The 144,179-nt window shown below is 41.8% G+C and overlaps 2 protein-coding genes across 6 annotated transcripts; one reads left to right on the top strand and one right to left on the bottom strand.

Moving 5' to 3' along the window:
* Positions 1 to 40,822: 40,822 nt before the first annotated feature.
* TIMM21 (translocase of inner mitochondrial membrane 21) lies at positions 40,823 to 51,396 on the bottom strand. 2 transcript variants are annotated; one of them, XM_058557301.1, is made up of 6 exons: positions 50,784 to 51,394; positions 44,030 to 44,092; positions 43,834 to 43,931; positions 41,601 to 41,674; positions 41,407 to 41,512; positions 40,823 to 41,301 (listed from the first exon to the last, which is right to left on the bottom strand). In XM_058557301.1, exons 1-6 carry the CDS (start codon positions 51,082 to 51,084, stop codon positions 41,206 to 41,208), a joined length of 738 nt encoding a protein of 245 aa, XP_058413284.1. In that variant the 5' UTR covers positions 51,085 to 51,394; the 3' UTR covers positions 40,823 to 41,205. The 2 variants fall into 2 exon arrangements, with proteins under 2 accessions (XP_058413284.1, XP_058413285.1); XM_058557302.1 differs by having other exon boundaries at positions 41,267 to 41,301; positions 41,389 to 41,512; positions 50,784 to 51,396.
* A 591-nt stretch (positions 51,397 to 51,987) lies between these two features.
* FBXO15 (F-box protein 15) lies at positions 51,988 to 99,307 on the top strand. Of its 4 annotated transcripts, none has more exons than XM_058557297.1 (11): positions 51,988 to 52,208; positions 55,257 to 55,340; positions 58,818 to 58,928; positions 61,341 to 61,445; positions 65,739 to 65,981; positions 66,807 to 67,016; positions 70,833 to 70,959; positions 72,478 to 72,560; positions 73,762 to 73,904; positions 94,657 to 94,781; positions 98,923 to 99,307. In XM_058557297.1, the coding sequence occupies exons 1-11, from the start codon at positions 52,108 to 52,110 to the stop codon at positions 99,190 to 99,192; spliced, it is 1,602 nt and encodes a 533-aa protein (XP_058413280.1). In that variant the 5' UTR covers positions 51,988 to 52,107; the 3' UTR covers positions 99,193 to 99,307. The 4 variants fall into 4 exon arrangements, with proteins under 4 accessions (XP_058413280.1, XP_058413281.1, XP_058413283.1 ...); XM_058557300.1 differs by lacking the exon at positions 51,988 to 52,208 and adding an exon at positions 52,662 to 52,768; XM_058557299.1 differs by lacking the exon at positions 51,988 to 52,208 and adding an exon at positions 54,630 to 54,662.
* The last annotated feature ends 44,872 nt before the right edge of the window (positions 99,308 to 144,179 follow it).

Raw genomic sequence — 144,179 nt, 5'->3', positions numbered from 1 at the left:
AGGCTTCTCGGGCCCGGATGTCCCTTGATTGCTCTCAGGTCTGAGCTGGCTCAGAGCCCGGGACAGAGGAAGTGGGAGAAAGGGTAGCCTTCCGATCCGTGGACTGCCAGGAATTTCTGGGCTCACGTTGTGCCCTCGTTTAAGGACTCCTTCAGCTCCGTGCTGTGCACAAGAGAAGAGAAGACATAACCCGCTTCTTCAAGTGGGAGAGACAGTCACACACCGGCCTGTTTATGGCTGTGGCTTCACAAAGGGAGGGGACAGATAATCCCCTGCCAGGCCACACAGCTTGGCTTTTGGAGAAAATATATTTTGTTTTTACTCTTTCTAAAATAAAAAATATCTTTTAAAGGATTTTGAAAAGTTAAGTTTCTTATGGGGAAAAACACGGTGATGTTTGGTAAGTCCCTTTAGATTTCCAACACAGTCAGTCCTTGGGGATTTCCCCTGGTTTTTTGTTTGTTCGTTTTCTCTGATAAATCCAATGGTGAAGAAAATGTTCCCTCTGGGAGAGTGTGGCTATGATTTTGGACTTCCTAAGTATCAAGTAATAAACACTGGAAGAGCATACAGGGCCTCGCTTTTCATGGGAATGCATGTTGCTTTGCATCCTGGTGGCATTCCTTCTGTGCTTATGCCTGCAGCTGACCCCTCCCTCCCCGGGGAGCTGATTACATCTCAGCAGCGCCGCCTGCTCCTCCGCACTTACCGTCCAATATTGTACAGGATTATTTATGCTTCTAGTTCGTCTGTTCTTGAAGACAAAGACTGAGGCTTTCTCAGTTTTGTGGCCTCCCTGTCTATCACAGACTCTTACAGAATGCAGGCTGCAACATTTACGTATTTGTCGAATACATGGAGGCTACGTAAATAACTTTTTACTTTAAATTTAATTGGACTTGATAGGGGATCTTGAAATTTATAAAATGAATACTAAAGAAATGAATATCTTTAAAAACTATCCTAAAACAATTTGTCTTAAAAGAATGCCTTTATAGAGTCAATACTTACCAATTTATTAAATTTCACGAATGTGAGATTCATGATAGTGGGTGTCAGTGGCCCTCTAGTGGCCCCAAAGTGTTATAGCATTAGTTCTAGACTGGAAACACTGACCTTCTCTCGAGATGGCTGCTGACCACGGAGAAAGGGTCTCTGCTGAGCAGAGCGAAACCATTTGGAGACGGAACAATGACAAGAGACAAGTATTTCAAGCAGCAGTGGTGTAAGCAGCTCAAACAGTAACTTGGCCTTTTATATAGAATCCTTAATACTATTCCTCTGTTTACAAAACAGGGAAACAAAGACCCCAGAGCCTCAGGTACCGGGGAAACAAAAAGCAGGGCTCCCTCTTCTGATCAAACGAACTTCTGAACATGTTTGGTGCCACTTCCTGAAAAGTTAAACCCACTGCCATAAAGAATAGAGTCCTGTCTTCTTTATCTTCATTCCTCATCTTTCCTTTGGATCGATGGAAATGTAAAGATTAGATTTTTTGCTTTGTATGTTTCAGAATATTAGGAACAGTTTTGATTCCCTTTCTGATTTTCCATCATGTGGAGTCATTTTATTATTTTAAGCAGCTTATAAATCTGGATTTGAGAAAGTTGTTTGCATACCTAGATTCCCGTAAAGGGCAGTCAGCAGTGTGTTTTTTTCTCTCAGGGCCTTGGGAGGAGGGCGAGGAGAGGGAGGCCCTCACCTCAGGCACACACTTTAAGGGGGTGCCAGAAATAGAGTAAGCAAGATAAATTAACATTTTTATGAAATATTTTTTAAAATCAAAATTAATGCAAAATATCCACATTTTAGGTAAAGACAGGATCAGTAGAACGGATTTTTTTCCTGCCCCAGTTTCCAACATGGCTTGGCGTGGCACTGTTTTCTCTTTGCCCAAAATGAGTTGTGTTAGGAATGCAGTATCTTCGAGTGGTTAAGGGCCCAGGCTCCGTAGCTGAAATACCTGGGTTTCAAACGAGATGCTGCTGCTCACTAGGTGCCTGACAGTTGGCAAAGTTCATGACTTACCTCATGACGTGAGTGCTTAAAAGTGGAGAATCATTCCTGGTTGGGCCAGACAGAGGAAGGAGGAGATATTCGAAGTGTGAGAGGGACTGGGCTCACCCACTGTTGCTGGCTTTGAAGATGGAGGAGGGGGACCAGGAGCCAAGGACTTGGAGTGGCCCCTAGAAGCTAGGAATAGCCCCCAGATAACAACCAGCAAACAACAGTGACCTTGGTCCTACAACCACAAGAAACTGAATTTGCCTACAACCCAAATGTCCAAGGAAACGGATCGTCCCCTAGAGCCCGCAGAAAGGATTGTGGCCCTGCTGACACCTTGATCTTAACATGGTGAGACCCATGTTGGACTAATGACCTACAGAACTGCAAGATAAATTGGTGGTGTTTGAAGCCATTAAGTTTGTGGTAATTTGTTATGGCAGCCATAGAAAATGAACACAGTTTCCAAATGGTGGAAGCAGGAGTGGTGCTCAGAGCCTGTCCCCTGTGGGTTTCCAACATCTACAGGTGCTGGCAGTTAATACGAGATAATGACACCAAATTGATGAGAGTGAGGGGATGAGTGGGCACCATATTGTCTGCGAGAGTTCTCGAACAAAATGGAAACACACACACAAATGCACATACACGCGCACATGCAAGGTAGAGAGGGACATGACAGCAGCAATCAGACATATTCTTCATTTTGAACACCAACTAGGTATGATTTCAAAATTCACCAGTGGAATACAGTAAATGGATTTATTGTCCAAATCCTAGGCTGTGTTATAAGGCCTGTTGCAGTGGCAGATGGAAAATGGATTATCTTATGGACACAGTCTTACATTTTTTCTTGACTGCACCAAATTTCACATAGTCACTCATAATGGACATGTGTAGTGATGCTGAATAATTTCATATTGATTTCTTCCTGTCTGTTTTGAGGTGGGGAGTTAGATCTATTGTAGAGTTAAATGAAACTGATAAAATAGAAATAAGAGCAAAAAGTTATTAAAGTGTGAGACAGGTGGTGCCAGACCATCTACTTGGAAAGAAACCTCCTGCTTGCCGTGGGGCAGCTCACGCAGCCAGGAAGAGGATCCAGGTCATTAAGTATCTCATGCTCCTCCTCTTTCTGATCTCTTTTCTCTTTTCATTCTACCATTTTCCTTAGTAGTCTTAGCCACTCCTGTGATGTTAATATTTATATGTCATTTCCAAATGTTTTTGGGAGAAAAGATTTTCCAAATCTTCATCCAATCTGTGTATTATTCTTTATTCAGTATCTCCACCTAGATGTCCCATAGGTATCTCAAAACTTAGTACATCCAAAAGAGAACTCATTATCCCCACCTCAAAATCCTGCTAGCCTTAGCTGTCATTCTCTCTATCTATCTCTATCTCTGTGTCTATCTCTGTCTCTCTCCTTTCTATCGTTTGATGAAGGACTTGAGTTGGTTTATAAAAATACACACAATACCAAAGGTCAAAATAAATGGTTGAATTTGGTCTGGCCAAAGGGGAAATATTAAAAGCCAGCAGGTAAGATTAATGCAGAAATGAATGCTAATTTGTCCTTTAAAATGATTAAGTGGGTCTCAGGTTTAGCTATATACTTCTTAGCAGCCAAAGAGAACCTGGAACCACATTCAGTAACAAGACCTATTGGATGCACAAGATTGCAACAAACTCAATTTCCAACACAGAGTTTCCTGCTTTGACCTGAGTGAAATCTCCTCACCCCACCCAGGGGAGCCTTCTATAATGTGGCTAATGACGTCCTTTCATTAAAATGTTCAGTTTCCTAGACCCTTTTGCAACCAGAGTGACCACATGACACATTTGTTGGTAATGAGATACAGGCAGAAGTGCCTGCCAAAGCTATCTCTTTCCAAATAAAAAGACGGTGCTTTTTTTTTTTTTTTTTTTTTGTATTCAACAACAGAAATTTATTTTCTCCGAGTTCTAGAGGCTAAATGTTTGAGATCAAAGTGTTGGCAGGGTTGGTTTCTTCTGAGACCTCTCTCCTTGGTCCATAGACGGCCATCTTCTCCCTGTGTCTTCACATCATCTTCCCTCAGTATGTGTCTGTATGTCCAAATTTCCTCTTCTTATGAGGAGATCAGTCAGATTTGATTAAGACCCTCCCTAATGACCTCATTTAACCTTTATTACCTCTCTAAAGACCTTGTTTCCAAATGTAGTCACACTCTGAGGTGCTGGGGGTTAGGATTTCAACATATGAATTTTGGTGCTTACAATTTATGCCATTATGCTTACTGAGATTGAAATAGAACATGACTTATTGAACATTCTACTACTAACTTAGTTTTTGTGTGTGAAAATATATATATATATTTTTTTGTTTATTGCAGTAACATTGGTTTATAACATTGTGTAAATTTCAGGTGTACATCATTATACTTCTATTTCTGCATAGATTACATCATGTTCACCACCAAAATACTAATTACAACCCATCACCACACACATGTGCGAATTATCCCTTTCGCCCTCCTCCCTCCCCCCTTCCCCTCTGGTAACCACCAATCCAATCTCTGTCTCTATGTGTTTGTTTATTGTTGTTATTATCTACTACTTAATGAAGGAAATCATACAGTATTTGACCTTCTCCCTCTGACTTATTTCGCTTTGCATAGTACCCTCAATGTCCATCCATGTTGTCACAAATGGCTGGATTTCATTGTTTCTTATGGCTGAGTAGTATTCCATTGTGTATATATACCACATCTTCTTTATCCATTTGAAAGACAGTGCTTTTCAATGAGAAGAGGCACTTCTGTTTCCCCCTGCCTGGCGCCATCTTGTGCCTCATGGTTAAGATCACGGAGCAGGAAGAGAGAAGGATCCTGGGTCTGCAAAGGCAACTAGAAACACTGCAATTGTCCCTGATTGTTGACTTTTGAAACTGCTTGTTATGTGTGACAAATAACCTTGTTAAAGCCATATTTTTTTAGGATTTTTGTTACTTGCAGCTGAACACAATCGTAATTGATAAAATATCCCTATGACAAATACTGTATTAGTTTCCTGGGGCTACCATAACAAATTACCACAAACTTGATGACTTAAAATAACAGATATTTCTTCTCTCTGAAGGCAAGAAATCTCAAGCCAAGGCATCAGCAGGGTGGTGCCACCTCTGAAGTCTCTAGAGGAGAATGCTTCCTTATCTCTTCAAGCTTCTGGTGGTTCTAGGCATTCCTTGGTGTTCCTTGGCTTGCAGCTGCTTAACTCCAATCCCTGCCTCCATCTTTACATGGCCATTTCTCTCTGTGTGTCTCTGTGTCCTCTCTTCTTCTTATAAGGACACCAGTCATATTTGATTTAGGGCCCACCCTAATTCCAGATGACCTCTTCTTAACTAATTATATCTGCAAAGACCTTATTTCCAAATAAGATCACATAGTGAAGTTCTGGGTGGACATGAATTTTTGGAAGACACCAGTCCACTACAAATACCATATTAAGCTTTGCGTGATTCTTGAACTTTTTTTTTTTTCTCGTGAGGAAGATCAGCCCTGAGCTAATATCCATGCCAATCCTCCTCTTTTTGCTGAGGAAGACCAGCTCTGAGCTAACATCTATTGCCAATCCTCCTCCTTTTTTTCCCCAAAGCCCCAGTAGATAGTTGTATGTCCTAGTTGCACATCCTTCTAGTTGCTGTATGTGGGACGCAGCCTCAGCATGGCCAGAGAAGCGGTGCGTTGGTGTGCGCCCGGGATCCGAACCCGGGCCACCAGTAGTGGAGCACGCGCACTTAACCGCTAAGCCACGGGGCCGGCCCCTGAACTTTTTGATTGTTGCCCACATAAAAGGCAGGATAAAAGACTGTAGACCCCACGTGCCTGGTCTAATCCCAATATTCAGTGGAAAAATAACTGGATGGGAAAATTGACAGATTGTGGTGGCCTCCCTAAGATCCATTTCACCCTCCCCGTGACTTAGTAAACATGCTGTTTGAGTTCATAGAGACCCAAACCCAGCTCTGGCTGTGGACACTAATTACACAGTGATTGGCTCAGGGATCAACAAGAATCTCTCCCTAAACCGTTCCACGCAATGCTTCTTCCTGGCCGCAACGAGTCAGGAGGGTGCATGATCTAAACCGGTGAGAATGAAGCTCTGATGTCTGGAGAAAGAGATATTCTTTATCCCTCTGTATGTAAACGAGGAGGCAGGGATCTCTGGTGCTGCTGGAAGACATCTTTCAGGCTCAGGAAGACCAGACCTGGGATCAAGCTGACACCTCGGAAGGCTGAGTGGAGAGACTGGAAAAACTTAGGGCCGTTGTTGAGGTTGGACCCTCGGATTCTACTCGGCTTGAACCTGATCTACCCCTGTGCTCTTCCATTATGTGAGCCAAGAATTTACCTTTGTTAAGCCAGTTTGATTTGGACTTTAAGTTACTCACTTAATAGAAATAATAGAAAGCATCCTAGCAGACATACTGCACAAGAAAATTTGGGGGAACATTCTGGATACATCTGCTTTAGCAATTAGAATATGAATAATTCCTATTTGAACTTCAATACATTCTTCTATTAAAGATTTGTTATTAGAAAATTATAGAACAAGAATGCAACTGATTAAAAAAATACATCACCACTAAAACAGGGTTTCAGCAACCCTGTATTACAACAAAGGTTACAAATAATTTACAACAGACTAAACTGATGAGTGAAGAAACATCGCTATACTTTGTAGTTACAACAAGAACTGAAGCAATTAAAATATTCACTGCAAAACAAAACTGAATTGACATCTAAGTATTTTTCCTGAAAGTGCCAAGTATTTGAGTTTATGCTCACACAATATAAGAGCTGTGAAACCAGATTTATTAGAAGAATCTTGAAACAAGGGCTCAGTACACACTGGCAATATTCAATTTTTAGTTTCTAGATTCTTGATTTTTGTAGCCCTTATTAACTAGTGTTGTGGTCCATAAAGGTGAAAATCTATAGAGTTGTTCACCATGTGCTTAAAAAACCGAAGATGAAGGTTGCATCAGATCACTTAAAGTCTCCAAAGCTGGGACCCTGTGGTCCATAACAGACTACAGATCCCACTTTGAGGACTAATGAACTCCCTAAAATAAGTCTAATCATGTATTTCCCCTGCTAACAACTGCTTCCCAGAGGATAAAATCTAAGTCCTTACCCTGGTATGTAAGGATGTTCACCAACTGTCTTCAGCCCATCCTCCGCCAACCTCTAGATCCTGCCTTGCTGAATTTCTCACTGTTCTCAGAACCTCTGGGGATTGACTGTCTACGTGGGATGGGTCAGTCATTGGAACAGGGCCTCCATTCTAGTCACACAGGACTTTGTCTCTCACTATTCTGTTCCTAATCTGCTACTGTGCAGATCCCTGCCCTGTTTGACTGTGAGGTATTTCTCTGAAAAACGATATTCTTGAGAATGGTCTCCCTCTTTTTCTCTCATCCCCATTCTTTGTGTGTGTCTCTGCTCTTTGTGTCTCTGTCTGGTTTGTGCCCTACTTTAATCTGAGTTGTGGGAGGGGTCACAGGCTTGACTCTGTTTTGTCCCACAGGAAATAGCTTCAGGTCACACCCACCTGACAATCTCCCCCTGCTGGGTGGGAGTGTCACAACTTAGACTGATACCCCTTCACAGACAGGAAATGAAGATAGCAGGAGAGCCACAGAAAGACCCACTTAAGGAATTATTCCGTTATATTTTGAAGAACATTATTATTTCCTCTTACCATTTTTTAAATCTTCTTAAAATAATTCTGATTTTAGATTGGTAGTTTTCAACTGTGGAAGGAGGCAAAGAGTGTACATAGTCTTAAACAGCTGCCCAGAGATTCTCAGTCATAAGATGGCAGAAGAGAGGGCAGCTCTGCCTCCTCCTCTCGAGAATTCCTCATTTGGCACTAAGGGGGTGGGCTGGGGGGTGGTCAGCAGACCTAAAGGACCAGGACTTGGAGGAAGTATCTATTGGTGGGGTTGAGAAGGGGGCTTGGAATCATAACAGCCTTGCCAGCTGGGGAGACATCAAAGCTGAAACAACACAGCCTTGTTGGAACAGTGAAAGGCTGCAAGGACCTCTGATGGGGACCAGAATACATGCGTGCTGAACTGTTCAGACAGAGGACTCTTGTGCAGCAGTGACCAGAATGAAATAGCTCCATGTGCGCCTATATGGGTCAATCCCCAGTAACAGTCAAGAGAAAAAATAAGGGGCAAAACAGTGGGGATATTAAAGAAAGAGAAAGAATACATATGTGCTTGCACTTGCGTAGAACACCTCCGGAAGGATGAAGAGAAGTGGCGGATGGTGGCTGGAGGAGAGGGTAGTGAGCGTAAGCCCTTCTTGACACTGTGCGTCTTTCTGTGACCTCTGCTCCATTCCCCCCCATCCCCGTGCCCAATCTAGGGATCCTTGTTCTAGACCCCCATATATCCCTTACATGTCTACCAAGGCAGCAGGAGATTCAAAGTTGTTGAAAAATGAAAAGCTTTTTAAACGCTACTCTCTGCTTTTTTCATTTTTATGACAGGAATTTGACACAGAATACCGTGCCTGCTGTGGATACGTAAGATTCATTTAATGAACAGCTGTTGCTTTCTCTTTTGCTATCTCCACGTGTTAACATTTTTTTCCTTTTTGTGAAAAGCTGAAGAAAATAAAGGCTTCCATTTATTTTATATGCCTATTAAAAGCTAAATTAACAGCAGGATGCATACTTAGAAGTCTACAATCACAGCCAGTGAGCCACCTCCGCTTGCTCAGCTCCGGAGCCCCCAGTGCTCCCTGTTTCAGCCCCTGGCCACTCCCAGCCCACAAAGCACGTTTGCGAGAATTAGAAAATTTGGAACACTATTTTTTCTCAGTAATAACAATTTTAAAACATAAAACCATTCTACATGAATCAAACTGTTGAACCCAATTAGAAGTTTAAAAAAATTAATCAAACAATTAGGAACTCAATTAGGAACAATTAGGAACTCACCAGGATATAATAATTAGTTTAACATATTTTTGTCTTTTTTCTCTTTTCCAATATTTCATGAAATTTGTCAATTACAGTGGACAAGGAAGTGGAGGATGGCAGTAACTTCGACCTCATGCTTTGTTGTTGTGGTAACTATGTGATGTGCTTTTTATGATATTTCATTATTATCTCCAAATATTTGTTCAACAATAAATCTTTTCATTTTCTTCTCTAATAGCTTTCAGTTTTTTATGTTCTGATCCTAAGTTTTATTTTCTGATACCTGGGAAGTATATTATCTTAGAAACAGTGACATTATAAAAATATGCAACATGCTTCTAAATTTTAACAGCAGTTATTGTCAACTGTGGGAGCAGAAAAATAAGCCTGGGGTCCAGCGAACCTATGAATTATTTTTTTAAAAAAACATAAATGTGTGGAGATAGAACAGCTAAGCTAAAGAACAAGCACATTATTAAGGATTTTGATCCAAATAACTGGATTTTCCTTTTTGAGGGAAACTGAAACTAACCCTAAGTGACAATTCTCCAGACCTTCTAGAATGTTCAGACGCACTTGGCAGAAGGTAGAGCACCAGCTCCACCTGGGATGACATCAGCTAATGGAAGAGGTCAAACTTGCATTCTCCTCCTTTTTGTGCTATGATGCCTTTTAAAGTTAATGTCACACCTCTATGTGATTATTAATAATGTTCTGTGGTACATAAATCATCACTAAGTTTACTCAAGGGTCTTGCTTTTTAAAAGAAACTAAGCTGAAATGTTTGTGAAGAGAGGAGTCCTGTGTTGCACACCCTCCCTAATTGGCACATTTGTGTTTCTTCAGAGAAGAACAGTAAATAGAAGTAAGTAAAATAAAGCACATTGCCCCTTTCAAGGTTGCAAACTGTCACACTTCCAGAAGAGTGTTTTTCTATTGTTCTTCTAAGAATCAAGGCTCAATTACTTATAGATGTGTGTTAGAGAGTAGAGGCAAATTGAAAAAGATCTTCCCAAGTTCTCCCAGTGAAATATAATGCATTAGCATTACTAAGGACTTAGAAAAATTCAAAGCCATTTCCTCTCATTAAAACACACGAGCAGTGAAACCTGCTGCATTGGCTTTCCAGAAAGCAAAGACTCTTGCTCTGCTAAATTTCTATAAGACAGAAAATACCTTATGGATTGGCCTCCTTGAATTGGGATGGCCCGAGATGTCCTCAAAGTGGCAGCTTTAGAGGCATAATCCTTGAGCCTCCTTCTGTGATGGTGGCTCGAGTGAACGCCCCGTGGTGAGGGACTTGGGGAAACTGGGAAGGGCCTATCTTCCTACAAAACCTCCCTCCCCACTGGTTTGTGCCTTATAGTCCACAGTCTAAGCTCCTGGACTTTGGTTTAAAATTTTAATACCCCAAACACAAGTATGATGGGCTCCTTGAATGGAACTGTCAATAAACTGATTACAGGATGGTAGTTAGTAAGTAACATGGAGCTTATTAAAGAGGAAGAGGTATAGTTTTGGAGAGAGGTTTAAAAATTAAAGTATATAGGTTTTTTGTTGTTAGTGCCATCGAGTCGATTCCGAGTCCTAGTGCCCCTGTGTACAGCGTAGCGGAACCCTGCCTGGTCTTTTTGTGCCATCCTCTCACCTTCCGGCGCTCTATCAGACAATGTTTGCTGCTGTTCACAGGGTTTTCACGGCCAGTATTTTTGGAAATGGATGGCCAGGTCCTTCTTCCTAGTCTGTCTTAGTCGGGAAGTTCCACTGAAACCTGTCCACCATGGGTGACCCTGCTGGTATTTGAAATCCTGGGGGCATAGCTTTCAGCATCACAGCCGCACTCAGCCGCCACAGTATGACAACCAACAGACAGGTAGTGTGGTTTCCTGACCAGGAAACAAACCCGGGTGAGAGTACCAAATCTTAACCACTAGAGTGCCAGGGCTGTCTATACAGGTTTTAGAGGAAATAAAAGAGAAACTTAGAAAAATTTTTAAAAATTTAAAATATTTAATTAAACTATTTAAACTAACTCAATTTCAATTTTAATTCATTTAATTAAATGTGAAATAAATTTAAATTGATTTAATTTCAAATTATGATGTTGAAAATAAATATTGTCTCCAGTTTCCTCATGAACAATGTCCCTTCTGCCCACAACCTCCACGTGCACACTCAGTGCCCAGATGATAGTCTCTGAGATTATCTCCCAAACCAGTGCTCGGAAAGGTGTTATATTCCATATTTGGAGTTCTCAATGATATCAAGACAAAGGAACTAGCCCAAAGGGCTTTCTGCAAATCTAATCGCAACAATTTGAGAATCAAAAAGAAAATGACACCCTTAATTCAAATCAGATAAAATTGTGAAGGTCTGTGAATTTGTAATGATGCTCAGGAAAGATAAGTTAATGTCGAATGCACCAAAAAGTAGCGTGAGTGTAATAGGGCATGCTTGATTTTTATTGGGCTTAAAGAGTAGGGGAATGTTAGTGTATGTGTGCATGTGTGTGGTTATTCTTTTAGGTCTGTATCCGTTTTTGTAGTACAGAGGTGTTCTTGTTTCGTAGCACTGCCTAGGTGAATGAGTCCATGAGGTCCTAAACAGAGCTCATCACGTGATGGCGGAATCTCTGGACAGCATGTTTCAATTAAGATTCCAATATCATGGTTAGGTCAGATGGACCTGAAAGAAAGAAGGAGGGAGCAGGTCTTAGTGTGGGGGCTGCCTGCAATTCCTAGAAGAACAAAGGTGGGTGAAGAAAGTGTTTTAGATGAACTACTCGTAATAGGGAAATGCACGTATGGTTTCTTCATTAAAGTCAACGTCCTGCAGAGGTGAGGCAGTTAATAGTGCCAGAATATAACATTCCTGTGCAGTGGCCCTATGGAATGATAATATTAGTAGGCAGTCAGGCGTTTCCCCACATAATAACACATCTTTAGGGGACAGAGGGAGATTTATATACAATTAAGAGGAGTAATGGACAGAATCGGATGGACTACAACTGCAATACCAGTTCAAGTTCTTTATCTCAAGAACATAAAGACACTTGCTGCCCACGGGAATGGCTTCTCTCTGCTGGGCATTGCGCTCCAATTCCTGCCTTCTAATTTTTCATTTCTTTTTATTATTCTCCACCATCTGTTCCCAAAAGCTGAAGAGCATTTGTGTACAGATGAGAATTTTCCTCAAGTGAGGCAGCACAGACAGCAGGCTGTAAATATTTTATACTTTCCAGGATCATTTTCTTTCAGAATATTAAGAATTCATGCCAACATTTGATAATGGGTTATCTGAAGAGTGCTTTGCTTAGCGAAACATTTATCTTGGTAAAGGATAGGAAGAAAGCTTGAATAAATTCAGAGCTGAGATTTCAAAGTGCTACAGCATCATTTAAATCATTCTAGTAGACTCACCTACCTATTAACAAAACTTTAAATGCCTCCACTGACTATTTTTCTTTAACAATTTTTTTGAAATGATCTCCAACTTACAGAAAAGTTGCAAGTAGGTGTGGTACAAAGAACTCTTTTTTCTTATACCATCTGAGAATAAGCTGCTGATGGGGTGTTACATTACTTCCAAATCCCTCAATGAATATTTCCTGCGAACAAGGACATTCTCCTACTTTTATGGGTTGAATTGTGTCCCCTCAAAATTCATATGTTGAAGTCCTAACCCCCAGAACCACAGAATGTGACCTTATTTGGAGGAAGTGTCCTTAAAGAGGTAATTAAGTTAAAATGAAGTCAAATAGGTGGGCCCTAATCCAGCATGCAGGTGTCTTTATAAGAAGGGGACTCAGACATACAGAGAGGGAAGACCATGTGAAAACAAGGGGAGAAGATGGCTATCTACAAGCCTAGGAGAGAGGCCTCAGAATGAACTAACCCTGCTGACACCATGATTTTGGACTTCTAGCCTCAAGGACTGTGAGAAAAGAAATTTCTGTTGTTTAAGCCACTCAGTCTGTGGTACTTTATTATGGCAGCCCTAGGAAACTATTACATCTACACAAGCACAATACACAACCACAATACAGCCATCAGAATCAGGAAATTAACACTGACTCATTACCACCATCTAATCCTCAGACTCCTTTCAAGTTTTGCCCATTGTTCCAATATTGTCTGTTATGATAAGACCGTCAGTTCAGGATCATGTGTTGTATTGGCTGTCTTGTCTCTTTAATCTCTTTCAGTTTGAAACAGGTTCTCAGGGTTTTTTTTTTCCTTGACTTTCATGACCTTGATACTTTTGAACATCATAGGCCAGTCATTTAGTAGAATGTCCCTCAATTTGGGCACGTCTAACGTCACCCATCTGTGGCAGGAACATCACAGAATAGGTGCCGTGTTCTCACTGCATCCTCTCAGGGGCACAGCATTTCCATCTGGCCCATTACTGAAGCTGCCTCCTGCAGCCACTTGATGAAGGTGGTGTCTGCCTGGCTTCTCCTCTGGAAAGTTACTTCTTCCCTCTGTGTAATTAATAAATACTGAATTTTGTGGAGAGGTACTTTGAGACTATGTAAATACCCCATTCCTCATGAAACTTTCAATTTCCTCCTTTATTTATTTATATCAGTATGGACTCAGGTTCCCTATTTTATTCAGTGGGTTGTACTCAACTGCTATTCACTTTGATGTGCAAGTCGTCCAAGATTTGGCCTGTGCGAGCCCCTTCAAGCTGGCTTCTGTGTTCTTTTGACATGTCCCCGTCATTCTTTGGGCACTTTCTTGTGTTTTGGCATAAGATGTTTTAGGCTTATCTCATACCTTGCCTGCCCCAGTCCTGGAATCATCCATTTCTCCAGAGAACCCTGGTTCGTTTTAGTGGAAATTGGTAGTTAGAAACCAGACTTGGGCACCTGTGGGTGAGTTGGGGAATATACATATATATACACATGCATCTACATATTTCCATCTGTATTTATTTCTTATCCATCCATGTGAATTATTACCCATGGTTCTCATTGCTACCTCCAAATCTAGTCCAATAACCCAGGGCTCATTCTTGATTTCTCCCTTTTCATATTTGCGGCTCTCTTCTCCAACAGTGAGAACTTGGCTCCCCTCCCTTGTATATCTACCTAATGGGTCACTTTCCATGTTGAGTAGTACCCCCGCATCCCACCATCATGTGACTCCTCCTCACCCACCTGAGCGCCAATGCTTCTCCCAACAGGCCTGTCTGAGCAGTGGCCTCCTTCCTCAGCTGTCCAGGCTTGGACACCCCACAGCAGCACAGCCCCTGCACCTGATGACATCCTCCCCGCTTGAACTCTGACACCCCTCAAGTCCCTCCATTCCCCACAGATGCTCTTCTCACTCTGCCCTGGGGCTGGCCCCCACACCAGGCCACAGCATCACTTGGAGGCATCCTGTTTTACCATCACTCCACTCTGGGCCCCCTCAGTTCCCCTCCCTAACCCCCACTTATGGAGATGTACCTTGTTTGGTCACAACAAATGGCTTTTTTTTCTCCACATTGATTTGACTCTGCAATACTGGGGCCAAATTTCCTTGAATAAGAATTATGCGCCAGCTCATGGAAGTCACCTTGTCGTGTCTCATTCAAAACTGGGCCTCTAGAATTGTGTGACGGTGTTAGAAGACACCCACACAACAAGCTGGAAAAATGCCATGTTACAAGGCTCCTACTTGTAGTCCCAGGAGCCATAAGCGCCTCTAACTTCCTTGCCCTCCATTGACGCAGGTGAGAAGAAGAGACACTAACACTTTCTGGGCAGTCTAACCTTAACATGAGATGTCAGCACTTATAAATTACTCTTCAGGAAACTGAAATATATGTCCACCATTTGGTGGACTGAATTCTTGGTTTCATAAAATATAGAATTTATGTTCCAGTAGTAAAGTGCAAATTGATCTTTGCTTCACTGATATAGTGGTTGCTTCTCTAATTCTGTGATTACTACAATCCTTACAGCCAATATGTATGTCCTTTGCAACTTTCAAATATAGCAGGTCTTCTCTACCTTAAAATCCCTTCCTTGACTCTCTCAACCGTTTCTGTGTTCTGTCCATTCTAGTGCCTCCTTTTGGTTGCCTAGCTTGTCAGGCATGTAGTTGTACATCAGTTGATTGGAAGTTCGTGTCCACTATGCCCTCTTTATATCTCCCTCTGCTCCATTGAAGTGATTACTTGAAGGTCTCCATAACGTTCCTCTTATCCCTCTTCTTGACACCCCTGAAGCACATGCCACTGCTCCCCATCCACTTCCTGGAGATCCCTCCTGTTTTGGTTTCTGCATTAGTTTCCTGTGGCTGCCATAACAAATTACCACAAACTGGGTGTCTTAACATGACAGAAATGTGTTCCCTCACAGTTCTGGAGGCCAGAAGTCCAAAATTAAAGTGGTGGCAGGGTTGTGCTTCCTGCAAAGGCTCTGGGGAGGACCCTTCCTTGCCTCTTGCAGCTTCTGGTGGCTCCAGGCATCCTTGGTGTTCCTTGGCTTGCAGCTGCATCCCTCAGTCCCTGCATCCATCTTCACATGGCTTTCCTTTCTCTGCATGCCCTTTCCTGTCTCCTATAAGGATGCTTTCATTGGAGTTAGGGCCCACACTAATCAGGTATGACCTCATCTCATTCCTTACCTTAATTACATCTGCAAAGACTCTATTTACAATTAAGGTCACCTACTGAGGTTCTAATGAACACGAATTTGTGGGACACTCTTTAACTCACCACAGGATCAGTGCTGAGGCTCGTCTTTGACTCGCAGCATCCACTGTCAACTCTTGATCGCCGTGTCTATCAGACCATTGTTTTCCATCCACAGTCACACCCTGAGTAAGACTGCGATGTTCATTGTCATTCTCATGGCTCAGTGGGCACTTGGAGTATGCATGTGAGCGGCAGACAGTTCTAGTCTCCAGTCCTGAGTTGTGCAAAAGTCCAGCAGACTCAGCCGCCTGTCCTACACCCTGACACGCCTGACACGCCTGACACTTAAACCCAGTATGTTTAGTACAAACCTATTTCCCCTCTGTTGCTCTGTCCACGGTCAGCCAGGTCCACTACCCAGCACCTCCATTGTGTTAGAGGCATCTTTATTCTTCTAATTGTCCAGGAGAAAATTCTTAGGGTCATCTCTGACGTAGCAATTTGAGAATTTGTGGCCATGAAAGAGAAGCAACATGGCCTATAATGGGCTGACTGAGGAGGAAATTATGGAGGATACTTTCCTTTAAAGGATATTCCCTTTGGTAAATGAAGTTAGCTCAGAGTTACTAAATAACGTATTATGTAAATTATCATATTATTCACAGCTTCAATTAAAAATAATTTAAATCTTTGCTACTCTCCAAGTATTTATAATCCAGGAAAAACGGCTGTCACTAACTGGAGGGAAGGTCATTTATAGAGGGCAAATAATAAGAAAACAAGATCATTTTTTAAATGGTGTTTGATAAAGTAGGAGGGGATGAAAGGCAACTTTTTCTTTTAAAAATAGCTACATGCTCTTGTGGTATTGTTGAAATTTTTCTCGATTTCTCATTTCTACATTATTTTTTTGCATTTGACACTGCATACTTGGGTTATATGCATTAGACTGTCCCTTGAAAGTAAAATTGAATTCTTGTGGTCACACTTTTCCACTGTATAGAAAAATGTGGCATTTGATTCCAAAACTTCTAGTCTTAGTCAGTGTAAATAGTGATTTTTGAGCAAAGGCCACCAGATGGAAGTGGCGATTGCAGATTATGTTTCCGAGCTTCCTGCAGTCCAGACCTCACGCTCAGCTGGATATGTATGTTCGCCTCTGGCCCTCATGCTTCTTGGTCTCCATGTCACCTGGAGATAAACTGAGACTCAAAGAAGTTAAGTAAAATTACCCATGCCACTCAGCCAAGTCAGTGCCAGAACAGGATGTCCTTCCTGGGTCTAGCTGGCTCTAAAGCTGTGCCCTTAACTGCTTGACCATAATAAATTTAATAATTTTCCAATTTTAGTTTAATTCTATCTTGATTTTTATAGTACTGTCAAGATTTCTCAGAAGACTTCTTTCCCTAAAGAGTGGACATGTATGTTATCTGATCATTGATTTCTACAGTGTTCCTGCAGCCGCGTATAGAAGAGCCACATGGAGAAGCATCTTCCTTTCTCCTGCCAGCTGGACGGCTCAGCGCTCTGGTCTCGTCCAGCACCCTATGTGGGAGCAGGAGGTCGGAGCCTCATCTCCCTGCTCCTCGTGCTCTGAGACTGGGTAGCTAATGTCCTCTCACATGCGAAAACAATCATGGGGCAGGATAACACAGGACTCCTGCAACTGAAGTCATAATAACGAACAAGGCAGGGCAGAAGATAGTAATAATGATGAAGGAAATTGTTCTGTGCAAAGTGCAGTGTGTGAGAAAACATTTCACAGCATAAAGAAACCACTTCTTCTTTTCAGTGATAAATCCAGACCATAAATTTTAAAGCATAATTGAACTCTATGACAAGGTTTTAAAACAGACATACAAAATAGCTTTAATACTTCTCCAAATAGTTCCACTCCACATACTTTCAAACATGGTATTTGAATGACATATTAAAAATGCTTCAGAGCTAGGGATTTATTTCCTTTGTGCTATGTAAATTATTTTGACCAAAAGACAGATTAATTAAGCTAATCCCTTTAAGCACATCAAACAATTCAATCTTCCTTCTTGTTCTGTAAATATGTTCAGATCTGAAGTCTGGTCTCCCATGAACTGCAGCGTACTGTTGGTTTCCATGAATACTACCTCATAATGTCATAATTTCCATAGAGAGCCAAAGGGTATTTCCAAGGTCCGTTGCAGGTAAGAAGAAAATTCGCATTCGTGATTTTCCTCTGGCAATCATGTTAAGAGGACTTCATGGTAACAGCTGTAAAAGGCATTACGGTGGACAAAGACCTGAATTATTTTTTTGAACTCTCAAAATTCACTGTGCTTTTAACCTTGACTATGGCCGTAATCCACTGTTGAATCTCTTTGGTTATGTCTAAGCAGGGCTCCTAATGTCATCTGCCATATTATAGAGTACCACATTTGTGGAATAAAATCATCTGTGGTTTTATGATTTTCAGGAGAGAAAAGACACAGCTCTATTAAAGGCAAGAATTTCTGGATACTTCATGAGTTTAGCTGACTCTCTTTTCCTTTTCGACCCTCGGCTCCAAATGGCTTTTCCACTGCCTGGAGCATGGGGAAGTCTCAGCTGGAGGACAAGTGGCTCTGGAAAACTTGTCCTCACCTTCACCTTGCTATTTCCTTTCGGGCACGTGGGGAGCCCAACACAAGCTGCGTTCAATGCAACTTTCTTTGCTCTCACCAGGTATAGTCAAATAATTTACCTCCGCGGCAGGTTAAATGTCCTTCCGAAACTGAGTTACCTTCTGCATGCTGGCTTTTATTAAATTACCGCAGATGTCGTGTGAACAGATGGGAGCAGACCCCTGAGAAGCATAGCCGTGGAGGGGAATAGAACCGTCACAACTGAATTCTGGAGAAATAGCTAAGTACAACCTTGTGCAGTATCTCTCAGAGACATGGCTATCTCACGATTGTGAGTTTATTGAATCCCTGCTAAGGCTCTTGTCCCCAGTAAAAAGACAGCTTAATTGGAGAGACAAAGCCTACAAACAGGAAATTCAGGGAATGATGAGGTCGCTAAAGCAGTTAGAGCCAAGGGTGAGTATGCTCTTGGCCAATTCTTCCCAATTCATTCATATTACTTGGAGAATCCATTACAAATTGCAGATTCTTTGGATTTGTAGTGGATCAAATGGTGGCCCCCCCAAAAAGGTATGCCCATGTTCTAAAATCTGGCCCCCGTGCATGAGACCTTATTTGAAAAGTTTTTTCCCCAATGTAATTAAGTTAAGTATCTTGAGATGGGATCATCCTGGATGATACAGGCGGGCTCTAAATCCAATGACAAGTGTGTCCTTACAAGAGAAGAGACGGGGAGAGACACACAGAGAGCAGAAGGCCATGTGACGAGTGCCAGGTGATGGGGAGGCAGCGACTGGAGTGATGTAGCCACAAGCCAAGGAACGCCTAGAACCCCCAGGGGTGGAAAGAAGCACAATACGGTTTTTCCTCTAGGTCCTCTGAGGGGCATGGCCCTGCCCTCACCTTGATCTCAGACTTCTGGTCTCTATTTCTGTTGTTGTAAGCTGGGCTGTGGTCACTTGTTTCGGTGGCTGCGGGAGACTAATACAGCACCCCCAGGCCCTCCCATGCCCCAGCCTATGGGAAGAGACTTTGCTGTGGTGAGATGCAGTTTCACAAAGCTCTCACGCAATTCTGATGATCAGATAGATTTGAGAAACCTATCAGATGGTAATCTGAGTCATTGGTCTGGCTCAGAGGTTCTTGACCCCTATTGTACATTGAAACATCTGGAGAGCTTAAATACACGGATGCCCAGGCCATGCCCCCAGAGACTGCTTCCGGTGGCCTGGAGAGGAGCTGAGTCCCCAGTGACTCTAATGTGCAGTAAGGTGCACTCCGGTGGCTACTGAGATGCTGAAAGTACACAGATGTTGCTCAGGTAGAGGTGTGGGCTCCTGTTGGTCCTCATCCCACCCACTCCTCTGCAGCTGCTATCCTTGGAAACGCCCCTGTCCTGGGTCCTCCAGGCTCTGGCCACTTGGCTCACCCTCTTTGTCCTGTCCTTTCTCCCTCTGCCCACACCTTTCTGTTTAAACAGAGGCATTATTTACATACAGAATGCACAGATGGTGAGAATTCTTTGAGTTTTGACAGTTATGTAAATCTGTGTTATCACCAACCAATTTCCTCCATCCTGGAATGTTCTGGATCCCCTTCCAGTCAATTCTGCCAGCCCGCAGAGGTGAACAGTGCTATGATTTCTATCACTACAGGTGAGTTTTGTTTGCTCCCCTAGTGTAACCTGTCCTCTTTTCTCTGCCTAATTTTATATTTTCCTCATTATTTTGGTTTTCATCAATTTGACCCTGGCAGGCCCAGGTGTAGTTGTTTTTGTTTTTATCTCACTGAGCATCTTAGATTAGCGGTTGTTGCTTTTCATTAAATTCTGAATTGCTTTTGGCCATTGTGTCTTCAAGTATTTTTTTCTTGCCTATTTTCTGTCTTTCCTCTTCTTCTGGGTCTCTAATTTTCTGTCTTTAAAGTATCATCTCTATGCTAGAGTCCCAAGGCTATGTATCCATTCCTGATCTTTCTTCTGAGGTGGAAATTTGCAGCTGAACTTATAATTTTACTGCCCAATCCTATTCCTCCTTCTGTGCTACTCGCTTCTATAACCACTTTGACACCATCATTCTCCTCGAATATAAAGTTAGACACCTTAAGGTGGCACTTTCCAAACTGCGTTCCTTGTGATTGTTCCTGAGGTATAAATACATATTCTGTGAGTGTGTGTGTGTCTGTGTCTGTGGGGGAGGTTCTACTGTTGAATAAATTTGAGACAGTCTTCATTCTAACTCCCCCTGAGATGCTGACCACTGTAAATTGACATATAAATGCACTTAGAAGTCCTGCAGTCAAGAAGCCTTTTTAACTCTGGTTAAAAAGTTAAAATATCATTCAACACTTTCCAAAATTATTTGACCATAAAACTCTTTTCTTAAATAGAAATCTAATAAAATCCATGGAGCAAATTTTGGGAAATATTACCATAGTGCCATCTTTGGCTTAGATCTGTCCTATATATATTTCCAATCTTCATAAATTCTACTTCCTAATATCTCCCTCGTTTGTTTCTGCCTCGGTACCCCCATTTCCATCGTCTTACCTTTAGGCCTCCATCCCCTCGCAGGAGCGTTGCACAGTCTCTGAGAAGCCTTCCTGTTTTTAATATCCTGCCTCTTTAATCCAGTCTTCACTTTGCTGCCAGAGTAATCTTCTTCAACAGAAGTCACTTTCTTTCTTAAAAACTTTCCTGATCAGCAGCCCTTCCAACTCTTATCCAAGCTCCATCCTGAGGCTGTTAGGGACTGAGTGGAAGCTTCCCAAAGGAAAAGGACGCAGGACAGCACGTTTCGAGGTAGGGTAGAGCCTGGGCAGGGCAATGGAGGTGGTGGTATTACCTGGAAGACCCTCCTTGGAACCACAAAGCTGGGCTGAGAGGAGAAAGGAAAACAGCAGCCAGAGACCGGAACCAAAGCCAGGTGCCGAGAGCACGCGAGAATGAGTGCAGCTGGAAGGACTGGGTCGGAAGGGAAGAGGACCTGGGCAGAGAGGTGGGAGTGGAAGCATTGAGAGAAGGAAGCGAGGTAAGACGAGTGCTGGGCTTTCCTTTATGCAGACCCTGACCCTTCACCTGGCCAGGTAAGGTGGTGACCAGGCAGGCATTCCTACTTGACCTCAGCTGCATCCCTCCACGGACCTTATGGTCCAGCGCACTGATGGCTTTGAGCCCTCTGGTCACTTCATGCCTTCCCTGGCCCAGCTCATGGAAACAAAGTGAAGCCTTCCCAATCCCAGCCTGAAATAGATGCTCCTCCTTCTTTGGTTCCTCAGAACTTAACTTCTCTATTCTTTTTTTATTTTTTTGTGAGGAAGATCAGCCCTGAGCTAGCATCTGTTGCCAATCCTACCTGTTTATGCCGAGGAAGACTGGCCCTGGGCTAACATCCGTGCCCATCTTCCTCTACTTTGTATGGGATGCCGCCACAGCATGGCTTGACAAGCGGTGCGTGGGTGCCCGCCAGGGATCCGAACCTGCAAACCCCTGGCCGCCGCAGCGAAGAGCGAGCAGTTAACTGCTATGCCACTGGGCTGGCCCCTCTCTATTCTTGACATTATTTTTTAAATTAACGTTTTATTTTTTTAGAGCGGTTTTAGGTTCACGACAAAATTAAGGAGAAAGTACAAAGATTTCCCATCTATCCTTGCCCCTACACATGCAGAGCCTCCCCCCATCCCCCACCAGAGTGTGCATTTGTTACAATTGATGGACCTACATTGACACATCATAATCACCCAAAGTCCATAGTTTATGGTACACTCTTGCCGTTGTACATCCTATGGGCCTGGACACATGTATAATGACATGTATCCACCATTATAGTATCATACAGAGTATTTTCACTGCCCTAAAAATCCTCTGTGCTCCACCTTTTCATCCTTCCCTCCCCCAACCCCTGGAAATCACTGATTTTTTTTATTGTCTTCATAGTTTTGCCTTTTCCAGACTGTCATATAGTTGGACTCATACCGTATATAGCTTTTTCAGATTGGTTTCTTCCACTTATTAATATGTATTTAAGGTTCCTCCATGTCTTTTCATGGCTTGAGGGCTCATTTATTTTCAGCATTGAATACTATTCCATTGTCTGGATGGACCACACTTTATTTATTAATGCACCTACTAAAGGACATCTTGGCTGCTTCCAAGTTTTGGCAATTATGAATAAAGCTGCCATAAACACTCATGTGCAGCCTTTTTTTTTTTTTATTGAGGTCATAATGGTTTATAACATTGTGAAATTTCAGGAGTACATTATTATTTATCAGTTTCTCTGTATACTGCATCATGCTCACTACCAACAGTCTAATTTTTATCCGTCACCATATATATGTGCCCCTTTACCCCTTTTGCCCACTTCTAAACCCCCTTCTCCTCTGGTAACCACTAGTCTGTTCCCTTTGCCCATGTGTTTGTTTATCTTCCACATATGAGTGAGATCATGTGGTGTTTGTCTTTCTCTGTCTGGCTTATTTAGCTTAACATAATACCCTCAAGGTCCATCCATGTTGCGCAAATGGGATGATTTTGGATTTTTTTTTTTTATGGCTGAGTAGTAGTCCATTGTACATATATATCACATCTTCTTTATCCATTCTTCAGTTCATGGGCACTTGGGTTACTTCCATGTCTCGGCTATTGCGAATAATGCTGCAATGAACACAGGGGTGCATGAGTCTCTTTGGATTGTTGATTTCAAGTTCTTTGGATAAATACCCAGTAGTGGGATAGCTAGGTTGTATGGTATTTCTATTTTTAATTTTTTGAGAAATCTCCATACTGTTTTCCATAGTGGTTGCACCAGTTTGCATTCCCACCAGCAGTGTATGAGGGTTCCCTTTTATCCACATCCTCTCCTACATTTGTTATTTTTTGTCTTGGTAATTATAGCCATTCTGATGGGCATGAAGTGATATCTCATTGTAGTTTTGATTTGCATTTCTCTAATAATTAGTGATGTTGAATATCTTTTCATGTGCTGCTTGGCCATCTGTACATCTTCTTTGGGAAAATGTCTGTTCATGTCATCTGCCCATTTTTTTGATCGGGTTGTTCGTTTTTGGTTGTTGAGTTTTATGAGTTCTTTATATATTTTGGATATTAACCACTTTTTGGATATACGATTTGCGAATATTTTCTCCCAGTCGGTGGATTGTCTATTCATTTTGTTCATGGTTTCCTTTGGCTTGCAGAAGCTTTGTAGTCTGATGTATTCCCATTTGTTAATTTTTTCTTTTGTTTCCCTTGCCTTAGTAGACATGTTATTCAAAAAGATGCTGCTATGACCGATGTCAAAGATGCCAAAGTTTTATGGTTTCAGGTCTTACATTCAAGTCTTTAATCCATTTTGAGTTAATTTTTGTGTATGGTACTAAGATAATGGTCTACTTTCATTCTTTTGCATGTGCCTGTCCAGTTTTCCCAACACCATTTATTGAAGAGACTTTCCTTTCTCCATTTTATGTTCTCAGCTCCTTTGTCCAAGATGAACTATCCATAGGTGTGTGGTTTTATTTCTGGGCTGTCAATTATGTTCCATTGATCTGTGTCTGTTTTTGTGCCAGTACCATGCTGTTTTGATTACTACAGCTTTGTGGTGTATTTTGAAGTCAGGTATTGTGATGCCTCCAGCTTTGTTCTTTTTTTCTCCGGATTGCTTTTGCTATTCGAGGTCTTTTGTTGTTACATATAAATTTTAGGATTCTTTGTTCTATTTCTGTGAAGAATGTCATTGGGATTGCACTGAATCTGTAGATTACTTTAGGTAATATGGATATTTTAACTATGTTTATTCTTCCAATCCATGAGCATGGAATATCTTCCCATTTCTTTATATCTTCTTCAATTTCTTTCAGTAATGTCTTATAGTTTTCAGTGTATAGGTCTTTCACCTCTTTAGGATGTTTTTCTTTTTTCTTGTTTTGTTAAAAATTTTAAACAAAATGTTTAAAAAAATTTTTTTCTAAAAAGATTTTTTAAGAATTTATTCCTAGATATTTTATTTTTGTTGTTGCAATTGTAAATGGGTTGATATTCTTGACTTCTCTTTCTGCTAGTTCATTCTTAGTGTATAGAATTGCAATTGATTTTTGTAAGTGGATTTTGTACTCTGCAACTTTGCTGTAGTTGTTGATTATTTCTAATAGTTTTCTGATGGATTCTTTAGGGTTTTCTATATATAGAATCATGTCATCTGCAAACAGTGAAAGTTTCATTTCTTCCTTTCCAATTTGGATTCATTTTATTTCCTTTTCTTGCCTAATGGCTCTGGCCAAAACCTCCAGTACTATGTTGAATAGAGTGGTGAGAGTGGGCACCCCTGTCTTGTTCCTGTTCTCAGAGGGATAGCTTTTAGTTTTTCACCATTAAGTATGATGTTGGTTGTGGGTTTGTCATAGATGTGGGTTTATTATGTTGAGATATTTTCCTTCTAATCCCTTTTTTTTTTTGTGAGGAAGATTAGCCCTGAGCTAACATCCATGACAATCCTCCTCTTCTTTTGCTGATGAAGACTGGCCCTGGGCTAACATCTGTGCCCACCTTCCTCTACTTTATGTGGGATGCCGCCACAGCATGGCCTGACAAGCGGTTCATTGGTGTGTGCCCGGGATCTGAACCCAGGCCACCAGCAGCGGAGTGTGCGGACTTAACTGCTATGCCACGGGGCCAGCCCCTCTAATCCCATTTTTTATCATAAATGGATATTGGATCTTGTTGAATGCTTTCTCTGCATCTATCGAGATGATCATGTGATTGTTTTCCCTCATTTTGTTGTGGTGTATCACATTGATTGATTTGTGAACGTTGAACCATCCCTGTGTCCCTGGCATAAATCCCACTTGATCATGGTGTATGATCCTTTTAATGTATTGCTGTATTCAGTTTGCCAGTATTTTGTTGAGGATTTTTGCATCGATGTTCATTAGTGATATTGGCCTGTAATTTTCTTGTTTTGTGTTGTCCTTGTCTGGTTTTGGTATCAGGGTAATGTTGGCCTCATAGAATGAGTTAGGAAGCATTCTGTCCTCTTCAATTTTTTGGAATAGTTTGAGAAGGAAAGGTATTAAATCTTCTTTGAATGTTTCATAGAATTCTCCAGAGAAGCCTTCTGGTCCTGGACTTTTGTTTTTTTGAGAGGTTTTTGATTACTGTTTCAAGCTCTTTACTTGTGATTGGTCTATTCAAATTCTCTGTTTCTTCTTGATTCAGTTTTGGGAGGTTGTTTGTGTCTAAGAATTTACCCATTTCTTCTAGGTTATCCAATTTATGAGCATATAGTTTTTTGTAGTATTCTCTTTGTATTTCCTTTGTATTTCTGTGATATCTATTGTAATTTCTTTTCTTTCATTTCTGATTTTATTTATTTGAGGCTTCTCTCTTTTTTTCAGTGAGTCTGGGTAAGGGTTTGTCAATTTTGTTTATCTTCTTAAAGAACCAGCTCTTAGTTTCATTGATCCTTTCTACTGTTTTTTTAGTCTCTATTTCATTTATTTCTGCTCTAATTTTTATTATTTCCCTCCTTCTGCTGACTTGGGCTTTGTTTGTACTTTTTCTAGTTCTGTTAGGTGTAGTTTAAAATTACTTATTTGAGATTTTTCTTGTTTGTTGAGGTGGGCCTGTATTGTTATGAATTTGCCTCATATAACTGCTTTTGCTGCATCGCATAAATGTTGGTATGCTGTATTTTCATTTTTATTTGTCTCCAGGTATGTTTTAATTTCTCCTTTGATTTCTTCATTGATCCAATGTTTGTTCAGTAGTATGATGTTTAGTCTCCACATATTTTTCACTTTCCCAGATTTTTCTTATAGTTGATTTCCAGTTTCATAGCATTGTGGTTGGAAAAAATGTTTGATATGACTTTAATGTTCTTAAATTTATTGAGGCTTGCCTTGTTTCTCAACATATGGTCTATCTTTGGGAATGTTCCATGTGCACTTGAGAAGAATGTGTATTCTGCTGCTTTTGGATGGAATTCTCTCTATATATCTATTAAGTCCATCTGATCAAGTGTTTCATTTAAATCCACTATTTCCTTGTTGACTTTCTGTCTAGATGATATATCCATTGATGTAAGTAGGGTGTTGAGGTCCCCTACTATTATTGTGTTGCTGTTAATTTCTCCCTTTAGGTCTGTTAATAGTTGTTTCATGTACTTTGGTGCTCTTGTGTTAGGTGCGTATATATTCATGTGTTATGTCCTCTTGATGGAAAGTCCCTTTTACCATCATATACTGCCCCTCTTTGTCTCTTATTGTCTTTTTTTATCTTGAATTCTGCTTTGTCTGAGATAAGTATAGCAATAACTGATTTCTTTTGTTTGCCATTTGCTTGGAGTGTTGTCTTCTATCCCTTCACTCAGAGCCTATGTTTGTCTTTGGAGCTGAGACATGTTTCCTGGAGGCAGCGTATTGTTGGGCCTTGTTTTTTAATCCATCCAGCTACTCTCTGTCTTGAATGGAGAAATCAATCCATTTACATTTAGAGTGATTATTGATATATGAAGGCTTAATACTGCCATTTTATCTCTTGTTTTCCAGTTGTTCTATGTTTCCATTGTTTCTCTTCCTTTGTATTTCTGACTGCCATTTCATTGTGGAGGTTTTCTCATTTCTTATGAATTGTGGCTCTGCTCTGATATTTTTGTGTAGTGTTTACCTTGAGGTTTGTATAAAAGCTCTCGTAGATGAGATAGTCCATTTTATGATAGTCTCTTATCTCCATTAGCCTAAGCAGGTTCCATCCCTCTCCTCTTCCCCTTCCTAGTTATTGTTGTCACAACTTATTCTGTTTTGTGTAGTGAGTATGTGACTAAGTCAAAGTGTTTATGGTTACTTTTGATGCTTTCCTTCCCTTATCTTTTAGGTTATAATTAAGTATTTGCTTCCCTGTTCTGAAGGAGAGCTGTAGTTTTCTGATTTTGTCTGTCTTTTTACCTCCTTGCTCAAAGCTTTGTAGACCTTTGCCTTTTTTGTGTCAGGTATGAGGGCATCCTTGATCATTTCTTGTAGGGGAGGTCTAGTGGTGATGAACTTCCTCAACTTTTGTTTATCTGGGAAAGATTTTATTTCTCCATCATATCTGAAGAATAGTTGCACTGGATAGAGTATTCTTAGCTGAAAGTTTTTGTCTTTCAGTATTTTGAGTATATCATTCCATTCTGTCCTAGCCTTTAAGGTTTCTGCTGAGAAATCACTGAAAGCCTGATAGGGGATCCTTTGTAGGTTATTTTCTTCTACCTTGCTGCCTTTAATATTTTTTCTTTGTCATTGACTTTTGCCAGTTTTACTATTATATGCCTTGGAGGTCTTTTAGCATTGATGTAGTTAGGAGTTCTATTGGCTTTGTGTATTTGTAAGTCTGGTCCCTTCCCCAGGTTTGGGAAATTCTCATCTGCTATTTTTTTGAGCAAGCTCTCCATTCCTTTCTCCCCCTCTTCGCCCTCTGGAATACCTATAATCCTTATGTTGCTTTTCCTAATTGAGCTGGATATTTCTCATATAATTCCTCCATTTTTTAAAAATCTTAGTTCTCTCTCCTCCTCCACTTGAAGAAACTCTATATTTCTGTCCTGTAAATAACTAATTCTTCCCTCCATAACATCAGCTCTATTTTTTAAGGATTCTAGATTATTTTTTATTTCATTAATTGTGTTCTTCATATCCAGAATTTCTGCTTGGTGTTTTTGTTTTTATAGTTTCATTCTCTTTGGTGAAGTATTCCTTCTTAATTTTATTTCTGAGCTCATTAATCTATCTTTCTAAGTTTTCTTGTAACTTCTTGAGTTTCTTTATGACAGCTATTTTGAATTCTCTGTCACTTATATTGTAAACTTCTGTGATATCAGGGTATTTCTGTGATGTCAGGGTTGGTTTCTGGAGAATTATCATTCTCCTTCTGCTCTGAATTGTTGCTGTAGTTTCTCATGGTGTTTGATGAACTAATCTTTTTCTGGGGCATTTGTGGTAGTATCAGGTCACAGATTCCACCTGCTACTGCTGAGGGAAAGCAGGATCTGTGTTTCTGATCCCACCCCATCTGCTGGAAGTTGTGGGGTATTATGGGCACTTGTGCTAGCCAGGAGAGCATTCACCTGGGCACGTAGATCTGTTGCTGTCTCTTTTATGGTTGCTCTGGCCACTGTGCTTGGTGGGTGGGCTTCCTCAGAGGCTCTGACCCTGGGCCATGCCTGGGGACTGCAGTGGCACTGTGAGATCTGCTATCAGATGGGAAAGCAATCACTCAGGGGCTCAGGGCTGCTGCCTGCTCCCACAGCCACGCTGAGATGTGCTCCCACCTTTGGGGCCACAGTAGTACTATGGGCATTTGCACCAGATGGGAAATCCTTTGCCTGGGCACACAGCTCTGCCACCGCCTCTTCCTATGGTTGCATGGGCCACTATGCTTGGTGGGTGGGGCCTTCCCACGGAGTCTGAGCCTAGGCCACTCCCTGGGACTGCAGCGGCACTGTGGGCTCTCCCTCCAGACAGGAAAGCGATCACATGGATCTCAGGGCTGCTGCCACCTGCTCCCACAGTAGCTCCAAGGGACGCTCCCACTCTTGGGGCCGCAGTGGTACTATGGGCACTCACGCAAGCCAGGAGAGCTGTTGCACATGTGCACAGGGCTGCCAGGGAGCCAGAGAGCGCTGGCCTGTTTCCACCATCTCCCCAGGGGTAGTCCATCTACCTTCAGATGTACAGCTGCGTGGGTCTCTCAAGTGTCCTGTTGTGCTGTGTGGGTATCCTCTGTTGATCAATGAATGTCCATTTAGTTGTAGTTAGAAGGGGGACAGATAAAGGGAACATGGCAGCTCACTCTGCCATGTTGCTAATGTCACTTTCTTGTGCAGGTTTTTGTGTGGACCTAAGTCTTTAGCTCCTTTGGGTAAATACAAAGGAGCATGATTGCTGGACCATATGGTAAGAGTACGTTTAATTTTGTAAGAAACTGCGAAGCTGTCTTCCAAAGTGGCTGTACCATTTTGCATTCCCATCAGCAATGAATAAGAGTTTCTGTTGTTCTACATGCTCACCAGCATTTGGTGCTGTTGGTGTTCTGGATTTGGCTATTCTAATAGGGTGTAGTGGTGGTGTAGTGGTATCTTATTGTTGTCTTAATTTGAATTTCCCTGTTGACATATGATGTGGAGCATCTTTCTTTAGGCTTATTTGCCATCTATCTGCTTTATTTCTCAATACTTTGTTTATATTTTTGTTTCTACTTGTTAGAGCTTCGTTACAGGGTCAGTTGTGACCGTTGGGATTTGCCATGTGTGGTCTCACTCTTGTTCTCAATGTTTCTCTCGCTTATCGGGTGTTTAGTGTGTGCAGGCACAGGGAGATGATCTACACTAAGAAATTAATACTTTTTTCCCAAGAATAGAGTATGGCTTTTCCTTTATTCAAGCCTTTTTTTGTCTCCTTCTGTAGAACGTTAAATTGTTCTTGATGAAGTTCTTGCATGCTTCTAAAATTTTTTATTTTTTTATTTTCCCCCCAAAGCCCCAGTAGATAGTTGCACGTCACAGCTGCACACCCTTCTAGTTGCTGTACGTGGGACACGGCCTCAGCATGGCCAGAGAAGCAGTGTGTCGGTGCGTGCCCGTGATCCGAACCCGGGCCACCAGCAGCGGAGTGCATGCACTTAACTGCTAAGCCATGGGGCCAGCCCATTGCATGCTTCTAGATAAATTTCTTTCTGGGTGTTTTATCTCCTAAGCACTTTACATGCCATTAATTCTCAGAAGAAATTATGAGATAGGTACTGTTATTATCTCATTTCACAGAGAAGTAAAGTAAGTTACCTATCACTGTGGCAGGCAGAATTGGGACTTTAACTTAGCTAAGGCTGTCTGAATCTCAAGCCTAAGCTTTACAATATGCTTGATTGTAAAGCTGTATTGCTTCTTAAGAAAAGTAGATTGAGTCCCTGGACCTATTCACTACACATAAGAAAATAAAAATTTGAGGAGCTGGTCTGAGAATGAGATGGGGTCCTGCTGTTAGCATTAGCTACATTGGTGGGATTCTCTGGATCCTTTAGCTGACTTTATGAAAGGCTCATTTCTGATTCCATGCTTCTTCCAACTGGTGAGATTCATCCTCACTTCTCCTGATCCAGTGAGACACACAAGATTTATCTTGCCTGATTTAATTCAAGAAGAAGGAACATAAACATTTGTCAAGATGGCCTACAGGTAGACATAAGTCTTTATATAGTCTGTTAAGGAGAGAATAGGGAGAAGACGAGACAATGGAGGAGGTGGGAGGGAGACAAGAGACAAGAGAGACAAAGAGTCAAAGATAGTGATGGAGAGGAGACACAACAAAGGAGAAAGACGTGGGAACAGAGGCTTGATGGATTTTAAATGAGGGTTAGAGATTGCATTCTGCTGTTTTCTTGGACATGAGCTTCTGCATAAAGTCACCTGGATATTGATGTGTTTGGCCCCTGTTTAACTATTGTTCAGAGCTTCCCACACATTGGACTCCCAAATCTCTAGTCTAGACTCTAGGAATCTGCAGGTGCCTTTCACATAGGAGGAATGCCAGCAGCCCATTTGAAAAACATCCTTAGAGTCGCAACCACAGGAAGCAAATCAAGAACACTTCAAAGACTGGATGCAGTCAAGCCAAGAGCTGCACTTGCTCCCTTGGTCTGATGTACCCCACTGTTACACTGTCAGGTGAGAGCTGTAGCTACCAAGTGGCACCATGAACAGGAAACTTCCACATGGGTCTTAGCAAAGGCATTAGCACGCCTGGATTAAATAAATTAGAAAAAAATCAATATTAATAATAACACTTTTTATAATTCTTTTATATGAAAAATAATGAACCTATTACTATCCAATTATATTACTTGAAACTACTTGAAATGACATGTTATTTTTATGTATTATGTCAATTTCTTATATCTATAGGCTAAATACAAACTGATAGAAACAACTGTGACATTTAGCTTAATATATTTATGCCTCTTATCTGAATTGTTCCTAAATAAACTTGACAGCATTTACTGGCAGCACATCACACACAGCAGCTGGTGGGTTCCAGAAAAAATCACAGATAATTTTTATCATCTGTGCTAAAGACAAGGCATCCTGTTTGTTTCATCGAGAAATCAATACATATTCTTTTAGAGTCGCCTCTATAGGCAGAAATCCATGTGCCTCACTCAGTATTTATTTGTTGATAGCATCTACTTGTCTCCAAACTAATACTGACAATTTTGCTTAAATAAATGAACATTCTCATTTCCACATTCTCATGTGGTAGAAACAGTAAATGAATGAACAACGAGTCTCATAAATGAGACCTGCTTTTGGACTAGAGTATCATTATTGACAAAGATCATTCTGATCCTTCTCTTCATTCATTGTTGTGTCAGTCCTCCCATGATTAGATGCTACAACACAGATCAGATAGTAGTTAGTGTGAGCAATACACGCAGCCATTGGCACCAGTTGCAAGAAATGAAGTCAGGATTCTTTAATCGATGAATGTAGCATTTCCAACTAAGCTTTAATTTTGGTATGCTTTCTTTTATTATTATTTTTTAATTCCTCAGATCTCAAAGTAATAAATGGAATTGATACACGTTAAACATCTTATGATGTATTTGCCCTTCTGTTAACTGTTTTTAACAAAAATTCATCACAAATTCCATGAAAAAGGGGAGAAGACAGAAAGAGGAGGAGAGGGAGAGGCATTTTATAATTTATCGGAGATCTAGGATTATAAACCAGAGGAGCACTGACTAATCTTTTTCTAGGTTGGGTGAGGAATCCGTAAATGGGATATTGGTGGAAAAGGGGCAGAATGCCTCAGCAAGTCGTCTGGCTGTCAGGGAAATTTGGGCAGCACATTTCTTACAAGCTGCACATGAAAACTGATTGCTGGGAGCATCATGTGCCACACAGTGAAAAGCACAATGGGGCCAAGATCCCCTCTGGACAGTCAATGGATAATTGCAGAATATCCAATACAGCTAATTAATGCAAATGGATATGCTGAGCTGCGTATGTTGGAGTTTTCAAGTAAATGGTTACACTGTTTTCACTGCAATCAAAATGTTTTACCATGAAAACATTCTTTTCTAAAAGTGCACAAAACTCTCTCTAGGGTCAAATCAATAGATATAAATCAAAGCATTTACTGTGGTTCTAGCAACTATTTGATCTGAATATTACTTTCTTTTCTTTGCATTTTTGTTTTGGCATATTAGGAAGTAAGTGGTCTTACAAGTTGGTTGCTCCATAAACCATTTTTTTGCTGCCTTATAAATATATCCTGAAGAGCGGTGTATGTTTTTCTTCTGCCAGCCTTGCTCCTGGAGGTATACCAACCTTCTAGAGGCATTAGATTTATGCTATTTTGGTTGTTGTTTGGTTTTACTAATGCAGGATTGCTTTTGGATGGGACAGGACTGCATCCATAATTTCTGCATTCTTCCATTTCTTGTAGCTGGCATCCCACGAATTCAGTAGCTTCTTAAGTCACCTTCTGAGTAATGTGTTCCTATGTATTAGAACTATGGACGTTTCTGAAGCTTGGATTTAATGAAAAGATTTTTAGAACCTACTATCTTCCAAATACTCTAAGAGCTAGAGGTACAAAAATGAAAATGATATCAGGGCCCGCCCAGTGGTGCAAGCGGTTAGGTGCTCGCGCTCCGCTGCGGTGGCCCGGGGTTTGCTGTTCAGATCCCCGGCGCGCACCGACGCACCGCTTGTCAAGCCATGCTGTGGCGGTGTCCCATATAAAGTGGAGGAAGATGGGCATGGATGTTAGCCCAGGGCCAGTCTTCCTCAGCAAAAAGAGGAGGATTGGCAGATGTTGGCACAGGGCCGATCTTCCTCACACACACACACACAAAATATGAAAGTGCTATCTTCTATAATCTAAAGGGAAAATAAGAGATACATTGATAGTTGCAATATAACTAGGTGACAGCTATTGTTGAAACATCTTCTGTACCACCTCATGTGATCCTTATGGAAACCTTATGAGTAGTATTGTTGTCCTAATTTGAGAGATGAGGAAACTGAACTGCAGAGAGGTGGAGAAATGTGAAAGGCAACATTAGGTAATGGTAAATCAGACAGGCCTGGGTTCGAATCCCTGGTTCCGAGGCCACACAAACTGGATGACCTTGAGTTACCTACTGCCCTAGCAGGTGCTTCTGGTTGCCTCCTGAATGGTGGGCCCTAAAAGATATGCCCACGCTCCAGTCCCCAGAACCCGTGGATATTATCTTATAAGGCAAGAGTTTGGGAGGTGCAGTGGGAGGTGGACTGAAATGGGTATCAGAAGAGGTTGGTTCCAGTCCCCTAGTGGGTAGGGACCCCTCCCTCCTGTTCCACATCAGGCGGACCCAGGAGGCATTAAAAGATGTTGCAAGATTGAATGCATGAGTGAGAAATCCTGTCTCTGGTTCCCAGGGACTCATGGAGCTCCAGTTTCCTCATTAAAACAGGAGCCCCTGGTCAGCCCCATCACGGCTGTGAGGACCAGAGGAGATCACGTCTGGTAAGGTGTGCCTTCAGGTAAGCAAATATATGGGCCTGGGGTGTGGGAGACCCGGCTGTGTATCTTTCTGTGCCCTCTAAAGGCATTGTCAATAATTATGGGTCATAGAAAAATGCCTGTGGTCCCAATTTTTATGTGGAAGCTTATGGAAGTCTGTAGAAGGCTTTTGAAAATGCCACTGAGGGAAGGAGAAATCTTACCAATAAAACTGTAGCTTCTACAACTGTTTTGGTAGAAAGGAATGTGCAAGTGGTCCGATGTTAAGCATTAAGAAGATTCCAAGTAGCTGAGAATGTTCACTAGCGAAACACACATAACCGTCTGAAAACAACCTATCAGAGGAGCTTTTGAATGTAAGGGTATGGAGGAGGGACCCCATGGAGGATGAGCTCGCCCAGGGTGGCTGGACCACGGTTGGGGGAAGGACAGATTGGGGAGCGGTGGAGATCGAGGCAGAACACTAGGCCTTGATTTCAGCATCAGCTCTGCTGGCGAGATTTAGCTTTCTCAGGACAGCTGGGAGTCACTGAAGGGTGTGGGTAGGGTCAGAGCACAGTCAGATCTGAGTTTTAGCAAGCAACTCATGCAGTGAGGGGGGAAGACTAGTTGGGGAGAAACTGGGGGCAGAGACTGATTTAGGAGATGATTCTCACTTCCCAGCTGACAGCCGCTAGGAGCACCTAACAGTGAGGGGGCAGTTAATTAGTTAAAAACTAATTTATGGAGGAAGGAGAAAAAATGTGTAGCCAAAATTGTAAAATTAGATGCAATTTAGGATACAAAAAGAACAACAGCACTGAAAGAAACAAATATAAGGATATTATAATGGAAAAGAACAGAACACAGGGTTTTTGTACATTACTAATGCTAGGTGTTGGGGGAGACTTCAGGATTCAGGGTACCAAGGTAAATAAAGTCTAAGACTGAGACTAGGACGAAGGACACACCCAGGTCTGGGACACAAGCCTGGTAGGGTGAGTGGTCTAATCTTTCCATTCGGGAACTTATGAAGTACTTGGCATGTATAAAAGTCATCACTTGTATCTAGGGGTGGGTCCAAGTTTGAGGGCCCCCAGGCTTAGACAGTTTCTGGAATCTTCCATAAGAAAGAGAATACAAAATTAAGTACTGGGCTTTGGGGTCTGTGAAAGTAGAGCCCTGATCTTCAGCTTCATTACCTTCTGGGTAAATTCACCCATGTGTAGTGGAAGGTGTAAAGTATTATCATGAATGGACAGCCATGGACCCACCAACCAGCTTAAGAACTCATCTATGACCAAACCCACAAAGCTCATCTCTTACCCCGTCTCCCACCAGAAGTATCATTCTCCCAAACTTGGGCTTATCTTTCACATTTCTTTATGAAGTGTGCCACATATGTATGTATCTTTCTTTCTTTCTTTCTTTCTTTATTTTTCCCCCAAAGCCCCCGTAGGTAGTCTTATGTCATAGATACACATCCTTCTAGTTGCTGTACGTGGGACGCAGCCTCAGCATGGCCGGAGAAGCGGTGCGTCGGTGCGCGCCCGGGATCCGAACCCGGGCCGCCAGTAGCGGAGCGCGCGCACTTAACCACTGAGCCACGGGCCAGCCCTCTGTGTGTATCTTTAAACAATATTTCATCTACTTTGCATGCTTCTGGACTTTATATAAATGATGTCAAAATACACATTTTGCAATTGGCCTTTTTGCTCCAGGTATTTGTGAGATCTGTGCTGGTGCATGCAGCTGTCATTTGTTCTCTTTCCCTCACATTGTCTAAGTACAGGTGTTCCCCACTTTGCACAGTGCCATGAAACACGCACGTATCAGTCCTTCTCCTGGACTTTTACTGTTCCGAGGTGTCTTCGTCTATTTGGGCTGCTACGATAAAATACCACAGACTGGACAGCTTACAAACCACAGAAATTTATTGCTCACAGTTCTAGAGGCTGGAAGTTCAAGATCAGGGTGCCAGCATGGTCTGGTGAGGAACCTCTTCCAGGTTGCAGACTCCTCACTGTGTCCTCACATGGCGGAAGGGTTGAGGGAGCTCTCTGGGGTCTCTTTTATAGGAATACTAATCCCATTCATGGGGGCCCCACCGTCACTACCTAATCACCTCCCAAAGGCCCTCTCCTCCTAATACTATCACCTTGAGGGTTAGGATTTCAACATATGAATTCTAGGGGGACACAAACATTCAGACCATAACATATGGTAACTGAAATTGTGTATCATAGTATTTTTCATTAATCTTTTGTCCAAACTTGCCAGATTTTTGCTCTTATGTATTTTGTACTTGGCTCCAGGTGCATGTGCCAGAGATTTTCTAAGGTAAACAGCTATGGGAGGATGTCCTGGGTTATGGAGGATCTGCATTTTCAACTACACTAAATAATGCTCAGTTGTTACCCAGCAGGTCCCACTATAACCCCCCAGCAGTGGATAAGGGATCCCTGTGCTCCATTCACTTCTTTACTGATTTAACATTTTTTTAGCAATTCTGGTAGATGAAGACTAGTCACCCATTCTGCATTTTCTTGATTTTAGTGAGGCTGAAAATATTTCCAAGTTCGTTAGCTCTGGGTGTTCTCCTCTCCTCTTCACTGAATAACTATTCTGGTCTTTCGTCCACTTTTGCACTAGGTTCCTTCTCGCTACTTGTTTTGGAGTTCTTTGCACGTTCTGAAAAGCAATCCTTTCTTGGCTACATATGGTTTAAAGTTGTCTCATTAGTGACTTACTTTTATTTATTTAGTTATTATTTCTGATTAAGTTCTTAATTTTAAAATCAATCTTTTTCTTCATGGTTTTGAATTTCGTGTCTTATTTAAGGAATCTTTTCCAAAAGTGTCACGAGGATATTCCGTATCGTTTTCTACAAGTTGTAAGGTTTTAATGTACCTGGAATTGATTCTTGCGTGCTGTGGGGTAGAGACCCAATTTCATTTTTCTCCCCGGGGTAACTAATTGTTCCAGCACTATTTGTTGAATATTGAATCCTCTCCCATAGCTCTGTAATGTAGCCTCTGACGTATAACCAGTTTCCTGTCTCTAGGTCTGTCTGGGTCTCTGTTTTGTTCCGTTTGTTTAATTGTCTATGGCTGCGTGAATGCCGTGCTGCATTAATGACTGCAGCTTTCCAGTAAGTGCTGAGATCTGGGTGGGCAAGTCCCTCTTCACTGAGGGCACACATTCTTCGAAAGAAACAAGTCAACTCTTTCAGCAGCCTAGCAAACTAACCACAGATCGATCCAACTATCTGCCTCGTCCATGCTTGTCACTGGGGGCACTGCAGGAGAGGGTAGCACGTCAGTGCAGATCAGCATTTTCACACGTTTTCTGAGTCTGGTCTCACGTTGGCCACCACTCCCTGGTCAGTTTCCTCTCTTCCCCTTCAGAGGCTATTCTAAACTTTCATCTCCCTCTTCAAGTCCCAAACCCACTGACTTCTCTCTCAGCTGATGATGTACGAGGCTAGCCAGCTGGGAACACCTCCAAATCTGTCACCCACGCACAGACTTCTCTGCATGTGCCACTATCCTGCCTTCAGCTCTGCTCTGAATCAAATCCCCAGGGACCTTGCTCTACCCTTGCCCTTTATCTTCCCTGGATTTCAACCTCTCCTCCATCGCCTCCTTTCCTTTTGCATGTTCCCACATTTCTTTCATCTTTAACAACACAACAAAAATATAAGACAAAAATTTGAAATTCAAAATGAAAACAGGGAAGTCCTTCCCTTAGCCTCTGTTAACTATCATAGGGAATGAGGGGACTGCAAGACGGTGTGCGGTCAGGGGACTCAGTCCCGCGGCAATCTCGCCCTCCATGGTCACCACTGTCCCTCTACTGCTCCACCTGGCAGTTCATTCACCCCCGCAGCCTCAGCGGCTGCCTCTCTGCAGGTGATGCTTAGTTCTCCTTCTCTAGGCCAGATAGTCTCCTGAGCACCAGACGTGAATATCCTGTTGCTTCTAGACTCTTCCCCTGGCTGACTCAGATGTACCTCGAGCTCGATGCAGAACTTAGTAGCCTCCACTCATAACCCATTCCCTTCCTGAATTCTTAACACCACTCCAGTCAGACCTGAAAGCTGTTCTTGAGTCCTCCATGTTATTTCCTACACCCATGTGGTGGCAAAGTCCTGTCCTTTTACTCCCTAAGTATTTCTCAAATGTCCCAGTTCTTTCCTAGCTTCATCTTGTCTGAACTATCGTAGTAACTTTCATCCTGGTCTCTTTCCCTTGAGTCTCATCCTTCACACACTTAGGAATTCCTTCTAGAATATAGACACAGCGGCTTCAATTCCTGCTCAAATTTTCCTTGATGTTCTCCATTGCCTACAGAATGAAAACGTCTACCTGCTGTCACGTGATGTACTAGACTCCACCCCCCCCCACCCACAACCCCGCCCCTGCTCCAGTACTCCAGTCACACACACTGGCCATTTTCACTCTCAGCGCCTTGCAGGTTTGGAGGTTTTGTACACACAGCTCTTTCTGCTCTGTCACAGCCGTCAACTCGGTCCTTTTGCATTCCAGTTCAAATGGCGTTTCGTCTGAAAGAAATCCTTTCTTGACCAATCCCACACTGGATGAGGTCCCTCTGTTCTAACTTTCATTCATACATGTACCAGGTTTTAATCACACAGACCATGTAATCACATGGATAGTGTCCTTCCCCCCTCCTGGACTGTAAACCCCAAGAAAGTGAGGGCGGTGTCTGCGAGTGCTCACTACTGCAACTTCAGCACTGCCCAGTACCGGGTACTCCCTTCTCCTTCATTGTATTCCATGCCAATGATCACTAGTGCTAGTAGATGCTTCTGGACCTTTGCACATGCTTCCTTTGGCTGAGAATGTTCCCTCCTCACATGGTGACTTGGCAAACTCCTACCTGCCCATCAACCTCATCTCTAATGGTGCCTCCTCTCTGAAGCCTCTGACTGCCCTGGGCAGACTTGCTGCCTGAGCCCCACGCTCTCACTGGGTCAGACCACCAGAGCAACCACATGTTTTTTTTACCTACTTAAAATTCTTCCAAGATAGGGGTTGTTAATTTTTCCTTTTAGGGTTCTCTGCACCTAGCATAGGGTCTGACATATAGCATGTCAATAAACATTTGTTGAACGAATGAAATCTAACAGATGGAACACATTAGCACTATATTAAGTATATTAAATAGTTGTATATAAAGTAAGTATGACCCTAAGTGGAAATCCATAAAAAAAGAATTGGGGAATCATATTTGGACGAGAATATGGAAACAGAAGTAATACCATTGTAGCTCACCAAATGGAAGGAAATGGTTACTTAGCACTGATTTAAAAAAAGTTGTGGAGTCTGCGAGGTAGGCAGATAGGCTGGCTATCTCATTTTGCTAAAAGGAGAACCTCTGAAAAATTCTTGACTTGTCTTGCCAACAATTTCTTCATTGAGGAGACAGAGGCACACAAGAGGAAATGCTGCTCTAGACGTAATTCTGACAAAAAAGATCACTGATTGGGGATGAAGTAATAAAAGACTTGGAAGAAAATGACCATATCATTTTTTTAATTCGTATAAATGATAGAAGGGGATACTGGGCAGTCAGACGTGAACCCCAGATTTTAGAAAAAATTTCAGAGAAAAGATGGGAGCAAGCCCATGACAGAGACACCAGAATCAGAACCGGAGATGACAAAGTTGATTAAAGCTTTTTTACCAAAAGAAATTTTAACATGTGCTATCAAATTATATTAGAGGGAAAGAAAACAAAGGTATCTAGAAAATTGCATAACATTTTCTCATGGTTATACAGAAGAATCTTTTCAGTACAGAGATTTTTCTTTTCAGTACAGAGATTTTTCCTTTTTTATTTCTGATTATAAAAGTAACATAATGATAAGCTCATATCTTAAAGGGGCATCATAAAATGGGAGGCACATGAAGATGAATATAGAAAAACATTGGTCCTAAACCATAAGAACTGGGTCAGGAAGGAAGGCTAAAGCCCCAACCAGCTCCTAGGCCAGGTCCCTGTCAAGCCCTGGTTTGAGCAGGTCCTGTGAAAGAGCAAGGCTGCTCGTCTGAGTGTAGGATAGCAAGCAGAACTTCTCAGCCTGTTAAATGTTGACATTTCAGACAAGGATAACAAGACTGAAATTGAACATTCTACTGGAAAGCAGAGGTAAAAATGGTTAGGAGACGAAGCCAAAGTTACAGTTCACCCAGCCACTGTAAAATGTGGTACATCAGGGAGACAAGGGTGTCTGCTGTGATATTTTCTGTATTTCCTAAATGTTGGAAATTTTTCATAATTAAAATTAAAAATATTTAAAACAAGCAATTAAACAAACTACAGCAAGAACTAAATCAAGCAGGGAGACAGACTAAAAAGGGGAGACAGACTGCTTGGGGGTCCTCCATCCCAAATACGCTACAAGTACACATCAGGAATTCCTCTGTTAGCAGTTGAGGGAGAAGGCAGGCACATTTTATAGGGATTCCTCAACACTGGAGATCTCTTCCAGTGCACGCAGCACTTTATACAGATGTGTGATCACACTCTTGTAAGTCAGTCACTTTTCTCCAAGTCCTCTGTAAACAATTCAAATAAAATAGGGTTTCCATATCCCAAAAAGGCATTACCTATATGCTTAAATGACTCTCACTCCTTTCCATGCTTCTTTTGGCAGTATAAAGCATCAGTGCAAGTCCTAAAGGAGAAGGGACACTTCATGGGCGCCTCCTATGGTCCAGGCACTGGCATTTATCACCTCGTTCAGTCATCCTAACAACCCACGACAGCAAGGTTTGACGAGACTAAAGTACCTGCCCAGGTCCACACACCTGGTGAGAGCCCAGGTCCAGCCGACTTTAGAGCGTGTACTTTCCCCACAGCATACAATGCCCCCACTCACAGAGGGGCAAACATGAGATATACTGGATTACTAAAAATCATACTATGTGTATAACCTTTCTATGGTAATTCTGAAGAGTGCATTTATCATTTCTTCCCCTACAGTTCTCAAATATTTTCAAATGTGCATCTCAAGTCAGATTCTAAAGTATATGGAAGGAAGCATCTTTTTGTTTAATTTTATTTCACAGATTTTACAGTTATACAACATAAAAAAGCATAAAATACTGAACTCTATTTTCTTATTTACGGTGAAAATTTTTAATAATAAAAATTTCTTATCATAAAAGATGATATTAAGTAGAGCACAAATACTGTCCATGATTGATGAGTCAATGAGATAACATAAAATATGCTCTATTTCATGATTTCTCACTCTACAAGAAAATCTCTAATTCAGTTTGTCTAAATGCAAGGACTACCCAGTTACATTCACTTTTACGAGCTATATACTCTTTCCTGTCTTATTCAAAACAGACTCTGGAAGAGAGCTGTGAAGATCAGAGTTGTGAGTCTGCACTGTTCAGCATCCATTAGGAAACAGCATGCTTGCTTGATTCTTTTAATTATCTTAGGATCGATTATCTTCAATGATAATAGTTCTTCTAGGGTAGGGTTCAAGTTCTACAAATATATATTGAAATTCATATTCACCACTTTCTGGGTTCTGAAAAAAAAAAAGGTATTTCAAGGTGTTATTTTTCTTTCCAGTGCTTTCAGTAGTAAGCACTGCATTCAGAATCACCTAACCCACCACGATTGACGCTCACACCTCTTTCACTTCGAGATGCACGGTTCCTTGCTTCCCAGGCTCGGAGCCCTGGATGTAGAATTTCACACGCATGTGTTTCAGCCCGTCTTTTACATATTCAATAAAACTGTCAAGAAATTGAAGGAACATAAGCCTAAATTCCTTTCACTTAAAAATCATCCCTGAGCTTTCCGGATTCGAGCCAACTGCGGTACCTGACGTGCTGCCTTCGCCCGCGCCTTGTCACCTCCCCGAAGCCTTTCACGGGCTCCCCAAAGACACTTATTACCTATAGCACAAAGACAATGTGTTATTCAGTAAGTGTTATTTTTATTTTAAACTTTCTAAGAAAATATCTTCTGATGAACCAAGTGATTTATTTTAGGAAAAAAAAATCAGTAAGCCTGGGACACCTTCAAAATGACAACTCCAATGATGAGAAAACTCAAAAAAGTTATTATGTAAAAATCATCCCATAAATAACTTAAATATTTCATGCACAGAGATTGAAATAGGTAACTTCACGGTGTTACTTGTAGTTTCACAACAGTGCAGGCAGAAGTGAAGCTGGTCCCACTCCCCTTATAAAAACAAACACAATAAAACAAAGTGTTCAGATATTTAAATGTGTGAACATTTTTAGTGAAATTTACCTAATGGGGTCTAATACTAAAAGCTATAAGACCAAAACGATTTTTTAAGTCACTAAACACAGTGAAATAAAAACAAGTAATAATGATCTATTTAAAACAAACCAGATCTAGAGACGTGAATCAATTATTTTTAACAGGAAAATTCATAAGTGGAAATGTAGTTTTTATTGAATTTAAAATGCAAATATTTTGGAAGCTTTTCAAAAAAATAGAAATTTGATATCAAACTAAAACAAAGTTTACCTCAACTCTATAAAATTTTTCTTATTTTGTTGGGAATCTTCAGTATCACATTTTTCAGGCATAAATCAAAAGGACTAAGATGTTAAGATGAGAAATAAATATTTAAGAACTGTGTAGCTGAAACAAACAGAACAACTGTTCAGATAATCTACTTTAATAGATTCAATATATCAGTACCAGAACACGGGGATTTTCTATTTTTCAACCAGGCACAGGGCCTGGCAAAGAACAGGCTCTTAATGTTGACAAAATTGATCTGTTAAAGTTTAATTATTATTCGTAGAGCTCTTTTAGGCAGCAAATTAAGTTATGACTTTAGAGTTGCATCCTGTCATTTAATTATGCTACTCCTCATATTTATTTTTGTAGTCTATAGAGTTTCTGTCAGGTAATGTGGTCTCCCAATAACTATAATAGAAACCTTCCTCACTTCCTGCTCATTTTCAACTTACTCAGAGGTGCATCTCCCTGCCTCCTTCTCCATGGTTCTCAGACTTCCCAGAGTCCACTTACGAGAAATCAGTAGATTTCACAAGAAAGATGCCAGAGACCACTAGCTTCCGAGGTTTCCTCCCCGACGTGATGAGAGAAACCGATGGAGCATTTGGTGGCGTGCCCCAGGGAAGCCCAGCACAGGGCACGCGGGCTGAGAGCGTGGGTTTGCATCTTCCCCTCACCAGGGAGTGCATGTTCTGTGTCCTGGCATTATTCCTCAGTCTGTGAGAAGCAGCCCTCATATTTATGATGTTATCTGCTGTCTTCTCTCAAGGTACAAGAGTTAAGATTTCAATGAGTAACATTTTTCAACGCTGAAGGTTTCTGCCCAGGGGGTAAGAAATCCGTTTGTGACTGGAAAGCATATATAAAGCCTTCCTTCTGGAAAGGATCTTTCAAAGAGGTGAGGTGGCTTTTCCATCTGTCTCCCTCTTTCCAGAGAATGGTTTAGGCAGGTTGTGCTTAAAAGCACAAGATTTGGAACTGGACGAGCTCGGATTCAGGTTCTGGCTCCTGCACTAATCTCAGCGATTTTAGTGGAGTCCTTTAATCTCCTTAAGTGTCACCTTCCCCTTCTGCAAATGGGACAGTAGGAGTACCTAACACAAACGGTTTCTGTGAGATTTACTAAAGACAATGCACTCAAACACTGAGCACAATGCTTGGCACACACTGTGCTCTCAATAAGCGCCAACAATTACTATTATATAAGATCATGAGGTCACGACTCAGGTGTTTTTAAAAGACTAGACTTATCGCGTGAGTTTAATACTCTGGTATAGTTTAAGCATTTATTATCTATGACAACTAGTAAAATGACTCTCTCTTATACAATTAGGATGAAAACACCTCTACATGGGCCTTTGGCTGCCCTTCATCAAAGCATTTCTAGTACAAAGAGCCAATAACATAATCACAATCCAACCCTTATGGTTTTATTATTACATAAACTTTACTAGTCTCAGAACCGGAACGTGAATTCTGCCCACTACCCCCCAACTCCCCGACATTTTCTCCCGATTATCAAAGTCCGTGTAACTCGGTCTTGAGGACTAACCTCGGGGTGTGATCTGCATTTTTCTAAGGCTTTCCCATATATCTTATTAGGACTGGATGAAGAAAAAAGTTCTTTGAAAATCGTGTAAAACAAGCCACCTGGAAATCACAGAGAAAGAAGATCAAGCAAAGCAAAAGCGAGACAAATGGTAAATAAAAAAGATATTCAGGGGTGTTATACTTGCTGTGTTTTCAACCTGTAATGCTGACTCCAATAAGCACCACTATTAAGTAGGTAAAATCTCTTCCAGCTTCTTTCACTGTAAAGAGAAAACACCACTGAGTTACACGTATGCAGACATGAGCAGGAACACTCAGGACCTAAGAGTGGGTTTCCACACGTTCTGGAGCAGCTCTTCTCAAATCTCCCTATGAATCAGAACCTCTTGAAGAAACTTTTTTTTTGTTTTTTTTTAGTGGGGAAGAGTAGCCCTGAGCTAACATCTGTTGCCAATCTTCCTCTTTTTGCTTGAGGAAGATTGTCCCTGACATAACATTTGTGCCAATCTTCCTCTATTTTGTATATGGGACGCCGCCACAGCATGGCTTGATGAGCAGTGTGTAGGTCCACGCCTGGGATTCGAACCTGTGAACTCCAGGCCACGGAAGTGGAGCTCGAGAACTTAACCACTATGCCACCGGGCCAGCCCCTTGAAGGAACTTTTTAAAAGAATGTCAGCAGAATTCTGGGAGTAGGGCCTAGGAGTCAATACTTGTATTTTGTTTAGTGTAATTTTACTGAGGAAAATTACTTTTCTTACTTTCTAAGCTGAGGAAATCTCTTTAACAAGTGATCCAATCCCCCAGTGTGAAAACAACTGTCACAGATTAGGCTACACAGGACATAGTTTGCTGTCACAGATTAAGGAAAGCGCTGGCTTTGTCAACTGCAGTCAAAGGGATCAAAAGGGGCCTCGACTCTTAACAGTAACTTTCTCATTCTGCCACCCCCACTGGCTGTGCCTACAACAAACAGAGGACTAAATTTAGAACAGGAATTTGCTTGGCCAGACAGATCTGCGAATTGAATGGACTTATAAAATGAAGAACCTACACAGAATCTGTACTTTTTTCCCCCAACACTAATAAAAGATGTGCATATGGATTAAACAGAAGTTCTTGCAGCTAAATAAATTCAATCGAGATATTATCATGGGACAGAGAATATGTTATGTATATTTATATGTATAGATATATGTATCTACATACATATGCAAAGTGCTTTAATATTACAGTTACAACTACACTTTTTCACTGATGCTGAAAAAGTGAATCACCTCCTGGTGTTATATTTACAGATTAATTTATTCACTGCATTAGGAATACAGATTTCTGGGATACAAATTTTTTTTCAGAAACACAACAAAATGTTAACAGGTTATTTTTATAGTATTCCCTTTTGTACAAGAAGCTTCTATTACTTTGATAAAATAACACTTATTTAAAAGTGCTCTTTAGGATAACAATCCTTCAAGTTTTCAGTACCAGTTCCTAACTGAAAAGGTGTGACTGAAATAAGAAGACTGCATCCGCCAGAACCTGTGTGGTTCATGGGCTTGATCCACACAAACACTGTCACAAGTCTCCTCTCCTTAGCAAGGCTCAGGAGGCGAGAGGCTGTCAATGAGAACATCTCATTTCTTTCTCTAAGTTCATACAACACACTTAATGAATATTAACTATCAGCTGTGTGCCAAGCCCCAAGCTGAGAATACAATAACGATCACACTACTAAGTAGCCATGTTATTCCCTGTTACCAAAATCAGGTCTTGGGCCCCAACACCCTGGATTCCTGATTGCCCCTCTAACACAACCATTCCTGCCTTGTTTAGGGTATCTGGAAGGCCTTCTCTATTACTCAATCATAAACATCTACTGTATATCTACTATGTGCAAAGCCCTGTGCTGAGTACTATCCATAGTCTGCACATTTTAAAAATTTCTAAGTATTATTTTATAGTTGTCTTCATCGGAAGCTGCTCATTGCCTACCTTCCTTTTCTTGACCCTTTCAGACCTACACCTTCATGCAAAAAACTCTTGTGCCATTTGTCTCTGCAGTAGTGGGTGCTGTGGTGAGCCCCCCAGATCCTCTCCTCAGGACTGAGGCTCCCATTCCCTGCCCTGTGGGGAGTTTAGGGGGCTGATGGTTCTCAGCTAAGGTCCCCTCTAGGAAGTCCTTCATGTGAAGAGAACCTTTTCACCCAAGTCATGGCTCTTCCCACACCCAATGCCTGGTTGGTGCTGAAGTAAAACACTCAGCCCCTACACCTTACGGTGGAAGGACTGTGACAGGCCAGCCCAGCCCCAGAGCTCCCTGGAGAACTGGCTGAGGCCCCTATAGCAAATGTGCTGCCCTACAACTTCTCCCTTTGCATAGTCCTGCTTCCCTCACTCCTCACAGATGTGTTCTGAAAGCACTCCCCAAAAACCTCCTGTATGCAAATCCCACTGAGTCTGCTTCCCTGGGAACCTGACCTACGACAAGTGCTACCAGGCATGGCCCTAGGAAGCAGCTCCAAATTGGGATTTTGGAGCTGATCACTGGCTGCTGGCTGGTGGGTGCAGCACTGACAGGCCTGGCACACAGTGATATGCACTTGTTGCAGCTCTAGTGATGGTGACCTAGGATGGAATACTGGTGGAAGTGAACTTGCTGGCTGTTGTCATATTTTGGGAATTTAGGAGGAATAGCGATCTTAATGACTTGGATTGAATGGCTGAGGTTGGGGGCCACCAATGCACTGGAGAACGATAGTAAAAAGATGAGGTAACTAATCACCAATGAAGACGAAGTGTGAAAGTAGAGGCCTCCTCGACAGCAAAACAAGAGACTCATCCGTTTCACCTAGAGGGCAGAAAAAGCTGAAGGTCAGGCCCAGGGCACAATGGCAGCAGAGAGGCTGGAATTTCAACCCCATCAGGTCTCCCATGTCAAGGCCAGGGTCCTAATTTGGAAGGAAAAGGAACCTGAAGCGTGGTAAGGGGACATCTAAGTTGATGCACTCAAAAACCTTGAATCCATAGATTCTCCTGCACCCTCTGGGCCTGAAGCAGCAGCTCATGCTTCCCAGTTCAAAGCCAGCTCTTCCTCCTCCTTGAAGACTAGGTGGGGGCTTCCACTTAGCAAGATGTGCTCTGGCCAGGTTACAACATCGCTGGGAGGAGGAAATGGACTGTGTCTTGAAGGAGCCGTAGGCCTCACCAGCAGGAGCTGGGAGAGCACATATGTGACTGTATCCTAAGGGCGGTATGAAGGGGCACAGAATAAAGAACTGGACAAGTGTGAGTTTATCAATAGGGGAGCACTCTCCTGTGGTCAAGAATTGAACAAGCTGGCAAGCACCTTGGGAGCTGAAGCATGGCTAGGTTCACTCTTGGAAACATGGAGAGAGGATGGTCCACATTAGGTGAAGTAAAAATGACAGCACTGCCACGGCAAACTGTGGAGGAAAGGATCAAAAAGCTCAGAGAGGGGGCATGCTGGAGTGGATATAATAAATAAAAACCAAAACCCACCAGCTGACTGCGTGGAGGGCCTGGAGGACACTGTTTACATCAAACAGGGTGTCCTGAAAGCCATGGGGACGGTTGTGGCATTGAACCATCAGAAGCTAAGTGGTTGCGGGGCCAGCTGGGTGGCGCAAGCGGTTGGGTGTGCGCGCTCCGCTGTGGCGGCCCGGGGTTCGCCGGTTTGGATCCCGGGCGCACACTGACGCACCGCTTGTCAAGCCATGCTGTGGTGGTGTCCCATGTACAGTGGAGGAAGATGGGCATGGATGTTAGCCCAGGGCTAGTCTTCCTCAGCAAAAAAGAGGAGGATTGGCAGATGTTAGCTCAGGGCCGATCTTCCTCAAAACAGACAAACAAACAAAAGCTAAGTGGTTGCAACTATTATAATGAATGGCAAGGGTGGAGTGGCAGCCGGGGGTGTCTGCCCTGCAGAGAGCAAGACATGATACTAGAAGATGGTGTTCTCATGGGCGAGACTGATAGGCAGCTCACAAGGATACTGATCAATCTATATTATCATGAGGAATTAATTATGGGTGATCAAGAAGCTGAAGGCAGACGCCCAGTGCAAAGTCATGATTACTGGCTCCCTTTCTGGACCTGAAACAGTTTTCAGACCCGGAAGCCATATACTGAAGGAAAGACCAGCCTCTCTCACGAGGCACCTGACCAAGTACATAGGATTCCCCTGGTTCTTCACCCAAGAGACCTACAGCACTGACTTGGTAACCATGCACTGAAGAAAGGGGAATACTCAAACATTTCAAGGTCTGTTGGACAGTCTGAGCTGACACTGATGCCGCAGGACCCAAAGAGTCATTCTGGCCCCTCTGTTAGGTACATACGGTGGCCATCTAAGAAGGAGCCTGGCTTGTAAAAGGTGCACAGCTAGGTCCAGGGACTTACCTGGTAATATTTCCCTGATTTCCAATGTATAACTGGAATCGATAGGCTCCGCAACTGCCAGCAACAACCGCTCCTTTAGTTCCTTTAAGGGTGGGTTAAAAGCTACCATAATGGGGAAATCGAATGGAAGTCTCTGAAATTGCCCCCCACTGACTCAGACAGTAAATCAAAAACAGTATCACGTTGAAGGGGGAATGGCAGAATAGCGCTATTCTTAAAGACCTAAAGACAGAGGGGTGGTGGTCCCCATCATACTCCCATGTACTACACCAGTCTGCCCCTTACAAAAACCAGACAGAAACTGGAGGATGATAGTGGTCCACTGCAAATTCCACCAAGTAGCAGCCCCACTACAGATGCAATGCCAGATATGATAACTTTACAGAGCACACTAACAAAGCCTCATGGTACTGACCATTGATCTGGAGAATGTATTCTTTTCCTTCTCTGTCGAGAGGGAGCAGCAGGAGCAGTTTGTAGTGACATAAAACTGACAATAACTGTGTATATGTAGGGTCTTGCCCAGGATTTGTTTGCCCTGACATAACATAGTTTTAATGGACCCAGACCTTCTGGATCTGAGCTGTCCAATACAGTAGCTACACACCACACATGGCTATTTGACCTTAATTTTAAAATTAACTTTAAGTGAACTTTAAATAAAAACTCAGTTCCTCAGTCACACTAGCAACATTTCTAGTGCTCAGTAGCCACAGGACCTTATAGGGACAGCACATATATAACATTTCCAACACTGCAGAAAGTTTTACTTAGACAATGCTGTTCTGGACATTCTGCAAAACATCACATTTATCACATTTGTCCACTCTATTTATGCCATCGTGTTAGTCAGAGGCAAAAGTAACAAGTGACAGGTATGTTCTATGTTGGGACACTTGGTAAGACGTATGTGCTTCAAGTGCAGGGGATGAGGCCAACAAAGATCCACGGCTTGCCAACCACATCAGCAAAACTCTTAGGGATATGCTGTATGGGGCATGCTGGGACACCCACCCCAAGTAAAAGACAAACTATTGCATCCTCTATGTCCTACCACGATGTGTGATGGGCCTCTTTGGACTCTCGGGGCAGCATATTCCACATTGGGGGATACTGTTCCCACCCCTTCACTAAGTCACCAGGAAAGCTGTCACCTTTTATGGGGTCCAGATCAGGGCAGGGCTCTGCAGCAGGCCCCAAGTGCAGTGTAAGCAGTGCTGTTGCTGGAGCAGATGACCTGACACATGCTGTCTGACACTTCTGTGCCTGCGACCTCTGCATACAGGCTGTTCATCTGTGCTGAACTTTTAATCACCCCTCACAACCCTGCTCAGAGTATTACGAATCAATGAGTATATTTTTGACATATTCAGCAGACTGCAAAACAACTGGTAGGATACAGTTAAATTTTTTTGTTAAAACCATTAAAAAAGTACATGCACTGAAATGACATAAACCAAAATATTAACAACAGTCATCTTTGTGTGGTATAATCATGGATGTCTGAGTTACTTTTTTTGCTTCCTTTTTATTTTTTCTACAAATTACTTGTAAAATGAAGAATTAATAAGTTAAATTTAAAATGACTTACCTTATCCGTAAGAACTTATCTGACTTTACCTGACAGCACTACATTTCACCTTTCCTATTTTATATGTTCCTTCTATTACTGTACATTTCATAGGAAGGTAAGTGATGTTTTGAACATCTTTATAATATAGAAACTCTAACTCAGTATCTGGACACAACAGCAGTCACTCAAGAGACGTGTTTATTGAGTTAAACTACATGAGTTAATTTCTATGGATTATGACTCAATAATCTTTCTTTCCTATTTATTCTATCCAATTACTCTTTATCTTATGCTCCCTAGTACTTTCTTTGCAGCACAATTAATCTTTTCTCACTGTTTGTTTCACTCTGTATCTACTTTCTTCTTAATTTAGTGGTAAGCTAACTGAGTATAGGATTCTTAGGCATACCCATTAACATCCCTTCCAGTGCTAAGGATAGGGAAAATGGAAGCTCAAGAAATACTCGTGAATGGCTGACCTCAAGAGCACTGGCCTGGATGTTAGAAAGCTGAGATAGGAAAATTTGCCTTTAATTTTCAGTTGTGTGAAAGTGAGGCAGTGTGCCTCCTACATAAAAGGGACAGCGCTCATGTGTCTGAAAGAGTGAATGCGAGATTCAAAGAAGACGAAATAACATCTGGGAAATCGACTTGTCTATTACAAAGTATTAAACAACGGTTAAGTTTCATATAGCTCTCTCCATACCAGAACTAATACAATTTGAGAAAAATTTTCTAGCCATAATTCAACAAAGTTATATTGAAATCAACTTTCAAATTTGAATTCTGTGAAGAAAATTGTAGGCCTATATCTCTGATTCGAAACTGTTTAACGGTTTTACCGTTTACTTTGTGTGAACTGTTTCTCCATCTTTAGCACTGAACTTGTGTAAAGGGGCACTGGCAGCTCTTGTCACGTTTGTTGAAAGACTGATCATTACTGGAGAACTCCTTTTTACCTTTCTGTGACGTTGAGATGGCGGGTTCCCCTCTCTGACTTCTGTGCACAGACACTTGTTTGCTGCTGTCCTCCTTTGCTCTCTGGGGGCTCTGTCCCTGCGTCCAGATAGTTTTCTGGGTGACTCCAAGAATACAGCTAGGTCGCACCGTTTTCGTCCGCTCTTGCAGCCCCCACCTCAAACCCGGCTCAGTCTTCAAACATGCTTTGTTAAGCACCAAGTGTGGCAACAACAATCGCTTCCCCGAGGACCTGTGCAGCTTCTCCGTAAACTGTACAGCTCGTAGAAAAGTACAAATCATGTTCACAGAAAACCGCTCCGCTCAGGGAAGATGCTAACTACGAAAAGCTTCACTGTCCGCTACACACCCGGCAGACGCGTACTCAAGTCTACACATTCACACTGGAAATTCTGCAGGGCGTGTTCGACAAATGTGAGCTCCAGCAGCGTATATTAACACGAAAAGTCTCCCGAAAGAGGCTGACGTCCACCTTCCCTTCCCCTCGGGCCTCTCTTTACTTGAATTATATTGCTCTGATTACCCTCTACGCCGACATTCACGCTCTCCCCGCCATGCCTTTGCAAAGTAACCTGGGAAACCCCTCGTAGTACTGGGAATAGCAGTTCGAGGATCTCACTCCTCACTGAGTGGCCGCAGCGGGGAAGGCATAAGGACTACATCTCCCACAGCGCACCTCGGGAGAGGTGCCGAGCCCTCGCTGGGCCTTTAGGCCTCTCCCAACCTCCCCTGCGCGGGCCCCTTGCGCATGCGCTGCCCGTACGTGGCGCGGTAGGAAGGCGGAGCCGCGTTCGTGGGGGATATGTGGCATAGGCGGTGGTAGTTCAAGAACTTGCAAAAATCAAATTAGCAACTACAAACTGCGTGTTCTTTTGACCCTCTAGAGAGGACTGTGTAAACTGGGAAATTTTCGGTCTCATTGTGGCTTTGACGTTCCTTAGTGGCAAACGAGGTAGCCTTTGCATTTCAGTTTCTTCCCCACGAAACCAGACAGGGAGTGTGAACTACCAGAGAGCCGGCAAGTGGGGAAGGAGGAGGACGCCACAATACCCACGCGGTGTCTTAAACTGCGGGCGGCCTACTTGCCGCGCGGCGTCGAACTTGGGAGGAAGCCTGCCCCCAGAAGTTTCTAGAACCGCTCTTGAAGCGGTAGAAAGCCGTGTCATCTTCGGCCCCTCACCCCGGCTCCGCTTCGCTTCTGCGCACGCGCGTCTCGGAGCGCGCCAGCGTCGATTGGGCGTGGCGCGGCCCGGCGCGCTCCTCCCTCCTGCCGTTGCGCTTCCGGGGCGTCGCCGCCAGGTCTCCATGGCGACCGGACGCGGCAGGCTCTTGCAGCTGCACTGGAGCGGCCTCCAGGCGTCGGGTCTGCAGCTCGGCGCCGTGGGCTGGGCCCCCGGACGCGCCAGGTTCGGGTGATGGTTGGGGGGTCGCGCCCAGGGATCCCCGCGAGGGACCCGTTCAGTCCGCCCTCCTCCCCCGCCCCTTTCCCTTTATTTTCGTTCGTCCCGCTCCGGCGCGGAGCGCGGCTCTCTTTAGTGCGGGAAAGGTCTCTTCAGCCTGGCACGTGGGGTTACCCCGACTCATGATACAAGGAGTGGCGTCCCCAGGAAATCCTCCTTCTCCTCCGTTGGCTCAGTGAACAGGCGCTGTGGGGCGCTGGGAACGTGCTAAGCCCCTGACCCTGGGGCGGCGCCCCCGGGCACCCGCGGGTGAATGCGCGCCACCTGTGAAGGCAGGGACGGTCACCGCTCTCCGCCTGCGGGCGCCGAGCGGGCAGCCCTCCAGAGCGCGCCCCCGAAGTTGCTTCCCTGCTCTGGGACCAGGAATCACCTTTCGTCCTTTTTGTGACTTTATTATAAGTTAGAGAAGTAGAATCAGCTCGTCAAAACCTTATCGATTTTCTCTCCCGCCCACGAAGCGTGAAGGGAGGACACACCAGCCCTAAGCTGATACCTCTAGAAGGCAGGTTGGTCTGGGAGCGTCTCCTGTGGCAGCAGTTTCTGCATCTCCGACGTCAAGGAGAAGTCTATGTGTTTAAGCAAACCCTGGAGGGATGCCTTCTAGATAGCTGCCCCTTGGTGCTCAACTCTTACTCCTGTTCTGCACATCTTCCTGTCTTAAGTGCCAGGGCGTGTGGTGATCTTGTTCTGGTGTGTAGAGACGTCTCTCCTCTGTTTCTCTTGGGGCGCCCTGGAACTGAAGGGTAGTCCTCTTCTGCAGCGAGAGAAGGCAACTTTGAGGAGTGAGATGGGGAAGGGGCCAGGAGCAGGAGGATGCAGCTGCTTTCCAAAAGGATCTTCAGCTTACCTCAAAGGGGAATGGCTCATTTCCCAAAGTGAAAGATGTAGTTCATCAGAAGGATCAACGTGCTATGGTTCCTTATTAAATCCCTCTCGTTTTCTCGTGGGTTGTTGCTAGTTCTGTACCTATGATTCCAGTTAGTTTACTAGGTGGAGGAGTAATGCTAAGGACAGTTTGCATTCTCGAGGATTTTCCTTTTGCTTATAAGTCTTCTTGGTTTATAGATAGAAAAAGTCGTGCATATTATCCCTTCTAATAAACTAAATGTTTAAGCATGAAAAAGGAGTATGTTACGTACCACTTCAACTACTTAAATTATTTTTTGTTTTCCTGAAACTCCAGAACTATGTCCGGTGTTCATCCAAGGGTCATTTACTCCACTTACTCTGGTTTCAGAAGCAGGGCCCTGACCCTTCCTGTTATGATAATGGTTGGTTCTTGAGAATAGCTGTAATGCTAGATATACCACAAGCCTTGTGACAAGTAAAATGGTGACAGTGCCTGCAAAATTTCTATTATGTAGCTGAGAAAGACTGGAATTTAAATAGGAAGCTTGAACTTTAAGTCAATTTGCCACTATTACTAAAATTAGCCTTTAGTGCTCTGTTAGTGGGAAGCAGAATGATTTTTATGATGAGTCTTTTATTACTTTATAAGTTGAGAGAACTTCCTGGTGAAATGATGTAATTAGAGTGCCTATCATTGTGTGCCTGGCATGGGAGCCTGCACGTCATCCTCTGATTTGGTGATGCATACATTCTTTTTGGTAAAGAAAAGTCAGTTGCTAAGAAAGATTGATTATGTCTAAGTAGGTGGTTATTTTTAATTCTCAATTCAGAAACACTAGATTTTAATAAGGAATCAGTGGTTCCCTTTTTAACACATAATGTGAATATGTAGAAATATCGTAAACTGTAAGAAATATAGCAGAAGGCATATCAAGTTGGCTTAATTTCTACTTGGTCTAATTTCTTTGATTTGCCAGATATTAAAAATCAGGCCCAGAGAGTAGATTTTTAAAATATTGAACTTATTCAAAGCTAAAAAGTGTGTTTAAACTGAATGTCATCTTACTAATCATGTCAGCTAAATGTACACTTAACTGTGTAGACATACAGATCTACATGAGGACATGCATGTAACTTACCTATTTGTGAATTGTGTGACCCTTAAAAACATGCAGTGTGTTTATTTTATGGAGAAATGGAGATTTGTTTTCAATTGTACCAAAAGCTATACTGATAAGATACATAATATAATAATACGGTAGAAAGAGCTTTTGAAGGAGTGTCAGGAGATGAAGGTCTCTGGGACTCTCAGTCTCTAGCTTGAGACCTTAAACAAGTCACTGTAATTGCCTCATTAGAGCCTTAGCCTTCTGATCTATGAAATGAGGCACTCATGAGATCTGTTTTCATTATGGGAAAACAAAACAACAACAAATAGGCTGCACTTCTCAAATGGATAGGTGCCAGTGGGCAGGGGATGCATGGGGCATCCTCCCCGACATGTAAAATTAATGCAATGCCTTTGGGGAAAAACGTTAAATAATTTAACTGGTAAGTAATATAATACATTTTTATAATAAGACAAACACAGATAAGTTATCCAGTGGAATGCAACATCTGCATTAATTTTTTAAGATCAAATAAGAGACTTCAAAGAAGTTTAGAGCTTTCTGTAGACTGTGCCCCAGATTTTGAGGGACCTGGTGCCCCAGAATGCTGCGAATGTCTTTGAGGACCACAGCTTGAGCCTAAAGGATTGTGCTATGAAACTGTGATTCCAAACCTTGTGTATGGGATTCTGAGTTTTGAAATTAAAACAGAAAACCCCCACAATTTATTACATATTCAATATATTAAGAAATATTAGAAAATATTTGTTCTGTCCCTTCGATCTTTTAGCCCTCATGTAAAAACAACCACCAACAAAAAAACCTTGTAACCTTGTAATCCTGTGAATCAGGTGTATTATCAGTTAATACCTTGTTGACTTGCTTCTGGACCTCTTTTCTTTGTATGTATGTGCTTACTTTTTCTCTTAAGAGAGAAATACAAAAATAAGATTATGTAGCATATACTGATATAACCTGCTTTTTCAGTTATGTTATTAATTTAGCAGCTATTTATTGAATGCTTTCTGCACACCAGGCATTTTGTGGATGCTGAAGAATCAGCAGTGACCAAAACTCACGCAAAAGACCTGCCAATATGGATCTCGTGTCCCAAAGATAGGTAAGAAGGTAGATAAGTGAAATGCGTAGTGTTGGATGGTGATATGTGCTAAGGAAAAAAAATAGGGAAGGGGCATAAAGTGTGTGTGTGTAGAGTGTGGATTGGAGTTTTAGAGTGCATAGCCAAAGAAGTTCTCAGTGAGAGGGTGACGTTTGCGTGAATACCTGAAGGAGGTAAGGGAGCAAGCCATGCAGACATCTGGAAGACATCGTGAACTTATTTCTCTCTCAGACGCTTTCGCCTGTGTTGAAACTGTCCATTTTAATTGGCTGAACATTGTTAACTGTATGGAGGCCATGCAGTTGAACCAAACTGTATACCGTTTCTAGTATCTTTTGCAGTGCAGACGCCTTTGAGTTGGATGTTCTTGAGTGAGGTCTTTGTGCTCACTTTCTTGCCTTGGGATATATTTCTAGAAGTGAAATTCCTGGCTTAAAAAAAATATGTCTCTTAAAGATCTTGATATACACTACCAGTTGGCTTTCCATACCGTTGGCACCAATTTATGCTGCTAGCTGAGTGAATGAGAAGCCTGTTGCAGCATAGCCAGCACCTGTCCTTATCGTTTATTTGGTCTTTGCCAATTTGCTAGATTGAAACTGATTGATACATCATATTAATTTACTTATCTTCAGTTCCCTTGGAAAGGCCTAGGGTAATAGTTTTTATTTTTGGGGCATCTTTTGATTGAGGAAATATGTAATGACAAAAAGCTCTTATGAGTTTACTAATGCTTTTTTAAACAAATCTATATTTGGTTAACCACAGCAGTATTCATTTAAGTTAAAAAAGCAATAGTATCTATTATTGAAAGACATTTCTCAGTTTTCAAAGTGTGTGTATGGACTCCCAGACTTCTTGTCATGAACCTTTGCAGAGGTCTAAGGGTCACTAGTTGAGAACTCTGAGTAGATATTATTATTATTTGGTGGAGGAGTAACACAAATTCCTTTTACTTAAAGCTTAAGCATTAGAAACCTTTGTTAACTGAAGATATTTTTTCTTTGAATATGTAATAGAGGTCAGTATAGAATTTACAAGAACAGTTAACCACTTAAAATAAGGAATGCTTTTAAATCATTTTAAAATGTATACTTTTAAAAATTCTGTATTGTGTTGAATAGTGCCTTCTTCTCCTCCCACCAATTCATGTCCACCCAGAACCTCAGGATGTGACTTTATTTGGAAATAAGGTCTTTGAAGATGTAATTAATTAAGATGAGGTCACACAGGATTAGAGTGGGTCCTAAAGGGAAAATGACTGATGTCCTTATAAGAAGAGACACACAGATGTAACACACACACGCATACAGAGGGAAGACGGCTATGTAAAGATGGAACAGAGGTTGGAGTTAGCTTAGTTGCTACAAGCTAAGGAACACCAAGGATTGTCGGCAACCACCAGAAGCTGGAAGAGGCAAGAAAAGATTCTTCCCTAGAGCCTTCAGAGGGAGCGTGGTCCTCCCAACACCTTGATTTTGGACTTTTGGCCTCTAGAACTGTGAGACAATAAATTTCTGTTGTTTTAAGCCCCCTAGTTTGAGGTACTTTGTTGAGGCAGCCCTAGGAAACTAATACAATTAGGAAATTGTATTTTACCTCTGATTGCTGTATTAGAACCAGGTCAATGGAGTTGAAGCTTTTGTGTTGTGGATATCTTTGCTTAAACAAAATTTTCAATGGTAGTACAAAAATTTATTGCACAAGTAGAATTATCTGATTAAAGGGGGAGAGTGCATTGCAAAGCTTTCCAAATTAGCATCTCTTCCTGCCCTCTCACCCTCTCCCTTCCGTTCTGGGAGCACAGATTGAAAACCGCTGGTTCAGCCTCACTGCTTTGCATTTCCCAAGTACACATTGGCTAGAAAGATAAGACAAAAAGCACACTGAGTGACTTTTGCTGAAGCTGGAATGGAGAGGCATGGGTAGCCAGCATTTTTTACCTTGGTGAATTTGTTATCCTTCAGGATCTGGAAAGGATTACTGTATTCAATCTCTCCTAGGTTGAGTTGCTAGCATGCAGATGATAGCTAATGTTTATTGAGGACTTGCCATGTGCCAGCCATTATTTGTTTCCAAAGAGAAAAATCTATCAAGGGAAGAGAAACTCATTCTCTGGCTGCTCAGAAGCACATGGGGACTCATGAAGTGATTGGAGTGTTAGCTGAGTTGTGTACATCTTGGTGTGCCTGTCTCCGCAGCAGGGAGCAGGCTACACTGGGGCTATGGGCAATACACTCCCCGTGCCTCCTAAGAGCAGGTTGTACTCAGGGTCGAGGGCCATCCTCTGTTCAGACCTGTCCATGTGGCTTTCATTCTTCCAGGGAGACTGTTGCCCTTCCTGTTCTTGGGATGCCTCATTTTACCTGCAGTTGTTGCCCATGTCCTTTTTGAGTGTTAGTCCAAGTATATCCAGGGAATTAGCTTGGTAGGAAAAACAGAGGTAGTTAAACTCTTGGTGAACAAAGTACATGCTCAGAGCGATGGCATTGGCAGACTTAGCATATGGATTATGTGTACTCTAGGTATCATTTGCTTCAGTAGCGTGCTGGGTGGGAGGTGGGTCAATAATTGATGTGTGTGTGTGGTAAAGAAGCAGCTTCCAGACCTTTCCAAGAGAAATAGCATATACATCAGGAGCTTTCTGTGTGGGCTGCTGCCTGGAAATGGGAGGCTGTGATGACTTTTGGGGTATTTCAGATCCCAGCAAGCTGCCGTTGAGTACTACTGGTTTTGAGGACTGATTTTAATAAGAATTTATTTTAGGAGCTTCTGAAAAGGACTAACTGCATAAAATATTATACCCTATTTCATTGACTCTTAAAAGCCGTTAATTATAAGATTTACTATTATTCTGTGTACCACTAAAATGAAAAAAGATGGCCAATTAAAATATATTCCATTGAATGTGAGATGTTAAAATGTGAAAAAATTTGTGGGTGAGTATTTGGTACTTCTGTGGCTGTGACTGCCAAGGCTGGAGTTGGACCCAGTCTTACCCCTCCAAGGTCAGCAGAGTTGTAGTGTGTTGGCAGTTCTGGCTGACACGTCTAAAGTTTTTTTTTTTTTTTTTTTTTTTAACTCTATTGATGCTATCTTTATTAGGTTTCTGTTGTTGTATTAATGAAACTAGCCAAACTTCTTTATCCTTTTTGTTTCCATTAAACGCATTGTTCCATTAAACACATTGTCCATTAAACACAGCTCCTCTGTGATATGCTATAATAAGAGCAAGTATTGAATCTTAGGTTTAAAACACGTCAGAGTAAGTCCAGTTTTCAGATTTACTTACTCAGGACACTGCATGTTTCACAGTCCCTCCCTCCTTCCTTCCCTCCCTCCCTTTCTTTCTTTCTTTGCAGAGATGAAGTTTTACAGCGAGTAATCTTTGGAGTTTATGAATCCTTTAAAATTTTGTAGAGGGGAGTGGACTGTTCACCCTTCATTATAATTTGAATTTTCCACGTTTACTTTCAGGAAGGGGCCAGGTGTCACACATGCTGCAGGCAGTACTACTATGAGGCCATATGCCAGACGGAAAAACCACTGTGAGAAACGCTCCGCTACCTGTTCTGTGTCTCTGGATTGGTAAGGAGCGGAAGCAGTCTGCCACTCGTTTGGGGGGCTCCAGGGATGGAGTTATTAGAGAAAGTTATAATGCTGTATGTACCAAGTTGCTATTTTGAGCTCTCTAAGAATAGAATTGTGTAGGAAGAATGTACAACACGGAGAGTTTGATATGAGTCATCAGCCTGTCACCACTACCATTATTAGACTAATTTTATAAAGCTGAATTTCTAAAAGTGACAAGTAAATTTAATTTTCCTTTTTTAAAAATGTTTTTCAAAATTATTCACTTTCTAGTTGATACAGACCCTTGAAAAAGGAGAAAGAAGATTTATGTGTGTTTTCTAAAAGCTCGAAAGGTCTGAATTTCTTAGCTGTCAGTGTTTTGGGAACCCATTTTGCCATGGCAAGATTCTATACTGTGACCTCAGCACCAAGACCTGTAGAATCTCTTCTTTAAAAAACTATTACTTGAAATTAATGCTGAAATGCCTGTGGTTTTATACTGTGCTAACATTTATGGAACATCAGCTGCATGCCAAGTGTTGTGTGGAGCCCTGAGGGCTGGACATTATTGTAGATAGACAATGGAGGGAGTGGAGGGAATAAGGCTCACGTGGTCTACATATTGCAAAATTCAAATTCAAATGTAAGTTGCCTGATTTCAAGTTTTGGGCTTTTAATACTATATCGTAACTATCTCAGCTAAAGGTGTACATACTTTCAGTGTATTTTTAGAAAGAAATGAAAAACCAAAAAAGAAAGATTTAATTAAAGACATCAATTTAAGCTTTAAACTCTGTGCTCTGGGAATAGAATCTGTCAAACAGTAATCTGATAGGAGAAATAGAACAAATATTCATTCAGTTAATCCGTCCATCAAATATTTGAGGACCTTCTCGGTCCCAGATACTGTGCTTGGAGCTGGGACACAAATGGTGAGCCATGTGTTCTGAGGCTTACGGTCTAATGGGGGAGACAGGTGAAAAAACGTAACGCATTGTAAATTGGGATATGAGCTATCAAGAATACAAATGGACTCATAATCCAAAATAAAGGGTAGGATGGTTAAGGAAAGACTTCTCTGAGGAGGTGACATTTAAGCTGAGAACTGAAAATTGAGATTAGAGAACTTGGAGAAGGGGATACAGAAAGGGGAAGCCAAGTGATAGAAGTGCAGAAGCTTGCCATGCTGGAGGAGCAATGGGCTCTGGGCAGTGGGCAGAGAGTGAGGAGAGGGAGAAGCGGCCCAGATCAGGCTGGGCCTCATAGGCTGTGGGGAGGAGTTTGGCCTTTATTCACAGTATGGTGATTTTAAGCACAGAGGTGTGATGTCATTGGATTTCTAAAATTATCTTGTTTACTTGTTTACCTGTCTTCCTTCTTTTGAAGGAGGGAAGATGGAGCAAAACAGGTAAATCTGAGGTATATTTGGGAGCGTAACTGACGTGACTCGTTTATGAGTTAGATGTAGGTGTGAGAGGAAGAGAGACATGAAGCAGGCATCTGACACTGTTGGCTTGAGCGGATGTGTAAGTGGAGCTGCTGCTTCTTGGGATGGAAAAGCCTTGGGGTTGGGGGCAGGAGGGAGAGTTAGAACTGAGATGCCTAGGACACGTGAAATGAGGATGCTGAAGGGACAGCGGGTATGTGAGTCTAGATCAGAGTGAGGTCTGGGAGGAGTCCCAGGTACGGAAATGGGGTGGGATGTCTTGGGGAGAGGGCACAGACACGGAAGCAAAGGAGCTCAGAAGCTAGCTGGGAGGAACTGGAGCATTTAGAACCAACCAAGGAGGCAGGAAAGACCAGTGAGATCCAAGAAACTGAGGAGGGGGTGTTTGTGAACCAGAAGAGAAGATCACTGTGAAACAGGGAGTGGTCAGTTAAGTACTGCTGAGAGAGGGAGAGCGGGAGCTAGAGGGGGCCTGGTTTCTCCTTGAAGCCCCAGAGGAGCAGTCACAAGCGTGAGGACGTGCAGGAGGAGGGTGCATGAGAGTGGCATAGGTTAGGTGAACATAAGTTGATACTTCCTATTCCTATACGGTTTTTTGTTTTTTTTTTGGAGGGGAGTTCTGTGTTTTGCTTATTAATAGCAAAGAATGCATTCTCTGTCTCTTCTGTTATTTGCATTTATCTCTCCAAAGAATACATACTTTCATGAGGGAGGCAGTGAAATCCTGCCCATTGATTCACAATATGAGAATGTGATTAAAATGCCGAGGAAATTAGCTCTGTGTACCCTTGGTTTCCATATTGCTTTATGTCATGAGAATTGTAATAACCAGAGCATGTCCATTGAGAAAATAATTGAAGATGAGGGTGCAGTTTGCCTCTTGTACAGGAAGAGTCTGTTTATCGCTTTCTGTTTGAAGATGAACAGGCAGTTTTCTGGGTAACTTGTAGAGTACTTCTCTGATTTCTCCCCTCTCTCAGTATGCCTTCAGAAATCCTGCTGAAGATCTTTTCCTACTTGGATGCTGTGACCCTGCTGGGTGCTGGGTGTGTGAGCAGACGCTTTTATCATCTGGCCAGTGACAAGTAAGGAGAAAACCAAGTCTCTCTGTCATGTTTTGATGGCATTTTATGGAAGTCATGAAAACTAGTAAGAGCTTTTTAACCATTTTTTAAAATTTAAAATAATTTCAAGAGTATTTTTAGATGTAGACATAATACGTCTAATGATTTAAGTAGTCATATGATATTTTCAAAGATTTGCATTTATATACTTGAAGAAAGGAATATCCTTTGCCTGAACTGAGAAAGGTCAAACTTGTTATTGGTGTCGCTCTTGGAGAAGGTGGCTTTCAGTCTGTTGGTCAGGAAGACTTGCTGTGTCCCTCAGAGGCAGACAAACTTAGCTACACAGTCTCAAGCAGACTGTGGGAACCTGCCCCCGACTAACCCTGGCTTTGCAGAGCAGGCAAACTGCTCTGCTGGCAGTCAAGCAGATCCTGAAGAAGGAAGAGGATGGGCTCCATGAGGTATATTTGGGGAGAACCCATACTTGCCAACCCTGGCACCTCACTGGGTGGGGAGGGTGAAGGGGGTGGAGAGAGGCCGAGAGTGCTCTCAAGGAGGCTTTACCCCTGGAGGCAGGAAACCGGCGGAGATGAGGTGCACCCAGCTCACCTGGGCTAGTAGGACGTCTATGAAAAAGGGACGAAACCCCTTCCTCTGTGTTGTCGCTATGATCTTTGTCTGCAACTCAGAATTTTATCATGGAGGGTGAGATGGTGGAATCCTCCTAGCTTCTGGTGAGCATTTTGTGGCTTACAGCCAGACATCTTGGCTTGTAGGTCCCTCTCTCCTTCAGCATCAGAAGATCAGACAAATGTTGACCGACACAGACCCCACATGTCAGCCAGGGAAAAGTCAGGATAAGGGAGGATGCAGATTTTGCTGGTGGTTTGTTTAATAGATGAGGACATGGAGAATGACAGGGAAGGTGGTAATGTTGTTTAATCTTGGAACACAGTGGGTGGAAAACATTATCCGGTGCCGTGGTTCTCAAATGCCAGTCCACAGAATGACTGCAGTAGAACCAGCTGGGAAAGTAAAACAAATCTGGATCCGTGGCCTGCATTTCTGGAGATTTTAATTAATTCTGTGCCTTGGAATCTGTGTCTTAAAAATTTCTCCAGATCATACTAATGACAGTCAAGTTCTTGTAATCGGAAGGGGACATATACCATTCTCTGGTTGGGAAGGGTGGTTTTTCTTATCTTTTACTTTAGAAGGATGTTTCCTGTATGGGAGAATGTCTGTCTGTCTGTCTATGTCAGTGCACCCCACATACCAGTGAGTGAAATAATGAACGAGGTTCCTGACAAAGGTTCTAGAATGAATATAGAGCAATTTGTCTGTGTCTCTTTCTGGATGACCTTAAGAAGAGATGAAGGCACTTGCTCAACCAAAGTGCAGTGAGGCATTTTTGAAGGAAGGGGTCAACTAAATGTACAAAACGGTAGCTTTTTGGAGAGTTCTTACTTTGTTTAAGGGTAGAACTCAGATTACTTAGATAAGCTGGTAAATTATAGATTTCTTAGTTTCTCTAAATGTCACTTCTCTCCACTTAAGTTCGTAGGCCCATAGGGTGCAGGCTCTGGGCCTGTCTGTGGATTTGGGGCCATACTTCTAGTAATAGTCTTTGCATACTTTTACTAGTAGTTATGTATCCACCTCACTTTCTTGGATGTTGTCCTTTAAATATCTGAGCTTCTGATGAAATTACATTCATGTTTGTTTTCTTTTTCACAGGATAAATCATAATTGTCTAAGTTAAATTGTATTTTTGAGAGTCATAGTCTGTTTTCATAAAAGGATGCATTAACAAGCAAATGGGCAAACAGTAAATGATTTTGAGAAGCTAGTGGTGTTTTCTAAGCATTGCTTCTGAAGAGAGGACAGGAGCATACCCTGGAGTCGGTCACACTGAGGACTTAGGAGGAGGCACGGTGGAAGGGCGGGGGTCTCCTTGGCGCCCCCCCTTACATCAGTGGAGCTGCCTCCCTGCGCTGTGTGTTACAGCCCTCAGCACAAGCATGGTGTCTGCGTGGGGATGACAGGGAAGCAGGATCAGGCTGGACCTGGATCATCACGTGGGGTTTTTATTTTCCAGCGCTCTGGGAGACCCTGTCTATCAGAACATTAAATCGGCCCCATTTTCTGAAACCTCGTTTGATTGAAGTTTTTCTATGCCTGACTGATAGTCAGATTAGATAAATACGCTCTTGTCCTCAAACCGCCTTCGCTTTTTAACAGATGAGAGCATTTGGGGATCAAGAAATGAATGTGTGGGTTTTGGAGACTGTTAAAAGCATCTTAGACTTTACATTTGTATTTTATAAATGATCAAGGGGAACAATCAGCACAACAGTTTAATTCTATAAGATGTTTTTATTCTCTTTAGGCTCCACTTACAGTAAATTCAGTGAGATAACGTGTGTGAAAGTGGTTCTTCATACAAATGTTAGGTGTAGTTATTATAACTGAAGATGTGGGGGGTTCATGCTCTGCTTCCCTTCTTCACGGCAATGTTTGTTTTTATAGTCTGTGAGTGCTAGAGCACGTGAAAAACAGAATCAGCCACAGTTCATGTAGTGCTGATGTGAGAAATTTGAGGTTCAGTGAAGATCTTGCTAAAGCAAAGGATCACTTACGTGGAGTGAAATGATGAGTAAAATAAATTCAAAGAAAACATGAACAAGCTTTTATGCAAAGGGAGTTTTAAAAAGTCTGTTCAAGAGATTTTGGTGAAATAGTTTCATTACCCAGTTGTACTCAACTAATCATCTTTTTGCATCTGTTAGCTCACATGTGAAAGCCCAGAAATATCTGAACTGAAAACATAAATAATTTAAGTCAAAAAGCATGGTATAGTTAAATGATTTTGTGGGATGAGAAATGACCTGAAGACTCATACTAGAAGAGATGTCAATAGGGGTCAGGTAATATGTGAGTTTGTTGGAAGTCTATGTAATGCCTGGGTCAAGGAGACGTATTCCCAAGTCGTATGTTTGAGAAATGTTCCTTTTCCGCTGCGATTGTTACTAGATGACTGAAACAGTTACTACCCTCCAGAGTCTCTGTGGCATCTCCCACGGACCTCCTGCAATTCAGGATCTTCCCCTTCTATAGGGCATTCACCTTTTCCCAGCTGCCTCTTGGCCATTTCATTACAGCACTAAATAGAAACGTGGAGATATGTTAGCAAATAATTAAGTTTATTTATGTAAAAATCACCTTTTGCATTAGGAAACTGATTTTAACCCCTGCCTCAGTTTCCCCCAAGAGAAGTTGACTTCTCTTCCCTGGAGAGCACTGGCTGGGAGAGAGATGCTCTGGGCTCAGCTTTGGCCCCCGTTAACTGCTGCTGCCCGTGTGACTTCCTGTGGGTCTCTCAGTGGCCAGTGGGAAGATCACAGACTGGGTCAGAGCTGAATTTGAATTCCAACATTGTTCTCTGAATTTGGATAAAATTATTGTTTCTTTGAGCCCACTTCTTTATGTTGTTGTCAAGGCAGTGAAATACAGGGGATGAGACTGTGAGCTCTGGTTGAGGCTGCATGCATTCAATCCCAGTTCTGCCACATCCATACACAGAGCTGGGCCAGATGGCTTTGCATGTGGGCCTCAGTTACATCATCTGTTCACTGGGGACAATAATAGTAGCTACCTTGTGGGTTCATTGTGAGGATTAAATGGGTTAATGTATGAAGTGCTGGAACAGTGCTTAACACATAGTGCTCCACAAGTGTTAACTGTCGTTATTCGTTGTTATTCATAACCCTCATTTTTTGCTTTGTGCAAGCAGTACCTGTTCATTATAGAAAAATTAAAATACACAAAGCAAAAAGAGCATACAATTCAGTTATTGTTGACATTTCTCTGTGTGTGTGTATGTGTATATATATCTCCTTTATGATCTTTTTAAAAACATGTATATATTTAAAATAAGGCAGGAATCCCTCAGATGCACTTCTTCTATATACTTTTTCTGTAGTAGATCTCCTATTCAATTATTGGTGTAGGAAGGCAGTAGTTTGGATGATCCCACATAACATGAGATCACTCATGTTAACTTGACCTTGGAAAACGAGCTTTTCGTTTTAGTCTGTGTTTCTGGGGTTGATGAATCTAAAACACTTATCTCAGACTACATTCACCTTAACACATGAACAACTGAAAATGGAATTAGACAGAAGTCGAAACAGCTTGACTTATTCATGGAATTAGACTATTTAAAAATTACTGTGCGTCTTTAATATATTACTACTACAGGTACATGACAATGTCTCTTAGACAGTTAACGTATTTCCTCTTTTCCCCCAGTTTTATTTGGATCAGACTCTACTCAACTGCCTTTTCACCTAAAAGATCTAACTGGAAAGTTAATTCAGTAGAGAAGACAGCCATGTCTATGAACTTCCTGTCAGTTGAGGATAAAGAAGCTGGATATTGGAAGAAAGAATATGTTACAAAACAAATAGCATCTGTAAAAGCAGCACTAACTCAGGTTCTCAAACCTGTCAACCCTTACACAGGCTTTCCGGTTAAAACCAAAATGATCCTCAGGTATGCAGTGGCTTCATTTTTTTTTTTTGGTGAGGAAGATTCGCCCTGAGCTAACATCCATTGCCAATCCTCCTCTTTTTTTGCTTGAGGAAAATTGTCCCTGAGCTAACATCTGTGCCAGTCTTCTTCTATTTTGTATGTGGGATGCCGCCACAGCATGGCTGATGAGTGGAGTAGGTCCGCGCCCAGGATCTGAATCAATCTGCAAACCCAGGCTGCCGAAGCCGAGTGTGTGGAACTTCAACCGCTCAGCCACGGGGCCAGCCCCTGCAGTGGCTTCTAAAAGAAGGGGCAGAGTGGTTATTTGACGTTTAATGTTAGTGTTAGATGTTTAAATGTACAAACACTTTAAAAAAGAATGATAGTATAAGCTTAAAGTATTGTTGTGTATAGGATGTACGTGCAGTTTATATTGTGAGGGACTGTTTGATATTTATGTGTGTTTTTGTATATCTATAAAATATATAGTATTTTCCCATCCCATATATATGGTCCAAAGGGTTTATGAAAAGCAGAAATAACCTAGTAATTTGCTCTAGTAAAGCAAGAGCATTCAAGGCATCTCTCCCTCTGGGCAGAACCTTTGGCTTGCTTATCTGTGTATTGCCAATACCTAGAACGTGGTAGATGTTCCACGAATGTTTGTTAGGTGAGGAGAAAAATTTGGAGAGAGAACTGTTGGTGAAAGGAAAATTTATGTTGAGCGCGTTCTGAGAACTCTGGCTTTTAGGGAACTAGACGCTTTAGAGATGATATGGGAAATAGACTTGAGCATTTTTTTTTTGCAACGAGGCAAACATTTTTAGCTTGCTTCTCTTTCTCCAGAAAATCTGATTTAGGTTGGGTAATTATATTGAAAGAAAAAAGTGGAAAAGAATACGTCATGGAGCATGTTGATCTTTCCATAAACGATTCATCAGTTACGATTGTGTGGTATGGCAAAAATTGGCCACTTCTAGCCACATTGTCAACCTTAGATTTGTGTGGTGTGACACCAGTTTTTATGGCCTGGTCTAAAACTCCCACCAAAAATGGGTAAGTACTAATTCAGAACTTGGGTGAGAACATCATTTATGTAAATACTAGTTGCATTATTTTTGTAATTAAAAAATCCTACCAGTGTATTTTAATTTGATTGCATCTTAAAAACTTTTCTTTCATTCTGGATCACCATAGAATAGGAAAAGAATAGGTTTATCACATTTATGATTGGGTCTAAATTTAGGTTCCTCATATCTTGGTTATCTATAACAGTTAGGGAATGATATTCTAGTTAACAAAATTTCCTGGATGATTTGATAGCTAACCTTTTGAGAGTTTTTAGTTTTAACCATTTTAACACAAAGATATATAAAACTATTATATTTTCCTTCTTTAGTAAATGGTACAATAATCATAGTTTAAACACTAGATCATAAAGTCATAATTATTAGTTATTTTTATGTGCTTTTCTGTTGAACTTACTATATATGTGGCCTTGTGCAAGTAACTTAGTCTTTCTGTGCCTGCATTTTCTCATCTGTAAAATGGGGTGATGCTGATGGAGATGTATATTTAGCATGCATGGCTGCTGTGAAGAAGGTCAAAAGATTTTGTTGTCACGTGCATAAATCAGATACGTATGTATCATGTTGCTGGTGCATATTGAATACTTATTATTATTTTGTATGAGGTGGCTTTGCACTAAGTCCATACGCATTATTAGGCCTGCTTCTTGCTTTTACCAGCAGATCTCTCATGCTAACTTTTCTCACCGTTAGTCATTTTCTCCTAAAAGCGAAGCTATGGCATGTGTAGCATCCTGATGTCCTGGTGAAGGGAAAGTATCTTGATATAAATCTCATGGCAAATGCAAAAGTAATAGCTGTCTTTTCCAGTGTTGGCTTCCTGCCTTCGACCCCCTCCTTCACTGTCTCAGTGTCCTTGCATGTTTCGGTGGCGTTTACCACGTCATTGTTCTTACCAGCCTGGTGTGCTGTGATTCCATCCACTGGTTTCTCTCACACGTGTCCTTGCTGCAGAAGGTGTTGAGGTGTCTCACGTTAGGGCCTGCTGTCTCCTTGGAGGGACAGCATTCTTTCATGGTTTCCCTGGATGGGGACATGTTTTTGCAATTTAATACCTGGGGACCTTGTTTTTGGCTCCTCTCTCTGGTGCCGGCTCTTTGAGGATTGTTTTAGTGATGGCTCATCTAGTTGTCATGCTGTGAATGTGAGAGTAATGGACTTCTTAGTGCTGGTAAATCCAGATTTTATTGTATTCTGAAACTACCTTAATGCTGTGAAGAAAAACATGTGAATTATTTTCCCTGATCATGTTACTGAAGATATTTGGGAAACACAGTTACTTTTTAAAATGGTACCTTTATTTGGATAAATCTCTGAAATTTCATGTGGTATTATGATGAACACTAGATTTTTCTAATGCAGAATTTAGATTTTATGCTTAATGAAGTTATGTTTGGAGAAAGAGCCCACAATGTCTGTACTAGTTTGGCATGTCATGAAATATTGTTTATAGGTATTAAGACAAAATTGTTAACATCAATTAAAATGATTGTGAAAGACTAATTTAAATGGATAGTGTTGAATTGTAAAGCTCAGTTAAAGATACTGTGCTTCTGAAAATTGTCATCCAGGTCAGGAGTACCAGACACTGCACAGGGACATAAGTGCTAGAATTCATTGGGAAAATTCATTTAATGTAATTTATCTCAATTAACGCTCAGTGGACTTCAGTCAGCATTGATAAACAGTGGTGAACAAACCCTGAGAGTGTTTTTCAGGAATCTGTTTTATCGGCACTTTCATTGCAAGTTTTAAGCAAATGCTTTCATCATGCAGAAGTACAAATCCTTGTATGCATTTGTGTGACAGTGAAGGAGAGGCTTGGTGGTTTTTATTTGGGTCTTTTTTCTTTCCTCCATGAGAACTTTTTCAAGAACCGTGAAAGCCTTTTTTATGTAATTTGCAGTTTGAATTTTCCTATAACTTGTACCTTTCTAGTCAGACTCCGTAAATTTTCTTTCTTGCCAGTGTTCTCCATTGTGTAGTTTACACTATACCTCCCCAAATTGGTGAGAAATGTTGGGTAAATATCAGCTTTAGTTTCTGTGTCAGTAGCCTGTGAGGCCGGGGCACCTGGGGACCCAGCCCGTTCTTTGTTTAAATTGCTCTGGAGCCGTGTTTATGAGGCCCCTCCAGCTCTGGGCACATTGAAGAGTGCGAGAGGAGGATTTTTACGTCCCACCCGGCCTTGTCGGTCACATTAATAATGAGAGTAGTGGTGACTGCTGTTTGTTGAGCATCTAGTGTGTGCAGTGTGCTCTAGTGATTTTTTCTCACTTCATTTTCCGCCCTCCCCGCTTAGGTGGCTGGTGGTCTCCTCGTACACAGGGGAAGGGCAGTCTGAGATGGTCTGGAGGGTTGGAGCTAAGGTCTCAACTCTGGTCTCCTTGACTCCACACTTAGGTTCCCAACTCTGTGTTCAGCTTCTTCCCAGTATGTTCTACCTGTGCTGACTCTATTTTTAGGTTATATGTCACATGTATGCTCACCTGCCGCCTCACCATACCTGATGTGGTTCTCAGCACAAGAAGTTCTCTGGAAATTGAACGAGGGAGTGGGGAAGTGTGGTAGCTGCAGGTCCAGTTTTGATCCTTACAGTACCTCTGCTTTGAACCAGTGCCACAGCTGAGCTCCTTGGTTTTTTAATTCTTTTACTTAATGAACATTTGAATACCTGTCCCCTGCTGGCTTGTGCCTTCAGTGCTGGGCAATGTGGCCCCAGCTCCTAAGAGAATTTCTTCTAACGCTGTGCTCTCTGAATTGACCATTGAGATCCTCTCTCTTAGTTTCCTGAACTGCCTCTGGGTTCCTGAGAATGACAGACCTCTATGTCTACCATTAGAGTACTTATAGAATATTTCACTCTGTTGATTTTAAGGCTTAGGATGAATAGCAGAGTTGAGTTGTGTTTCCTTACACGTCTAAGTTATTTACTCTTAGACACTTCAGAGTTCACAGTGTATCTCGTTCATGAAAGCACTCATGATTTTGGATTAAACTTATTTTCTAATGTTACAATTTTCACTATCTCTGTTATTCTTTTTTGTTTTGTGAGGAACATTGGCCCTGAGCTAACATCTGCCGATCCTCCTCTTTTTGCTGAGGAAGACTGGCCTGGGCTAACATCCGTGCCCATCTTCCTTCACTTTTTATATGGGACACCGCCACAGCATGGCTTGACAAGCGGTGCGTCGGTGTGCGCCCGGGATCCGAACCGGCGAACCCCGGGCCGCTGCAGCGGAGTGCACGCATTTAACCACTTGCACCACTGGGCTGGCCCTCTAAGTTATTCTTGATAATAACTTTAGAAGGTGTATCTGCTTTCAGATAGCCTACTGAGAACGCTTGATCTTTTGTCATTTAAAGTATTTCATCTCTGTTTATGCATTATTTCCCTCACTTAATTAGGAATACATATTGAAAATCTACTTTTGATCATAGCGTTGTGCTGGGTTTGAGGGGAAGAGAATAGAAGATGGTTGTTCCTTTTTCTCACCTTCATGATTCTTCAATTTGCTTCTGACCAGCCCATTGAGTTGACAGTAAGAGCGAGAGGGAGGGAAGAAAAACATAGTTGGGTGGAAAATTTGGATGTGTCCATTATGCCTTTTATTTATACAAGTTGTTTGTGTCTCCCTGCCCCTTGACACGTACCTTATTAGCAATGTACACATTGTTAGCTTGCTCTTCAAAAGTGTTTTTAGATACACTGAAGAGAATTGACAACACTGTAGATGTGAAAGCTCATTTCTTTCTTTCCTTTCTTTGGCATGGGTGTTCAAAGACCTCGATGGCATTCTTTAATTGCAAACTACGACCTGAGTAATTTAACTGAATCCACCATGGTTGGCTGTGACAGACTTGTTCGGATCTTCTGCCTAAACCCGGGCCTCCTGGTGGGGCTGTGGAAGGTAAGATTTGAGTCCCTGCGTGTATTGTCACCTCCTCACTCACAGTCCCATGTTTACTCACCATTATGCATGATATCAAGTATAAAATCCTTTAGATTTCTTACTAACTGCATTCCCTTCTCCCATCTTACCAGCTTCATTTTTCTAGCTAAGTGACCCTCTAGTCCATTGAGACTGCTCTACAGTTCTGCTGTCACTGTTGACAAACTACCTGTTCCTGCCTGGATGGTTCTGTTCACGTTATTCCTTTAATATCGTGGGGTTTTCTCCCTTTCTACTTCCAGTCAATCCATGTTCCTTCCTTCAGGTCCTTTCGTGTCCTTTCTCTGCCAAAGTCTCTGACTGTGCGTTGAACCTAGTAGTCTCTCAAACGTGTTTCTGATCCTGTAGATGTGGCATTGAGTGTAATCTGCCCTTCAGGGTAAAGTGCCTGGGGAGTTATCCTTTCCCACTAGATAAGGTTTCTTTTTTTGCTAGCTGAGGTTGGCTAGCTCTCTCCTCTGAGGTTATTTTCTGGGCAGTCACTTCAGTGAAGAACGTAACAATGTGATGTTCCTCTGTACCCCCCAGGTTTGTTTAAATCTGTGGCTTTGGCCTATGGATGTTTTAAGATAGTACCTCACAAGTTTGATTCTGAGAATAGCAGTACATGTCTCTATATGACGATTAGACAGAACCAAGCTCTACAGCAGCATCCTCTCGTACCTTTTTCTTTTCTCAGCCTGCTGTGGTAGTCAGTGTTTCTCTCCCTCCCTCCATTTCTGTGTGACGTTGACTTGTGGGCAAGGCAGCAGTTTGCTTGCCCTGCGTTTCTTGACTTGAATTCATCAATGTATGTTGTCCCACATAGTTACAAGGACTCTGGTTGATCTGATTGTCCTCTGTCTGGCTACTGGAGAATGGCACCCTCAGATTTACCATTCTGGGTTACCTACACCAGTCAGTGCCAGCTGTGAATTTGGGGAGAAATAGATGTCAGTTCCTGTGCAGCCACATTTTCTGCTACTCAACCTGATGGATGAGTGAAGAGTTTGAATCTAGTCATTCCCACTGGGTTTGCCAAGTCAAGCAGGGACTTGAGAGAACAATGTTACACCACTGGTGTTAACTATTTGTGCAATTAATCTTGTATCTGTGAAAGTCTTACCAGTATTGTGTTTGTCTTTGAAAAGAATTTGAAACAACCTGGAACTAACAATGTGCATTTTCACAATCATCATATATAATACAGTATTTTGATGTCTCACAAGTTAGCATGTGAGGCATTTTGTGAGCATTTGGGTATTGCATGCTTTGTGTATTTGGGTGAATTGTGGTCTTGCTGTCAATATGACATGTAAGTCTTATTAGATAGTAATAATGTATTAGCAGTAATAATGCATTAGCACTGTGGTAATCTTAGAGTTGTAAGAAACTGCATCTATCTGGAAGATGAAGGTGCTGCAATCTTCACAACGACCTTGTGAAAAATTAAAATATTTCAGCTGAAAAATGTATTCTTTTTAATTAACTTTTCAGAGGGAGGAAGAACTGGCTTTTGTTATGGCAAATCTTCATATCCATCACCTTGTGGAGAGGAGCACATTAGGCTCAGCCACTATGTATGTATTTGTATGTGGTGTATTGAATTTTTGTCTACTCAATATAAAAGATTAGAACTTGATACCATCTTAGTATCCTGAGAATAGCTACAAAGATATTCTATTTTTAATCAATAGACACAAGCCAACAGGCATAATTACTTAGCTGTTGCTAAAATAATTGGATTATTTATGAATATGTATTTGCTTTATTTGTTCTGGGATTATGCAGTGGAGCTTCCAGACTGAGACAGACTAGGAAGAAGGACCTGGCCACCCACTTCTGAAAAGACTGGCCATGAAAATCCCATGAACAGCAGCAGAGCGTTGTCTGATATAGCGCCGGAAGATGAGAGAATGGCGCACAGACACCAGGCAGGGCTCACCTCTGCTGAACATGGGGGTGCTAGGAGTCGGAATCCACTTGATGACACTAACAACAGCAAAGGATTATGTACCTAGTAGAATATTATTTATAGGGGCAGGATAGCTTCATTACTACAAGATGCCAGTGCAGCAAGATGCTTCAAGTTCTTTGCACTAACGTGACTTTTTATATCTTGCAAGGCATGCAGACCGTGGCCTGTTGGGTCTGGCCTGCAGATATGTTTTTGCTTGGTTTGTACGGTGCGTGTCTGTTAATGAATCTGAAGGTCTTCAGGTGGGGATATGCTTTCCCTTTCACTGCAGCTCACCCTTCCCCTAGGGGCTTAGACCCTCCCCTATGTCTTTTGTTCATTTTTATTATTGCCTGAAAAGCTCCTGAATGCTATTGAGTTGTTACCTTATGTAGTAAAGTTTTTCTTACTGCAGAAAACTTTGTTTGTCGTGGCTTTGGGTCTTCTGCCCAGGTTCCTACGCTGTAGATCTTGTTGCTGCATTTCCTGCTGTGCAGTTCTGTCCTCTGGATCCTGAGACCACTGAGGAGCAGAGCTGCCTTTGCAGAGCTGCTGTCCTGGGGCAGACCTCAGACACATGTTCACCCATGGTGGCTTGTAGATACCTGCAGAACTCATATCTTTGACTGTTTTATGGAAGTTGGTAGAAGGAACATGGAGCAGTTCTTTTGAGTTCATTGTATTGAAGGTTATTGGAAATCCTACAGAGGGTTGATAGGAGCTGTGCTTTGAATGAATGTTAATTTTTTAAAGAGTATTTTCAATGCAAATAATTTATCTCTGGTGTTGACAAATTTGTCTGTATATTTTGTTTTGCTTTTTAGCCCCTACGAGCTGCCTCCTCATAGCCCCGTTTTGGATGACAGCCCAGAGTATGGACTGTATGGCTACCAACTCCATGTTGATATGCACAGCAGTGGAATTTCCTACCTGTGTGGTACATTTCACGATCTCTTTACCAAGAAAGGTGAAGCTAATTGAGTTTTTGTTTCAGAATGAAATTAAAAGGTTGGAGAGAACAGAGAACCAATTTTTATGTCCAAATTAAGAATTGTCCTCCTAACTGGTCACTTTATTGTGTATTGGCACTCTACCCTCTCAGACCTTGTATCAGTCTAGGACTTGTGAAATACCTCGGCCAGATCGAATCTCTTTAGCTTCTGGCTCTGTTTCCTTCATCACCGTCACTCTCGACTCTACCTTCTGGATGTGTTTCCTACTCATCTTTTCTACTGATACTTTCCTTGTTGTTTTGCTCCCTGTCCTCCCCCAACTTCTTCCCTTCTTTCTCAAAGGAATTTGGTAAATTTGCAGACAGGGCCAGTATAGCAGCCGTCCAGGATAAGGATAAAGAGAAACCAGCCCTCCTGTATGTCCTGCATCAGTGTTTCTCATGCTTACTAAAGCTGAGACAGAGACTGGAGTAGACAGAAAGGAGGGGACTTCAGCCAAGTGAACAGGAGAAGGGATGTAGGAAATGTAGGGATGTAGGAAAGAAAAGAAGGCCCCTGTTTCAGTTTGTCTGATTGTTTCCTCTCACTGCATTCCTCTGTGTCCTATAAACTGGAAGTTTGGTGTAAAGACCTGCATAGGTTCAAGTTTAACGTTTTTGGTAAGAATATTTTATAGGGAAATAGTATACTTCATTTCTGAATATCCTGTTCCCCCAAATTCTTTCACCTAATGAATTTGACATCCATTATTAGTCTTTGCCTAAGTCAGTTTTTTGTTTGAGTTTAGAAAATGGTGATTTTCTAATTATGTTGTTATTTCTACATTTATTAGGTGAGCTTTTGTAAAAAAAACTTTTCCTCATCAAATGGGTGAATTCCTATAACAGCAGGGTAAATGCTTTAATCCTTTCCATTTAACCACTAATTTTTATTTTTATTTTTTTGAGGAAGATTAGCCCTGAGCTAACATCTGTTGCCAATCCTCCTCTTTTTTGCTGAGGAAGACTGGCCCTGGGCTAACATCTGTGCCCATCTTCTGCTACTTTATATGAGACGTCGCCATAGCATGGCTTGATACGCGGTGCATAGGTCTGCACCTGGGATCCGAACCTGCGAACCCCAGGCCACCTAAGCGGAGCGTGTGCACTTAACCGCTGTGCCACTGGGCCGGCCCCAAACAACTAATTTTTAGATTAAGAAATTGACGTAATAGTCGCCTCCTATCATGGAAATGATTTTGAGCTTGCTCTTTGTCTCTCTTGTTTTGTGTCACTTTGGACTCCTGGATTTTTATTTATTCAGGATTTTAATAAAATAAATATTTTATTTATTAAATTTATTTATTATAAATTAAAGGCATTATTTTTTTTGAAGCTAAAATTGTCCCCAGTTTGGTCAGTGGGATCTACTTCAGGCTGGCTTCTGTGCCCTATTGATACACTTTCATTTATTTTTGAGTCGTCTTTGCTTTTCGGTTCAGAAAGATTTCTAGGTTTTTCTGTGCTTGACGGCATTTTTAATTAGAATTATGTCAAATGTATATATTAACCTGGGGCAAATTGACATCTTCGTTGTTGAATTGTCCTACCCAAGAATGTGGAAGTGTTTCAGTTTGTTGAAAAGATACTTATATGTCTTTTAGGAGTGTTTCAGAATTTTCTTCATACCAGTTTTGCATGTTTCTTGTTCAGATTTTTTAGTAAGTATTTCATCTTTGTTACTTTTCTTCCGTAATATCTTCTAATTATTTTGTGATGTCTTTTGTGGTTTTGGTCTCAGGCCACTGCTGATCTCATAGAATGAGATGGGAAGTATTCCTTCCTCTTGAATTTATTGGAGGATTTTGCATAGAATTGGTAATAGTTCTTCCTTAAATGATTGATAGAATTCACCTGTGAAGCCATCAAGGCCTGCAGCTTTCTTTCTGGGAAGGTTTTGAACTACAGTTTCAATTTCTTTAATAGATACAGGGCTATTTAGGTTATCTATTTCTTCTTGAGTCAGCTTTAGTATTTTGTGTCTTTTAAGAAATTTTTACATTTTATCTAAGTTGCCAAATATATGGCATAAAGTTGCTCATAATATTCCCTTGTCTTTTTAATGTCTGTGGAATCTGATGCTACCTGCTTCCTGATTGGTGATTTGTGTCTTCTTTCTTTTTTTCCTAATGAATATGGCTCGAGTTTATCAATGTTATTAATCTTCTCAGGGAACCAGCTTTTGGTTTCATTGATTTTCTCTATTCTTATGTTTTGTATTTCCTTGATTTGCACTTTGATTTTTATTGTTTCCATTTTTTTCCTGCTTACTTTTTGATTCACTCTAATTTTTCTAGGTTCTTAAGGAGGAAGCTGATGTCGTTGATTTGAGAACTTTCCTTTTCTAAAATAGAGACATTTATTACTATGAACTTCTCCCTAAGTACTGCTTTAGTGGCGTCCCACAAATGCTGATATGTGTTATTTTCATTTTTTTAATTGAGATAATGTTGGTTTATAACATTATATAAATTTCAGATGTGAACATCATTATATTTTGATTTCTGTGTAGACTACATCATGTTGACCACCCAAAGTCTGTTATCATTCACTTTAAAATACTTTCTAATTTTCCTTTGATTTCTTCTTTGATCTATGGATTGGCTAGAAATGTGTTCTTTAGTTTTCAAATATTTGAGATATTTCTGGAGATTTTTATGTTACTGATTTCTAATTTAATTCCATTGTGGTCAGAGAATATGCTTTGTATGGCTTGAATTCTTTTAAATTGATTCAGACTTGTTTTATGTCTCAGAATATAGTCTATTTTGGTATATGTTCCATGTGCACTTAAGAAGAACGTATGTTCTGCTGTTGTTGAGTGGAGTGTCTTGTAAATGTTAATCAGGTAAAGTTGGTTGAGAGCGTTGAAGTCTGCTATATCCTTGTTGATTTTCTGATTACTTGTTTTATCAATTATCGAGAGGAGTATTGAAATCTACAACTATAATTGTGGATTTGTGTATTTCTCGTGATGTTCTATCAGTTTTTGCTACATGTATTTTGAAGCTCTGTAATTTTATTCGTAAACATTGAAGATTCTTATGTCCTCTTGACTAATTGACCCCTTCGTCGTCTATGAGATGACTCTCTTTATTCCTGGTAGTATTCTTTGGTCTGAAATCTATTCCATCTGATGTAAACATAAGCACAGCAGCTTTCTTTGACTAGTGTTAGCATGGTGTAACTTTCCATTCTTTTACTTTAAGCTTATTTGTGTCTTTGCTTTGGTCAGTATGCTTGGTAAGTCTTTTATGATCTATGACAGTCCATTCCTTTTTTCATGCCATGTATTTGTTGAAGAAACTGGATCTGTTATTTGTCTATACAATTTTCTACATTTTGGATGATTGTTTCTGGTATTAGCATGTTTCTCTTTCTCCCATAGTCATATCTAGAGGCTTGATCAGAGTTAAGTTTTTCTTTCTTTGGCAAGAAGACTTTGTAGGTGATGCCCTGTAGTTCCTATTGCAATTATCAGAAGGACATAGTATCTACTTTTCTAAATATTAGTTATGTTAAGATTGATCACTGGGTTCAGGGATTTTTCAACCTGCTCCTTCTATTATAAATTCCTCCATGAATGTTTACCAATTGATGGGTACCTATATCCATTATTTTATTAGAGATTGCCAAAGGATAACTCCCTAGTTCTATCATTCTTTCTACTTGTTTTAGCTAGGATTCTTCTGTAAAGAAGAGTTTTCTCTTGTTAACTAGTTAGTTACCATGAAATATAGTTAGTACCAGAAAGGCAGGGTACATGCTTGAGTCTCTCTCTTTATTAATTTACAAAATAGTGAGATAATGCTCTAATAGTCTTCAAAGATAACTTGTCAGTTTTTTGGGGGGTATTATTATGAACTCATAGATTAATAAATATAGTTTATGTATTTTAGTGTATTTGTAGTCATTGTTCTTTTTATTGTTATTGTGATGGTCAAATTGTCCTGTCGTTGGTCATCTGCTCCTCTGTTCTTCTGACATGACTCTGGTCATCTTTGGTAGCTCGCTTGTTCTAACATGACAAGCTCATTTTGTCTGTTTCCTGCCCAGACCTGGAATTGTCTGTTTTCCTTAGGAGTTCTGGTTCCTTTTAGTTCCCACTACGCTATTGTATTTAGAGACATAATCTGGATCCTAGAGATGCACATTACTTTTAGGTTTTCATTCCTTTTAGGGTTTTTAGTAGGCAGAGCTAAGAAGTTTGTAAATTTTATAATGTAAATAAATAAATCATGCATTCATTTAAATTAAAGGTCTTAGGGTTTTTTATTAACTTTTTAATTTATATACTTGTATCTGTTTTATTATGTTGAAAGTCTTTATTCCAAACTGCATTACAGTATATTATAATTTCCAAATAACAATACAGATATTATTACTAATAATGAGCCTATGGAATGTTATTTTAAGAATTTCCTTGTGGTTCTTTCTGTGCTTAAGATCAATTATACTAGAGATATAAAGTTAAGTAACTAAAATAATTCTTCTCTGTGTGTTTATGCTACCACTTTGGTATACTATTAGAGTGATTTGTTTCAGTCAGTTTGTCAGGATTGCTTTGCTTTTTTTTTGGTACATTTAAAGAAGATTATATGCCACATTTACATGGTTCCAAGGTTTGAAACTGTAAAACAAGGTAATTCAGAGAGGTTTCCTTCTACTCTTGTCCCTTCACCCCTGTTCTTTCCCCTCCAGAGGTGACCCTTTATATTAGCCTTTGGCTTGTTCTTAAATGCTTCTTTTTGAATATATAATGCTTATACATCAATATGTTTGTCTTTCTTCTAGTTGTTTTTAATGAGGCACACTATACTCCCTTCTAAGTTCCTTGCTTTTTCTTGATTCATATATTCTGAAGATTACTCTTTAGAATGAGATAGAGATCTTTCTCATTCTCTCTTTTTAAAACAGCTGTATAGTTTGTTAGTGGTTTCTTTCCATGGTTTCCAGCTTTGCTGGTACAGATAGTGGTGTAGTGAATATCCTTGTTCATACACCATTTCATAGTTTGTCAGCTTGCCTTTGGGGTACCTTCCTAGAAATAGGATTGGTAGCGCAAAGAGTAAATGCATATATAACCTTGAAAGACACTGGCAAGTTCCTCCTATGAGAGGTATTTCCAACTTAATGGGGATGTTAAGTTAATAAGATGTTTTATTACTAAGTATATTTGTTCTATGTTTTTGTTATGTGTTCTTACAAATGTGTTCTTTATATTCCTAGATTGGTTGGATTTTTTTTAAAAATCAGGAATTATTTTGAAGTGTTATCAAACACATCTTTGGGCAACTATTGATCATATGATTTTTTCTTTTTTATATTATTCATGTAGTGAATTTCATTAATATATCTTCTAATGGTAAACATCCTAAAATCCCTAGGATAAGCTCCTCTTATCATACATGTGCTTATTTTTAGTTACTAGTTTCAGTTATTTGGTATTTAGTGTTTTTCTGTTTAAACTCACAGATTAGGGTATCTATAGTTTTCATTTTTTAGTCTGTTTCTGATCCAGTCATAATCAGGTTTTCCACTTTTCATTGACTCAGTTTTAGTATTTATATGATATCCTAGAAAAGCATTTGTTTTCTTTAGGTTTATTTTTGATCTTTTTCTTTTCCTAGCCTTTTTTTTTTTTTTTTTTTTTTTATGAGGAGGACTAGCCCTGAGCTAACATCCATTGCCAATCCTCCTCTTTTTTCTGAGGAAGATTGGCCCTGGACTAACATCCATGCCCATCTTCCTCTGCTTTATGTGGGATGCCGCCACAGCATGGCTTGACGAGTGGTGCGTCAGTCCGTGCCTGGGATCTGAACCTTCGAACCCCGGGCACTGAAGCACAGCACGTGAACTTAACTGCTACGCCACTGGGCCGGCCCCCATTTTTCTAGCTTCTTTTAATTGATTGCTTAGATTGTTTAATTTGCAAGTTTTCTTGTTTTTCTTCAGTGTTCTTTCTGCTGTGCCTAGAATCTTGGACTCTCAGAATTAGAAAGGAACTGAAAAGTTATCTAGAGAATGACCCCTCCTGGGCTTGAATTTGCTTTGCCCCGGGAACAGCCCACCCAGTTTTGTGAAGGTGTGAAAATTCTGCCTTTGATTGAGCCCAAATTGGTTTCTCTGTACTTCAACCTGTTTACCTTTATTCTCATATTTAAAATAGAGAATAAAATCTCATCCCCCTTCCAGTATATGCCATTGAGGGTGCTCCTGCATGCCCTAATCTATACCCAAGGTACAAACTCCTATGCCCTCAGGGCTGGTGTTAGGAAGAAGTTAGTCTCTTGCTCTCTGTGACTCCAACCCTCGTGTCCTCAGGTGCCCCCTCACTTCCAGCATTGCTTGTCTGACATGATCTACAGTCTCCTTGAGAGCCTGATTGCTATATTCTCCATGGATTAGGTCTCTTAGGTCTAGGTCTGTCTTAGGGGGGTATCTAGAACTTCAGAGAAGAGGACTCACCCTCTCCTAAACAAATACGGCATAGTGTTGATTAAGCTTTGTATGCACTCCTCATACGCAAGCTAGGCCCTTAATAATGCTGACGTCAATAGTGACAGAGAACATTTATGAGCACTCATTACAGGGTCTTGCTAAGTGTTTTATATTTATATTAATTATTTAACCTAATCTTCATAGCAAGCCTGTGAGTTGGATACTGTTATCTCTGCTGTCGTTGACGAAGCGGCTGAAGCTGATCCTGTAGGTCAGTTCTCTAATCACATACAGCTCGCACGTTGTGGAGCTCCGTCTGCACCCAGGCCTGCTGACTCCAGAGCTGAGGGTCTTCAACACTTGGTGACACTGCCTCCCCTGTATTTGTGCTTTTCAGTGATACGCCTCTAGAGGATGTCTCCTTGTGTGGGTGACTCTGTCTTTTCAAAGTGTTACCATCGTAAGGGTGGTCAGCTAGGTCTCTTCCCTGCTCGCTTGCTGAAGTAGCATTTAAGCCAATTTTCTGTTAATGCTGATAAACCCCAGAGAAGGTTAGATGATTATTATAACATGCAAAAGGCTAGGTAAAATGAAGGAGAATGGGAAGCTGAGATGGGAATAATTCACCTTTCATCTGTTGTTTTCAACATCATAAGAAGACTACACAAGAATCAAGATGCACTTCCTCTGCGCGTGGTTCTGCGATTTGGAATCAGCAGAGGGCGCTGTTGCTATCAGATCATTCTCACATTTAAAAAAAGACAAACTCGAACGTCCTCTACAGTTTTTGAGACACTCTCTTGTGGTATTGTGTGGTATATTTAGTAAATGCCGGCTATGTCATTGCAGTTGGGGAGGGCAGCACTTTGCCCCTGTTTTTTAAGAACACTTTCTCCCTATCAAGGATAAAATGTTTTATCATCATGTGCCTAGAATTGACGTGGCTCTATCCACTGTTTGTCATCAGTGAGACGTGAGAAACCAGGCCTGACTCTAAGGAGGCTGTCTGTAGGAAGTGGTAGGAAGTAAAGGGGACGAGGCCGATTTGTTTATTTGATTCACTTATTGACAAACAGTTACTGAATGCAGGGAATGTGCTGGTGTGGGGGGACAGACGTGTGTCACACACGGTGCCTGCCCTCCATGGTTGGGTACAGAGAAGCCTGCTGAGCCAGGTGACAGGCACACCTGGGAGGGGTGGCTCTAGGAATCCTGGAGGGTTCTGAGGAAAAGCAGACCAAGAGGAGCTGGGGATGGGAAAAGCAATTAATTTGATGTTCAGACAGGTTAATGGGGAGTGGTCCCGACCGAGGTAGTGGGGGTCATGCGGCAGTGGAAAGGACGCAGCTTTCAATATGACATAATTCATCAACAGAGCCTGAAGTGGTCATTTTGTTGGGCCATTTCCAACATTCCATCTTTAAATAAGAGTTTTGAGGATGTACCAGTTTAGTCCACAAATTCATTGCGGTTCTGGGAATTTACTATGCAACTTGCCAAGTTGCGTCTAAAATCCAGTTAGAAAAACACATATGCATATGGAATGGCTGATAAAAAAATTTTTAAATGTTAATTGTGAGATAGTGTAATCTTTTCTATGTATGATATGTATTTAGGCTAGAGAAAAACAATTAAGAAAAACCATGTAGCCGCCACACAGTTTAAGGTATAGACCATTACAGTAACTTTGAAGCCCCCTGCATGTCTCTCCTGCTCTCCTCTTCATCTCTTCCTGCCAGTTCTGTGTATTGTGTTACCACAATTCTGTATATTGTGTTCATTGTTCCCTTGCTTTTCTCTTTTTTGTAATTGAACTTCTTTGTATTGTGAAATGATAACACAGAGAAATGCATAAAACGAATTATCGTGAAGCAAACACATGTGTGATCACCATCCAGGTCTTGATTAAATTTTAAAAATGAGTAGTAAGAGAGGACTGGCCTTACCAACTGTTAAACACACTATAGAACTACAGTAACAAGGAAGTGTGGTCCTACTAAAGCAGTAGATACCCAGAGGAGTGGAGCAAAATACCTGTACACATCTTTTGCAGTTCCAGATTCTTTCGTCAAATTATTTTGATAAATATTGGACTTATAGCAAAGCAATTAGTAGCTATTTTAGTTAATTATACTGTAATATATCTATAAATCTAAGTATGTCTTCATCCTTTAGAGGATATGTATGTACTTCTTTAGAGTGTTAGTATAGACTGCATTGTATATAATAATTTGCCTAAGATAGGCTAAAAGGATCTCTGGAATTGACTATGCGAGGAATACAAATAATTAAAGGATTCATGACATGCTTATATTCAGACAGAACAATCCCAATGAAGCATTCAGAGGGAGTACTGGCCATTTGATGCTCTCTACCACTCGGTGACAATATTTTTTCTGAACAAAATATCCCTTTGTTCTATTTTCTTAGCCCTGTCTCATGTACTTTGCTACAAGGTCCTTTGAAATTTTTTTTTTTCCTTACAATACATGTTACTAAAAACAAACTGAAAGACGCTAGTGAGCCCTTATTGCCTGCTGTGAGATTCCTGAGACAGAGAAGAGAGGATCATGCTCGAGCTGACTCAGTGGTAGACACTCAGGGGTAAGTGTCACCTCTCCGGCCAACCCACAGGGTCCGTGCGCTCGGCCAGTGCTGTCCTCGTCCAGTTGGGGCCCCAACATGTGTCTGGCAGGCACGGTTCCTGGGCTGGTGACCGCCAAGCCCTCCTGTGTTTTCCGCCCTTTGTTGCTTTCAGATCAGAGCAGGTTCTGTTCTGGCATGCTCAGGAGTAGCCTGGGTCCCCCAGTTTCATAGTGCAAAGCTCGAGCTTCCAGACATACTCTCCCTCAGTCAGACCTGTGTCTAGGACAGGATTTACTCCCCCTCAGCACGACCTGATAGTGAATAAAAAGTATCTCTGTCCTTTCTCTTTCCCTAAAGACTTATTTGCTGCTTCTTCTTGGAACTTTGTCATATTCCTCCCCAACGAACTGGGAAGTGTTCTCTCTTTGTATTATTATGTGTCCTGCCATTTTGACAAGTCATGGCTGCATTAAGAGTTTTCTTAAAAGGATCTCTCTTTTTTCTTTTTTGTGAGGAAGATTAGCCATGAGCTAATATCTGATGCCAATCCTCCTCTTTTTTGTTGCTGAGGAAGACTGGCCCTGGGCTAACATCCGTGTCTATCTTCCTCTGCTTTATATGGAACGCCGCCACAGCATGGCTCAACAAGCGGTGCGTCGGTGCACGCCCGGGATCCGAGCCTGCGAACCCCGGGCCGCCGAAGCAGGGTGCGCGCACTTAACCGCTATGCCACTGGGCCAGCCTCTTAAAAGCATGTCTTTTCAAAGAAAAAATTGTGATCCCTGAACCAGCACATATTTGCTACCTGCTTCTTTGTGTATTGCCACTAAAGTTAAGCTAAAAGGAAGTTTAGGTGAAACGATATTTTGTCACCTACGTTGGATTTATGAGAGGCGAGAGGGAGGGAGGGATAAACTGAAGGAAGTACTGACAGAGTCATCTGTAAATGAAAGCTTGAGGTAAGCTTTATAAAACACTGGGTGCTTTTCCGTATGCGTTTGTCTTCTGTTCTTTTGGAAGTATGGGTGGACTGTTGGCATTGGGTCCCCAAGAACAGCCCCAGGTCAGTGATCCCCTAGGGGACTCAGAGGACTCGGGGTAGAGCTGTGTTAATGGCCGAGGTTTGTACAGTGAGAGGGAGCAGAGCAAAATCAGCAGAGGGACAAGTTGCCAGGAGTGCAGTCTGGAGGAAACCAGGTGGAGCTTCCAAGGGCCTGTCCTGGTGGAGTCGTACAGGAATGAGTTGTGACAACACGAGTGAGATTTCTACCTGATAAGCTGGTTAGAGACTCACCACTTAGGGTTTTTATTGGGGGCTGGTTACATAGGCACCCTCTGCCTGGCACGTACCAAAATTCTAGACTCCCACAAGGAAAGAAGATGTTCGGCATAAACCACATTGTTGGTATAAACCGTCTAGGCACAGTGAGCCACTCTTCTCAGTTAGGAATGGTGAGTTGGGAACACTCCCGAAATCCAAGTTCCCAGACACCAGCAAGGGCCAACCTTGCAAGCAACGTTTCTAAGCATAGACAGTCTCAGGCCTGCTGTGTTCACTCTTTTCTGCACGGCTGTCCATGAACACTTTGATGAGAGTATGGTACAGCCGTGAAAGAGCAGACAAGAAATGGTCCAGTTGTGTCTTTGAAGTGTAAATAGAGCTTGAAAAAGGGCATGATCAGCAATGCAAAGTATGAAGGAATGTGTATTTTTTGATCTTAGTATTAAGCTAATTATTACCAATTTTCAGAAGCTGAAGGAAGAAGGTTTTGCACAGTACAGCATGTTTTGGTCTTTTTATCAGTATTGAGAGGGAGAGTGATAGTAAGGAAGCAAAGGGAAAGGATTTTTAAATAACAAAGTATACTGCATCTGTCATTTGACTTTCTGAGTTGTTCTAAAAATGCGTTTAAAAACTAATGTCCTTTTCTTATTAGGGGATTTGAAAATTCTGAATATATAGAAGTTTATAAAGAAGTAAATAAAAAATCACTGAAGGACAATTAATGGTCCGTTTTCAAATATATAACTATATTTATTTCTGTGGACGATATTATGTGAAAAATGTCGTATTCTGCTTTTTCCCCTTACCATTACATTGTGAGCATTTTCCCATGTCACTAAATAGTTTTTGAAAATTTGATTTTGAAAAGTTATGTGACATTCCATTGTTTGGGTTATCATGAGTTATTGACCCATTCTCCTAATGTTGGGCATTTAGGTCTCCATTTTTCATGATTATAGCACTATTATCATGAGCATTATTTTGAAAAATATTTGAAGATTTGAGAGGTGAAAGGGACATCTGATTGTTTGAAATTTGCATATATCTTTGGCTGTCAGGTTGACTATCTAAAAAAGCTACTATGGTTCTTATAGCAGCCATCGGGTAGGCTGTTTAAGAAGCACCTTCGTAGGATCCGACTTCAGTACTGCCTCTCACGGGTGTGTGACTGGGGCCGTCATTAGTGTCCTCGCCTGCAAAATGCGGTCACGTCAGAACCTACCTTCCAGGATTCCTCGAGGATTCAAGTGAGGTAATGAGGAGTGTTTCCTGGATACTTGGCATGTGCTGCTGCTGTTGTCATCTGTTTTTATATTTCTCTTCTAATGAATGTCCGTTTGTTTATGTGTGATTGGTTCCATTGGTTTAAATGTTTACGAGATTTATATGAGTTATAGTCATTGCAAATATTTTCTCCATTTTGTCTTTTGCCTTTTAGTTTGGTATATATTGTTTTGGATCTCTCAAAGGTTTTGATTGTATGTAAACCCATGCTTCATTTTGATTAATGTAAAAATTATCCACAGCCTATAGATTCCCATACCCTTCCCTCTTAGGATTCTTTCTCTCTGTTGAGGATCAGTGCCCCTTCTTCTTGTGTCCCCACCAGAGAAGAAGATATTTTAAGCTTTACTTGTGTATTTTGTTATGAAAATATGTGTCCCTCCCCTAATATAAAATTTCTTACTAATGAACTTTTATCAAAGATTTCTCAATTATTTTCACTCATTCTTTTAGAATGAGTGAAATCATTTAATTTAATTAATTTAATTTAATTAAATTAATCATTTAATAATCATTTGGCCCAGTTTTAAAATATCTCATTTGGATTTTGATCTGATTTGTATTAAATGTGTACATTAATTTGGAAGGAATTGATATATTTTTATTTAGGGTTTTGGACTATCTCTCCATTTATTTAAGTTTCCTTCACTGCCCTTGGGAGAAATGATCTTTATGTAGATCCTGCACCTTTCTCCACTCATTGGTACTTCATTTTTGTGTTGCTGTTGTGAAGAAATACTTTTAGATTATGTTTCCATTATCTGTTTGTTAGATTTGTTCTGTATCCTATAGAGTTTTTACGATATACTTTTCATAAAAATGCTGATTAAATAATAAATATTCAGTTCTTACTCTGTAAGACACGGTAGAAAATGTTGAGGGGATAGAAAGAAGGTATGGGCCTTAGAAACTTCTTTTCTCCTACCAAAAAAGTAGAGTTGTTCAACTCTTCAGCAGCAGAACCTGATAAGCCCAGTTAACCTCTCTTTGAGAAATTCTGCTTTTCAAGTTTTATTGTTTGTTTCACTTATTTTTCATATATAGCATGTTATCTCATTTTCGTTGTTGTGATTCCAGAAATAGATGACTCTCTTGTTCTCTCCTTGATACTAATGACTCGCTATGTTTCTAGTTCAGATTATCCTCTCTAAGCATTTGTCATAACAGGAAGGCATTAGAAATAGGACAGTCTTTTCTGGGTAGTGATTACCCAGAAAAATTAGAACAGATAATTCTCTATAGCATCTTCATCAATGGTTATGAGTACGTTTTTCCTGTTTTGTACATCTGGTGACCCATTATGAAAAATCAGCATTACAAATTACTGTTTACAGAAGGAGAGAACCCAGATCTCCATATTTTTGTGTGAGAGCTCGTCAGGAGTAGGCACTGGACCTGGAAGCAGGATAGGTCACATGATTTGTGGAGCCCAGTGCAAAACGAAACTGTGGGGCTCCTCATTAGAAAATTAAGAATTTCAAAATGGCAGCAGCAGAGCATTTGACCAAGAGGGGCCCTTTGCAGCTGTGCGGGTTGTGCACTTGAAGCTGGCCCTGCCTGTAACGCAGGGCGTGCCAGGAGGAGCCTCAGCTGCTGAAGACTTAGGTGAGCCCTTCTCGTCTTCTCTGCATTTCTGGACTCTGACTGCTGTGTGAGACTTGACCTCAGATTTTGATTTGTTCTTTCTCTCTGGCGATTTGAATTCTTTCAGTCATTTAAAGGGAAAGATATGAGCCCTTTATTTTGTTTATACTTTCATTTTCAAGTATATTGTTTCAATAAGATATTGTGCCTTCATGGTTATTTATGAAGGCAATTGTGGAAATAGAATCTCTTCCTTAAAACAACTAGTTTGAGGAAGATAAGTCTAATAAGAAACATAAGCGATGGATTTTCTAATTTGTCCCGTGGTGTGAATTTAGTTGGTGTTAGGAGTTTAGATCTGTAGGACGTTGAGCTTGGAGCTGCTTCTCAGATCACAACTGTCTTACCATCCGTGATTCCCGGGCCTTCCTTCTACAGAACTGTTTGGGTTTCTTCTCATTCTTCTGGTTCTTTGCTGCCTTCCTGGCTTCATTTTTCTGAGTGCCTGCCTGGGTTCCACTGTCGGTCTCATCCTCTGTAGCTCCACAGAATCCCTTTCCTTGTGGCCCTGTGGCTTCCCTCTGTTGAAGACTAACACTGCTTACCTTGATGGTGCTTTTTTCACTTATTGAGTGCGCAGCACTTCCTTGTGGAGAATCACAAATGCTGTTGTCCGTGGAGGTTCAACTTACCAGGTTTCAAGTTACCCCTTGTTGCTACTCAGAAATCATTTAATCAGCTCTTGCTAATTTCCCTTTATATTTCACAGAAATGCTATTCAGATATGACCACAGTCATCTTCCTCCTCCATTCCTTGTTCTTGGGCTCACTACCTGCTGTGCTGAGAAAAACTCTCACCCTGTTGTGCTTCCTCATCCTCCCCTCTTATCTGCCGTCACATCTTCGCTGTATCACAGTCTCTTTGTATTCTTATTTTTTTTCCTATTTCAGAGAAAAAGATGTCCCACTTCTTTCCAAAACGTACTTCCCAATTTCTATTCTTAAATATATCTGCTCCTACCTGCTCTGGGACCTTTATTTAGCCATTTGTACTCTTATCTCTTCATCATCTCAAATCTGTTTTCCCATCAACTTGTCTTCCACTGATAAATATATTCCTGTTTTCTGATTCCAAAATTATTTTAAAAGAAAAAAACACTTCTGTATGGATAAAAAACTTTCTTTTGTTGAAAGCTACAGAAAAATCTAACCTGAAACTGGTTTAGCAGGAAGGATTTATGCTGTTGAAAAATCCAGGGGAAGGTTTTTATTTCAAGTGCAGTTTGATGCATGGGCTCCTTGCCCGTCAGTGGGACTGGATATGTCTAAGCAGCCTGTCTATCTCTTTCCCATTCTGATTCTCCTTGCTTCGCTGTACTTTGAGTTAGACTTCCTCCCTCTAAGGCAGCTCTAGATCTCACGTCCGAGTCTAAGGTTCTCCTTTCCAGTACACCCTCCCCCAAGAGTCTCATTGCATCTCCTTGGCTCTGGTTGGGTCATGAACTCATCCTTGACTCAGTCATGTGGCCAGATGAATGGAATGCTCCATATCTGAGCCTGGCTTCTACCATCTGAAGTGTGGGGACTCACCTGGGTGTGTTTCTCAGAGAAACAATTGGAGTATGCTTAGCAAGAGAAGCAGAACAGGTGTTGGAGAGCCCCAAACAAATATCCATATACTTTTCCCTTAAACTTCTTTGGAACGAGTAGTCTAGAAAAAATAGTTTATACTCAAATGGACTGGACTGATAGAAAATATGTTCAAAGGCGTGGAAAACAGAGCTGGGTCTTGTGAAAATACCAATCTGAACCTTTAAATACATTGATACAAAAAGCTATTTTCAAACACTGTTGAATTAATAAACATTGAACTTGCAGAGAGTCTAAGTACACAGTTTATTCTCTTTAAAATCAAGTTAATTGTCACCAATATCAGGAACAATTCCACCTGCAGATGTAGCCTGTTAGGGTCCTAGCTAATATGAAGTAAGTAGAGACTCTGGCTCAAAAGATTATACATTTTATTGATGTCATCACATCCCCCAAGTCTGAACTGGAGAGAGCAGTTGTCCTAAAGATTTGAAAGTTCTGGTTTTTCAATCTCCCACTAATACAGCTCCGATTCATTTCACTTTTGAACCTATATAACAAACGAAACTGGAAGAGAGAGTTCTGATCCTTATCATGTTCAGAGGCCTTCTCTCTTGATAAGTCCATGATCTATGTCTCTATGTAGCTACTTAAATTTCATGTTTATCAGGCATTTGGAAAATAACAGAGGTATATGAAAATAATTAGCTGAGAAAAAGAGAAGGCCATGTACATGCGTTGAGGAGATTTATGTTAGATACCTAACAGGGAATGGGGGAATACTAAAGATTTTCTCTCCTAAAGAGATACTGCCAATTTTATTTGACCATTAGAATTTAATGATTATACCATCTTGTTATTAATTATTCCTTTGTAGCATCAGGTCTCTGCAGCTTTAAATTGTTAATACTCTGTGGCAAATATTTTTGAGTTTGTAGGGTCTCCCTACCTCTTTACCCAAGATTTACACATGAACCTGGGAGTTGCTTACTGAGGTCTGTTCCGCTTGTCTGTTACTAAGTTGGTGTCTGAGATGGTGATTGAGGGTCCTGTCTCATTCAATTCCTGCTCATCGAGTTCATCTGTTCATTTAACCTGTGTTCTGTTTTTTCCGCCTCAGGCAGTTCTAATCTAATTTAAGCCCTCTTCCCTCTTCTTTCTGTTTGCTTTAGGAAAATTATCCAATCAACTGATCAGTCAGTCTCTCCTGCCCACATTCTTTCCACCTTTTATTTGTTCTATTTATAAGGCAAAAAATGAGCTCTAATGAGAAATGAGAGATGTTATTTGTGCCATTAATATGCCATAGAAGATGTGACCTTTATTCCCAAAGACTGTAGGTTATTTGAGGAACCGGATCTAGCATGTAGAAACAATCCGGTATAATTAAATGCCCAAGTGTGTGCAGTGGGGGTTTAGAAAAGGAAGGGAGTAGAATAGGTAGAAGGGTGCTATCAGCCCCTGAGGTGAATGTTGAAGTTTTGAGGGACTGAACTCCCTAAGGGAATGGGGGAAGCTGAAGAAGATCTGAGGACACAGCTGTGGGGCATGCCCAGAGTTACAGGCTGGATGGGAGAAGAGCGGCCAGTGCAATGAGCAGAGGAGACCTTCAAGGGAAGGTCAATACAGCTGTTTGTTAACAGCTAACGTTTCCTGAATGCTGCTTTTTCTGTAACCTTTTTATTTTGATATAATTTCCAGCTTAGAAAAAATTACAAGAATAGTACAAGAACTCCCACGTACATTTTTGTGATTTTTTTCACCATAGCTTAGTTTCTCTTGTTCTAGAACTCATATCAATGGGATCATACTGTATATACTCTTTTGTTTCCAGATTCTTTCACTTTTTTGTGTCCAGATTCTTAGTTTCTGCAAAACATCTTTGCGTTTCATCAATACTGTTGCAGGTACTGATAGTCATTCCTATTTATTGATGAGTAGTATTCCGTTGAGTGAGTATGCCACAATTTGCTCACCATGTTGATGGACAGGAAATTTGGGTTGTTTTCTGTTTTGGGCTGTTATGAATAAAGCTGCCATAGAATTCTTGTGAAAGTCTTTTTTGTGGACAAATGTTTTCTTTTCTCTTGGCTAAATACCTCTGACTGGAATTGTTGGGTCTTAGGGTAGCTTTATGTATTAAAAATTGCAAAACGTTTTTTTATGTATAAGAAAATTTTGTGTATAAGAAATTGCCCCTAGTTTTTTTAGAGAGGCTGTACTGTTTTACACTCCCATCAGCAGTGCATGAGTGTTCTGGTTGCTCTGTATCCTGGCCAACATTTGATGTTATTAGTCTTATATTTTAGCTAGTCTAGTGTGTGGTAGTGGTAGTATTTCATCTTGATTTTGATATGCATTTTTTAATGACCAGTAATGTTAAGCATTTTTTCATGTGCTTATTATCCATTTGCATATCTTCTTTTTGAAGTGCCTCTTAATCCTTTTGCCTTTTTTTAAAATAATGTGTTATTTGTCTCTTTATTCCTGAATGTGGGTGTTCTTTATGTATTCTGGATAGCAGTCCTTTGTCAGATAAATATTTTGCAAATATTTTTTTCCCAGTCTATGGCTTGTTTATTCATTTCCTTAATGGTATCTTTTTAGAAGTTTCTCATTTTGATGAAATCTAATTTGTCAGTTTTTTATTTTATGGTTATTGTTTTGTTTTTTTGTCCTAAAAAACTTTTCCTACCCCAGGTTATGGAAATATTCTTTCTTTTCTTCCAGCTGTATTATTGTTTTAGCTTTTACATTTAAGTCTATGATCCATGCCTAATTAATTTTAGTGTAAAGCACGAGGAAAGAGGTTGAGCTTCATTCTGTTTTCCCATATGGATAGCAAATTGTTTTTTGAACCATTTGTGAAAAGACTTTCTTTTCTCATTGAATTATTTGATGTCTTGGTCAAAAATAATTGCTTGTAAAAGTGTTGGTCTGGTTCTGGACCCTATTCTATTCTGTTAATCTTTATAGCAATACCACACTGTCTTGATTGCTGTTAGTAAGTCTTGAAGTCACTTTTTCTCTTCAGGAATGTGTGGCTATTTTAGGTCCTTATGATTTCCATATTAATTTTAGAATCAGCTTGTCAAATATTATTATTTATACTGATTATAAATTATTTATCAGAATGCCTGCTAGGATTATAATTGGGATTGCATTAACTCTATAGATCAATTTGGGTAAATGGATGTCTTAATATGGAGTCTTGTAATCCATGAACATAGTACATCTCTACCTTCTGCTTGGCAGTAGGTTTGGCTCTTTAGATAGAGTGTTATTGTTGAGATAACGCATGTAAGGTGCTTAGCATGCTTAGCCTGGATATATAATAGTCTACCCTGTAATGTTAAGATATGTTATTCCATTAATGCTCACAAAGACTTATATAGTACTTTCTATTTGTATCCTTATTTTACTTAGCTTGGAGCTTGACCGTGGTTACACAGATGGTAAATGGCTGGGCAGAGTTTGGAATGAGGTCTTTATGACTCTAAAGGCCAGTTAAAAGTATAAAGTATAAAGGCTTGTAAGTGAATGTCATTGGAGCCAAGGGTGGTGAGCCTTGAGTTGTATTTCTTTGCATTGGTAGGTTAAGGTTAGAGTCTCCAGCAACAGAATTTATTCTAAATGGTTTAAGTGACACAGGAATTCAATAAGGGTGTATTAGCTCACAGTGAAGGAACCCAGGTCACTAATGCTTTAGTTATAGGAAGGTTGAAATGGGAGATAGTGACTGTGGGGCTCACAGATGGAGAAATTAACAAAAATTTTGGGGAGCCATAAATGATCCCCTAGCGTATCTTGTCTGCTAACTTATAGATTTTTCTCTCTTGGCAGTAATATGAAAGCAAAACTTTGTAAGAATTTAAATCTACATTATAAATTCTCAGCTAGTCTTTAAACTAATTGGTGATTATATTTTTTCCTTTTTCTATATGTTTTAATCTATTATAACATGGACTCTAGACACAGAACAAGGTTTGAATCATGTCTCTGCCACTTACTAGCGGTATGACCTTAGATAAGGTACTATTAAGCTCCCTGTGCATAGTTTTCTCACCTGTGAATTCAGAAAACCATAATACCTAATTAATAGTATTATTTTAAGGTGTTCTTTTAAAGTAGTCTTTTAAGCTACTGTACATAAAGTTCTTAATACAGTGCTTGGTGTGCAATAAGTACTCAAAAATATTACCTATTTTATATACACACACTTTCACAGATAGGTTCTATGGGCAGATTGTTTAAATGTAGGAGGAGATGAACCTTTTTCTTTTATAGGTATAAGCGGTTACAGAGAGTTGGTAGGAAGAGCGCTGACCTTTTAAGATACTGCAAATGTTATAGTTGTTCTGAAGTGGGAGAATATCTGATGGTAACAAAATAACAACAGTCATTGCTTCCTACAGTGATTTCATGTTTATTAGCTCAGACAATTGCCATTGAAATGTTATTGGCTGTTGTACTTATGGGTCCATTTTCTGCAGTGTCCTGAGGACAAGCCACATGGAAAATGAACTCGCAGTTTTCTGTACGGCACCGTCCAGCTGCCAGCACACGTGCCAGCCACTCAGAGGTCTCTCTCGATTCTACACATGGCTGCGCAGTAATACAGAGCAGAGCCGAGCCACATCTGGTCCATTCAAAGTGTCATTACTGTGCCTCCTTTGAGGCTCGGCTTTCCACAGATTTCCTCCTTCTTCCGTCGAGCCCTGCCGAGGTGACAGTAGAGCTGTTGCCGGGGAAGGGTCAGTGTCACCTGGTATTCAGTCCTACACCAGGGAGTGAGGGAGAGAAGCTGCACAGTGCTTGTTAATCACCCAGAGGCCGAGAAGAAGGTGTGGGCTGCCTCTCTCCTCCAAACGAAAGGGCTGACGGTGCCCTCCTGCAGGGCTGGAGATGCTCTGCGTCTAACAGGATCTCTCTCTTAAAGCCCATTATTGTGTCACAGAAGAGGCTGCTGGCGAAGCATTTAATGTTTTGGCTATACTTAAGTGAGAACACTTCATAGAATTTCTGGAACAGGGCTTTGGCTCCCAAGGCAACTTAGCTTTGGTTTTATTTTGTTCTGTGAAATAACCAACCTAGAGTCAAAGAACATTTGCTCTTCTCCCCTCTTTTTCTGTCTGCTTTGCCCTGTAGCTTAGATCTTACCTTTATTCAGTTGTCTGTCTCTGAAGGAATCTCGTGTATAAGTGAAGGTGCTGTTATGTGGTTTACACGTGATGGTCACTTTTCAGGATGTGTTAAAATGGGTATGTGAAGCTCACCGTCATGTGAAGGCTCCCCCACCACAAGTGCCTTGGGAAGTGGAGCGCGTATGCGCCTGGGTTGTGATGGGCTCTTAGCAGTGGTGAGGCTGCTGTTAGTCAGTTTTGAGCTACTCGGGGGCAGGGCTCTGGTCTCAAGCTTTTGGTAAGCATGAGCAAGGACTTATTTATAAGCATGTGCAAAGATGTTTATGTGTGCTGGGCTTCTTCCTTTATCTCTTCCATATTCACCTGCTCTCAAACCCCTCATTTCTCTGGACATCTCTCTCCTTGCTCCGTCACATCTGATGTCCATTTCTGGCCTCTGTTTTCTTAAGTTCCACAGTTCTGGTTTTCTGTTTTCATTGCTGTTAGCTTAATCAAATCTGAAGAACCTTTGCCTCCTCAGCAGTCTCCCCATCAGTGACAGGGCGGATCTCCAGGTTCACCCCAGGCAGCTCCCCAGACTCACCTTTGAGATCACTTTTCTCAAGTACACACTCATATCTCTGTCTCTGGAATGCAGGTATGCTGCCCTGGTCTCAAACCAGACGTCTGAATTAGCTATATGCCGCTGTTTTCCTCCATCACTGAGTCTAGTACTTAGCTATATGAGGCATCCTTTATGGAGTAGCAGACCTAAAGAATCTTGACTTGTCCTGCATTGGTATATCATAATTTAAAAAATCTTATATCTTTTCAGGATACATTGAAAATGGATATGTGAAGCTCACTGCTATAAATTTTAAAAATAACGCGAAACACCTGCCCCTTATTGGGAAAGTTGGCTTCTATTGGAGAACCGATGTTTTAGATGGCTTTATAAAGGTAATTTGTTATTTTCTTTTCTTAAAGTAACCTGTTTTCTGTATAATAAAAAATGTCTCTTGATGTATATCTATGATACTGCTTTTAAAGTCTTAGATTTATTGTCCTGGCGTCTGAAGATTCACATGCTAATTGAGTACCTTCTGTTGGTCGTTGAGTGTGGTGGGGTGGGAGTGGTAGGTAGCATGCAGAAGTGTTTCTGAGCAGTGTTGTTTGCACCCTGCACTCCTTTGAAGCCCCTCTGTCTATCTGTCTGTCTGTTTTGTGGAGAAAGAGGGGAGCTGTATGTTGGAGCAGGCAAGTAGCATTTACTCAAAGACATCTTAATTACTCATGCACCAATGTAAAATTTATTGCAGTTATAAGTTCCAGGATACAGATATTTCCTTGAACAGTTAAATCAATTTATACCTCCATCAGAAAGTAGCCATATGGATGGGAGAGTTGATTTAGTGGTTGGGAATTGGTGTCAGGGAAGGAGGGAGGAGGAGGAGGAGAAGGCGAATGAGAGCTGTTCTCACAGAGTTTCATTTTCTTCTGTGATCCTTGTGCCCATGGCTGCTCTTGCTTCTCACGCTCTCCATCTTTATTTTGTGGGATGAATAGGATTTTCATATTCAGTGGGCTCGATCTCCTATGAATGCAGAGGGCCTCCAGTAACGTGGCTTTATCCTGCCATACGTTTGTGGACACCTTATTAGAGCGTGATGATGACTGAGATCAAGAGCAGTGTTATCATTGAACATTAAAAACACTTAGCTATCATTAAGTATTATCTCTTTAGCCACTTGTTATTTATGTATATCACTTGAGCTATTTGATATAATGAGATGTTTTATTAATCCTTCTTATTTGTAAACAAATGTTTAAACTTCAGTAAAGCTTTTGTTTATCATGTACAAGAGAATGTTGTTTCATGTCTGTAAGAGCACAGACTTGACTTCTTCTTTTTATGGATTTAGATGGGGCTTATAATAAAAATATGTACTAAAATAAAATATTAAAATCAAACTAGTCCTTGAGGACCAGGAAGAGAAGAATATAGATATGACAGACTTAAAGGGTCAGCATAATTATAAAAATAATATTATTTGTTCTGTGTTTTCTGGTATTTAGAGCAGGATGAGAACAGTTATTTAGTTCTCTTTAGGGATGAAAAGGAAGTGTAGTAATTATACGAAGAAACAAACCTTTATCCAGCTCTGATCATTAAAAGCACAGTCTCCAGTGGGACTTTATGTAGGGCAGACAAAGCTACGTAATGGACCAATCCTAAATAGCATTTTAGCAGCAAATGCACAGCAGAGCTCACAGAGGCTGAGGGTAAAGCTTCAGAATGAGCTCCAAGCCGTGATTCTGTAGGTCACTAAGCAGTGTGACTCCTGCACGCAGGTTTCTAGCAAAATGGCTTGATCTGAAAACAGGATTTCCAGCCCTTAAAGTTGGGCCTGGACTGTGTGTCCCTTGGACAGTTTTCCCTGTTAACTCCTTGTCTCAGATGGGCTGGGGAGAAGGTGGAGGGGAGCCGCAGAGCCTGTACCCACTCCCTGGGGCCTGTGGGTGGATATGCTCGATTTGCATTTTGTTGCTTATAATTTTGAGTTTGGTATTAAGACTAAAAATGTCTTTAGAGTTCCTAAAGAAAAAAGGTCAAGTAAATGATGCCATATCCCTTGTGTTTGCCCTGCAGTTAGGAATTTTCCTCTAGGTGTCTGATCCCCTTAGTATACTGGAACTATAAACTATCCTTTAAGAAATCAATTTCAAGGAGTTGAAAACTTTTTATAAGCAAGGGCATATGATAGAATAAGTTTCTTAGGTACATATAACTACTAAAAACCAACAAACTAAAACTCCTACTTTTCTTGGAGATTGTAGAATGGCCTCTGAGAAGGAGCCTCCTAACTCTGTCATTTCAAACACCCATCAGAGTGCCGGTCAGTAAGAAAGTGTGTCACCCAAATCTGGTCACAGGACAAAAAAGCGAAAACATGATATTGATGATAATGACAGAGGAGCTGCCTGCTGCATTGTGTTGTTTGAAGTGATGTGTCGTCAGGAAAGGGGTCTCTGAGGTCCTCCCAGCTTATTGTTCCCAGAAGAATCTTCTCCTTCAGAGGAGCATGGAAGTATGGTGACCTCCAGCCAGCACTTCCTGGCACCGAGGTCCCTCAGATCAGAATCATCTGTAGCTCGAGTGCCTGGAGTCTAACTTCAACAACTCGTAATTTTTTTTTTTTTTTTTTTGTGAGGAAGATCAGCCCTGTGCTAACATCTGCCAATCCTCCTCTTTTTTTTTTTCCCCCCGCTGAGGAAGACTGACCCTGGGCTAACATCTGTGCCCATCTTCCGCCACTTTATATGGGACGCCGCCACAGCATGGCTTTCCAAGCGGTGCGTTGGTGCGCGCCCGGGATCCGAACTGGCGAACTCCGGGCCACCGCAGCGGAGCACGCGCACTTAACCACTTGTGCCACCGGGCCGGCCCCCCAACAACTCGTAATTTTATATGGTAGATTATTAAACTTTAAAAATTAAAAAAAAAAATAACGTTATAAACAGATTGGTTTTTTCTTTCTCTTTTTTTTCAAGTCAGATTATGATATCAGATGCATTTAGAGGTGCTTACAGTGACTGGTGTTAGTAATGAACCCACACAGGACAGGTGCTCTGTAGCTGGTTGCCGTGCTATTTTACCAAGTCGTTTTGAATAGCTAGGGCAGTCGCCCTGCTGCAGTCTTCAGTATAATTCAGAATCAAGTGCTCTCCTGGTCTGTCTTCTCTGAGTTCCTACCAGAAGTGCTGATTGAGGGAGTTTCTTTTGGTAAGGCCTTTCTTGTACGTGTTCCTTTTACTTTTTTGTTTCATGCCTTGGCATTTTTTGATGTTACTTTAATGTGACTTCTAGATCTGTATGGAGCTTGACATGAAGTTTAATTTAAGCTAGATATTTGAGTATAACTCTGGTTCCTCTTTATTTGGGAATAGTTGAGTTCAGTAGAACCTGCTGATGGGCATATCACAGGTTCAACATGTTGCGGTGGCTGTGCCCTGTCGCCCCAATAAGAAACATGCCTTGGCCAATTTGCTGACGAGTACTGCACTGAAATAGGTGATTAAATATGATGATACCTGTAAAATCAAACACCTTTAAAAGAATGCGATATTCCCCTCTGTGCGAGTACTGCACTCTCCCCCGACATTGCATTTTGAATCTGGCAGAGTTCATTGGTAAATGGGGTGCAGGTGTGGAAAACTGATTTACTGCTATGGGGAAGGTGAGTTCTGCTTACTGCTTAGGTGTCTACATTCTAGAAGTTCATGCTGAGAGAGACTGATTGGAAAGGATAATTGGAAACATAGCTCTTTTGAGGAGAAGGATGGAGGGTGAGTGGGATGAAGGTTTGAGGGAGGTTCTAAAATACATCCCCCAATGCCTTACCCTCTTTGCAACCCCAAGGATGGAAGCGATTTGTTATGGAGAAGGAACCAAATGGAAGAGGAGACCCCTCAGGCAGGATGGAGAGTAAGGAGCAAGGTTCCAGAAGAACTAAGGAGGAGATGGCCAGTGCACTCTGTGAAGCAGGGATTGGGGCATCCGCTGAGACTGTAGATAGGGTTGGGAGGGCCCAGCAGAGGTTCTCTACCCCACCGATTCTGCTCAGTTTGTCTTATAAATATTTCTTCCATCTCTTCTTTCCTGTGAGTTACTACCACTGGTAATCGAGGGCTTTTACCATCTCTTTGCTAGTGTATAACAATAACCGACATCCCTGTGGCTGTTCTTGCTGCTTCCACCCCCATTATATTGCTCTCATTCATTTATCTGACCTGCACTTATTGGCAACAGTTACCATGGGCGGGTGCCAAAGGTGTGATGATTGGCAGAGCCAACCTGACCCCATGGCGAGTAATCTCTAGTACTGCAGACCTGTTGCGGTCTTCTGCGCTTTTTGTGTATGCTGTTCTCCCTTCCTGTAATTCTGTTCTCTCTTCTCTTCTTTCTCCTCTTGCACTTAACTCTTGTTCATCCTTCATGACAAGATTTCATTTATACATTTACAGATTTATTAATTAGACCTGAAAATCATGTCTAACTATCTTATCCTTATATTTGTAAATATTTGTGTTTATTTTGTAGACTTGTTCTGTAATGGACATAACTCTTTTGGATGAATATAGGAAACCCTTTTGGTGTTTCAGTTCCCCGGTTTGCGTGAGATCTTCTCCGAGGCCCTCTGACGGCCCTAATTTCTTGGGACAGACATACTATGTTGACTACGTGGACTCGGAAGGAAAAGTGCACGTGGAGCTGCTGTGGATTGAGGAGACGGAGGAGTACTTCATTGTCAGCCTGGTCCTTTACCTTAGTGTGGCAAAGATAAACCATTGGTTTGGGACAGAATACTAAGTATTAGCAGTAGCTGGCAAATTATTGTTGCTATTTCTTTATTTTGGACTAACCAGATTTGTTCTTGGTGTTGGAAATGAAAATAAAGCAGTAGTCTGTTTGTCTTCTTATTTCACGTTAGAAATTGTGATTCCTGGGTCATTTTAAAGTTAATGTTCAGAGGATTAAGTTAAATTTTAAAAACATGAAAATAGCACATGCCAATGAAAATTCATATAAAATAAAAAGAAAAAAGGTATTTACTTCTCTTCTGCCCTTAGAATTTAAAAAACAAGAAATTCTACTTAAGCATGTGATCACGTGATATGTGTGTGTGTGTGTTTGTGTGTGTGTGTATGTTGTATAGGTAGGCTTTTTTTTTTCTTTATCGGTTAGAACCCCAAATGGGAAAATATATTTAAATATGAACTTAATGGTATTCATTAAAATTAGTGCTATATTCATGGCATTCTGCAGCCACATTAGTATTTAATAAAACAAAATAAAATAGCCTACTTCACAAGGAAAGATGTATCTGAAATCATCACAGAAATTTTTATTGCCTAAAAGAGCAAAGTGTGATACAAATGCAGTTGAGACACCCGATTCTCCATTAGTGGGGACAGATAGATGAGTTAGTGAACACTTCCACTGCAGAAATGTTTTAAGAGAATTGACAGATGTTTGGGTTCAAATAGAGGTAACATGTATCTAAGCATGTTTTTTAGGGATTCGGTTCTAAATTTGTTGTAAATTGTGTTGATTATTTTTTGATCACATTTTTGTCTCCCAGTTAAAGTTATTCTCAGAAGTGATTTTTGAAATACTGCATTGCTCCTACTGGGGCATGCATGCTTCAACTTCCCTCCTTTCTGTTTCTCTTTCTTATATTGAATTATCTGTTCGGTTTTCTCTTTGGAGGTGTTTGTGTGTGTATGTGAGTGTAGCATAAAGAGTTTGAAGACAGCAATAAAAGATTTTGGGACAGATATTAGGTTCTTGGCCAAAGAAGTGTGAGAGTAAAAAGGCTTCCAGCTGCTGACACCATTCTCACTCTCTCGACCTCCTAGCTTTGGGCCGGAGCCCTTGGGAGGGGAGAGCACAGGACGACTTTATTTCATGGTATCACCCGGGAGGGGATGTAGAGCAGCTGCCCCACCTGGATGAGAGTTGGGGGATGGAGAGGCAGTGGCTTGAGCAGTGAGCCTAGATGGAAGAGGACAAGATGTCAGGAGAGGCAGGTGGCGGAAGCCACGTGTCTCTTGCAGGACTGAATTGTAAGACAACCACAAAACACTGTGTGGTGACTCCTTGAACTCACTGGGTTACGTTGTGCAGGGATCTTGAAAATATTGAAGTGAGGTAGAGCCAGGAAAAGGGCACTGTTCTCCTTTCCCCTGGTTTAATGGTACTGGATGGAATGGGAACCAGGTACTTCCGTGATGGCAATACACTGGGAAACTTGCAGGTTGGGGCTTCCTGTTATAACAGTTGTCCATATTGAATTGAGTCTGTGCTTACTGTCTGTCTGCTTGCCAGACTGCTGGTCCTGTGAGCAGAACTGTGTCATCTTGTTTACTTCTCCATCTCCAGCACCTAACAGGATGCCAGGCTCATAATTCATACTCAGTAGCTATTTCACTCTGAGTTGACTTTGAAGCGAAGTTTCTCAGGCAGTGCTGGGGGAGGGCTAAGGGAGGCAGAGGAAAGGCGTTCCCCGAGTCGGGGTGTGTTTAAGTGTGTCTCTGAAGAAATGTGCACACACCACACATCACCAAGTGACGCTAGAAGACTCACCCCCGCCTCCACTTGCCTTTTCAAGGCCTGGGATAATGTTCAGCTTCTTAAAGCTGTTTCTTCTCATAGTTGCCTCTGTATTTCTAAGTAATCTTCTTCCAAGGCTGTTTCTGGACTTACCAGTTTTAGACATCTATTGACTTATGGTAGATAGAACACAGCCCTTTTACAGCAGCCACCTCCTCTCTTGTGTCGTACCAAATAATGACTGCAATTTTAAATAAGTTGTCATGGTTTGTTATTATGCTGTGATGTTTCCTGAAGGGTCACATGGAATGCTATGATGCTTCTCTCTTTTACAATTTTTTATTTTTTTTGGATGCGTAATTGTCTTCTCTTTTTGCTTGCCTAGTTTTCAATAAACCTAAAATTTTCCTTAAAGTTCTGTTCAATCTTTCATATACTGGTCAATTTTTTTCAGTGTTGTTTTTTTTTCCCTAAATGCTTAAACGTATCAAATGATCTATGAATTCTGTTTTTTCCTCTCAGGCTATTTCATTCCCAGAGGTCTGCCTCTATTTGCTTTAATCTAGACCTCCTCTCTCTGGTCCTGCTGGACAGCTGTCATCCTGGTAAGTTTCCTGTGTGAATCTTCTGTCTTATGGAATTTTGTCTTCCTGTGTCTTGACTTGTGTCCTTTTTCCAGTGGCACACCTTCCCTTGTAGCTTTCTGGGAAAGTGACATGGGAAATACATTTTGGATCCATGAATTTCTGAAAATATCTGATGGATAGTTTAATTGAGTACAAATTATAGGATGAAAAACATTTTCTTTTAGAATTTTGAAGGCATTTTTTGTATTTCTCCTAGCATTGTTGATGACTATAATGCCATTTTGATTGTTCTTCCTTTGTGTCTGCCCTGTTCTCTGTCTCTGGAAGCTTTTAGAATTTACTCATCTTGGTATTTTGAGATTTCAAGATGATGTGCCTTGGAGTAGGTCTTTTTCATTCATTATGGGTCATTTTAATCTAAGATTTGTGTACTTCAGTTCTGGATTTGAAAAAAAATGTCAGTATTTTCTCTGTTGTTTTTTTCTTTAACTTGTGTTAATCAACTGTTATCCTTTCTGGATCGATCCTCTCAAGTCTCTTATCTTTTCCATCTTCTATCTCTCTTAGTCTTTTGTTTTGCTTTCTGAAATATTGCCTCAGTTTTGTCTTTCAGCCTTTCTATTGAATTTTATTTTTTGATGATCAGATTTTTACTTGTTAAGAATTCTTTTACTAGTTCCTTATAAAACATTCTGTACGTGTTTCGTAACTGCCGTATTTTCTGTAAAGTGGGGGTTGGCAAACTTTTCCTGTAAAGGGCCCGATAATAGTTTAGGCTTTGTGGGCCATGTGGTGTCTTGTTGCATCTACTCTGCTGTGCCATCGAGTGTGAAATCAGCCACAGACAGTACACAAACGAATGGACAAACGAGTGGGCCTGGTCATGTGCCGAAAAACCTTTATTTGCGGAAATAGACAGCAGGCTGAATTTGGCCTTCAGGCTGTAGTTTGCAACTCCTGCACAAGAGTCTCTGAGGTTATCCGTTTTAGTTTTCAGAAAAGTTTTCATCTTTACCATTTGGCAAAACCATAATGATAATGGTTTTAAGCAAGAATCATCAATGGGTGCTAAAATTTGTGGGTGAGAGTATGATGAGAAACAAGATATAGACATAGTCCCAGAGTATCTTGCCACAAGATATTTATCATCACAAAGGAAAGAATAGTAAGTTCACAGAGGAGGTGCTTGAAAAGACAGCACCTTGGCCCAGTCTCCTGTTGCCTTACTCTCCCCAGATGCCTCTCCTCACTGGCTCTGATATGCTGTGATTAGATGCTTTGCCAGAAGGAAACCCTTCTCACCTCGCCAGGCTCCCAACACCGCATGCCTTGGTGACCCCCACTCCTGCGTGTGCTGCCTCCTCCCCCCACTCAGGCCCAGAAACACCCCACTAGGCCACTGTTTTATAAGATTTAAAGATTTTTCTGGTGCTGGGACACAACATATGGATACTTGGATAGATGACGGGCAGCTCTGGACGAGAGAAGGCTGCTAGGCAGGGCCACGCAGGGGATTGTACTGGGGACAGGATAACAGCAAGCTGGAGCTGAAGGGGCATCTTATGTATGACAAGTGGGGTAGGGTTGGCTAGGTTTCGAAAGCTCTCTGTGGATTGGATAGTTTGAATAATTCCGTGGGCTCCTGGCGTAAGGGCTGTTCCTAGTTGTTTGTTGCCTGGCCCTGGGGCTATTAGGGCAGGCAAATAGTGGTCCCTGAGAGTGAGAGCCGGATAAGGGAGGTTGGTGGGGTGTGGACTTAATCAGTAGGTCAGGAAGGGGACTGACCTGTCTCTAGCCTCAAGACTGGTTCAAGACGGCAGTAAAAAAATCCCAAACCAAAAACAGCCTTATTGCAGCCACTCTTCTGCTTGGGTGTCCTTACCACTCTCCTTGACCCTGCCTCCCATGCCAGCTGCCACAGGTGAGGACCCCTCCTCACTCTGCCTGGGCCATGCTAATCCCCCACCTCACCCACTGGTTCTACCTGACCTCATGGCTGTGGGCATCAACAGTGGGGAGGGAGAGGCATTTCTCAAGGATTAAGATACTAACATTGTATTAGTTCTGTGTGTCACAAATCTTCACAGATTATGCCCAGTATAAATCATAGCTCTTTTTAGGGGCTGGCTATCTTAGTATTGTATATATTGAAATTAAGTTGTCAGACACATGAAATAAAAGCATTTACTAATCGTGCTCCTTTGTCTGAGAGGAAGCCTTTTGTGTGCAAAGCAAGAGGAATGATTATGCTGGGGTATCTTAAATACAATGAGAAGATCAAGAAGCAGGGCTCTTTGAGTTGAATCAATTCAAGAAAAGTTACGGGTGCAAACTCTTAATTATGCAGTTGACAAAGGAAACAAGTGTGAGTTACAGAAAAACATACCACTAGTGTAGAATGAAAGGGACATAGTTTTACTTCAAGTGTACTCCAGATGTAAAATCTTTCTACATTTAAAATCAGACCAAAGCTGTGACCAGCCTTTGCCAAGATGATTTCTATATGTGGCTTGATAGTTGTCTCTTATTGTCGTTAACATCTCCTTATAAGTCTAATGATAACACTGCAGAGAGAAAGTGTTCACATGAGAACATCACTCTGTGCAAAATGTCTTTCCAATGTTTGTAATGTAAAGAAATGTGCCTTTATAAAACTGGATGTAAAAGTGTGGGTGGTACGCTCGAGGGTCCATTTTGTATGTGGAAGGATATGGCATCAGACTTGCGCACAGGATGTCTTCTGTGGTCTCTTGCGGCTTCAAGGAATAACACCTGGATTTTCTATGAGTTTTTGCTAGACAAGTCCTGGGCTGCAGAAGCCACTGGGGCTGACAGCCACATTCATGAGCACAGCTCAGTAGGAGTCAGCACAGGGAAAGAAAGGGGACGGTGGGACGCCCAGAAGAACGAGGAGCTGCTGTGGAGAAGCGTGGTAATACGCGTTCAGGAGTGGCTGAGGGCTGCATTGCCCGTGCTCACTGCTGCCAGTCAACCAGGCTGCCAGGAAGGTCGGGGGAGGAAAGGCTGGTCTGGGGTCAGAGGGGGTTAAAGGGAGGGCTGCAAGCAGCGACAGGCCTTGCCTTCAGCAAAACATGAGAAAGAAGGGTACTCAGGCAGGGCTGGGGCTCACACACCCGTCATTTCAGGTGCACAGAAAATTATGTTTTGTTCCTGAAAATGATGAGCAGGGATGAGTGCATGCTCTGAGAAATGTGTTAGAATTGGGATTTGCCTGTGGAATGTCAGATTTTAGATTCTTGTTAACTGGCTCAGCCTCAGCCTGGTCAGCTGGCACTAGGTAACCCTCTCATTTGACCTTCTAGCCTGTTCGGGGTTATGAAATGAACTCTGGGAATTGCCCCAAAGGCAAATCTGTGTTTACTGGTTGACACGTAGTCAGTTGATTGAGTCACAGTGAAATGAGTATAAAAAATACATTCATTTTTATGTTTCTCGTTCAGAGAAGTGCCCATAAACTCAAGATGAAACACCTGTGATCTCTCACTGACTTCATGTTGGCTGGGGAGGAAGTGAGAAAAGCACCATGAAATAATAATAGCTTTCATATTTAAAAATTGGGAGCTTATGTGTGCCAGGCACTGTGCAACAAGCTTTACCTGCATCTTTTAAATCCTTCGATAACCCTGTGGGATAAAGGGTGTGACAATGACATTTTACAACGAGGGGCTGAGGCTCAGAGAGGTTAAATACCCAGAGGTGCACATCTGGTAACAGACAAGCTAGAATTCCCTTACAAATGTAAATGTTTGGTAAACAGAACTTTGATAAGAATGGGATTAGCAAGGACCCCCCCTGTCTATCCATCATTTAGTTGGGGGAGAGGTCAAAGTGTCTTTCAGAAAATAATCAAGGTAAAGAGACATATTTTGAGATGGTCAATTGTGATCTCTCACAATACTTACATAAAGAACTGAGAGTAACCAAGTCACTTTGAAGAAGCACAAGGAGGCAGGGCATGCTCTACCACGTAGGAAGACTTAGTATAAGGCCACAGGAAGTATGAGAGGCCTTTTGGTGCAAGAAAAGAACAAACAGACAAATGGAGGAGAATACAGAGCTCGGAAACAGACTCACACAGACATGTTTTATTATAAAGGTGGCATCAGAGCAGTGGGAGAAGAGTGGGTTGTAACGGACAATTCTGGGACAACTAGACAGCTGTTTGGAAGAAAAGTGGGTGTACTTCACACCACACCCAGAAACACATTCCAGGTAGATTATAGACCTAAATGTGAAAAGCAAAATAAGAAAGCTTCTGGGAGACAACATGGGCATCCTACAATAGCAAAAAAACAATAACTGGATTTAAAAAATGGGCAAAACACTCAGACATTTCTCCAAAGAAGACATACAGATGGCCAACAGGTATGTGAAAAGGTGCTCAACGTGACTAATCATCAGGGAGATGCAAATCAAAACCACAATGAGATATTGCCTCACACTTGTTAGGATGGCTACTATCAAAAAACCAGTAGATAACAAGTGTTGGTGAGGATGTGAAAAAACTGGAACCCTGTACACTGTTGATGGGAATGTAAATTGGTGTAGCCACTATGGAAAACAGTATGGAGGTTCCTCAAAAAATTAAAAATAGAACCAGCAATCTCACTTCTGGGTGTGTATCCAAAGGAATTGAAATCAGGGTCTAGAAGAGATATCTGCACACCCATGTTCATTGCAGCACTATTCACAATAGCCAAGATATGGAAACAACCTAAGTGTCTATCAATAGATGAATGGATAAAGAAAATGTGTTGTATACATACAGTGAAATATTATTCAGCCTTAAAAAAGAAAGATCCTGCCGTACGTGGATGAACCTTGAGAACATTACGCTAAGTGAAATAAGCCAGTTACAGAAGAACAAATACTGCATGATTCCACTTATATAAGGTGTCGAATAGAGTCAAGCTTATAGAAACAGAGAGTGGAATGATGGCTGCCAGGAGCTGAGGGAGGAGGAAGTGAGGAATTGTTATTCAATAGGTATAAAATTCCAGTTATACAAGACAAATAAGTTCCAGAGATCTGCTGTACAGCACAGTGCCTATGGTTAACGATACTGTATTGTATACTTAAAAAATTTTTAAGAGGGTAGATCTCATGTAAAGTGTTCTTACAATAATTAAAAAAAAAATAAAAGGACCACGTGGACGGTGTCTCCATGTGTCGGCTCTTCTGACGGGTGCTCAACCCAGGCACCATGTTTTCACTCTTGTAGAAGTAAGATCTTCACTTGTCTTAGGAAACATGCTCCCTCTTTTGATAACTCTTGGCAGAATGTTCCTCTCCGTGTTGTGCCTCTAAGTAATGGTCAAATGAAAATGTAACTCATTGACCATAGTTCTCCCCACTGGAGATGCACAGAGTAAGTCTAACCCACCTGGGCCCACCTCCGTGTTTTAAAGGGAAGCCGGGGCAGGTCTCAGAGCATCAGCTGCAGGAGTAGTCCGTGCTACATCTGCTTAGGGGATTTCAGTCGGTCATGGGTGATTGTCCCCAGGAAAAGCAGAAGGAAAGTCTTATATCATGTGTGTCTAAATAAAGCAGAACATTTGGACTTTTCCATTTTAACTGCAGTGATGTTTTGATTACATTCATTATTAGGAAAATTTAGACTTGGTGGAGATAGTAAACCTAAAATAAGACGGATAATAGCTAAAACTTCACATCAGAACATTAGACTTGGAAGAAATAGTGAGCACTTCAGAAAATACTTGATAGCAAAAATGTTAATTTGTAAAATTTGATAGGGACCAAAAAAAAATCAATGATTCAAATTTGTGTTGTGAAATTTACATAGAAAGGGATTGTTCCTGATGAAAATGAAAGAATGCACACCGTTTACTTATGTGGTCTAGAAGACTGAGCAAAGGATTACATTGGTTTAATGGCATTTAATGTTGCTATAATTCTGAGAAACATGTTTTTATTGGTAAATAGAGTCTAAACATCCTCGGGGTCAAAATGATGGGGTGAAAACATTCTGTGTGGATTTAAAATGTCAAGTACGTCTTAACTGCAGTGTGCTTTAAGCTAAGCAAAAATTATATAATTTTTTGACAGACTAGAAGGAAAAATGAACAAATGCACTTTGATTTGTTGAAGTCATGAGATTATGGGTACATTTTATTTGTAATTCTATTAATGTTGCTATAATGTAATAAAAATCTTAAATTTAATTTACAGTTGCATGAACTCTACTGTTAAATTCTGATGTAACTAGACTATGGAGCCTGCAGTAAAAATCATTTGATCTGTTATTTACATACAACCTGTACCCCAGTCGTTCTCCGTTGCCCCTGGTTCTTGTGCGTTGCCAATACATACTGATTTCTTGCCTTAGATTAGGGCACAAGAAACTGCACTTGTCATGGAATAAGATACTAAGTGGTATCTCTTACAAATTGATAAACCCCATCCACCTGTTCTCCCAGGACAAGATACTTTCTTTCTGTAATAAGATTCTGTTGGCCACTGTTCCACAGCTAAATTGCTAATTTGCCCTATTATTTGTTGTGCTTAAGTGGAATGAATGGTCATGCAAGAGAAGTTTGTTTCTGAAGCAGCCTCTGAAATGGCTCTGCTGATGTTTCTATTTACTACCCACTCTATGTGCAGCTAAATATGCCCACGTGATGCCCGGCCATAAATTGCAGCCTCTCCTCTTTCACAAAGAGATAATTGTGGTACATTTATAGATATTTTTAAAAGAAATTCTCAAAGCTATCTGTAGGAAAAGGTCCCCAATGGCAAAACTGTTTCATGGAGGGGCAAAATGGAAAACCTTCCACACTGATATTAGGAAAAGGTTAAAAGTTTCATTCAGGAGGCAGAGAGGATAATGTAATCTCATGGATTTATGTTACCATTCACCTTTATTCCTCAAGGGTGTTATTAAATTAGGAAGTATAACCATGCATTTTAATAACTATGATTTATGTTAAAAACCTAATGGCAACAGAGAGCTTTACTTCTGTGTGTGGCCTCTCCCACCACTCGTCTGTAGATGGTTGGCCACGTGAGGAAATTGTTCCTTTAATCTTCCATATGGGCTTGAAACTGGATCCTGTATCAGGAGTTGAATGTGGCTTCTTGGACAGAATACTGAAATTGCCTTCAGTTCTTTAAAATATGTTGGACTTTCTGTGAAAATGGTGAGATTATCGTGTAGCTGATGAATGTAAACTCTTTAGACTTCAGCAGGAGCTCTGGGGTGTAGACGTGCACATTCTCCTTGAGCTGCAGCAAATACTTCACATTTTAAGTTGCAAGTTGTTGCTTATACTTCATGGCACTCATGCTAAATCACAGATGGGAAAACTTTTTTCCCCTTAACAATGACTGGTGACCCTAACAATGAAATTCAACAAACATTCATTGTGCACCTTTTCAGCGCACAGTACTGACCTCGGTGCTGTGTATACAGAGGTGAACAGATGTGCACACTAACTGATAGAACAGACCATAAAGCGAGCCCAGGCCTAGCGCTCCATGCCCCGGGGGGGGAGGGGAGATGCGGTCTGGCTGGTTAATGGAAAAGACCCCATGGATGTTGAAGTATGGGTTGATTTTTGTTTTGCAAAGTTGAGGTTGTCTGGGTAGGGAGAAAAGCATAAGAAAGGGCCTAGAGGGAGGAAAGAAAATGGAAAAATATGTGAAAAAAACAGCGGTGTCCTTTTCAATATTCAATAGACCTGGTTTTCACATTGAAGAGGGAGCGTAACAGTTTGCCCAAAAGTGCCAAAGCAATCAACAGTTCTGAACAAGAGTGTGAAAAAGGGAAAGTGGGAGATAAGTGAATGGACAGGGAAAGAGGTGTGGGGAAGGAGAGGAGACGTAGTAGGAGGAGGGAAACTGGGGCAGAAGGGGAGTGGGGCTGCGGCAGAGGCTCAGACGGAGGGAAAGTTGTATGTGGGGCAGGCTGCACCCTCCAGAATCCAAGGCTTCATCCTCTTTGCCTAAGTGGAGTCCCGTGTTCTACTATCCTTGTTACAATGCCTTTCACTCGTAGATATTTGGAGTATCATGTTGTTTTGATGTTTATCAATAATCTCGGGCAGTTTTCAGCCGATGCATGCTGCTTGTGTGGTGTACACATCCTCTGCTGGTGCACGTTGATTAGGAGGTTTTCATAGATGCCATAAACACAGGTGTGTCTTGTTAGAGGCAATGTGCATCGCTGAGTTCTGGACAATAAGCAGTGATGTTCATGCCCAATGGTTAAGGCGGGCAGAGTTTTGGCAAATAATATTGAAAGAGTTTGTATTTTATACAATTCGTTATCATTAACTTTTCTAAATATGTTACAGCATCCAGTTTAATTGATTTCACATATGACACACCTCAAACCATAATGTTTTCAGATATATACACTTAATGCCATGTAGGCTCTGCAGCAGCTCCGGTATAAATAGAGTGAAAACATGTTTTTGTGCAAAAGTGCAATGCTCCATCTTCTCAGTGAGGGCTGGAAGGGGTATGTATGGGTCATGCTTTAGGAGGCTCCATGCTTCACGGCCCTGGCCTAGAAGGTAAAGGCTGGTGCCAGACTGTCTGAGTTCAAGTCCGGGCTCTGCCATTCTTTGGCTCTGTGACCTTGGGCAGGTTTCTTAACCTCTCGGTTTTGGCTTGCTCATACTGCTGAAAGGTAGGAGTGGATTTCAGATGTAATCTACTGTGGGTCAAGGGGGCTCTCTGTGCTGCGCAAGGGCTGGTGTGAACGGAGAGGTTAAATTCTTATCCCGTCGGTGTCTGGATGGGGCCGAGTGCAGAATGGACGGTGAAACCAAACCATCGCCCCCTCTGTGGAAGTGACTGTTGGTGAAGTTTTAGCCTTTTAAACGCTATGACCTTAGATTGAGCTTAATAACTACCAGGCTTTGATCGACTTCAGCGATGTTTGGAGGCGACAGCTGAACTGAGCCTGGGAAGGAGACAAAGGACAATAGAAAATGGTGGTGGGGGGGGTGGCCTAAAGGCCTCAGGGCTCCCTGCCGTGCTGAGGTCCTCCTCTGAGTAGCACAGCCACCGCTTCTAGGTTGATTTCATTAGGCTTGAAGGTTTAGAGTTTCAAAAAAAGGAGGGGTGTTGGGAAGGAGAGGATTCTGCCCCATGGCCCATTCCAGCTCTACCCCTGCTCACCTACTTCGCTGTGTTTTGATATGTTGACGAATCACCTGCAGATCTTGGTCAGCGTCTTCTGATCCAGTAGGTCTGGGGTGGGGCCTGAGATCCCCTCTCTGACCGGCTTCAGGGGCCACACTGTGAGGAGGAGGCCCTAAGGCAGAGGGAGTGGCTTCTTTGACAAGGGGCAGGGCTTCTGTGCCCTCAATTTAGGAGCCCAGGGTCTCCTCTCCTGTGTGCTTCCTGCCTCAGGCCCAGACGGGACATGGCCTTTGGGCAGAGCTCCGCCAGCATCCTCTCCTTCTCTCACTTTCTCTGCATGGACAGATGAGCTGCTAAGTTGGCCCAGGGGATGTTTCAGGACTAGCGTTTCACCCCTGAACTTGATGGCGATGAGACCCTGGGGAGGGAGGAGGCAGACCCCTCACCTACTGCCTTGAGTCTAAGCTACATCCTCCAGTTGAGCACAAACACTTCTTTTTTACCGTGTGTTATATAGTAGTTTCTGACAGTTTAGCTTCCTAATAAAATTTTGGGTGGAAGTCCTTGTCCTATCTTTCAGATTTTTCCAGGAATGCTGGAAAAGGAGATTATGTCCCCTAGGATAAGTCTTCGACTTTTTTTTGTCAGGGGGACTACTGTAATTAATTGGCTGGAGTTTTAGATATGCCAATGAGGAACACAATGTATTAATAAATATTTGGCAAACTCAGATTTCTTAATAATTATGTTAGTGACTTTCAATGACCTTCAAGTTTAGGATTCTGTCTTATACACTGAACATCCCCAGTGCCTAATTTCGTGTCTTTGGTAGCTGTTCAATAACTATTTATTAACTTCGATTACTAGTATAGGCAGCAAAATTGATCTCTCGAACATTACCCTCGAGCTGCGTGATCCCTGGGCTGAGAACTTACGCTGAAACCACAGGTTTTCTGCCTTTGCTGAGACTTGGGCCCCCTGGGAATTACAGTCTTAGCTTGGACTCCCTTGTCCGATGCTGGTCCTCAGAAAATCTCTCCACAGGTGAGGTCTGTCTTTGGTGTCTGTGATGGGTAGTGGCCAGGCTAGAGTTCTTAGTTCAGCACTAACCTAGTGCTGCCATGAAGGTAGTTTTTAGATGTGGTTAACTCTAAGTAAATGACATTCTCTCTGTTATTTGGGTGGGTCTCCTCTAGTCACTTATACGTAAAAATGGAGGTTTCCTGGAGAAGAAGGAATTCTGCCTAAAAACTGTGGAAAAAACTCAGCTCCTGCCTGAGTTTCCAGTCTGTGGGCCTGTCCTATGGATTTTGGTCATACTAGCCTACCAAAACAAGTGAGCCAGTTCCTTCAAATTAATCGTATACTTACGCATGTCCTATTGGTTCTGTTTCCCTGGGGAACCCTGACTGACAGTGTCCCCGCCACCCGCTGGCTGGGCCCTTTCTCCGTCGCCCTTTCTTCCTTCCTCTTGCTACTCATTGTTCACTTCGTGTCCCCTGGTGCTTGTCACCCCCTCCCGAGGGCCTGTCCCATGCTCCAGAACTGCCTTCTTGGCCAGAATCACTTTCCCCCACCCAGGAGGGTCTCAGGAGGTCGTTGGGAGAAATGCGTTTGTTTAGAGCAGGGTTCTCACAGTTTAACTCATGTGTGAATCAGGGCCGACTTGAACACGGTTGCTGGGCCCCACCACCAGAGTTTCTGATTCACAACACCTGGGTGGGGTCGTGGAGTCTGTATTTCTAATGGGTTCCCGGATGATGCCAAGGCTGCTGCTCCTGGGACCCCACTTGAGAACCCCTGACTAGTCCCCAGGCAGCCATCATATCTGACCGTGTCACCAAAGCGTCAGGAATGAAAGCAGAGGAGAGGAAACAAGGATGTCCTTCCTTCGGGAAAGAACTCTTTATTAATTCAGGTATAGAGAGAAGGGGGTGGGGAAGGTCATGGTCAAGAAGACTGGGAGTGAGGGAGCCCCAGCGTGAAATAGTCCTAAGAAGGGCTAAAAAAAGAGAAGCAGAGGCTTGCATAAGATGATTCACGCCCTGGGGCAGGGCTGGCAGGATTTTCTTCAGTATAATGTCCCCAAGGCTTAGCACTGTTCTAGTTCACGAGACTCACTCAGTAAGTGCTCATATGATAAACGTATAATGTCCTTCTTAAAAGTCGTGACCAGATGTCAGACTTCTATGTAATGATATTCCGTCGTGGGAGGAAGACTTTTCCTTCTCGTATCTACCCTGAGTCCACCAGGTGACGTTTGTACATTTCCCCCTGAGAAACGGCCGCTAGCAGAAGGAATCTAAGAGGTCTGCGTTCCTTCCTTCCTTCATTCATTCATTTACAAAACCCTCACTGAGCTCCTTGCACATGGGAGACATTATTCTATGCATGTGAGGGATATCCCAGTCCCTCCTTGCCTTCAAGACACGCACACCCTAGCCAGGGGCTGTCTTGGGAACTGTGGTCTCAAAGAAGGGAGAGTCCGTGCTCTGGCTGAGCCAAGGAGTCTTCTGACTCCTTCAGAGTCCAATGGGGCAGCGCTGGCTGCTGGGACAGGCCATTCTGGCTTGGGGAATATGCTGCTTAGTTGGGTGCAGGAGGCTGGAAGTGAATATTCTGGGTGCTCGATACCAAGAGATTAATGCTGTTCACTCCGTTGTTCCATGATGAATAATGTACACTGCTCTGGGACCAGGCAATTGTGCACTTTCTATATGGTGAGACTCTGCATGCCACGTATAACCTGGAATAGAGTTCTCCAAAGATGTGAATGAGCCGTGAAAGTAAAAGCATCTGGTGTGGGACAAGCACAATGCAACACGACAGAGGTCATCCCTGTGTAAAATATGCCAGGAGGCAGAGGTAGGTGTGGATTTAGTAGCTTGCAATGGCAAACACACAATGCCACTCTTAATGCACAATCATATATTGTGTCTGCACACTCCTTCTCCCCCTTTTTCCTGCAGAAACATTAACAGGGTTAGTTTTCTGGGAAAATGTTCCCTAAGGGTTCTGAGTTGTAAACCAAGGCCACCAGGAATTCACCCTCAAGTAGATAATTGTGTTCATACTGTTCCATCGGTGCAGTGCACAGTATGAAAAATCAGCTGGTAATCAGAGTAGAAATCCCTTGTGGAGATAATGTACGCCCTTAGAAAGTCTGGTGAAGGACGGTCCAAAACTGAGACTTCTGGAAGAAACCAGAGCTGTAATGGAGTGAAGACTGCTAGACTCTTTCCCAAGTTATTAGATTCAATACAACAAATATTTACTAAGTACAAAGCAGGTACAGATTATTATGTCTCTGTACAGCATTGACTCTACCACAGTCTGTAATAAAATTTGTCTGATTCAACAGTAATTTCCCTGTTTTCAACCTTCAATGTCTTTTTAACTTGAAGATACGCCTAAATTTTCAGAGCTCAAATGAAAGTTCCCGGACAGCTTTCAATGAGGAAATCGACACTCCTCATGAATTAAAAATGCGTTCATAACTCTGTTTTCCACTTGCTGTACTGGAATCTTAGAGAAGTTGTTCCATATGAAAGGAAGTCAGTTATGCCCATCCTGGGATCGGAAATCCGATATATATAACAACCAGCTGCAGATGGTATTGAAGGCTGCAGTGTAATTCTCTCCCTCCTCCTCAGCAAACTATGAGTACATCTAAAGGAATACATTAGATGTGTGGATGAGGAAGGCAGGAAGCAGCTGAAAACGTTCAATTTTAGAAAGTTAAGAGCATTGTGATTGCGTGGAGGTTACAGTGTTTACCTCAACCATCTGGGCATTGAAGAGGGAGTGGAGGATGCTGTGTCCTGGTTCTAACTTTGCGGTTCACTTTCAGAATGACCTCTAGGATGTCCTTTAGAAGAGAATCTTGCTGACTAAGATCGCATGCTAAATTAAGCCCACAGAGAGGACGTGTTGAATTGATAAAGCTTCATACTTCATTAAAGTTTGCCAACGGAGAGAAATGCCATCCTTCACATAGTAGGCAGTCAACAGATGTCCAACTCGAGTGAGTCTGTTGAAGTGAATGCAATTACATGTCTTTTCCTGACTTGACTCCAATAGTTAAACCACTAATATCCATTAGAAGAGCGATACTTGTTTATGCAATTAGGCAAGTTATTTTTAAAGGCAAATGAAGACTAGAAATTGGGCCCAAGTCTCTGCTCACAGCACACTTTACGGCTGCGTGTGTCCAGAGAACTTAATAGCTTCCTTTTGGGGAATGTAACTTTTGTGAAATTCCTCTGCCAGGGCCAGTCTCTGGAAGATGTGTATAATTGGGATGAAATTCACCTAAGAAACATTAGAATAAGTCCTCTTTTGGCAATCTATGAACCTTACAAATGATAAATCACGACTCCTGTCACTTGCAGATTACCTTCCAATCTACCAACTCTGCGGCTCATGCATAAGAGATTATGAGTTGGAGAACTTGTCTGTCTTTGAGAAGAAAAAAGAAACTGGTAGTTCAATACTGACTTATGAGGATGATGTTTTCGCTTATTTTACGCCATAGCTTAAAATACAAGATAAAGATAAATTGAGATCCTATGGTACCACTATTTACAATAAAACTGATAAAAACTGAGCTGCAGCTAAGGGGAATGACAAAAATGAAGTCGAGTAACTGATAGATGACTCCTGCTTGAAAAACAAATGAAATAATTTTCCTAATACATTGCATTCCTACAATCTCTCAAAATATGAGGGTTTTGGTGACAATAGCTGAATCCATTTTCTTTCCATTGAGGGAAGTGACTTTTCTAAATATGTTGCCAAAATTTTTATTCCAACACTCAGATGATCCCACTAGCCAGTGGTCGTGGAAACAGTGAAACACTTTGTCTTCAGAAGACCAAGAAAGTGAGGATGTGGGTAAATGCCCTTCCCCTCCCACACCGGAGGTGACAGAGTTGGGGCTTCTGTAGGGCAAGATGCAAATATGGAGGTAAATCTATTTCTTTTCAAAATTGTCCCTACACGTGCACTGTTTTTGTTTAAAAAAGTGCCATGTGACGTCCCTTTTCATGTGCAGAAGTACATTTTAAACCATCTTATTTGTGAAGTGGTAGGTTGTTAGTCAGATGCATTAGGGTGAGATCTGTTGCCTCATGAGGTGCTTCTTCACGTTATGAAAGAATTCCCAGAGGCTTTAGTTTTTCCTCCAAAAATTGAAATAGACTTCTTAGATTATTATGGATTATAAAAGTAATACATGCTTTTTGCAAGAAATTTAAAAAGTACAAAACAAAGTACAAATAGGAAAATAAAAATCACCCTTAAAGGAGTGGATGTAAGCCACATGAGCAATGAGAAAATGGACAGAAGTGCTGATATGGCAAAGACTTAAACATAGGAGGACATTATGAACTCATCTATTTCAATGGAAAACAAAACTAATAATTTTTTAGAAAAGTATAGCAAAAATTCATTCAATAAAAAATGGCACATGTGAATGAAATATAATCATTAAAGAAATTCAATTAAAATGATTAAAGAAATTCAAATAATAATCAAAAACCTGTATATTAAAAAAAAAAACCCCACCAAGTTCAAAGAATTTAAAGCTGATTTTTCACTTTATATTCCAGGACCAGATAATACCAGTATTTTGCCAACTGTTCTAGAGCATATGAAAACAGAGAATGCTCTCCAATTCATTTTTAAACAATTTAAAAATCTGTTTAAAATGGTAAGTTATGACACAGAGAAAAATTGCATGAAGGAAAAATGTATGGATTGATGAGTTACTATAATTTCAAACCCTATGTAACCCCCACCCACTACTGACATTGCTCCTCAAATCCCCAGGTGCCTTTCCAATGAAAACTTCTTCTCTTTTCGCTAAAGATAGCCACTATCCTGAATTCTAGGTTGTCACATCCTTATTTTTCTTCATACTTTAATAATCTAAGTATGCATTCCTAAATGCTTTAGTTTTGTCCATTTGTGATCTTTGTGTAAATGTTTTGGATGGAGGTCCGAGGCAGAGCATTAAGGCTGGAAAAAGAGGGAAAAAAAGAATAAGGATTAGAAAGAAGTAATTAAACTGTTATTTGCAAATGATATGATTTTCTACATCAAAACTCCAAACTAATCCGTTGGAAAATTATTAAAATTAGAGACTTCAGCAAGGCTTTTCTGTATAAAATGTCTGTGTACGAAAAGCAATTTAGTTCCTTTTAGAAATCAACAATCAGAAAGTTTAATTAAATAATGTATTATTTGTAATTGCCAACAAATGCACCCAAAACAAAAACAAACAACTGTATGATACTTGAGAACAAATCCAGCAAACGATATGTAAGACCTTTGTGAAGAAAACTTACAGCTTTCTTAAAGACATTAACAAAAGTAGAGAGAGTTACCATTTTCATGGATGGAAAGACTTACTCGAACAGTTTCAGTTCGCAATAAATTAATCTAGAAATTCAATACCATTGCAATCTAATTGCAAAAAGAGTTTTACACTTAATAAGCTAATTAAAAAGCCATATAGAAAACTACAAAACTAAGAATGGAGAAGACAAGTTTGAAGAAGAAGGTAGTGGGGCATGCTTTCAAGACTGATTTTGTAGCTATGGTAATTAAAACAGTGTGAAATTAGCTCAAGGGTAAAACATTGATTTATAAAAACAAAACACTGAGAGCCCAGAAACAAAAGTATGTATAATGGAAACAATTTATGGCAAGGTAGCATTATAAATTAGTTGGAAAATGATGGAGTATTCCATAAATGGTGCTGGAACAATTGGATACCCATATGCAAAAAATTAACTCCCTACTTTACACCATACACCAAAATACATTCTAGATAGACTAAAGACGTAAGTAAAATTTCAAATTTGAAATGAAAACATTGGAGAATATCTCACCTCAGCATAGGGAAGGATTTTAAATAAAAAGATATAAAAACACAAGCCATAAAAGAAAATATGGATCAAACTGACTATATGTAAACAAAACTTCCATTCATAAACAAATGAAAAGACAAACCACAGATTGAGAGATATTTGTAAAACATATAACTGGTAAGTGATTGGTATCCAGAATATATTAAAAGTGCTCCAAAGCAATAAGCTGAAGACCAGAAATTTGACAGGAAAATGACAAAGGTTGTGAACAGACTAGTGACAGGAGAGAAACCGTGGATGGGCACTAAACATATAAACAATAATCAACATCACGACTCATCAGAGAAGTTCAAATTAAAACCCTAGAGAGATACTATTTCACACTCTTCAACTGGCAAAAATGTAAAGATCTGACAACTCCAACTATTTATCAGAATTTGGAAACTCTTTTGCCCTGCTGGTGGGGGTACATATTGGTATAATCACTTTGGAAAATAATTTTGCATTTTCTAATAAGTAGAAAATTTGCATGCTCTACAATTTAGCAGTTCAATTTCTAAGTATATATCAGATTCACGCACATGTGCACAAGGAGAGATCTATAATATTTATAACACTATTTGTGATAGCAAGAAATTGGAAAAATCCTGTATGTTCATCAACAGGAAAATGAATTAAAAAATTGTAGTATATTCATAAAATGTTAATATTATACAGCAAAGTGAGTGGACCAGAGCGACATGCATGAACCTGGAAAAATCTCAAAAACATAGCATTCAGTATGATAGAATTTATATAAGGTTTAAAACCTTCAAAACTAACTCCCATATATTTTATGGAAACATGTATTTATAGAAAAAGCATTTAAGGCATTTAAAACGTGCATGTGAATGATAAACTTCAATTTAGGTGAGTGGTTAAATTTGGGTAGAGAGGGAGGGAGGGATGGTAAAGGGACTGAGAATACTTAAAAACAAAGTGATATGAAGCCAATATGGCAAAATGTTAAGAAGTGATGAAGTGACTATGCTTGAAATATTTCATATGTAAGTTAAAACTATCATCAGTATGTATCATCATATCTCTATCCATCCATCCATCCATCCCTATCTCTATCTGTCTTTCTATCTATCTATCTATCTATCTATCTATCTATCTACCTACCTACCTACCTACCTATCTCTATCTCTCTCTCTCTCTCTCTGTCTCTCTCTCGCTCGCTCTCTCTCTATCATCTATCTATCTGGCTATCATCTATCTGGCTATCTAATCTATCATCTATCTAATCCATCTATCTATCTATCTATCTATCTATCTATCTATCTATCTATCTACCTACCTACCTACCTACCTATCTACCTACCTACCTATCTCTATGTTAAATTTTAAGATCTCCGGTGTTCTTAGTAAGAACATACCATATCTCACACACACATACTAAAGACTGATTTCTTGGTCTTTAACATATATAAAGTGTGGGTTTATTTAAATTTTGGGAAACCTTTGCAATATATAAATATACATACACCTGTAATCTTGTTTACTGCATCAGTTGGCAATTCTCAAGAACACTATGAGAGAACAAAAAGTGGGCAGAGGTCGCTACTTCTGATCTTCATACAACCCCCTCCTAACCCAGCCTTTCCATGCCAATCCCTCACACCTGAAGGTCTGAGCAAAGGATATGGTGAATATAAATGAAACCTCAAATATAAAAACTGGATTTAGGAAGTGTCTATAGTCTGAGTTTTAATATATGAATTTAGCAGGACAAGAAGAGAACAACATGATTGCAAACATTTCCATCACTTGCTGTGATGTATTTCCTTCTTACATTAGAGTACCACACATCAGACTACACTAGTAGTCACTTATTCTTTGGTTTGAAGAGAACTACTCTACGTAGCTTTAGAACTGATGCAAAACAGTGAGTAATCTCTGCTGTGAGAAAGTCTCCAGTGATGCATGGCTGGGTCCTTGGTTCTCATAGTCAGACCTCTGCTGTCATTTCCAGATTTCACTGAGAAGAGCTACAAAGCCTCATTAAGGCAGTTATTGCCCTCAGGTCACCCTGGGACTGATCGTTGTTATGCACCAATTTGCGGAGTCCTTTTAGTTGATGGATAAATCAAGTGGGCTGTTGTGAGTGCCACCCCACGACTCACTTCCTGCTGCTCTCTTGTTAAGATACACTTCAAGGGCATTAGCATCAACTTTGGGCTTTCAAAAAGAGGACTGAAAATAGGACTATGCTACTTTGCAGTAGAAAGGTGGAAATTTAGATGAAAATATTAGAAAACATCTAACCTAATATGTACTATTAGCTTTCTGAAGCTCCCAAAGGCTCCCAGTGTGTCCTGCTGCAAGTGCAGCTAAGCTGATAGCAGAATTGGGGTGTTTGGCCACCCTAGGTAAAGTTGCTTGCCACACCTGTTTCTGGGTATGGCTGAGAGGTTCAGTCCAGCTCTTGAATGAAGGGGGATGCTTACGAGTGGAGGCAGACAAGATATTTGGGCTTCTTGTTCCCCTTGGAACACTGATAAACCACAGTGCCTGGCATGCAATAAATACCCAGTAAAAATGTAATTTATTTAATGAACAAATGGATGAAAATCTGTTATTAGTTTGCCACCACAGCCAGTGTGGTTTAGTGGGCAACACGTTAGTGGCAGTTATTTCTCAACGTACTGAGACCTGTTTTACCACAATTGGCAAGTTCTTTAACATTCTAGTATTTTATGTAGGTCATGGAGATAATTGCTATTTAATATTTGAAAAGCAAATAGATGGATAGTGAAGAGCAGTCCCGAGGCTTTGCACTTGTAGCTTTATTATCCCATGTCCCCATTTTATTCTGCCACTTGTCCTTTTGGTTCTGACCATTTCTCTCCGTGTTAATCAGAAAGTCCTGAAGAACCTGGAGAGAATAAATACAATGATGTCGCCAATGGGCAGGCGTTTTGGAGACGATGAAAACATTTTATAAATGAAGGTTGTCGTCTTAAATTTTAATCACATATTTTATTAGTAGCGATGGGAAATGGAGAATCACCATCATTTGGTTTTGGTGAGGAAGAGAGGGGGACCTCTGCTGGGTTGGGCGAGGTCAGAAAGCTGGGAATGAGGAGGGCCTGGTAAGGGAAAGATTCCGACTAAAGGTACGATTGTGGACCTTTAGACCCCAAAGGAAACTGTCTTTACCCTCCATCTTTGTGCTTTGGCTAAGCTGTTGTGTGTATTGAAATAAGGTCACTTTAAAAATATGCATTTCTTAGAGAAACTGTACTCCATAAACTGTAAAATTGGGAGCATGAAGCTGAAAGCGTAAGCACTTCGGAGTTCAACAAAGCCAGAGTCAAACTGTAACCTTGTCGGTTGCTGGGATGTGATGTGGGTCACGTCTTCTCCTTCTCTGATCCCCTGTTCTTCATCTGCCAGGTGGAGACGACACCTGCCTCAGAGGAGTCAATCATTACTCCAGCGATCATGGGGGGTGCCTGCTCTCCATTCGGTCCTTTTCTCTTCCAGAGGGAACTTAGCAAATCTGAGTGGATGTGAGGCCAAAAAGTGCTGTAAAGGAGAGGACTAAGACTTCTTATGCCCTGTCAGCCACCTGGTGTTGGGCTAGGGTTCCGCGTTCGGAGGAGTTGTGTGTGTGGGTTTCTGGGACAGAACAGTGGACGAGTTCCCTTGTAAGCTTGTACTCTGCCTTTTCCATTAGATTAGAAGGGCAGCTGACGGCGCTGTGTTTTTATTGTATGACTTCCAGGTGCTGTCTTTACTGTGTGACATGGAGGTGACAAACCTGTCTGCTTGTGCCCGTAGGGGTGCAGGAGGAAAGGGGGGCTCCTGTCGCCCCCCTGGGCTCGAGGGATGTGGAGGTGACACTGCACTGATGTGACTGAATCACACAACTGCCTGGTGTAGCTGAGCTCTGTAATTAGCACCCTGAGCATGATAGAAGGCATAATTTCATGAGACTACATTTCCTAATATGTATTTTATGACTGCTATTCATATGGGGGTGTTTAGAATGGTCTGCCTTGTCATTATTGGTTTCTTGTTTCTTCTTAGGAGACGAGATAGGAAAGTGAAAATATGGAGATATGGAGACATCTACTGTGCTAATGAAGGAAAAGAGAAAAATGATAAGTAGTAAGGACAGCTCTGTGGGTGTGTGTGTAATAGAAAAGGCATGGACACCTTTGGAGAAGAGAAAGAAATATATAAATTTTTGAGAGAAAAGACAGCATGATAAAATTGAAAGGTTGTCTAATCTTCTCACCAAATATTTTCTCCTTGTTTTTAGAAAAGTTTTTTTTAGTAACGTTTTTTAGATAACCGTTGATTTTGATGTAGTGATCTAAATAGAACAGAATAAAGAAAAAATTGTGATAGAGATCAGATAATTTTAAAAACGGAAGAGCATTTGCTGCTTTTGGGAGAAATCACCACTGGTCTCTCAAGTTTGGTTTCCCTCGTTTGTAAGTGACCTTCGGCATGGAGGCAGGCTAGCGCAACGGCGACAGCATTGATTTTGGCATCTCATCGACGTGGTTTCGGTTCTGCGCTCTGCCACCCGCTAATTGAGTAACCTTGTATTTGTGATTTAATTCTCCGAGGCTCACTTTTGTCATTTGAAAAATGTCATCTGGATGATGACAGTAGATTCCTCACAGGATTGCTGTATTACATGATATGGGAAACACCTGGCCCATAATAAATGTCTGACTGATACAGTTATCATTCCTCTGTGTTTATACTGAGCTGCGTATTATAATGAATTATGTCTGTGTATTATTACTTGGCAGCATCCTGCAGTGACATGGGCAGAAATGCAAAAGGTGAGTAGAATTGGGAAATTCAGGTAACAGAGGCTTGACATTTATATATTGCAATAATTGGCATTCTTTCTTTTTGCTTCTGTTTCTTTTCTCATCCTGTTGAATCATGATCTTGGAAAACTGAAAAGTAACCTTAGCCTAAAACCTGAAACTGCTAGTGTGATACACATAAAATACATACTTTTCTCGTATTTTTGCATTCCTTCTGATTTAAAATAAGTTGTCATTTAAAGATTTGTTTGCTTCTCTTTTTTCAGCTTGTTTATTTGGTCACTTCAGCAAACTCTTACTGAGTGCCTCCTGAGTGGCATGTGCTCTGCTGGCTGCCAGAGGGCTGGGAAAAGAGGAGGAGAAATATACAGATGAGGGAGGTGCACCGATGGACAGGGGATGTGGTCATGAAAGCAGATGATCTCAGTGTGGCGTGAGAAGAACTCCAAAGGGGGAGACCACGGTGGACGGGGAGACTGCCCACTGCTGGTGGGGTGGGGAGCTTCACAGGGGCTGTGTCCTGTGAGCAGGAAAAGGAGAGAAAAATTATAAAAGAAAAATTGCAGCGGATGCTTGTTACAAATGGCAAGGAAGACGTTTTTCAAGACTATTGCAACTGGGCAGAGAGACTGGAGAGTTTTAAGTGGTGCGAAGGACATGGCACGAGGTTGGTCAAGGTGTTAGGCTATCTGCATTTGCTAATTGGTGCTGACCCAATTAGGCGCCTGCCCTCCCACAGACTGGGAGACAAGAGATGATCTCCTGATGGTCACCTTTCAAAGTGCCAGCTCCCAGGTCTTGGAGAAAGACTTTCCTGGGCTGTAAAACTGGCAAATGCTGGGAGAAGATTTGCATCTCTAGGACAAGTTTTCTAAAGGAAATGCTGTAAGAAAAGGGAGGTCAGAGGCCTAGAGTCAGGAAAAAACCTGTCAACATTCCATCCAGCTGAGGGGACTGTGGGTCCCAGTGGGGAGGGGGGGCAGGACGGCCATGAGAGGAACAGTAAGAGCAAAGGCCGGAGGAAGGCCGCCTTCTGTGAACGTTAAGCCAAGGGTCCTGAAAGGAACCAGCTGTGTCACATCCTCCTCCACCACTTCCTCAGTGCCGGACCTGGGCCAAGTTACTTAAGTGCTAAGACTCCACTTTCTAGCGTGTAAAATGAAGTGTTTGGAGTAATGCGTGTAAATGCTTAGTGGAGTGCCTGGCACATAGTGAGTGATAATATGAGGGATTGTTATCATTATTGTGTGTAGATAAAGGCAAATGGTTTGATCTTCTTAGTGGCAGGAGTTGGAGCTGAATATCTGCCCTGGCCCGGGTTGGGGAGGACCTGTGTGTGTCCTTCTGAGGAATTCAGCTTCAGGGGAACCATGCGAGAGATTTAAGTGGGGTAGTGACACGGCGACATTTAGATACTTAGAACAGTCTGGCATCCCTGAAGAGGGTACGTTACATACACAAAGCAGTAAGTTTTTAACTTTTTTGCTTTCATTTTTGAGACTGAAATATTTTTGAAGTATTAAGAAATATATTCATGTATTGTATCATATCAGTTAGTGAAAAGGAGAGCCCACATACACAGATAATCAAATGAATAAATTCTGAGGAAACATTTGACACACTTCTACACTGCACTAGTATTTTTTTTATCTTGTATTTTATGATTCTTTGATATCCTGGGGGCCTTGCTGGCTGGGGAGAGATTGCCCCCCCAGGGACTGCTCATTCCTAGAGACTGCAAACAACCTGCCTGACAGCACCCCTTTCATATTCAAACCAACCAATCCAGAGCCCACACCCCAACCACCTCTGTATCTAACCCTCACACAGGAGCCAGTGTTTCCCCTGCCCCAAAGCCCCCCAGGGCCAGGTACTGGACAACTAGAGACTACCCCTATAGCCCAGAACCCACCAAAATTACTCAAACTATTCAATCCTAAACTTGTTCAAACTTGCCTGCCCTGTGAGCCCGTTCCTCCTGTGGAAATGACAACAGCCCATGCTTTCTCCTTCTCTCCTTCTGCCTCCTGACCAACCCTGGTGCTTCCCCATGTGGCCCTGTGTGGCATGGGTGCCCCCTCCTCTTGGGAACTGTGAGTCATAAAACATCTTTCAGTGGCATTGAACTCTCTGTGTCATCACTCAGTCCCTCTGTAAATTCAGTCCTGGATACAATCAAAACACATACCTCATCCTTTGTTCACTTTCCTGCATGGTTCTTTCCTTTCTTCCACACAGGGGAAGGTCACTGGGTACTCACCCTGCCTGTTTGCCTCAGAAGCTCTTCCCATTCCTGGATTGGCTCACATTCACCAGGCATGTGACCCTGTGTCTTAGTCTGTTCAGGGCTATAACCAAATACGACAGGCTGGGTGACTTACAGACAGCAAAAACTTATTCCTCATATTTCTGGAGGCTGGAAGTCTGAGATCAGGGTATCAGTGTGGTTGGGTGAGGGCCCTCTTCTGGGTCACAGACTTCTCATATCCTCACATGGTGGAAGGGGCGAGGGAGATCTCTGGAGTCTTTTATAAGGGCACCAATCCCATTCATGGGGGCTCCAACCTCACGACCTAATCTCCTCCCAAAGGCCTCACCTCCTAATATCATCACAAGGGAGGTTAGATTTCAACATATGAATTTTGGAGGGGCACAAACATTCAGAACATAGCCCACAAGGGCACACACTCAAGGAGGCCCTTGTCGCCCCCTGCTCATGTCAGACCCCTGGCCAGCGTGGAGGCCTGACATCTGTCCACACAACCGCACGATCCTCCTGTGAGCTGCAGAAGCTCCACTGTTTCCACACGTCCTTCCTCAGCCTGGAGGCCTTCAGCCCCTGTCTCTCCCGCAGACTCTGTTTCGTGAATAGTTGGTGATTTTGGCAGCTGCCTTCGAGAATGGAAGTCATAGGCCTGACAGGGCTGCTTCGATCTACTTTCCCTTCATTTACAGCAGTTACCGAGCTTCCCTCCTTGATTTTATGTATGTTTAACATTAGAATTTATTTTATGCCTTGATTGTTGGATGTGTGGGGGATCAGAATTTGCCACCCCAAAATGTGTCTTTGGCAGAAGGGTTATTTTAGGCTGGTTACTTTTAAAAACTGCAGACATAGGAAAAGCTCTGAAAACCAAGTAAAAATAGAAGTTATACTTTGTAAGAGACATTTATATTTGTAAGAGAACTCTCCATTTGTAAAGGTATCTCCCTCTCTGTACCAGGAAGAAGGAGGCATGGCCTCATCTCTAGAAACTCTTATCAATGTGGAAGGGAGGACTTAAATCTGCATAATAACCTTACTCTTGTTTACTATCCTTTTCTGGTAATCTCCCATAACTGACTCCCCCCACCTGCAGCATTCTCCTTTGTCTTTAGCTGAAGATAGTATTTGAGGTAACAGCCTCTGCCATTTTGGCGAGTTACTCAGTTTTCCTGGGTCTCTTCCATGTATACATGTTATAAAGCTTTGTTTGATTTTCTCCTATTATTCTGTCTCATATCAATTTAATTCGTAGCCCAGCTAGAAGGACCTAGAGGGTAGAGGATTTGTCTTCTTCCCCTACAGATGGAAGCCAAGCAATTTGGGTTACATGTGAGGCCCAGAAAAATTAGAGGAGAGAGGAGACTCTGCTCATCTCACTCCTCTTCTCAGCCCTCTGAAAATGGCACTCAATTAGGTGTTTTTCTTTGGGAAGTTATGATAATATTACAATAACTCTTTAGAGTCCTTAAAAACTCTGTGCAGGGAGTGACAAAGGTCCTTCTTTGGTCACTGAGGGCTGGAGGTCCTCCACAGAAAAAGGGAAAGGCTGAGGAAATGTCTCTCCAGGAGAGGCGAGGGGGAGTGAAGCTATCCCACCCTGGAGTGGCTAGTGAAGAAATGTTGTGGGCAGGGAGGACACATCCCAAGGGAGCCAGGGTCTTGACGTCATTACACGGTGAATCATGTCCCTCAAAAGATGTTGAAGTCCAAACGCCCATACCTGTGAATGTGACCCAATTTGGAGAGAGGGTTTTTACGGAGGGAATCAAGTTAAGATGAGGCATTAGAGTGGGCCCTAATCCAACACAAGTGGTTCTTATAAAAAGGGGAAATCTAGACACAGAGAAAGATAAGTACAGAGGGAAGACGGCATGAAGACAAGGAGACGACTTCTTGGAAAGTCGTCTAAGCATCCTAAGCTTGCGTCGTAAGCCAGCCTCGGAAAGAGGCCTGGCACAGATCGTCCCTCACAGCCTCAGAAGGAGCCAACCCTGCCAGCATCTGGATCTGGGGCTTCAGAACTGGGAGGCAGTAAATTTCTGGGAGAGCCCCCCAGTCTGTGGTGCTTTGTTATGGCGGCCCCAGCACAGTGAGACACCTTGTCTCTCTTCAAACTCGAACATTTCTGAATATATTTTTCCTCCTTAAGTTGAAAAACCAACTTAAGCAAAGGGGGAGTTGACTAGAAAGATAGTGAATGGTTTATGGAATCAAACGCAGAGCAAAATGGGGCCTTGGCAGGGGCAGGGAGGAGCTGACTGCAGGCCCTGGGCCTTAAGTACGTCAGGGTTCTGTCTTAGCCTCTTCCCCACCCCCATTTCTCTCTGTTTGTTTTGTTTTCTTAGCTTTCCTGTGTGTTGGGGGCTATAACTGCTGGCTACTTTGGAATCGCAACCTTATGCCTCCTCAGCAAAACAGAAAGCAATATTCTCTCTTCTCTTTTCAGGTGGTATTCCTGGGAGGGCCCTTCGCTGGCCATCACAGAGATGGGGGGTAGGCATGGAGCCTTGATGGGCAGCTCTCGCTTGAATGAGGTGGTCTGAGGAAGAGGAGCAGACCCCAAAGCAGGGTAGTCTGACAGACGAGGGCTGGACAGTGAAGTGCACAGATTGCCCCCATAGCTGGCCTGTAGCCCCCAGGTAACTCGGGAGGAATCCTGTGCTGTGTGACTGAGGAGCATGGCCTCTTCTCCATTATTGCTGACCCCTGGGGAAAGTGGTGTGTGTCACAGACTTGAGTTGATTGTTGCTGTAACCCTGTGTTCTGAGTTTCTGCCCTGGGCCATCTCATGGCCCGCTCCGGCTCTGTGTCGTCTTGGGCTGGTTCAGGCCAGCGTGCGCACAGCTCCTGCCCTGACCAGTTCCAGCCTGTGGTGTGCCACCAGTTTCACTGAAGGCGTGAGGGTAAAGTGAGGGCCTCGTGGCCCTGAAAAGAAAACCTTAAAGCTAGTGAGGTGCTGCCCTTGAGTCTGGCCTTCACTTGTCTTGGCCCTTCTCTGGGAGGCTGCTGCTGAGCAAATCTTCCCTAGACTTGCTTTCCCCGTGTGCTGTGAAGGCTCTGCTCCTTCTCCCCAAGAGCGGTCGCTTCCACTCTCTTCTCCCTGCCTGGAGCCTTTAGCCTCCAGAGAGAAAAATCAGGTCCCCCTCAATACCAATCTAGGATTACCTTCCTTTTTCTCGCCTCAGGATGACCGAGAGTAGAAATACTCGTTTTCTTCATGGTGTAGACTGGCTCCCCATGACACAAACAGGGCACTCACAATACAATACGCATCTCAAAGTCTGCGCTCTGCGATGTCAAACACAGAGGAAGCCCACAAGCTGAAGTAATCCAGTTACTTCATGGGTCCTTAATTGAAAAAATCAGTTAAGTGGGGGAATCATAAGGAAATGTTGCATGATACCCTAAAGACTTTATTCTAATTCAAAGTGTAAGTGTGGACTTTCATTTGCCAGTCTTTTGATGCAGGATCAGTCTCTTTGAGTATGGGTTGCAATTCTGTGTCATCTTTCTTGTGTAAACCATAAGCATATTTCATTATCTATGATTTTTAGTTTTTTTTTTTTGTGAGGAGATCAGCCTTGTGCTAACATCTGTCAATCCTCCTCTTTTTTTGCTGAGGAAGACTGGCCCTGGGCTAACATCCGTGCCCATCTTCCTCCACTTTATACGGAACGCCGCCACAGCATGGCTTGCCAAGCGGTGCGTCGGTGCACGCCCGGGATCCCAACCGGCGAACCCCGGGCTGCTGCAGCTGAGCGCACGCACTTAACCGCTTGTGCCACTAGGCCCGCCCCTGATTTTTAGTTTTGATTTCTTTAAAGTGGATTGAAAACTTAAAGACACTTGCAAAGGAATCTGAGTTCAGAATCCCTCAAAAAATAATAGTTTTTATTGTTAGTTGCAGAGACTTAGATTAACCCAGTTCCTCAGGTCATAACAGATTTGTCTGGTCCATGCAAGGGCCTTTTCCCTGTTGTATTCTGTGATGTAATTATGTCCACGTTGTGTCATGTGTATTATGGAGTTTATCCTTCATCACCTCTTGTCACTCCCATGCTCTCCCCTTAGACACTCATTCTTGGTGATTACCCTTCAATATACATATATCCCTGTCAACTAGATGGTGATTTTAATTTACCTAAATGGTGGTGATGTATAATTCTCACTCTTCTTACTTTTTTTTTCCTTTCCACTTTGGTTTTTTTTTTTTCCTTTGGTCATCTGTTCATACTGCTGAACATGTACCTAGTTTGTTGCTTTTAACTAGAGTGTCATGTATTTTCCCACATGTTTCTTATTCATTTCGCTTGTTATAGACAGCACGTCAGTGATCTCATGCTACATAATAGAACACTCCAAAAGTTTATGCCTTAGAACAACTATTTTACTTGCTCATGACTCTGTGAGACAACAGTTCAAGAACCGAGTAGTTCTTCTCCTGGTCTTGCCTGGGGTCCCTCCTGTGGCTTTGGTTGTCTGGTTGCTCAACTGGGGCCGGGTGGGCTACCAGTTGAACTGGCTCACTACCATGCTAGCTGTCCACTGGGCTACACATCCCAGCATCTAGCAGGACATTCAAACCCTGATGCTACTGTTAGAGCCTTGGGTGTCCTCTTGCCAGGAAGTATTATCATGATAATTGTGTAGCATAATCACCAGAGTCAAAAACTTAGAATCTTCTATAAAAGAGAACTTCAAAATTACTTATTTTTTTTGTTGGAAATGGCTCATCATTATACCCAGCACATAATTTTCTGAATTGTCACCAAAATGGTCACTCTTGATAAAAAGAAATTATTCTCACTTTCAGAACTTCTGTGGTGACTGCTTATTACCAAACTCCATAAGGAGTGATGAATGTATCAATATAAGACTTATTATAAATGTAGCATCAGCTGTTAGAGTAGAAAAATATGAAAAAGTTTGGGCTGCTTTGTTTTTACTTGCTGGGCCATTTGTTATTCACCAAACTCATCCATTCAGCCAGCATTTATTGAATACTGTTTTGTACTGGACTATAGGAAAAACATAGTTGAATAAAACAATTTGTTCTTCCAAGGAAAAAATACTCCAGACGGAAGATGTGACTTGTTCCTGAAAAATGATAGCACAAGTCAGAGCCAGATAAATACCATGAGGGAGTTTTGGACCAAGTGCTGCAAGACTTGATGGAGCAAACATTTCCTTCTAGGAAGAAAGAAGGAACTAATATTTATTAAGCAGATAGCATGTACCAAAGACCCATTATCCAAGTAATCTGGGTCTTAAAAGATGGACTCGGAGGCTGGCCTGGTGGCCTAATAGTTAAGTTTGCATACTCTGCTTCAGTGGCCTGGGGTTTGTGGGTTCGGGTCCCGGGTGCAGACCTATACACCGCTCACCAAGCCATGCTGTGGTGGCATCCCATGTACAAAATGGAGGAAGATTGGCACAGATGTTAGCTCAGGGCCAATCTTCCTCACCAAAAAAAAAAAAAATGGACTCTATGCTAATGGGTGAGTATGAAGGTCAGAGGAAGTAGGGACTTCTCAAGGGTAGTGGAATGAGTGACCGCATGGGGTTGAGGTGGGGGATGTTAAAAGCTCATGAAACAGAAAACAGGCAGGGATATCCAAAGATTAACAAAATGGAAAGCTTCAGACAGGTTTAGAGCACACTGCAGAGGGCCTTGGATGCCAACAAGCCATTTGGCCTTTACTTTGTAGGAAAAGGGAAACCGGCACAGCTTTTTAAAAAAAGCAAGAAAATAATGTGATCAAAATTCTGTTTTAGGAAAATTAATTTTAATGAATTCAGAGTTTGCTTAAAGCTCCTTCCTGAGGTGGGAGAAACTGAAAATGAGCTAAGAAGATGTTGGAAAAACAAAAAGAGGCGAGATCTCCTAGTGGGGAAGATGGTGCAATTTAACGTAGCCCCCGCTCCCAGGAAGACCCTGCATTGTTTTCTTCCTGGTTCTTGTTGTTAGTGGTGATCATCTTGTTTGTTTAAAGTTCATCCTGCCACCCTCACTAGAATAGAAGCTCAGGGACCTTTGTACTCTGTTTGTCCTCGTGCCAAGAACAGTGCTGCACACACAAGAGGCGATCGTTAGTTATATTTTAAATGAATCAAGATTAACGGAAAACAGAGGTTAGAAATGCTCAAGTCCTAGTTTGATTTGATTTTCTCCCGTAAGAATGGGTTTTGGGACTAATAGGGAGAAATATCTAATTTCTGTATAGAGTTGTGTCTTTTTCAAAGGACTTACACATATTTTATTTATACTTCCCAACAGCCACAAAAGCCAATCTGAAAGTCAGGCATTCGTTCATTCGACGTGTATTGAGCACTTAGTCTGTGCTCGATGTTGTGCTGTTGTGTTGTGCTTACAAAGATCCCTTTGAGACAATTCTTGCAGTTGAAAGTCTCACAGTCTGATGGAGAAAACCAATATACACAGAGAATTGTAATACACTATGTCTGTATTAGTCAGCGTTCTCTAGAGAAACAGAACCCATAGGATGTGCCTCTATGTAGAAAGAGGTTTATTATAGGGAATTGACTCATGTGATTGTGGAGGCTAAGATGTCCCAAGATCTGCAATCCACAAGCTGGAGACCTGGGAAGAGCCGATGTTTCAGTTTGAGTCTGAAGGCAGGAAAAAAACTGATGTCCCCGTTTGAAGGCAATCAGGCTGGAGGAGTTCTCTCTTACTCCAGGGAGAGTCATTCTTTTTATTCTTTTCAGACCTTTGACTGGTTGGATGAGGCCCACCCACATGAGGAGGGCAGTTTTTCTATACAGTGTACTGATTCAATTGTTCATCTCCTCCAAAGACACCCTGACACACACACCCAGAATCGTAGTTGACCAAATGTCTTTGCATCCCTTGGCTCAGTCCAGTTGACACATAAAATTAGCCATCACGTGTCCATTATTATTGTAGAGATATAAATCAAGTTCCATTCAAACTAATTCCATCCTGGGCAGTTAGAGAAGGCTTTGTAAAGGAGCCAACAATAGAAATAGTTGATAGATATTACTATCAGCTCTAATTTTAAAAGGCGGAAATAGACATTCAGGGAGATTAAGTAATTTCCCATCACACACAGACAGGAAGCAATAAAGCCAGGAGTTGAGCCCATGTCTTCTGGTTCCAATTTTGTACTTTTGCATCATCCAGAATAAACAATTCCAAGAAAGAATTATATTTTGAGATAGTGAAAGAACATCCAATTAAAAAAATGATTTGTGACTCAGGCCTTAGTTCAGTTACACCCTAAGCTGCCCGAGGGACTTGTGAGGGTCATTTTGGAGACCTGGTGGGAGGGGCTTCCTTCAGCTGCCGCGTGCCACCAGTGCTATCTCCTGGTGGTGGTGGGATGGGCAGTGATGGTCCTTGGCTTTGGTACTTGGGGTTTCACAGTTGTCCTAGTTCTGAGGTAAATGAGGATCTATGGGAATGATATAACAGAGTGTCATAGCTCGTAGTTGTGGAACATGGGCCTTGGGGTGTTGGAAAGTGGGCCTGTGCATCGTCTCCCCAAGAAGCTCATTTCTCGTGTGCATCTGGTTTATACGATTTCTGTAGACTGGTTTCCCTATGGGCTTTTTAGCTCTTGCCCTCTCATAACTTTGGAAAGCAAGTGGCTTTTGGATGTGAGATGTGTCTCCACCTCCCTGTGAGCTTACGTAGTTAGTAACCAGTACAATCTGGTCCAGCTAGATTTTTTTTTTTTTTTTTTACTCTAATTCAAACTCTTAAGTTAAGAAAAAAATCTCATTAGTCCACTTCGGGTCAAGTGCACATTCTGGCATAGTACTGGGTGTCTCCTAGAGCCACCCCCTAACATAGAATGGAAGTGGTGTTCTAAGGAAGGGATGGGGTAAGCTGGAGTCTCAGATGTGTTTTCTACAAACGTTCTACTTCTGACTTCCGTCTGGGACTCCAGTTTGCTTATCTCATCACTGACTGATTGTATCAAGGCATTCATCATGCACTCCCCTGAGAACACAGCAATTTTGTCTTCTCCCCAGCCACTCGCAGGGTCCTCGAGAAACGACAATGGCTTATGGGATGTTAAATGCATCATGCTTAAATATTGCTGAATTATAGAAGGAAAAAGTACATAACCTCCACTCCCCCTACATCTGCAGTCAAATCACTGTCAAGGCTGTTCTTGCTGTGGGTTTTCAACTGCCATCTGAAAGGAGCGTTAGTCATCTTAATAACGTGAATTAATCATAAGCCCGGCCTGGTGGACAATATTGCAATCAAAACAATGGAGACTGAAATGTTCCAGCCAGAATGAGAACACATGAACATAGCTTAACTCAGAAATGTTGCAGCTGCATTCAACAAACTTCCAATCACAAGAGACAAGCCGTATCTATAGTGTTTTGGCTGTTCAAAGTGCTTCTGTTACTAAAGGGGCGTCAGCAGTGTAATTTCAGGCTCAAACAAGGAAGAGAATTACAGTAATTATGGACATTTTGTGACCAGAACACTTCCAACCAAAAGATATAGTTGAGGTTGTATCTTTTTGAACCAATTGGATTCTGTCTTATATATCAATTTCTGAAGAATGTAATTGTTATTAATAAGACATTAACAGGATATCATTTCCTTCGACGATAACTTGATCTCTCCATAAAAGTGACTTATTAGAACAATTAGAAACTGCATTAGAGTCCACAGTCTAGAGATGATTCAGTGCTTTCTCCCATTTCTGACATATTTGATGCTTTTGAAAATGTGCCTACTCCTTTTTTTCCCAATATGGGAGTCAAAAACTGCCCCTTTGTTCATTTTGAAGATTTTACCACTTGCTTTTTGGAGTGACTGCTCAACTTTAGAATTCTGTGTTCTCTTTATTATTAACCCAATCGTGGAGCTTATCGGAAAAGAACAGAAACCATCATGGATTGTGCGCGAGGCGCTGTGCAGATGCTTTCAAATCGTGCTATCTCAGGTTATCTTCACAGCATCCCTGGAAAGTAGGCATTGCTGTTCCCGCTTTTACAAATGAGCCGACTGAAGGTCACAGGGCTGATAACGACAGAAGTCGTGTGACACTCAGATTATCCAACAGCAAAGGCCAGCTTCTGTCTTCTGGAACATTCCTCTCCCTCTACCCCCTACAGTTATGATTGATCACTAGGCAGTTGAAGTCTCACTTAGGTTAATATTTACTCTGGAGCCTGCACCACACAGCACAGTGAGCTGCAGATGTGGCAGGAGGAATGGGCATCTGCTCTATCCCCAATCCCAAACCCTCCCCTCAGGGAGTCCCTTCCATGGAAAGAATCTAAGCTGTGGTCTTCTCCAAGTAACAAAGCAGCCTCTGAACGCCAGGGGCTCGGAGAGCTCTTTGGGGGCATTTTGGGACTCAGCACAGCAGTGGGAATCCTTGACACTGAGGCCAAAGCTGTGCCCACTACTTAGGGCAGTGCTCTTCCCTCCTGGAGAGTCTCGGGTTTGCTGCCTCCGAGGGAGACATGCTGGCGTTAGGGGTCAACTGATGAAGGGTCTCTGGAAACTGCTCTCTGGTGAAAACACAGAAAAGGAAGCTCCCATGAAGAAGGATCTGCACTCAGAGTTGCCCACAGGGTTGGAATCCGTCCTCCATCCCCCTCACTGCTCTCCTGGCAGGTCGCTGAGACTGGTGCACCTGGAGCTGAGGTGATACACTCGATGTTGCAGGAGTTGGGAAGGGTTCCCTGAGGGAAATCTCTCCCTGGGGGAATGGGCTGAGTTTTCTCAGTGGAGAAGGGCGTGGAGTTTTTGTATTTAGAAACTAGGTAACAGGGATCTTTAGGCATTTGTGCAAAAATCTGCAGGTAGGTGATCCACATTTCTCTGTGTGTGTGTGTGTGTGTGTGTGTGTGTGTGTGTGTTCCAAAGAGCACTTTATAGAAAAGTGTCCTTTTCTTATGAGGGCCAAATATCACTTCTACGTTACTTTTCCTTTGAAATTGCCCTTATCCTCAGTAACAAAATCTGCCTCTTCCAGCACAGTTTGGAGCATCCATCTGGTGACGGCTGAGAGATGGGGAGGGGGCACAGAGACCTGTCCTCACACGCCCTGGCCCCCAGCCTCAAGTGGGGAGCGACATCAACCTGTGGGGAGTCCTGGCTTTGTGGTTCCAGGTGGTGCTTGAACACAGGAGAAAACCTCAAAGGAAGCCTCTGGTGGTGGCAAGACCTCATTCTCCATAAGCGGGGAAATAGTAAGGCCATATCTTCCTCTCTTAGGCCCGGAGATGAGAGAAAGTTGCCTTCTTGGACGAGGAGAAAAGGGAGGGCGCTGGCAAACTTCTGGGCTCCTTGTCCTTGGGACACCACCGAGGGGATCGTGTGCCTTGTGGACGCCGTCCTGCCCCGCAGTCCACACTGTCTGGATCTGGAGGCCCTGCCACTCCCCAAGCAGCCTGTCAGAGCACTTGGTCCTGCAGCCGGTGGGGCAGATGCCCAAGGAGACAGGGGAGGGTAAGTGTTGCTCCTCTTCTCCTCTTCCTCAGGGAGCAGGTCTTCCTGTAGCGGCTCGGTCTTAGGCAAGTCGTGTCCGAGTTGGTATCTGTCTCCTGACGTGCACCCAGACTCATCTCTACTCTCTGAGCCCTCTTAGGACTGTCTCAGAGCCAGGGGACTTTCATTCTTTTAATTCTTGAAACGCAATGGCATGGATTAAAGCCCCCTTTCCTGCTCCACGGTGTGTTCCCGCTCTTTCTCCTTTTCTGAAAAAAGCTGAAGAAAGCCTAGAATGGGAGAGCTCACAAGAAAGGCAGTGTCTAGCTAGAATTGTCCTGGGAAAGGACACCCAGCTGATTGCTCCGCTAGCTGGACATCGGTATTCCTAGGGTGGACACCAGTGCATTCAAACTCATTCACAATACATGCAATCCTGGGCAGGAATTTCAAAAAATTTAAAAATCCTTGTTCGTTTAAAAACTCATGTTAAAATCAGTTTTTTTCTTGATGATAAATGACTTACCTATGTCATTTCCAAGGAAGCAGTTGCCGAGTGGCTTCATGCTGTGCCTATGGATTTATGATACAGCATGATCGCTCACTCCAAAGGCCGGAGTGACTGTGGCTGTTGTGGGGAGGAGTCCAAAGCCGTCGGTGAAGTTCACATTCACTCTGCCCAACCGTCAGTCTCCACACGCGGCAGGTCCTTCAGCTCCAAAAGCAGGTCCATGGAAAGGTCTCTGGCTTCTTGGCACCAAGGTTTGTTGACAAACTAGATTTTTAGGTGTATTCTTCTCTGAAATGATGCACATCAAAAATCACAGGTAGGGCCGTCCCCGTGGCTTAGCGGTTAAGTGCACGCGCTCCGCTACTGGCCGCCTGGGTTCGGATCCCAGGCGCGCACTGACGCACTGCTTCTCCAGCCATGCTGAGGCCGCGTCCCACATACAGCAACTAGAAGGATGTGCAAATATGACATACAACTATCTAATGGGGCTTTGAGGGAAAAAAAAGGAGGAGGATTGGCAATAGATGTTAGCTCAGATCCGGTCTTCCTCAGCAAAAAGAGGAAGATTAGCATGGATGTTAGCTCAGGGCTGATCTTCCTCACAAAAAAAAAAAAAATCACAGGTAGTTAACTGGAGAGAGGTGAACTTTGTAGGAAGATGAATGGAAACCCAGCAGAAACTCTCTGCTGGGACACAGAAGACCCTAAGGGCGAGGAGAGGATACACCACCAAGGAATGGCTTGGTGTGACCAGCCTGCCTTGAGCAGCGGCCCGGCGGAGCTGGCACCTGAGCCTGGAGGTAATGGCGAGCCTCTGCAGCCTTTCAGCAGGGATGTGAAGTGATCAGATATGCGTTTTAGGAAAAGGGCAGAGTTGAGGATGAGTGGAAGGAAGAGAGAATGGAAGGGATTGGAAGCATAGAAACAAGTAGGCAGCTGTGGCCACATTCCAGACTGAGAGGAGAGAGTAAATTCAGGGATATTTTGGAGGCAGAGTCACCAGAAGTTTTTAATGTGGCTTCTGCTCACCTTGTTTCCTTCCACTCCCTCCTCCCTCTGGGCATGCTCTCTGTCTTTCCCTCAGCTTCTCCCACTTGGCACATGCTGTTCCATCTGCTCCATCTTTCCCCACCTTCCCATCACCAGTTTTCCACTCGTTTCAGATCTCAGCGTAGACCTTACTTCCTGCCTTCTGGGACCCCCCTCGCCCCTGCATCACCCCGACCTGACCTTCCTTTGTATCTTGTCCTATCCTTTTACACCATTTAATACAATAATGGTGACTTTTGTTTAAATTTCACTGGACTTTTCCTTCTTCTCACTGGAGTGTAAGTTAGTGGCAGAGCCTGTGTTTACAGAGTCCTGTCTGCTGTCGTATCTTCAAGGTCTGGCACAGGTCCTTGCACACAGTGTATGCGTAACAACGATTGTAGGCGTGAGTGTGCGGGAAGTGAGACAGAGAGGAGTCAGGGGGCTCCTGGTCCCCAGCGTGGATCCCTGCATGACTAGTAATGGCAAACAGCACGGGGACGTGTAGAATGAGCATCAGGTTTATGAGGAAAGACTATGGTTGCATTTCAGATGTGTAATTTTGGCCATGGGGCCCGTGGGACATCCAAGTGGCAGTGTCTATTAGGTGGTTTCATATATGGGTCTGGAGCACAGAGAGAATTTGGGACTAAAGATCCACATTTGGGAGCTCTCAGGCATCTCGTATTAGAATTAGCTGATGACACTAGTTTATGGCACTACTCAGCCAGAGGATATCTTTGTGACTTGAGCTAGTTTCTTAACCTCTTTAACTTTCAGTTTCCTGAAGTGTCAACTGAGGCTAATAATATCCACCTCCAGCTATTGGAGATTATTTACAGATAATTTACAGATTATCTGTAAAGTCTGATGTCTACAAGGAGCTTAGCCCACTAACTAGCAATAGTACACAAATAATAAACAGTAGCTGAAAGAAGAGGGCAGAAATGGAATCCAGGGGAAATATTTAATAAGTGAGGGAGAGGGTACAAGAAAAAATAGAAAGGTAGGAGAAAAACTAGCAAAAAGTTAGTTGCTTTTCTTCTTAATAATAATGTGAAAATGCAATTTAATTCCAACATATTTTAATTCATGTATTTGTGACATTCTCCTAAATAATAACTGTAAGTTGAATTTAAGAATTAAAACCTTGTAAGACATTTTCTTATGCCCTCTTGTTTATTATATTTCAAATGAGTAAAACTAAAGAAATATTTTGATGAAGTTATAATTTAAAAAGATTCTGTTTGTATAGCATGTCACATTATAAATGATGTTTGCTCCAACCTGCTCTTTATTTGATGATATTTGCTTATGTTTAGTGCCAAGAGTACCTTTTCACCTATAATATGTGCTGAAGGCTAGACATATTTTATTTAATTAAAAATTAGCTTGTGTAGAATAGGAATTTGAGAATTATTTCCTATTACCAAAAGTTCATATTATAAAATAATTGTTTTAGAAATTTTATCAGGTTGAAATGTATTTTCCCAATTAATGGTTTGCCCAAGAAATGATTTACAGTTTCCTGTAAACATAGGTAACAAATATAAGTGGCAGGTACAAATGTTCTAGAAACGTCATCATCCATCCATGTGCTTCTAAATCAATGGATTGTAAAATTCCTCTGTCAGAAAAATTGATTATTCTTAGGTCATGTAATATGTCTCGACTGGAGAGAAATTCTTCAATCTCCATCAAGTGCTGTTTATTCAGGTCTATGTAGACTTGTTCAGAGAACCAAGATTTTCTCCTATGGCATTAATTGCAGAACGTCAGGCTGCTGAAGCCACAGCGTGAATCGCACAGTGGTCCTATGGAAGGAGCCTGGGTCAGGGACTCAGAAGATCCAGGTTCTCATTTTGGTTCTATAGCTAAATAGCCATGTGGTTTTAAGGAACGCTATTTTCTCTGTTTTGTTTTTGAAATATTTAAGATGAGAGAGATTGAACTAGAGTGATTTCTAAAGCTTCTTTCAGCTCTAAAATATTAATGCTACAAGTTTAAGTTCATGTCAAGAAGATTAGATGAAGTGTGTAAAACTCTGTTTCTTTTGAGCAAGAATTGAAGGCTAATGCTTACCAAGGGAACTGGCATCATCTAATGGCTGGGGTGGCAGTGGGGCATCGGGCGCTTGTTTTCTGTTCTAAATATTACCACTTACCTGCAGGTTGACCTCTGGGAAATTAACTCCTATCTATGTGCTTTACTTCCTTAGGGATCTAAGAGCAATTTTTCTTCTTACCTCAAGAGGTTCTATCTCCCAAGAATGACATTCTCCAAAAAAGGTGAGATTTCTAATGGCCATATGATGATATTTTACCCTCATTAATGAAGACTCTCTAGGAAAATAACCCCAAGTTATAGAATGGACGCTCACTACACCTACCTAGAAATAAATCAGCATAGTACTTGTTTTCCACAAAATCTCCACCTCAGGTCTGCATCTTGTAATTGTGACTACTACTCTGAACTTATAATTTTGTAGGGAAGCAAACATTTTGGAGGGTCACTGGGAGTGAACAATGTTGGAAAGGCTGATAACAAGTTCTCTTATTTGGAACTGTGCTCATTTCATAAACTGACAACTTTTGACATCAGATCATATTGTGTGATTTTTTTACAGGTTGAAAAAAATCAATGAATACAAGACATAAATAGTGATGGTGGTAATAGTAAATGGAAATCAATCAATGAATCTATCTATCTATCTATCTATCTATCTATCTATTTATCTATCTAATGAGATATAATTTCACACCCAGCAGATTGGCAAAAGTGAAAAATTGTGATCATATCAAGTTTTGGCAAGTTTGAGGAGCAGAGGGAACACTGGTGGTAGGTATATAAATTGGTGCATCCACTTTTCAAACATTCTACATAGAAGAAACATATATCTTTCGATCCAGAAATTCCAGTCCTGGACATTCTAGAGAAACTCTTGTACATACACACTGGGAGGCATGTGTTACTATGTTTACAGCAGCATCATTCAACACTGCAAAACTTTGGAAACACTCTACCAGCAACAGAATGGACAAATAAATTTTGGTATATTCAGACAGCAGTGAAAATGAGCTATAGGTGCTCATATCAACATGAAGGAATCTCACAAAATTATAATATTAGTTTGGTAAGTCTACAGCAAAGTACCACAGACTGGGCAGCTTAAATGAAAGAAATTTATTGTCTTATAGTTCTGGAGGCCAGAAGTCCAAAATCAAGGTTCTGGCAGGGTTGGTTCCTTCTGAGAGCTGTAAGGGAAGGATCTGTTCCAGGCCTCTCCCCTTGGCTTGTACATGATCGTCTTCTCCTTGTGTCTCTTCACATCGTCTTCCCTCTATGCATCTCTGTGTCTAAATTTCCCTTTTTTATAAGGACACCGGTCATATCGGATTAGGGCCCACTATAATGACCTCATTTTAACTTGATTACCTCTGTAAAGACCTTCTCTCCAAAGAAGGTCACATTCTCAGGTACTGGGCGTTAGAATTTCAACATATGAATTTTGAGAAGACATAATTCAATCGATAGCAATCTTTATAATCAGGCTTTGAATATTTATTTGTATTTATTTAATCATAATATGTACGTACATCAGTCCACCACACTGAGGAGGATGTCTGTGGCTTTCTAAAGATTCTCAGCAGTGTCCATGACCTTCACAAAAGTTAAGAGGCACCTGCAGGTGGAAAGTAGAACTTTCACAACTACTCTTACTCCTCTTCCTACCACCACCACCACTCCTGCTCAAGGAGGACCAGAGAGGGTTGTTAAATGCTGCAGAAGCTGATAAGGAAAGCATGTAGAATCTTACTTGTAGGACATTTAAAAAATAAAGTGCTTTTGTTTGAAATGGTGTATGTATATTACTGTGAGGAGTTATTTTAATAAATCATCTAGTCACCCTCCTGTCTTTAAGAAGGATTGTACTGAGGCTATTTCAGATATACAGTTGTCCGACTTCCCATGAATAATCTCTTCCAGTACATCGTTTATCACCCAACGTACTTTCCTTATTGGATGCTTTTGGACATAGGAAACATTTAAGCCAATATGAGGAAATCGCACGGTCCATGCATGTCCCACCAAATCCTTCCACACAGGGTCCGCCTCCAGCACCACACTCTGCGGCTAGAATGAGTAGCAAACTCAGGGACAACAACCTTGTTAACTACCTGCTGCTCCTGCTGGGGGTGCTGAGCGTCTCCACTGTCACAGACAGGTAGGGACCTCCTCGGTCCAGGCATCTACCTCTTAGCAATTCTGAGATGAGGGTTCTTTACATTGGGACTTGATATAAAAAGACACAAAGATTTGTTGAGAATGACTAAACTCATATTCTAAAATAAGACCTACCTATTTTACTATATATTAACTTAAATATATAAACAAACTATAGAGATTTCCATGAGTTCTTATATAAATAGAATGTCATTGCCCTAATTGCTATAAATTAGTACCAAAGCAAATAGTGTGGACTGGGAGTGGGTCACAGCTTTGGAGGGTGGGGTGTGGGGAGCCCTATGGCCCTGGAAAAGGGGAAAGCAGTGGAGCATCCAAGGCCCGTGTATCAGAGCTGCATATTCCAACATGTGTGTACATGGCTTCACATGTAGGCATGCATCACGTCTCATATGGACATATCAACATGAACTGCGCTTAGCATTTACAAGTTGTTTTAATTTCAGCACAAAGACCTTTGGAGAATTCTACTCTATTTCATATTTATCAAAGGGAAACAAATTAGATTCCAGTTATACTTACTGAGAAGCTACATTTGGAACTGTGCTGGGTACAAAAGGCTCTCCATTCAGTAGCACCATGGAGAGAAGTAAATCCTTGCGGAAGGGTTTAGGAAAGAGGTCGGCTCCAGCTGTGGCTCCCTTGGTACAGTGTTGTCACCCTCATCTCTCACTCGCAGAGCTGGGTCCTCACCCTGGTCCATCCAGGACTGGACTGTCAGGCCACAGGCTCTCTGCTTCCCTTCCATGTTCTTATGCCTCTGCACAGAGGACGGCATCAGCTCATAGAAATGCTGGGAATGAGGAGATATGAGGGGATAACGAGGAGCCCGGGAGGCAGGGGTGTACCCCACTTCTCCGGTTTGCTCTACATTGGTAATTAATTGCTCAGATTTGTCTGTGCAGATGACGCTTTAAATTCTTGTTAAATTCATGGAAAGTTCCTAGTTTGCAAAATCATGTACATTCTCATGCATATTGTTAAAGAATGAATTTACTTGCCTTGTGGATGTAGAAGTTGTATTTCAGGCAAGAAAGCTCTTTCTCTGTGGAGGAAAAGAAAAAGCTAAGGACTACTGTTGAAGAAAATGAAGGGATTGTATTCTTTAAGCTGAAGGAGAAAACTGAATGTCTTAAACATATGCAGTACTGAAAATCACTGCATCTTCGAATAAATCATGGTATGATTTAATCGTCGCTTATCTAGAAGAGAATAAATTTTGAGAGGCTCCCTGCCGCTGACTCTGTTTAGTTTGGGATTTACTACCTTTTATTATCCTTAGAGAGTATGAAGTCTGAATAAATTACCTCCAGACCTGAGCCCTCTGTCTTCAAACTTGTTGTGCTTCCTTATAATTGCTCTTAGACTAGAGATAGATAAATTGGTCAGATGTTCTACATTGGGTAGGACCCACGTTTCGTGCACAGAACCTAGTTGCCGTGTGGAATCTCGCTGTGCCTCCTCACCATGAATTTCGGTGGATTCCATATTCGTGCCACTTGTCGAGAACCATGCCTGTTAACGGTCCCATCACAGAGTGGGTGGTCATTAACTATTGCCAACCAGCTGACCAGCTGACTTACACACTTAAAAAATGTTCAGTCTGTTGGTGACTTTGGTGAAATTCCCTTTTGGAGGCAATGTAACTGGGGCTCTATGTAAGCAGGGGTGATGGTTCATTGAGTGAGTCTCTGTGCGAGGACAGGTTTCTGCTGGCAGAAGATGAACGTTCTCATAGGGTATTTGAGGAGTACCAGAAAGCTACAAACCCATGCCCGAAATCCTGATGTTACATTATTGGAGAATCCTTTCTTAGTACTAATACAGATGCATCTAAGTGGTAAGTTGCTCTGCAGTTACCAGTACTAACAGCTTTGTGTGAATTAGTTGTCAAATCCTTTCTTGTTTTTTAAGAAAACAATGTGCGATCTGCCCTCTAAACAAATCTTTAAGTGTGCCATATACTATTATTGACTACAGGTACAATGTTGCATAGCAGATCTCCAGAACTTACTCATCTTGTTAACTGAGACTTTATGCGCACTGACTAGTAACTCCCCATTGTCCCCAACCCCAGCCCCTGCCAACCACCGTGCTACTCCTTGATTCTATGAATTTGACTATTTTAGGTACCTCATATAAATGGAATCATGCTTCCTCAAAAAATTAAAACTAGAACTACCGTATGATTTAGGAATCCCACTTCTGGGTATTTATCTAAAAGAATTGAAACCAGGATCTTGAAGAGATATTGGCACTCCGACGTTCCTTGTGGCCATATTCACAATAGCCAAGACGGGGAATCAAATCCCTTCTGAGGTCACATGTGGAGGGCAGGTTTTGATGAGAGAGGAGGGTAGACGCGGGCCTAGAACAAGGTACACTGTACTTAGGATGAACTGACAGTTTACAATCCAAACCGGTCCACTTAGAGGACTGAGTGTGCATGTGGGGGTCGGTATTGACGTCATCCTGCGACCACAGGCGTGAACCAGGACTGGCTGCTCCATCATTGGGCGAGGTGAGGGGGATGTAGGGTGAGGGGTCTCGCTGTTTCAGCCTCACAGTTTTTCCAGGTATCTTGGGGAGTGGAGGCGAGAAATGGACAGACAGCTGCATGGGATTCCCCGTCCAGATCTCCACATGCAGTCTTCTCAGGGGGCTGCTCAGGTCCTGGCGCAAACAGCATGTCCCTGGAGATGGGGCCCGTGAGCACCCAGCCTAGAAGAGTCCATAGCCACCCCCTGTGACACCCTAAGGATCCCTCACTTTGCTGAACTAGTCTTTAGCTGATGCCATCTCCTTTATTTGCTTACGTCTTCATCGTCTATATCTTTCCACCAGAACGCAGCAGGACCTGTGGGTCTAGTTTGTTTCTGGGTCTCTTGTGCCCAGCACAGGGCTGACCCCATGGGCATGGAATCAGTGTTGTCCAAAGAATTCATGACTCAGTTAGTTGAGTTGCATAGCCTCTGGAGTGAGGGAGCGACCTGGTGAGGCTGGCAGGAGGGAGAGGGCGGTACTGCTTGATTTGCATGACGAGACAGGACCAAGATGCAGGGCATCCCAGGCCAGCACGCCCTGACATTGGTCTTGAGTATGACAGTGGCTTCCCCTGCAAAGGCAGCCCCAGGAGGACAGATGCCCCTATACCCCTCCACCCCCCACCAGCCCCACTGTGACTGCGTGTCATGACAATTCCTCTTTTCATTCTAGAAAATGATGCCCACCTTGGTCTATTTCTTTTAATGGAAACTCCTTAATAGGCCTGAAACAAATGATTGTTTTGTGAGCAACCAGCTCCATGGGACCTCTCTCTA

Source organism: Diceros bicornis, chromosome 16, assembly GCF_020826845.1.
Source record: "Diceros bicornis minor isolate mBicDic1 chromosome 16, mDicBic1.mat.cur, whole genome shotgun sequence".
NCBI classification, from domain to species: domain Eukaryota; kingdom Metazoa; phylum Chordata; class Mammalia; order Perissodactyla; family Rhinocerotidae; genus Diceros; species Diceros bicornis.
This window is presented reverse-complemented; position numbering and strand designations above follow the sequence as displayed.

Excerpts from the sequence above, each read along its gene's own strand:
- FBXO15 (XM_058557297.1), top strand. The coding sequence starts at position 52,108 with ATGGCGACCGGACGCGGCAGGCTCTTGCAGCTGCACTGGAGCGGCCTC. Across the intron at positions 58,929-61,340 it reads TGTTCTGTGTCTCTGGATTG|TATGCCTTCAGAAATCCTGC; the intron begins GTAAGGAGCGGA and ends CCCCTCTCTCAG. Across the intron at positions 94,782-98,922 it reads TTTTAGATGGCTTTATAAAG|ACTTGTTCTGTAATGGACAT; the intron begins GTAATTTGTTAT and ends TTTATTTTGTAG.
- TIMM21 (XM_058557301.1), bottom strand. The coding sequence starts at position 51,084 with ATGATTTGTACTTTTCTACGAGCTGTACAGTTTACGGAGAAGCTGCAC. Across the intron at positions 41,513-41,600 it reads GGGCGAAGGCAGCACGTCAG|TTTTATTGAATATGTAAAAG; the intron begins GTACCGCAGTTG and ends ATTTCTTGACAG. Across the intron at positions 41,302-41,406 it reads TGCATCTCGAAGTGAAAGAG|AACCCAGAAAGTGGTGAATA; the intron begins GTGTGAGCGTCA and ends TTTTTTTTTCAG.